General features: G+C 32.2%; 8 protein-coding genes, 2 long non-coding RNA genes and 1 pseudogene across 34 annotated transcripts in view; 4 read left to right on the forward strand and 7 right to left on the reverse strand.

The window, feature by feature from the left end:
- The window catches only part of LOC132805054 (pullulanase 1, chloroplastic-like), a 13,027-nt gene extending 5,575 nt beyond the window's left edge, over positions 1 to 7,452 (reverse strand). The window contains exons 1-10 of the mRNA XM_060819812.1: positions 7,420 to 7,452; positions 7,203 to 7,302; positions 7,031 to 7,082; positions 6,639 to 6,841; positions 6,394 to 6,524; positions 6,063 to 6,262; positions 5,752 to 5,901; positions 5,200 to 5,260; positions 1,047 to 1,132; positions 864 to 957 (exon numbers count right to left, since the gene is read on the reverse strand). Of these exons, the coding sequence (XP_060675795.1) occupies positions 864 to 957; positions 1,047 to 1,132; positions 5,200 to 5,260; positions 5,752 to 5,901; positions 6,063 to 6,262; positions 6,394 to 6,524; positions 6,639 to 6,841; positions 7,031 to 7,082; positions 7,203 to 7,302; positions 7,420 to 7,452 (1,110 nt within the window). The remainder of the gene's footprint in view (positions 1 to 863; positions 958 to 1,046; positions 1,133 to 5,199; positions 5,261 to 5,751; positions 5,902 to 6,062; positions 6,263 to 6,393; positions 6,525 to 6,638; positions 6,842 to 7,030; positions 7,083 to 7,202; positions 7,303 to 7,419) is intronic.
- A 5,120-nt stretch (positions 7,453 to 12,572) lies between these two features.
- LOC132805110 (uncharacterized) lies at positions 12,573 to 13,981 on the reverse strand. Of its 2 annotated transcripts, XR_009640437.1 has the most exons (3): positions 13,536 to 13,795; positions 13,197 to 13,387; positions 12,573 to 12,979 (listed from the first exon to the last, which is right to left on the reverse strand). It is a non-coding gene; the product is annotated as an uncharacterized LOC132805110 (long non-coding RNA). The 2 variants fall into 2 exon arrangements; XR_009640436.1 differs by lacking the exon at positions 13,197 to 13,387 and having other exon boundaries at positions 13,536 to 13,981.
- A 6,797-nt stretch (positions 13,982 to 20,778) lies between these two features.
- On the forward strand, positions 20,779 to 24,128 carry LOC125421661 (putative disease resistance protein At1g50180). Of its 2 annotated transcripts, XM_060819960.1 has the most exons (2): positions 20,779 to 22,863; positions 23,054 to 23,284. In XM_060819960.1, exons 1-2 carry the CDS (start codon positions 21,067 to 21,069, stop codon positions 23,144 to 23,146), a joined length of 1,890 nt encoding a protein of 629 aa, XP_060675943.1. In that variant the 5' UTR covers positions 20,779 to 21,066; the 3' UTR covers positions 23,147 to 23,284. The 2 variants fall into 2 exon arrangements, with proteins under 2 accessions (XP_060675943.1, XP_060675942.1); XM_060819959.1 differs by having other exon boundaries at positions 20,798 to 24,128.
- A 1,360-nt stretch (positions 24,129 to 25,488) lies between these two features.
- Positions 25,489 to 38,748, reverse strand: LOC132805145 (pullulanase 1, chloroplastic-like; annotated as a pseudogene).
- Positions 38,749 to 42,066: 3,318 nt separating this feature from the next.
- Positions 42,067 to 57,850, reverse strand: LOC107413304 (pullulanase 1, chloroplastic). Of its 10 annotated transcripts, none has more exons than XM_060819970.1 (28): positions 57,530 to 57,847; positions 57,268 to 57,412; positions 57,127 to 57,179; positions 56,852 to 56,960; positions 56,518 to 56,654; positions 56,194 to 56,393; positions 55,877 to 56,026; positions 55,311 to 55,371; positions 53,550 to 53,670; positions 51,226 to 51,316; positions 51,054 to 51,147; positions 50,178 to 50,273; positions 49,936 to 50,076; positions 49,714 to 49,764; positions 49,564 to 49,634; positions 49,356 to 49,448; positions 48,697 to 48,787; positions 48,137 to 48,205; positions 47,296 to 47,352; positions 47,132 to 47,200; positions 45,937 to 45,993; positions 45,777 to 45,851; positions 44,875 to 44,963; positions 44,601 to 44,678; positions 44,334 to 44,472; positions 43,279 to 43,388; positions 43,099 to 43,198; positions 42,067 to 42,376 (listed from the first exon to the last, which is right to left on the reverse strand). In XM_060819970.1, exons 1-28 carry the CDS (start codon positions 57,791 to 57,793, stop codon positions 42,266 to 42,268), a joined length of 2,922 nt encoding a protein of 973 aa, XP_060675953.1. In that variant the 5' UTR covers positions 57,794 to 57,847; the 3' UTR covers positions 42,067 to 42,265. The 10 variants fall into 10 exon arrangements, 8 of the variants coding, with proteins under 8 accessions (XP_060675953.1, XP_060675952.1, XP_060675958.1 ...); XM_060819969.1 differs by having other exon boundaries at positions 49,714 to 49,785; XR_009640499.1 differs by lacking the exons at positions 42,067 to 42,376; positions 43,099 to 43,198 and having other exon boundaries at positions 44,578 to 44,678; positions 45,761 to 45,816; positions 49,714 to 49,785; positions 57,530 to 57,850.
- An 11,724-nt stretch (positions 57,851 to 69,574) lies between these two features.
- Positions 69,575 to 72,303, forward strand: LOC132805116 (uncharacterized). Its single transcript, XR_009640456.1, has 3 exons — positions 69,575 to 69,796; positions 70,880 to 71,706; positions 71,826 to 72,303. It is a non-coding gene; the product is annotated as an uncharacterized LOC132805116 (long non-coding RNA).
- A 6,793-nt stretch (positions 72,304 to 79,096) lies between these two features.
- On the forward strand, positions 79,097 to 85,443 carry LOC107413293 (protein RECOGNITION OF PERONOSPORA PARASITICA 7-like). 6 transcript variants are annotated; one of them, XR_009640459.1, is made up of 5 exons: positions 79,097 to 79,497; positions 79,682 to 79,933; positions 80,030 to 83,074; positions 84,433 to 85,075; positions 85,234 to 85,443. XR_009640459.1 is itself a non-coding variant. In XM_048470947.2 (3 exons), the coding sequence occupies exon 3, from the start codon at positions 80,163 to 80,165 to the stop codon at positions 83,058 to 83,060; it is 2,898 nt and encodes a 965-aa protein (XP_048326904.2). In that variant the 5' UTR covers positions 79,097 to 79,497; positions 79,682 to 79,933; positions 80,013 to 80,162; the 3' UTR covers positions 83,061 to 83,183. The 6 variants fall into 6 exon arrangements, 4 of the variants coding, with proteins under 4 accessions (XP_048326904.2, XP_015876694.3, XP_048326907.2 ...); XR_009640460.1 differs by having other exon boundaries at positions 84,457 to 85,075; XM_048470947.2 differs by lacking the exons at positions 84,433 to 85,075; positions 85,234 to 85,443 and having other exon boundaries at positions 80,013 to 83,183.
- A 53-nt stretch (positions 85,444 to 85,496) lies between these two features.
- Positions 85,497 to 91,456, forward strand: LOC107413296 (WAT1-related protein At3g30340). 2 transcript variants are annotated; one of them, XM_060819930.1, is made up of 7 exons: positions 85,497 to 85,635; positions 85,745 to 86,122; positions 89,373 to 89,435; positions 89,569 to 89,685; positions 89,772 to 90,180; positions 90,725 to 90,876; positions 90,977 to 91,456. In XM_060819930.1, the coding sequence occupies exons 2-7, from the start codon at positions 85,746 to 85,748 to the stop codon at positions 91,143 to 91,145; spliced, it is 1,287 nt and encodes a 428-aa protein (XP_060675913.1). In that variant the 5' UTR covers positions 85,497 to 85,635; position 85,745; the 3' UTR covers positions 91,146 to 91,456. The 2 variants fall into 2 exon arrangements, with proteins under 2 accessions (XP_060675913.1, XP_015876696.2); XM_016021210.4 differs by lacking the exons at positions 85,497 to 85,635; positions 85,745 to 86,122 and adding an exon at positions 88,584 to 89,095.
- A 1,327-nt stretch (positions 91,457 to 92,783) lies between these two features.
- Positions 92,784 to 93,866, reverse strand: LOC107413294 (uncharacterized). Its single transcript, XM_016021209.4, has one exon. The coding sequence runs from the start codon at positions 93,742 to 93,744 to the stop codon at positions 93,226 to 93,228; it is 519 nt and encodes a 172-aa protein (XP_015876695.2). The 5' UTR covers positions 93,745 to 93,866; the 3' UTR covers positions 92,784 to 93,225.
- A 6,147-nt stretch (positions 93,867 to 100,013) lies between these two features.
- On the reverse strand, positions 100,014 to 101,550 carry LOC125421662 (uncharacterized). The gene is made up of 2 exons (XM_048470985.2): positions 101,077 to 101,550; positions 100,014 to 100,939 (listed from the first exon to the last, which is right to left on the reverse strand). The coding sequence occupies exons 1-2, from the start codon at positions 101,128 to 101,130 to the stop codon at positions 100,199 to 100,201; spliced, it is 795 nt and encodes a 264-aa protein (XP_048326942.1). The 5' UTR covers positions 101,131 to 101,550; the 3' UTR covers positions 100,014 to 100,198.
- Positions 101,551 to 108,475: 6,925 nt separating this feature from the next.
- Positions 108,476 to 112,227, reverse strand: LOC107413226 (shugoshin-1). 8 transcript variants are annotated; one of them, XM_048470963.2, is made up of 13 exons: positions 111,944 to 112,224; positions 111,066 to 111,241; positions 110,931 to 110,968; positions 110,678 to 110,786; positions 110,521 to 110,544; positions 110,376 to 110,444; positions 110,246 to 110,287; positions 110,055 to 110,154; positions 109,908 to 109,965; positions 109,664 to 109,798; positions 109,434 to 109,556; positions 109,226 to 109,315; positions 108,476 to 109,079 (listed from the first exon to the last, which is right to left on the reverse strand). In XM_048470963.2, exons 1-13 carry the CDS (start codon positions 111,975 to 111,977, stop codon positions 108,779 to 108,781), a joined length of 1,299 nt encoding a protein of 432 aa, XP_048326920.2. In that variant the 5' UTR covers positions 111,978 to 112,224; the 3' UTR covers positions 108,476 to 108,778. The 8 variants fall into 8 exon arrangements, with proteins under 8 accessions (XP_048326920.2, XP_048326921.2, XP_048326917.2 ...); XM_048470964.2 differs by having other exon boundaries at positions 109,226 to 109,312; positions 111,944 to 112,223; XM_048470960.2 differs by having other exon boundaries at positions 109,190 to 109,315; positions 111,944 to 112,219.
- Positions 112,228 to 116,326: the final 4,099 nt, after the last annotated feature.

A 116,326-nucleotide genomic window follows, 5' to 3' on the forward strand; every position in this document is an offset into this window, starting at 1 on the left:
ATAGCTAGACACACAAGATTAATAATATAACAGATCATAGCCTCGTCAAGAACAGAACTTTCATCAAAGGGCGCACTTCCATGCAAATGGCTGTAGACAAAATCCAATACAACACGGAGGCCAATATGATTAAGTGCCTGAACCAATACATATATTTTCTTTATATTAAATAAAACTATTAGAAGGCAACTAAGATGGGGACCAGGGGATAGACAAGGGGCCATTAAACATAAAAACAGGAAATGGGTAAATGGGTAAAAGGAAAATTAGTAAAACATTGAAAGCGAGGCTTAAAAAAATAAAAATAAAAAAATCCAAAGCACCACTCAAAGGACATACCAAAACAAATTTTTCTTTATGTTTAACAATCTAAGCTAAAAAAATAATAAGAAAGAAATGTAAGATTAAACACAAGATTTTTAGCACTGTCTTTGCAATAAAGGCTAGTTAATTGTCAATAGTTTGATTCACTTCCTAAAAGATTAAGCTTTTGTAAATAATGGTACCATAATCTTCTTGTTTGATGACCAAAGAAAAGTCTACCTGTCTAGTCTTATGATCAGTCTTCCTAACCCCATTTCTGATAATTAATTGTTCTGCACATGTAAGAGCCATTTTTTGTCTCGCTAATTGAAAGGGAATTTTAAGAGAATATAAATATACAGATGACCCACCTCCCAGCAGCTTAAAGCTTTTCGGGAAAGTGGTAATTTATAAGTAACAGCTGGGCCTCAAATTGAGCGTTAACATGTCTACTACTACTACTACTACTGTTAACTTGATATACATAATTGGGCTTCATTCCAATTAGTTTAAGCCATTTACGAAAATTGATAACCAAACAAAGACAAAATATATCAAACCTGGACCATCTTTCTACACTCGATTATACAGCAGGAACCATTTGGGTTACTTGCATAGCTTCCTTTAGGGACACCCCGGAAAACAGGATTGAACCTTCATAAGAGTGATAAAAAGATCATAAGAGACAGATTAAACTGAAATAGCAGCCAATGGCAGAAAGGTTTACTATACCCCAGTTGTACCCGTCATCATTTCGTATAGCTGTAATTAGAGCTTGTTGGGGAGAATCTGAAGGAAACTTTTTAAGTGTCTTACTATCTGCAAATTCCTACAATTTCCACATCTTACATATAAGCAATGTTGCACTTGCAGGCACTTTTGGTTTATGAACAAAAAGGTACAAGAGTTTTGAAACTGAACCTCTATTACACATAACAGCAAAATAAAGTACAGGAAAAGATAAAAGATTTTAAGATTCCCCCCCCCCCCCAAAACAGATTTTAAGATTGATATTGACTTTTTATGCCCTTATTGCTGAAACCGATAAATTTTTGTCATAATTCAGAAAAAGCGAACTTGACTTAAGTAAGACAATTTTAAAACGACAAAATGGAGAAAAACTTCTGGCTAGTGACTACAACACTGCTACCAAACACATATTACATATTTATGAAAGTTAAATTTGTAGGCATTGGACTACATTAAGAGATGAAAATACAAAGAAAAACAATAAAGATGAGCTTTACATATACCCTAGATGCTATTGACAAAAAGTGTCAATTGATCACTCTGTCAAAATGATTAATGCTTCGAGCATGAGAAGAATGCCTTGTCCACAAGATGAGTCTTGACTCTTGAGAAATGAGGCATGCACCTTGGAATACACCGAGGTTTATCCAATAAATAACTTTAGGAGAAAACCTCATTTCCATTAAGCGTGATGATCCAAAATGTCAATAAAAAGCTCAACATCTTCGGAAAAGTATCAATGAATACAAGTTAGTCCAGATAATGCACTACACACTTTTTCTTTTTCCTGTTAAAAGCACTAGTTTCAATATTTGAAAAACTTATCACCTAACCAACAAGTTAGGTAAGGTGTTAATGCAGTTCTCTTATCTTTATTTTCTACCAAGTATGTCAAATGAAGAACAACCCAATATTATAGTTATTTAATATATATTTGAACCTTGCTCATAATATTAATACTACTATGATAGTACAAATTAAATCACAGTTTTCAATAATGTATAATTTACTTTTTTCAATAAGATGAAAAACAACCAGTATTATAGTTATTTAAAATAATATTGAACACTGCTGATGATGTTGATACTACCCTGACAGAAGAACTTAAATAAAAATGTCGGCACACCATGATATACATGCTTTCATGAGAAGAGCTAACAATAATGAGAGTACCGTAGTTACTGACGAGTCGTTAAACAAAGAAATTAACATGATTTAACAAAAATTAAAGAGAAATTACAAAATTATATGATATAACTGTATATCTCTGAATTTTTGTATTTCAATTATAATTGTAGTGATTCTCATTCCACACCAAAGTAACCAAAATAATAATAATAATAATAAACTGCTTTTGGTTAGTTCCTCTTGATGCTCTGGATTATAGACGACATGAGGTACCTATCAAAAACAGAAGTAAATAGATCGTAAAAAATTTCACTTTGCATCAACATTTTTATTTTTTTGTGTGTGTGTGTGTGTGTGTGTGTGTGTGTGTGTGTGTGTGTGTCTACCTATATATATCTTATAAAATATTGTTAGCAAAATTTCCATAGTATCCTATAAATTTAATTGGAAATTTTAGGCCTTAAAGTTCTAACAAAATTTGGATTTGCAAACATAATAAATGCTAATTTTATAGGGAAATATAGACAATAACCAGAAGTACTTTCTAAGCTATATCCACAATCGAAGGACAGAGATGGATATCCAAAAACTAATTCCAAAAGATCGATTATTACAGGGATGAAGATGAATTGCACAATAAAGATCAGATTTCAGATTTTAGACATTGTTAGACGCATAAAAAAAATATGTGATATCTCTAAGTCACCATCTAACAAGCAGATAATACCAGATTTAAGATGATATTCACACAAAATATGTTTATATTTATACATTGTGAAATGTCCAATCTTTATTTAATACACTGATTCCATGAAATATACAGTGTTATAAAATACATCCATTCAGTTATTCCTCAAGAATAGCGTCAATAAGTTCCTTTCTTCTTCTTTTTTCTCCGTAAGAGCGAAATTATTTATAAGCATATGCAGTTAAAAGAGCTGCTCCTAAAATTCACGTTTTGCTTTGCAGAAGATATGACTAATGGTATATGAAATAATGCATTGTGTTCTCCATAAATCAGCTGCATGCATTTCATCACTGATTTTATGTGTTTGATAAATTAGTGTGTCCATATTAATTGTAATTAGCTTCTGATCACCTCTCAAATTTAGCTTCCAACTTAGTAATTTTTATAATTATATCAACAGGTGAAATCTCTTTTCATAGCTACAGAGCATTTTATTTTATTTTATTTTTTCTACCACTGGGGGAATCAGGAGAGAGAACTAAAAACCAAACATGAGAAACAAAATGTTCTTACCTACAAACTTCCAGTTCTTTTTCTTATCATCAACACCAGCAATTTGGAAGGTTGGCAGCAGATGGATGTGCATTATACTAGCATTTGATAATTTCTTTAGATGACATACACCAGCTGAATCCTTCAAGCAGTACATCCCTACTGTTTAGATATATATTTCCAAAAGATTTTTTTCAGCGTATCTATTCTATAACACCCCACACAACTGAATCATCAAAATGATCACAATTGAAGCCCAGTGCACTGAGTTATTATTAGTCCTTTTAATTCATGTTTCAAGAAAGTAGAATGGAAATAAATTTGCAAAATCTATGGCATTTGTGTAGGAAGTATAAAATAATTTCAAATTTTCCTGGACATGGTGAAGAGGACTTGCTAAAATTTTAACCCAATATTTGCACCAGTCCTTAGCCTCAATGTATCAAACAGTGCTAACCTTCTTATGTTGGTTTTTATAAGTTAGACTCTTGGTAGGATTAGAATTCCCTAGGTTTTGATTATGCAGGTCAAAGTACACAATACTTTATCCAACTTTGCTTTACAAGTGGTTTAAATAAATGCTTCAGCCTAAGAGTTATGCCTAGGTGTGATTAATCATGTAAGCCACTTTTAAACTTCACACATGAAAGACTATAGTCTTCTTGCATTTTCACCAATCTCGTTCAACCCAATTAAGCATTACTTGTTCAATTTTAATTATGCAATTCTACCAATCTAACTCATAGCATGTATATTATTCATTTGGAACATTAATCAAATCAAAGCATTCAAGTCAAGTACTCATGTGTTCTAGCAAATAATACTCAAAACAAACATACAAGAATTACAACCATTCAACCATGATAAAACCAAATTAGAACGGTTTGGCTCTACCAAACATACATCTACTATCTACCTTGTTGAGATGTGTCTTAACTTTTGAAGCTTGATATGAATTGTTATACTTGTTTTCTATCAGCTTGCACTTTTAGAATGATTGTTAACATGAATTCATAGTGGAGCAGGATTGTCAAAAGTTATCATGCGCTTGAATCTTAGAAATCTATTTTTCTGCTTCTGTTTAGAAGTGCACATGCAAGGCCAACATATGGGTAAATATGCAAGGGGAAGAACTCATGTTTATTAGTGCATGCGATGCCAGAGCAGGAAGTAGAAAGAGAAGAAAATGAGAATGAGAAAAGAAAAACACAGGAGAGGGAGAAATGGAAAGAAAACCAGAGGCTGAAAACCTGTTTAACGTTATATACAAATCAAGTTGTCTTCCTTGATGCAAATATTAGGATTACTTATATTGTAGTCGGCTCCAACCAATATGGAAGCTAAACCAACTAGGAGAAAAAAATTAAAAAAAAAAAAGTGCAACCTAATAAAAATCCCCAACACAATAAAACCATAATTCATAAGACAGATAATAAACTTAAGGATAAATATCAAGGAAGCTTTCCTTGATATGCATTAATTTGTTAGTGATTCATATTTATTGTCAGATCTGACAAGATACCAATCAGATAATTAAGCTTTGAGAGCATGTTATAAATTATCCAAGATGCCATGGTACAGTATACCAAGCTTTAGGAACACAGACTAATATGCAGAATAAGCTAGACCGATGAAGAGAGAAACAAAGACAAGGTATTTATAAATTTTATATTCATCTAGAACTATGCAAAGAAGACTCATAAAATAGGAAGAAGGAAATAAGTTCACATTGTAGAGCGAAAAAATCTATCAATCAGATCGAGAAAAACAAAAATTACTTGCAAAGTGAAGGTCAGATAACCACCACGAGATTTGGGCTCCACAGTGTGGTGATGGGCACTGCAGAGGCAATGTAGCATACAAGAGAAAAAAAAAAACACGTAGAACTCAAAATAATGACAGAACAAATAATCAGATCAAGAAAACCATAGTAATACTCGAAACTTGCTTTCTCTTCTCAGAATATAGACTGAAATTAATGCTAAGGCAATTTTGTATAAAGAGACATTTTGTATCTCCTTGGATACTAACAGTAATCCTTTCCATCAGAGTCTTAACGCAGCAATAGAAGAACATAAATAAAATCAGAAAGAAAATAAAGAACAGAAATAAAAATTAAACAAATTTAAATAAAATGTAATTAAGCAGGTTTGGTAGTGATTACTAAGAACATGTGTGCTGGAACTCTTTCAAGTCCAAGGCTCTAGAGCTCTTTAACAACTACATCAAAATTCCAAACAATGTTTTAACCTCAACTCTTCAATTTATCTTGATAAATTGAAGATGAGTCGTTATTAAATCTACAAGCAGAGTAAGGCCCGAGTTATTACCTGAAATCCCTTATTTGCAACTCATATATACTTATGTCCGAGAAAGAATCTAAAGCGGTTTTCTTATCCGACAATTTATACCATCCTTCAGGCTTTAAAGTATCAGAACCACGATTTACAAACAATGTCTGCTGTGCATCTGACGAGAGCCTGCTCTAACAAAGAAACAGTTTTTTAACCATGGAAAATGAAAATATGCTTGTATACAATAATGAATGCATAAATAAATGGTAGCATGCATAATTTTTTACTATAGAAACACCTTAGCTATGTTTGGATAACTGTGGGGCCACAGGATACAACCAGCATACCCTCTAGCATATGGATCATTTGCATAGCATTTTTGAATTTTCTGGGGGCTAGGATGGTAGACCGATAATTCATATACATAATAGCAGCTTTCCCAACCTTCTGGTCCTTTAGTACTCCAAGCACCATTATACTCCTCAAGCCAGATATTTTCTTGGGGATTATCTGCTGAACCATCTATATAAATGCAAGCCCATACTTCCTGTTCAATACAGAAACAAATTGACAAACAAATGCACGGGAATATCAAGGACATATAAACTGTTAACGTAAGAAAAGAAAGATCAAATTACAATATATAAATAATAAATGTTATTAGTGGATATGATATACTTGAGCACTACGCACCCAAAGGAAAAGTGAACAGCTCAAGCAAAGTGCACCGAGGGGGCCACTATACGAGAACAATTCATCCAACACACCAGGCAACTGCAGACCAGTAACTTTACAGCATTTTCCATCAGCTGTAACACAAAGAGGAAGAAATCATTGCCTGCTAAAAACAAGACACAAAATGTTCATCCAGGACATCTGGAATTCAAAATTATAAGGTTGCCATGAGAAAAGAGGAACCATACTTGTGATAAAAGAAGACCTTACATATTTCAACAGAGCGTTAACCTTATATCTTTCAATATCTTTCAAAAGAGCATTATTCAAAAATGAATAATAAAGAAACAGCTGCAAAATATGCTTAGAACAGAAAGTCGCAACTGCTAAATGGCACTTGAGCAGAGGTCTGAAGTCCAAACCAGGAGGCAATCTGAAAGCTCGGTAATCCCTAATATGAGGAAACTTTTCTATCACCTAGGAACATTAACTTTGAACCAATGAGTAAACTTAACAAAAATTTAATATAAACCCATCTATAGGCCACTCATATACAACAAAACCCAAATAAATAATAACCATAACTGACATAATTCCAATAAATTAGAAATAATCCCTACAAATAAACTATATGTGTCACCTTTGCTGGAAGCCGTAATTATCTTCTTCAAGCTTAACTTTCACATCCTGACCTGTTAGCAGTTATTCCGCATTTAATTCAATGAACTCAACCACCATGTTTAGAACAAAAACTCTCGGCAAAGTTCAAATCTTCAGTAACATCATCTAAAAATGAAAAAGCAGCTCTTTACTAGCAAGTAAATAGCAGCAATCATTTCCAACATCTACATTCCATGCAATAATGGATTCAGTGACCCAGTACGCTATTGAATACAACAAGCCGTCCTGGAACTGATACATATAAGACGCTAATCAATTACCAATACATATATCAATTAAAATACCACAAAACTCTGTAATTCAGAAGTCAATTTTGAGACAGGATATTGGAGAAGAGAATGGGAGAACCTCAGAGGTTGAAAGGGATGCCTGGGAGGACATGGAAGAGGGAGAGCAACAGGGAATGGGATGTGTTGGGAAAGAAAGAGAGTGAAGGGGTTTCACTTTGGAGATAAAACGTCGTCGTTGTGAAGAAGAAAAAGAAGAAGAAGAAAGATATGAGAGAGTGGGTCTTGGTGGAGGAGGAAAGTGACCGTTGGAGGTTGGAAGTTATAGGGAAGGAAGATTTGACATGAAATGTGAAGGAGTGCAGAGGAACCGACAAGAGACATTGGCCACCACACTGGGGTGTCTGGCAACTGAAAATCCCTCAACTCTCAATTTCTTTTCAATGGTTTAGCTAAATTAAAATAAATAAATAAATTCTTGTAATAATCAAAAATCTATTTTGCTTTCAACTTTAATGAGCCATTCTTTAAGCTGATCTTTGTAATCTTGACTCTTAAATAATAAATTTCTCTGTTTTATCAAAAAACAAAAAAAAAACAAAAAAACAAAAAAACAAAACAAAACTTTAATGAGCCATTCTTAAAAAACTAAAAAACAAAAAAACAAAAAAAAGACTTAAAAATGAGCCCTAATTTGGACTATCTAATTTTTATTTATTTTTTTTTCCAATTTGAGATTTTCAAGTTTAATTTTACTTTCGACGTTGTAGGCAATATATTAATTTCAAAAATGAAACTATAGCTCAGTTTAAATTTTATTTGATGTCGCTTAGACAAGTTTAAGAAAAATTAATTAACTTAAAAACTAAAAAATTATAAATAAAAAGGTGTGGTTTTTCTTTTATTTTGAAGATATAAAAATAATATGAAAAATAAGGTTGACTGTAATATAATATAGGCTAAAGATTTTAATCAGAATAATAAATTACTTGAAAAAAGAAAGGGAAAAAAATGCATTTCAACTATGTGGCACCCTTGAAGATCCCACTTCAAGCACGCACAAATAAGATTAATAAGATTTACCAAAATAAAAAAAATAAAAAAATAAGATTAATAAGAAAAATAAGTACAAAAAATGTTCAACAAGGGCAACAATGACCCTGATACAAACTTCCCTTTTCCTGAAACAACATTCCTCAGCCTCATTAAAACCAGGAAGAATAAAACCTCCAGCAGGGAAAACCTCCAACAAGTACTATGTGCTTCAATGAACATCCATATATTGATCATTTTTCTATTTTTTTATTTTTTTATTTTTTGTGCAACTAGATTTTTTTTTCCCTTTAAAAAAAAAAAAAAAAAACTTTCTGGTCAACAAGCAAAATCATATTGTGTTATGAAGAGAATAATCCTTTAAATAAAAATTGTAGTAAAAATTTATATAAACAGAAAAAGTCCGAAGTGTACATGTGCCAAAGAAAAAACAAAGAGGAAAAAAAAAAAAAAAAAACTAATAAAGGATTGTTCGTGTAATTTACTGGAAAAGAAGGATTATTTGGTCACAGGGCCAAGCCGAGTGTTTTTCGGTTCTTTTTTTTTTTTTTTTATTTTTAACTGTCCCTCTTTTTTCTCGCGCAAGTAATAATAATAATAATAGCTGCCTTATTTTCGTTTCTTCTTTTTCCTTTTTTACATTTTTGCCTTGACCATTTAGGATTTTGTATTCTTAGATTTAGCCCCAGTTGTAAATTATTCAGAATACATTTTCAGTTCCAAAGTTCAAATCTCTAGCTGGATGGAAATTCCCCCTTTCTCCAATTGTAATAAATATATATATAGATATATATGTTGGATTTTTTTTTTTATAATTTTTTATTTTAGGAGTAATACAAGTTTCAACTGCATATAAAACAGCTTAGTTTGATTTTAAAAATATATACAGTGGTTTATTAATATCAAAATTGAACTTGAAATAAGGAAGAACTTTCAAATTAGAATGTCTAATTCTCTGAAGCATCCCGTCGAAATTTTACATATAAAACTAAACTCTTGATTGCATAATAAAATAGACATTAAAAATGAAAAATAAAAAATAAAAAAGTCATTACTACTTGCTAAAATGTGTGCAAATGAATAATTCAAACAAATAAATACTATATATTTTAGCAACATTAAGAGTTATAAGATGTCCTATGGAAGATTCCTTCCCAGCTTGATACCTCATACTAAAAACCTTCAATCTTCAAATTAGGAAAATTTGATAGTTTGAAAAGTTTTATAGCTCTTATATGAACGATTAATAATGATCGAATTTCATAATTTTTTATTAATCCATGTTTCTATAATTTGTACGTTCCAGATTTTTTTTTTTTTTTTTCTTTTTGGTCGATGTTGTTCTACACTTTATATGATACAATATTGAACAAACAATAAACGACTTATTATGGAACATTATAAATATCTGTACCACATATAGATGAATACATGTTTATTTATGTATCTCAGGGAACGAACAGGGGTTACATGTTTTTATGAACACATTTTGAATTTGATAACTACATTTGAAAACTAAAAATATAAGTGTAGAGTAAAAATTCACACTTAGCTAATTGTAAGTCAGTCCCTGTCCAAAGCAAACTTCCAACACAAACAACTTTACTTCATCTAAAATAATATAAAAAGCTAAAAAAGTTGTTTACCTGAATGGGATGTGCTGCTGCAGAGTTCTAGCTCTTAAAGCAGGACTCCATAATGAAAACTCTAGTTTTTTTTTTTTTTTTTTTTTTTTTGGGTAATAAAATGAAGCCGCCTTTGGACATGAATTGATGATGACAACAATGTAACCATACTGCCATTTCTACTATATGAGGCACCGAACCGAAGTGTAGAATTTAGTTACTTTTACTCACGTCACACTGGATCCAGTTGGGATAACCTTATAACACCTTCATGACCGTACGTCTTCAATGCTCACTCCTATGACTCCATGGACATAAACCAGCATTGCGAAAATGTACACTTTCCTGAAAACGAAGATATATCATCTTCATGCCTTTGGATGGAAGCCTCTTAAAATAATTTTTTTTATTTTTTTTATTTTTTTTAAGCACTCCGATGTTAAATTCCAATAGAAATAAATTAGTCATTTACACCCCCCCCTCTCAAAAAAAAAGAAAAAAAGAAAAGAAACTCATTTTCAGTTATTAGGCAAAATAGTGAATTTAAATGAAAAAACGAACCAAAAAAGGTAGATTTGTCCAATGAAAGAGAGGAAAAGACCAAAGAAAAAAATAAAATGTAAGACATAAAATATGAAAAGAAAATCCAAACAAGAATGCACAAAGTAGAGGAGCAAGAATATGAGCAGTAATTTATTTGCTAATTTAACCCTTAACTTCTAATGGTATTCGTTTTTAAGTTTGTTGGTAATTAAGCGCAATTGCAAATGAACTGGCATTATTAGGGGAAAATTACAATTGTTAAAAAAATTCTAACAAATAAAAAGCTAAAAGCATTTCAATGGCATGCCAATAATTTGGCATTTCTCCCCATTTTGGCCCAAAATATAGCACCAAATTTATCATTTTCTTTTTTTTTTTGGGTGAAACCAAATTTATCATTGTCATTTTATACCAATCCCATTTATGAATGTAAAGATTTAAGAGTGAATCACATTTTATATATGATGATAGATCCCATTAGCAAAGAAAAACAACTTAATTATATAATTTAAAATTGGCATTTTTATTTTGTAGTATCTATTATTGGAGAGTCATTGTTGAAATTCAAAATTGACATTAAAATTTACTTATTGAATAATTCATGTTAATGCCATATTTTAGAAATTACAACGCAAAATTCACATTTACAATTAATAGAAGTGCTCTAAAGATATCCACTTCCTGCTTGGACTCAATTTGGTGATGTCAAATTTGTGTAAACAATGTTATTACTTCACCAAACATATGTGTATTGAAGATCCTTAAAAATATACATCGAGCTAAATCATGTTTGAGATGTTTTTTGCTGTCTTCAAGCCGAAAAGAGGTGACGAATACCTAACTGTATGTAACAAATTTGAGAATTCTCCAAATGGATCAGCCATTCCAGATTAAATTCTGACAAAAGAAGTAAACCCCAAGATAATCAACCAATCAGGATATTCTATCATACTAACGATTTCTTATAACTCCATTTATTTCATAGGGTTTAGTACAAGTTATCTTTATTGGGTTTTTCTAATGGGTATTTCTTTTTTTTGGTGATGTTCTTTTCGGTAATGAGCATTTAGTATAAGGTAATGGGTAATGTTCTCAGATTGTCGGACTCAATGTTCTAATGGGTATTCAGCATGATAATCATATACAACGCAAAAAACATAAGTAGCCAGAGGTCATAGTTCATATCAAATGAAGAAATTTTATTATTATTATTATTATTATTTAGATAACTATGAACTGAAGAAAGATGGTAGTCTAGTAAATGGGCCTAGCTAATTATTTCTGGGAAACCATCCTTTAATTATTAATAGAATAACATCACATGTGTTATCAGAGTCGTACAGTTGGTATCTAGTCTTGTTCTTTCTTTTTCCTCCACATGCATTCATCATCTGCACCCTTGACTTTCATCAACGGTTCCTTTTTGTCGCTTTTTGGTCCGCAACCCCACCTTCTGTCCATTCTGGCTCTTTTGTCCTGTTTTATTTTGTTTGTTTAATTAGATACACATCTGCACCATCTTTGTAATATTTGCGGTATAGTCCCTCTTCTTTCGTCTTATTACTTTGATCCCTCACAGCGTGGCTTTCATAGTTCGTAGTTCGTACTATGCGTAGCGTTTGCAAAGGACAGCTTGAGAGGGAGAAAGACTGTATGATCAGAAAAGGACGTGGTGGAGATGGTGCAGAAGGAGATCTCTAAATCCAGTGGATTAACGGAAGGGTAGTTTTTGCGACTAAAATAAAATTTTACGTTGTTAAAAGGGCAATGTTGTAGGAGTTCGGGTACAAAATGGGCAAGCAAACAGAGCGCATATATAAAAAGTGATAACCCAGTTGAGGATAAAGAAAGTGAAAATTTTATATCAAAGGAACAAACCTTCTCTTGCATTTTTTTTTATTAGTTTATATGAGAAAATTTTAGAAATTGATCAAAGAACGAGAAAAGGGAAGGAAGATAAATCTATAACTAAACATAGTTAGCTAATATGATAATCATATACACCGCAAAAAATAAGTAGCCAGAGGTCATTGGAGGTCATAATTCATATCAATTGAAGAAATTTTATCTTTGTTATTATTATTATGATTTAGATAACTATGAACTGAAGATGGCAAACCAAGCTTTAACTACTATTAGAATAACATCACATGTGTTATCAGAGTCGTACAGTTGGTACCCAGTCTTGTTCTTTCTTTTTCCTTCACATGCATTCATCATCTGCACCCTTGATTTTAATCTACGGTTCCTTTTTGTTGACTTTTGGTCTGCATTGTCACTTTCCGTCCATTCTGGCTCTTTTGTGCTATCTTATTTTGTCCGCTTAATTAGATCCCATCCTCACCATCTTTGCATATTTGCTGTATAGTCCCTCTTCCTTCGTCTTATTACTTTGATCCCTCACAGCGTGGCTTTCATAGTTCGTAGTTCGTACCATGCACAGCGTTTGCAAAGGACAGCCTGCGAGAGAGAGAGGGAGAGAGAGAGAGAGAGAGAGAGACTGCATGATAACCCACTTAAGGATAAAGAAAGTGAAAATTTTATAGCAAAGGAACAAACCTTCTCTTGCATTTTTTTTTTTTTATTAGTTTATATGAAAGATTTTAGAAATTGATCAAAGAACGAGATAATGAAGGAAGATAAATCCATAACTAAACATAATTAGCCAAGAGAATACCCTACGGTAAAGACATCCGGGCTCTGACTACTTTGATAAATACAAATACCCTTCAATCTTCATCCCAAAGTGTCGGCCTTGCCAACCAATCACTATATGCTTCAATGGACTTCCATATGTACATATTGATCCGTTCGTGCCACTCGAATTCTTTTTCTTTTTTTTTTCTTTTTCTTTTTTTTTTTTAATTTCTGGTCAACATTCAAAATCATATTGTGCTATGAAGGGAATAATCTTGTAAATAAAAATTGCAGGAAAAAAAAATCAAAAGTGTAAATGTACCAAAGAAAATACAAAAAAGGGAAAAGAAAACTAATAAAAGAATTATTTGCAATTTACCGGAAGGAAATCATAGGAGCTAATAGAATTCTCACCCACCTCGTCCTCCTCATAGTTTCCTGGTCACACGGCCAAGCGTTCAACTAGTTTCAGAAGCCGAGGTTCTTGCAAAACCTTTTTTTTTTTTTATTTGTGATAAAAACTGTCTTATTTTCGTTTTTTTCCTCTTTTTTTTTTTTTTTTTTCTTGGGCCCTTTTGCATTGGATATGTTGGATTTGGTAATCAGCGTAGGTTTATATTTTTTGATATGGTTCAAAACTCCTCTAAGCCAAACTGTAATAAAAATATATATAATTATTTTTTGATATAAAAATTTATATTTTTTAAATATATGATCATCCATAAAGATTATATAATTTTTAAAATAATTAAATCACCATCTTTATATATTTTTACACCTTGAAAAAGTGTGGATATATATTTATATGTATGCGGGATTTTTGTTTTCTTTTTTTCTTGATCTAGGAGTAATACAAGTTTTCAACTGTATATAAAACTGCTTAATTCCATTTGAAGAATATATTCTTTGATTTATTAATATCAAGATATATTAAACTTGCGATAAGAAAAAATTTTCACATTAGAATTTAAATTCTGAAGCATCTTGTCGAAGTTTCAAATGTAGAACTAACTATTGACTACATGATCAAGTTGACATTAAAAAAAACCCTTAGTACTTGCTAAAATGTGTGCAAATGAATAATTTAAAGCAAACAAATATATTTTAACAACTTAAGAGTTATTAAATGTCCTATGAAAGTTTCCCTTCCCGGCTTGAGAGCTCATCCCAAAAACCTCCAATTTTCGAACTAGGAAAATTTGATTGCTTAAAAAGCTTTATAACATTTATATTAATGATTTTATAATGATCTATGTTTATATATAATTTTTTATTAATCCATGTTTCTATAATTTATGTTTTAGATTTTTTTTTTTTTATCGGATGTTATACAAGATTTATATCATACAATGAAATAGAAATATATTATTTGTTATGGAACATTATAAATATCTGTAACTATATGGATGAATACATACTTATCTACGTATATATATCATAGAACACAAATACAGTTATTTGTTTAATTTGATGAACAAATTTTGACAACTGAAAGCTAAAAATTATGTAAAATAGAAATCCACACAAAATTAATTGCAAGTCACTCCATGCCCAAAGCAAACTTCCAATACAAACAATTTTACTTACATCCAAAATAACATAAAAAGCTAAGAAAGCTATTTCCCTATGGGATGTGTTGTTGCTGAAGAGTTCTAGCTAGCCCTTAATGGAGGACTTGAAACTGAAACCTCTCACTTTTTGTTGTTTTTTTGTTTTTTTTTTTTGTTTTTTTTTTTTGGGAGATAATAATGAGACTTCACTTTTTTCTTTTTTTCTTTTTTTTTCTTTTTGGGAGGTAATAAAAAGAGATCTCAGTTGGGCATGAAGTGAGGATAACAAATAATGTAATCATAAACTGCTATTTCTACCATATAGGCACCAAAAGAGAAGTGTAGAATCTAGTTACTTTTACTCACACGGGATCCAATTTGCATAACCCTGTCACATTTTCATGACCATCTTCAATGCTCATTATTATTAGTACCCCAGGTACCGATGATGAACTAGCATTGTGAAAACCTACACCTTCCTAAAAACAAAGATATCTTCGCCCAAAAATAAACAAATAAAAAATTATAAAAAAAAAAGGGGAAAGATGTATCATTTTCATGGGAAGACTTAATCTTTTCTATTGTTTTTGAAATAATTAGTCCTTTGTTTTTCTGTTATATATTGTTGCAAAGTAGGGAGGAAAAAAAAAAAAAAAAACAGAAAAGGAAGAGTTGTCCAATAAAATTAGAAATAAAATATTAAGAAATAAAATAGGAAAAGAAAATATAAACAAGAATGCACAAAGTGGAGGAGCAAGAACACGAACACTGTAACACAAGATTGTACCTGAGTTATTTAGCCCTTAGCTTCTAATAGTATAAGCTTTTATTTGGTAATTTAGCAATTGCAAAGAATTAGAGTATCTTAGTGGTATTATATTTTCTCATTGCAATACTAAAAAATAACATAATTGTGCTTTTTGTGTACTTTAATAGATATTGCATAAAATGCCAATAGCATTTTTTTTTTCCGAAATGTAATATAAAAATCCAATCGACATTTTATAATAATAGACCACGTTAGGATAAAATTTATGAGATTTACATCATTAAATAATATAATTTTTAATATTTAATTTGTTTAATTGTTAAAGTTAAATAAGTGGATCTAATCCAAACTTTTTTTAATAGATAAAATAAAAATAATATAATTAAATAAAATATATATTTAGCAATATTATTTTTTGTCATGTGTCATTGGAAAAGTAATTCTAAAATTTAATATTGATATTGTATTGATCATTGAAAAAGATATACCTATCCAAAGAGTAAAATATAATTTACTAATAAAAATGCTCTTATGATTGTTCTAAAAGAATTCTAACACACAATAAGCTAAAGATTTCATAATAAAAAAAAGGGGTTTATTTTGGCAGAGCTAAAGATCTCCATTGCCATGCCAATAATATGGCATTTCTCCCCATTTTGGCTCTCAATTGACAATGTCAAATCTGGTGCCAAATATGACACCAATTTATCACTGTCATTTTGTAGACCACGATATAATAAAATATTGGGAAAGTAAATATTTGACAATGAACCACATTTTACGGTAGTGGATCTAACTATAATTTAAAATGTGATATTGTTATTTTTTAATATTTATTATTAAAAAATTAATGCTAAATTTGACATTGGTATTTATATTTGTTATTGAAAAATTTATGGCAATTCCATATTTTAAAAATAATGCCAAAATATTTATTATTAGAATTGCTCAAAAGATATCCACTTCCTTGTTGGACACTTATTACTTCAGCAAATATATGGGTATGAAAATCTTAAAAATACATGGCTAAATCATGTTTGAGATATTTTTATTTTTATTTTTTAATTTTTTTTTGCTGTCTTCAAGCGGAAAAAAGGTGACGACTACCAAAATGTATGCAATAAATTTGAGGAATTTCCAAATGGATCAGCCAATCCAGGTTGAATTCTGAAAAAAGAAGTAAACCCCAAGATAATCAACCGGTCAGGATATTCTATCAGCCTAACGATTTCCTATAGCTCCATTAGTTTTTATTTATGTTTTCTTAAAATAAATTTTATTGGTTTTACCACAGGTCATCTTTGTTTGAGTTTTTCGAATGAGTATTTTTTATATTTTACTTTTTTGGTAATGAGTATTTAGTATAATCTAATTGGTAATGTTCTTAGATTATTATTGGACTCAATGGTAATGGTCTAAGGGCATTTAATATTATGATCTTATACAAAGCAAAAAAAAAAAAATGAGGAGCCAGAGGTCATTAGAGGTCGTAATTCTATGAACTGAAGAAAGATTTTTATTTATTTATTTTTTTGTGTGGTTATTTTCGGTGCTTTGAACTGATGAAGAAAGATGGTGGTGGCCATCCAAATTCAACACTACAGGTGGGCCTAGCTAATTATTTCTGGGAAACCATGCTTCAAAAATTATAATCACATCACATGTGTTATCTGAATTGTAGAGTTATTCTCCTTTCCTTTTCCTCCACATGTATCCATCTGCACCCTTGGGTTTTCATCTACGGCTCCTTTTTGTTGCTTTTTGGTCTGCTTTGTCACTTTCTAATTTATGTCCAATCAGAATCTTTTTTTTTTTTTATTTGTTTGGCTCCACATTATCAGCATCTTTGCATATTTGCTGTATAGTCCCTCTTCCTTAGTCTCTTATTACTTTGATCCCTCACATGATCACATCGTAGCTTCGTTAGAGAGACAGTATGATCAGAAAAGGGAGTGGTGGAATGGAGATCATGAAGGAGGGCGTCACTAAAATCCAGTGGATTTACAGAAGGGAAGTTTTTGCCACCAAAATAAAATTTGATTGATAGAAAAACTCGAAAATCAAGGATATATATGCAAACAAATTACAGTACAAAGGGACATTTGTGAGATTTAGCCACAAAAAAAGAAAAAAATGAAATTAATCGGTCAGGTAAAGATGTATTGCCAAAAAGGTTAATAGCAATCAGGTTCACCACTATTACTCACCGACAGTCTGCTAATTAATTTCACACCCACCGACTACCTGATAGTAGACACAGAAATTATTTATATACTGGTTACACAGATATATATATATATATATATATATATATATGTATACAGCAATATTACGGTGTAATATGTCCTCAGCGCGGATCCATACTAAAACCCACAAATTTTTTTTAAAAAAAAATTGATTTTATTATTATTTATATAATTTTTTTTTAAATATTAATTTTTGTGCGAATCTACGTATAAACAGATCACACTAATCACATCCAATATATATGTGTGTTACACATCGACGTAGACATAGACATAGGCACTCGTGCACAATTATGCACAAAACGAAACACTTACATACACAAAAGTAAAAAAAAAAAAAAAAAAAAAAAGAAGAATTATTAGCATACTAATAATGATATAATAGATGGAACAACCATCCATTTTAAAAGAATTGTGCAATTGATTACCAATTAATGGGATTAAAACGCAAACTCGTCTGACGTGTCTTTACACCTTCTGTAGCTATAAATCACATTTCCTTTTATATTACCATCAAAGTCAGCATCGAGCTATCAAGATTGACAAAGAATATCAGGGTGGCTCTGAATGTTTATTGTCAAAAAGCAATGGGTGCGGTAAAGATGAAATGTCACAAATGGCGATTGTCAATCAGATCCACAGTGATGTAAGACTTCCCTTTTGGTTTTGGTTATAAAACACGTGATGTACTCCCTGACAGTCCACTGCCACTGGTCCCTTATGGCAATTTTTTTGAGTCATTTTACGCCTTCAATTAACAAAAATCTTGCACCTATAATTCCTTTTGCATTTTTTATCCAAAATAATAATAATAATAATAACAAAAATAATACATGACTGTAATTTAAGGGCATGTGAGGTCATTTTACACCCATTAATTCTCACCCTTCTCTTCTCCTTAAAACCGACATTAGAGTTTTCTTTTTTTTTTTTTTTTTGAGGCTCCCTAATCTCTAACCATTATATAACTATAAACATACACAATTATTGTATATTATCATTAATAATAATTTAAAAAAAAAGGTGAAGATCTAGAGGATCAACGCCCTAAAAAATGACCGTTTGCGTTGACCAAGAGGAAAAAAAAAAAAAAAAGAAAGATGGATCGCACATGCATTTTTTAAATTGTAAAGTCCGTAGAGCCGAGAAATTAATTTATGACTGAAAGTGAATGAAAATAAAAAACATTGCATAAAATATGAACTCCGCTTGGTTGGCATTTCAGTCTATACAAATATTTTCCAAAAAATTTAGAACAAAATTTGATGAAAAGATGATAAAAAATAATGTTTTCTAAAACAACGAAAAAAATGACAAAAAATAAAAAACAGTACATTAAACAACATTATTACAAATTGGTAGCACGTGCTTGCTCGTGGGAATGCTCTGGCAAGTTCACATTACACAAATAGTTTATAATTGGCGAGTAATTAAATTATTAATTATTAATTATTATTATTTTTGGGGCAGGGTGAAAGTAAAATTTATTTCACAATTTAGACTAAACAAAGAAACATGAAAGTCCCATGCAGCTGGCAAAGCAAGGAAATGTCAAAAATGGCGTCTAGCAATCAAGTCCACAATGATGTACTCACCAACAGTACACCACCACCGGTCCCATATCCCTTTCATCTTCCTCTGAATTTTGCCTCTTGGTTATATTTATAGGTGGACCACATCTCCTACAAGTCTCACCAGGTCTCTTGTTAGCTTCTTGCAAAACAAAGTCCTCCTCCAATTGACCGCAAACAAAGATCTCCAGTGCCACGCCAATAATTTGGCATTTCTCCCCATTTTGGCTCAAAATTGAAATCTCAAATCTGGTGCCAAATATGACAACAATTAAAATGTTGTAAAAATATTGTAAAAATAAAAACTTTGACAATGAATCATTTTTTTGGGTGGTGGATCACGTTAGTAAAGAAATACAATTTAATTAATTATAACTTAAAATTGGATATTGTTATTTTTTAATGTTTACTATAAGAAAGTCAATGCTAAATTTGGGAATAGTATTTGTATTTATTGTCTAACAGTTTATATCAATTCTACATTTTAAAAAATAATACCAAAATATTTCTCATTAAAAGTGATCGAAAAATATCCACTTTCTTTTTGGACACTATTATTACTTCAGCAAATATAGGGGTATGAAAATAAATCATGTTTGAGATATTTTTTGCTGTCTTCAAGCGGAAAAGAGGTGACCATCCACCTAACCGTATGTAACAAATTTGAGGAATTTTGCAAATGGATCAGCCAATCCAGGTTGAATTCTGACAAAAGAAGTAAACCCCAAGATAATCAACCAATCAGGATATTCTATCAGACTAACGATTACCTATAACCCCACTAGTTTTTATTTGTTTATTTATTTTTTCTTAACATCAATTTGATTGGGTTTACCACAGGTCATCTTTGTTTTGAGTTTTTCGCATGGGTATTTATTTATTTTTTTTCTTTGGTAATGGGTATTTAGTATTAATCTAATTTGTAATGTTCTTAGATTATAGTTGGACTCAAATGGTGTGATCTTATACAAAGTTAGATTATAGTTGGACTCAATGGTGTGATCTTACACAAAGCAAAAAACTAAGTAGCCAGAGGTCATTAGAGGTCATAATTCCATGAACCGAAGGAAGATTTTTATTTCTTCTTATTTTTTTATTTATTATATATATATATATATATATTTTTTTTTTTCTCTCGGTAATTCTGAAATGATGAAACAAGATGGTGGGGGGCCTAGCTAAGGGAAATTTCATGTAAATTCAACACCATTGGTGCGCCCAGATAACTATTTCTGGGAAACCATGCTTCAAATATAATAATAACATCAAATGTGTTATCTGAATCGAACAGTTATTCATCTTTCTTTTCCTTATTGTTGCTTTTTGGTATGCTTTATCACTTTCTAATATATATGTCCCTTCAGAATCTTTTTTTTTTTCCTTAATTATTTGTTTAGATCTACATCGTCACCATCTTTGACAAACAATACCAATATGGTTCTATTCACCGAAAATAATAATAATAATTAAAAAAAAAAAAAAACTGTATGGTTCTGAATATTAATTTATCAAAAAGCAATGCGTCCGGTAAAGATGAAGTGTCAAAAATGGCGTCTGGCAAGCAGGTCCACGTTGATGTACTCACCGGCAGTACACTGCCACTGGTCCCATATCCCTTTCATCTTCCACTTTAATTTTGCTTCTCGGTGGACCACATCTTCTACGTGTCTCATCAGGTCTCTTTTTAGCTTCTTACAAAACAAAGTCCCCTTCCAATTTACCGCAAACACACTTCTGCTAACAATATCTTCTCTGCAAGAAGAAGAAGAAGAAGATGGCAGAATTTTTGTTATCGAAATTTGCAGAGTCCGCTGTATCCCAAACAGTCCAAAGAATCACTGACCTTCTCATCTATGAAGCCGCTTCCTTAAGCAGTGTGAGAGAGGATGTGGAGGTCTTGCAAAACGACTTGAAGTCCCTTCAGGGCCTTATAAAAGCAGCAGACTCAAAGCAAGAACATGACCAACACCTCCAAGAGTTGGTACGCCAAGTCAAAGATGTGGCTTCTGAAGCTGAGGATGTTATCGATACCTACATCCTCAAAGTTGACTCCTCTTGCATCAAAGCTTTTCATAATAAAAGAATTCCACCCCAGATCAACTCCGTCCGCGCTAGAATACAAAACATAATAAATACAAGCATGCCAATTTATGGATTCGTATCTGCTGTTGGAGAGGGGACGAGTTCCATTGTGGATCTGCAGCGGCATTTGAGAAGATCATCTCCAAATGATGATGATGGCGATAATGATGTTGTAAGCTTGAAGTGTAGCACCAGCGCCTTAACAGAAGAGTTGACTAAGGAGGAAGACCGGCTGTGCGTTGTCTCTGTAGTGGGTATGGGTGGTTTAGGTAAGACCACTCTTGCCAAGAAAGTATTTAAATGTGTTAAACAAAAGTTTGATTGCTCTGCTTGGGTTTTTATATCTCAACAATATGTGCTAAGGGATGTTTTGATTGACATCTTCCTCCAAATTGGTTCTCCAAATGAAAACATGAAATTTGAAAGAATTAATTCTGCCAGAGATATTTTAGAACAAAAGAAAAAAGAGAGGGAGTTTTTGAATGCTTTGCCAGAGCACGAGCTAATAGATTCGCTCAATGATAAGCTGAAAGAGAAGCGATTTCTTGTGGTTCTTGATGATATTTGGAAGATTGAGGCTTGGTATTTTTTAGAGCGTGCTTTTCCGAAAGGAAAGAAGGGAAGCAAAATTCTGTTTACCACACGCAATAGGGAGGTAGCCTCAGCTGCTGATCCACGGAGCTGCCAAGTTGAACCACCTTTGTTGACATTGGAAGAGAGTTGGGAGCTTCTTAAACGGAAAGCATTTCCAAGAGATATTGTGGATGCCCATGGTTGTCCACCAGAGTATGAGAACTTAGGAAAGGAGATGGCTAAAAAATGTGCAGGACTTCCTCTTGCTGTTGTTGTGCTTGGAGGCTTGTTGAGTACAAAAGCTACGTTGGAAGAATGGAAGAAGGTGATGAGAGACGTGAATTCAAACTTGAACAAAATGCAACCAAGACAACAATATGAAGGGGTGAATCAGATACTAGCCTTGAGCTACCACGATCTACCTTACTACTTGAAGCCCTGTTTTTTGTATCTGGGCAACTTTCCTGAGGATTATGAAATACACAAAAGAAAATTGATCCGATTATGGATAGGAGAAGGATTTATTCCCATGAGTACGGGATCAAGAGGAGAGATGGAACAAACATGGGAAGATGTAGCTGAAGGATACATGGAAGAGCTGATCCATAGGTGCATGGTTCAGGTGGAGAAAAGGGACCATACAGGAAGAGGTGTGAAAACATGTCGCATGCATGATCTTATGCGAGACTTGTGTATAAACAAGTCCAGAGAGGAAAGCTTTGCTCAGATTATGGAAAAGACCGATGGTTCTGCAGCTTCATTTAAGCCCTCGGGAGGTAGTCGTTCTCGAAGACTTGTCATCCATCCTGGTGTTGATCTTCAATATCGCAAAACACATTGGGCATGCAACACCTTTTTCAGAAAGCTTGTTAATCCATGTTCTTCTTCTTTGGTGGAGTCTAATTGGGTGGAACAGGTACATCCCAATCTTCGTTCTCTTTTGTGTTTGGATGGGATATTTCTTCCTTCATCAGCATTAAAATCAAGCAAGTTCAGAATGTTGAGAATGTTGGAAGTTGGTGTTAGTGTTGGATGTTGTGAATTTATAGTTCTTAGAGGAATGGGTGATTTAATTCACTTGAGATATTTATGCGTTGAGATTTCAGGGGGAGACTTCTGGCTATCATCCTCCATTGGTAATCTGCGCAATTTGCACACTCTACATATTAGGAGTGACGAGAGTGTCAGAGGATCAGTAGGCATGATATCAAAATTGATACGTTTGCGACATCTGTCGTTACCAGATGTTTTGAGCGATCAAAATGGTTTTCGGATAAATAAACTAAAAGACATTGAGACTCTAAAGAATATACCAGCTTCTGTGTTGATTAGATCATATGATGCACTACACAAGTTGACTAATCTTCGAAGCATATGGATATCCTTTGATCGTGATCATTATAATTATAATGACGATGATGTGAGAAGGGTGTTGGGGTCCCAAATCGTTCAATCAGGCCGCCTAACATCCTTGGCAATATGGATATACAACTCCGAAGCTGGATTTCCAAGTCTGGAATCACTTTCGTCATGTCATAGTCTCTCTAAATTAGTTTTGAATGGGAAGATGAAATTCCAACAACAACAAGGATTAATACATCTTCCACAAAGCCTTACCAAATTGACTCTCTTTAATTCTGAAATGAAGCAGGACCCAATGCCAGTGTTGGAGAATAAGCTACCAAATTTAAGGTTTCTTATGCTTTGTTTCAATGCATATGTTGGTTCTAAAATGGTTTGCTCTGCCCATGGATTTCCAAACTTAGACACTCTTCAACTCTGGCGGTTAGACAATTTAAGAGAGTGGATAGTAGAGAAAGGTGCGATGCCGAGTCTCAAGAAATTAACCATTGAACATATTCAGAAATTAGAGATGATTCCAAAAGGCTTGGAATTTGTGACTTCCCTCAAAGAATTGGAAATTGTAGACATGAAGAATTCCTTCTGCGAGAAGCTTCAAGTGAAAAACGGAATTGAAGGGCAGGATTACTACAAAATCCGACACATATCCTCTATTTCTATCTCTTTTCAGTAATATTCTGAATTATTAATTTCATTTCTTTTCACTGATAGTATAAACTAATTTTTATGTATCTTTTTTTCTCTTTTTTTTTTTTTTTTTTGTTGGTTTGGTTTAAACGTTCATTTGATTTTATTTTTATTTTTATTATTATTTTTTTTTATCGGTCTCGTGATGCATAAACTCATCTATGTGAATACAGCCTCTGCTGGTTTCTTTTGACTTTTGACACGGTAGCCAGTTTTCTTTGTTTTTTGTTTTTTATTTTTATTATTATTATTTTTGAAATGGTTTTTATTATTATTATTATTAGTATATAATATTGTATTGTGCATATATTAAATCAGAAGAGGAGATTTTAATCATAGACTTATCCAATTTTAGAGCTAAATTAAGCCCTCTCTTTTAGTTTAGATATTGTTGAAATGATAAAAAAAAAATAATAATAATAATAAAAAAATTATAGCTATAAAGTATAAGTCCTCAACTTTTGATATGAAAATTAAAAACTTTCCGTTCTGAAAATTAAAAAAAAAAAAAAAAATTCTTGAAATTAACCTTTTCGTTGGTTGATATTTTCAGCTTTTTATAAATATATATAAAAACACTAAGGTTATTCTCATAAAATCATTACCTGAACTTTTTTATTTTTTTTTGTTTATTAGTTCATTTGGAACTCTTCTATTCTTTTTCTTTTCTTTTCTTTTCCTTTTTTTTTTTTTGGGTCAAATTTTATCTATCATTTGCACAAACTTACTTATTCGAATTCAATCTTTGCTCATTTTCATGGACAAAAATAGCACGTTTTCTTAGTTTTTTTATTTTATTATTGTTATTTTATTATTATATTATATCGGAACTGAAATTAAAATATTATTTTTTTATCAACTTTTTTTCTTTTCTATACGGTTATCGTCTAATTTTCTTTGTTCGTTGAATTCAATTTGACATTTTCTATTGAATTGTTTTTTCTATTTTTTTACTTTAGAGAGAAAATTTAAAAAAAAAAAAGCTCAAAAAATTAAATCTGAAAAGTTGTAATATTAAATTAAAGTTCAGTATATATGTATATATATATATATATATATTTTTCTCTAGCTAGAAAGAACTTGTTATCAACTTTTGAACTGAAAATTAAAACCTCCGGCTCTGGAATTTAAAAAATTATATTGAAATTAAACATCATGTTGTTTATGGAAATCAACCAAATATTTTGGCATTCTACCCCAAAAAAAAAAAAAAAAATTTGGGCAACCTTCACAGAATATAACTGACATAAATGTTTTAAAAAAACAATTAATTTGATCATATCAAGTCAATTCCCTCAAACATCGGCAAAAATAAAATTAAAATGGTTCAAAATGCCTAGCGTCAAATTGAATCAATGTTGAAAATTCATGGAAATATCTTAAGAATTATCCTCTTTTCTTCGATTTCTTAGCTGAAAATTCATTGCTGGTTACAAAAGGAAAAACAAAAACAAACAACCAATCCAACTCTGTTAATTGGACCATAACCTGCTTCCTCTTCAATCCAATTACATCATATTTTTACTTCTTATCAGCAACGGAAAAATAATGCACATGAAAGATTCTTGTATGGGTTATAAGTAACAATTACACGTTTGTACGAACATGACAATGTTTCTGTTCCGTCAAGACAACAAATGCAACCACATTTTGGTGAAATTATTCCTCATTTGTACCAACAAAATCATTGATTTATAGCTTTACATTCATATTGAGGTGTCAACCATAGTATCTCTCGATAGGAACCTACTATGCAACAAGCGACAATGGCCTTCATTCATTAAATATCATCTTTACAGCCAACCATGGTAGGCAGCAACCCACTCAAATTTTCCGAAAAGCTCCACAAACATAGATGTTGTCCTTGCAGGTACATTGAAACATCCCATGGAAGTTTCACCTGTAGAACTCGACTACGTGATCAGTTGACATCAACTGCACCAAATCTCACATCATAAAAGCTATTGGTACTCAGCTGTGTGAAACAGAATAATTCAGGCAGACAAAAATATTTTAGCAGCGTTTAAAGATTAGATGTCTTAGGAAAGTTTTTCAAATCAGCATTTTATCTAGGAACTTTGATTGTTAGAAACTTTTATATAAGATTTATATTGATTTCACAATGACATTCATAATTTATTTTATGGTTGCATGGTGCTGTTTATTTATGTTTTAGATTTATATTATACGAAAGACTAGGAATGTAATATTTTTGGAATACTATAAAAACCTATGACTACAAGCATATATATATATATATATATGTCTCTGTTTCCAAAAACAAAATAGATAAATGTCTCTACTTGTGTGTTTATGTATATTGGATGCATAATATGTTCATAAAACAAGCCTATGTTTTGACAAGAAGAATTTAAAACCACAATTGTGCAAACTAAAAGTTCATACTACAATTGAATTCCAAGTCACACTCCACCCCAAAAGTAGACTCCCAAATACTCAAGAAACCAAAAAAGTGATTTGCCTGTATAGGATGCAGTTGGAGAGTTCTAGCCCTCAATGCAGGACTCAAAAAAGAAATCTCACTTGGACATGAATTGATGATCACAACAATGTATGAACATCTGTGACGGACAAGGTTAACAATACTACTGTTTGTACTGTATCAGCATCAAACAAAAGCGTAGAATTTAGTTTTACTCACATTGGATCCAGTTGGGATAACCCCGGCACACCATCATGGCCAACTTCAATGCTCATTGCTATGACTCCAGGGACCAACAAAGAACCAGCATTGAGAAAATGTACCCGTTTCTAACAACAAAAGATATATCGTGTCCCTGCCTTTGGAGGTAAGCCCTAATCTCTTCTATTTTTAAAATGATTTCTCAATTACCATTCTGATGTTGAATTCAACTAGGAATAAATTAGACCATATTTTAAGCATAGTAGTAAATTTAAATAAACATAAAAGGAGGAAAAAAGAGAATAAAAAACAATAATAAAATATAAAAAAAAAATGGTAGAGTTGTCCAAAAGAGTTTCTTGAAAGAGAAGAAAAAGAAAAAACGTTAAAAAACAAAACGGGAAAGAAACATAAATAAGAAAGCACAGAGTGGGAGAACCAAGGGTTTCAGCACTAACACAAGATTATTCTTGTGGTAATTTAACCTTAATTTCTACTAGTTTATGCTTTTAAGTTAGATGGTGATTTAGCAATGCCAATGAATTAGCAATCTTATGGTAAAATTACAAATGCCCACGATAATTCTAACAAACAAGCTAGGGTGATTTATAAAAATATGTAATGTAGGGCATTTCAACACCAAAACATGAAAAAGCGTTATGTTTCAGAATCTCAACATGCTTGGACACACCACTTCAGCATTTTAATGACAAGAAATTAAAGGTTTCCCCCTACTCCTTTTCTACCAGTAATCAGAACATCTAATTCTGATTTAACATGACATAATTCCTCAACCTGTATACTAGAATAGCTATTACTAGATTTGGAACGCATTCCTAACCCCTGCACTCTTATTTGCAGGAATAACAGCTAAAAACAATATATCCAAATTAACAATTTAATGACTGAAAACTAAGCTTTCCCTGTATATGGACACTTAGCATCAAGCTCTCTCCTTTGGGTAGTCCAAAATATTATTGACCATGAGTATACCACGTTCAGAATAAATATAAACAAGCTTGTCAACTGTAACAATGAAGTTTTTCCTTATCACTTATGATGATACCCCTTTCCTTGTTGAACTCAATTTGAAAATGGTAAAATAATTATGTAAACACTGTTATCACTTCGAGAAACATTGGTATTGAAGATCTTGAAAATTAAATTATGTTCCTCACCTGGATGGCATTCTCCGTCTTCAAGAGGAAAAGAGGTGAAGAGTACCTAATAGGCAACAAATTTGAGAAATTTTCCACAGAGGCAAGGATGTGACTTTTCTGAGGTTTGAATGATGGATCAGCAAATGTAGGTTGAATTCTTACGAAGTAAAGCACAAGATAATCAATCAACATGATATACATTAGACTAGCAATTTCCTATAAGAGAAAAATCAAAACAAAGATTCCAACGAGCTTCAAATAATGACTATGAAAATAAAGGAGAGCAGTTACAGCGGCCAGTTCTTCTCATTCCACTCTTCTGGAGGAAGTCCAAATCCCCAATTGTTGGAATGGTAAGTAAGATCAAGCCTTGTAAATTCAGACATAGCATTAAATTCTCGGTAGATGGATTATGTACAGGTTGTCGTAATTCCTCAGTTAGAAAACAAAAAAGAAATAGATAAAATAGGATTGAAATACCCATCTTAGTCAAGTGAACACCGATAAGCCTATAGCCAACTTAAACATTTAAGGCCGTACAACGAAAGTAAAAATATTAGTCTACCTGTTGAACCAATCACCAGAGTTATACAAATCACAATCAAGTGATTTTGAGCATAGCATCTCATCACCGGAATAGAAAAACAGTATTCCCTGGAGAGAGAAATTGTTTAGATACTGGTTAACTCTGTGTCAGCCTATATACATACGCATAGACACAAGCACTTATGCACAGTTACACACAAACCCAACCACGCATGCACACATATCAAAAAATGAATTATTTCCATACTAATTTAAGATAATTATAAATAACGCTAACAAATTGATTGTTACTGGACTCAGAAAATTATGTTATCCGGACAGAGGTAAGCGAATAATTTTGAATACATATTACTAATTTATACTACATGGAATAAGAGTTTGACATTATGCAGTCCCAAAGAATGCATATTGAAGTAACCTGAGGTCTCGAACCACATTTGTATGGAGTTGGATGAAACAAAATATTCTACAGTGTCCATTCAATAATTTAAGTCTAGTTAGTTGTATTACCTTTTCTTATGGTCTTATATTAACTAAGATAATTGAACTGCCGAGTTTAAAGGGTGAACTTGTAATGCCAGGTAATTTTCCTACTCCGATGCTGCAAAATACTTCACTATGTGCATAGTTGCTTAAGGTTTCTTCTGTTTTATCAGAAGCATTTTTATCAAAGTTTGCCCAATCATGCACTTGAGATAAGGATTCTCTTCTTACTAATCAATGAGATTAAAAGACATTCATCTGCTATGTAATGACACTCACTATACTATAGCTCCGAATTACATTTACTTTAAATGCTAATGGAAAAGAATATAAGACATGAAGAGAAAGCAAAAAGGAAAAGAAAATGCACATAGAAAGCAAAATTTTATGCTAATGATGCTCAATTCTAGTAACGAACCTCATTACAACTTCAATTTTAATTTATGGATGCATTATTCATTAGCCCATAATGGTGTTGGCAATCAGCTAACATTAAGTTTGGTCAAAGATATAGTAAAAAAGGAAAAGAAAATATTTCCCTCAAAAGCACCATAGTAATAAGCTTCATTACAGCTTCATCATAAAAAAATATAATATGTTTACATATTAATTGTTAAGAGAAAAAAGATCTTGGCAGTTAGCTACATATTAACAGATTTAATCATAGGAAAATAACATTTAAGCGTAGGAAAATAACATTTAACAGATTCTGCAAGAACATTTAACAGAAGCATATTTAACTTAAAAGATAAGATGATTTTATTTAAAGATAACCACGACGTGATTGTGGGCACTGATGATACATTTATAACAAGATGCAGACAATTTTGGGATCGTCTCTGGTCCTTTACATCTTACAGGCTTCAACTTCAAAAGAGTTTAGGGACTTACATTTAATTTCAATTGGTCAACATAGGAAAATGTTTTCTAAATTTATACTTGCTCTTTCATCCTTTTTTTTTTTTTTTTTCCTCCCCCTAGATAGAGGATTAAACATTCCATTCGAAGAGCTGTATTTACTTGATTTTATCCTGATTTTATTTTAAAAACTGAACTTTCTTATAAAAGAAAATTATTAAACAACAAACGAAGTTAACAGGCTCTGAAAAGAAAGCTATACAATTAAAAGAATCAAATTACAAGGTACATCATTATTTCTATCTATTTTATAGGGTAAAGATAGCCTAACATTTCCATTACAAACTCCAAACAGATATTAATAATGTTCTTTCAACTAACACCTTGAATGTGATAAAATATATGCATTTTATATTTCATTGGCATAGACTTGCTTTCTAACATGGTCATGGAAATAATGAAGTACCTCCCAATTCCAGTCCCAGGAAGACTGAACTGTGATGCATTCACCCCGCGTCCATTCTTTGCAACTTCACCAAAATCCCATCCTTCACCATATCTTCCAAAAATTATATGTAGAGAAAGAAAACTAAAGACCCAAACTGTTACTGGATAAAAATGAAAATCGCATAATTCATCAACTTAAATGTAGACATTTGAACCATCAACTCCATCCCACTCTGTTGTTAGGCTACCGAGCACATCTTTTGCTCTCATCTATAGACATATTATTATCAGCTGCTTAGCTGTTTTGTATTAATGATCACACCATGCTAACTTGGTCAGAGTTTCTTACCATTGCTCTTTTCATTATGTGACCCATAAGATCAAAACGGAACCCATCAACCTGACAAAAAAGTCATAAAACTGATTGAAAATGGTTTCTGGAAACACTACCTTGAGTAGAGGAAGAGGGGGGGGGGGAAGGAAGCAGAGAGAAGCTTTTGCTAAAGTATGCCGTAGCTGTTTTCACCATCTTACAGTCTAAACAATTACCTTATAGTCTACCTTATAGTCAACTGTCCAGCACAAAAGATCATCAATAATTAAATGCTCGACCATAAAATGCTCAGTGGCAGTGTTATTCACACATCTGCCATTCTCAATAAAACCATCAGTGTTTGTTCTCAAGTAGTAGCCTGGAACAATCTGCCAAGGACAAGAGAAGAGTGGGCAAACTTTTCAGGAATAACAAATTATGAGTTAACAATAGGTAGACCCACAAAATTAATAATATAACAGATCATAACCTTGTTGAGAACAGAATTTTCATCAAAGGGCGCACTTCCATGCAAATGGCTATAGACAAAATCCAATACAATACGGAGGCCAATATGATAAAGTGCCTGAACCAATACATATATCTTTATATTAAATAAAGCTATAAGCAGGCAACTAAGATGGGGGACCAGGGGATAGACAAGGGGCCCTTAAACATGAAAACAGGAAATGGGTAAATGGGTAAATGGAAAATTATCTCTTAAAGGGCAGTAAAACATTGAAAGCAACGCTTTAGAAGAAAAAAATCTGAAGCACCACTCAAAAGACATACCAAAACTAATTTTTCTTTATGTTTAACATTCTAAGCTAAACAAATAATAAGAAAGAAACGTAAGATTAGACACAAGTTCTTTAGCACTGTCTTTGCAATAAAGGCTATCAAATTGTCAACAGTTTGATTCACTTACTAAAAGATTAAGCTTTTGTAAATAATGGTACCATAATCTTCTTGTCTGATGACCAAAGAAAAGTCTACCTGTCTAGTCTTTTGATCAGTCCTCCTAACCCCATTTCTAATAATTAATTGTTCTGCACATGTAAGAGCCATTTTTCGTCTCGCTCATTGAAGGGGAGTTTTAAGAGAATATAAATATATAAATGACCCACCTCCCAGCAGCTTAAAGCTTTTGGGAAAAGTTGTAATTTAAAAGTACCTGCTGGGACTCAAATCGAGTGTTAACATGTTTACTGCTACTATTACTACTATTGTTAACTTCATATGCATAATTGGGCTTCATTCCAATTAGTTTAAGCCTTTTAGGAAAATTGATAACTAAATAAAGACAAAATATCAAACCTGGACCATCTTTCTAATTATACAGCAGGAACCATTTGGGATACCGCCATAGCATCCTTTAGGGACACCCAGGAGAACAGGATTGAACCTTCATAAGAGTGATAAAAAGATCATAAGAGACAGATTAAACTGAAATAGCTACCAATGGCAGAAAGGTTTAGCATACCCCAGCTGTCCGCGTCATCATTTTGGATAGCTGTAATTAGAGCTTATTGTTGAGCTGAATCTGGAGGAAACTGTTTAAGCATCTTGCTATCTGCAAATTCCTACAATTTCCACATCTTACATATGAGCAATGTAGGCACTTTTGGTTTTTCAATAAAAAGGTACTAGAGTATTGAAATTGAACCTCTGCTACAAATAACAGCGAAACAAAGTTCAGGAAAAGATTTTCAGATTTTCAGATTTATTTATTTTTTATTTTATTTATTTATTTATTTTGGTCAACAGAGTTTAAGATTGATATTGAATTTTTATGCTCTTATTGATGAAACAAATTAATTTTTTTCATTAATTCAGAAAAAGCAAACTTGACTTAGGTAAGACAATTTTAAAACGACAAAATGGAGAAAAACTTCTAGGCTAGTGACTACTACCAAACACATATTACTCGTTTATGAAAGTTAAATTTGTAGGCATTGGAATACATTAAGAGATGAAAATACAAAGAAGAAAAACAATATAGATGAGCTTTACATATACTCTAGATGCTATTGACAAAAAGTGACAATTGACCACCTCTGTCAAAATGATTTATGCTTAGAGCATGAGAAGAATGCCCTGTGCACAAGATGAGTCTTGACTCTTGAGACATGAGACATGCACCTTGGAATACACCAAGGTTTATCCCATAAATATCTTTAGGAGAAAACCTCATTTCCATTAAGCATGATGATCCAAAATGCCAATAAAAAGCTCAACATCTTTGGAAAAGTACCAATGAATACAAGTTAGTCCAGATGATGCACCGCACTTTTTTTTCTTTTTCCTGGTAAAAGTACTAATTTCAATATTTGAAAAACTTATCACCTAACCAACAAGTTAGGTGAGATGTTAATGTAGTTCTCTTATCTTCATTTTCTACCAAGTATGTAAAATGAAGAACAACCCAATATTATAGTTATTTAATATACTATTTGAACCTTGCTCATAATATCAATACTACCACGATAGTACAAATTAAACCACAGTTTTCAATCATGTATAATTTATTTTTTTGACAAGATGAAAAACAACCAGTATTATAGTTATTTAACATAACATTGAACACTGCTGATGATGTTGATACTACCCTGACAGGAGAACTTAAATAAAAATGTTGGCACAACATGATATACATGCTTTCATGAGAAGAGCTAGCAATAATGAGTACCATAGTTACTGGTCATCAAAGAAATTAAAATGATTGAACAAAAATTAAAGAGAAATTACAAAATTATATTATACAACTGTGTATCCCCGAATTTTTGTATTTCAACTAATAATTGTAGTGGTTTCATTTCACACCCAAGTAACCAAAATAATAATAATAATAATAAACTTCTTTTGGTTAGTTCCTCTTGATGCTCTGGTTTATAGACAACATGAGGTACCTATCAAAAACAGAAGTAAATAGATTGAAAAAAATTTCACTTTGCATCAACATATTTGTGTGGGTGTGTGTGTGTGTCTACCTATATATATCTTATAAAATATTGTTAGCAAAAATTCCATAGTATCCTCTAAATTTAATTTGAAATTTTAGGCCCAAGTTCTAACAAAATTTAGATTTGCAAACATAATAAATGCTAATTTTATAGGGAAATATAGAATATAGCTAGAAATACTTTTTAAGCTATATCCACAATCCAAGGACAGAGATGGATATTCAAAACCTAATTCCGAAATATCAATTATGACAGGGATGAAGATGAATTGCACAATAAAGATCGGATTTCTGATTTTAGACTTTGTTAGTCACATAAAAGAATATGTGATATCTCTTCTTTACTTTTAAGTCACCATCTAACAAGCTGATTCTATGGCATGTAATACCAGATTTAAGATGATTATACACAAAAAATTTATATATTGTGAAATGTCCAGTTTTATTTAATACACTGATTCCATGACATTTACAGTGTTATAAAATACATCCATTTAGTTATTCCTCAAGAATAGCTTCAATAAGTTCCTTTCTTCTTCTTTTTTCTCCTTAAGAGCGAAATTATTTATAAGCATATGCAGTTAAAAGAGCAGCTCTTAAAATTCGCATTTTTCTTTGAAGAAGATATGACTAATGGTATATGAAATAATGCATAGTGTTCTCCATAAACCAGCTGCATGCATTTCATCCTGATTTTATGTATATGATAAATTAGTGTGTCCATATTAATCGTAATTAGCTTCTGATCATCCCTCAAATTTAGCTTCCAACTTAATAATTTTTGTAATTATATCAATAGGTGAAATCTCTTTTCAAAGCTACAGAGCATTTTATTTTATTTTCTTTTTTCTGCCACTGGGGGAATCAGGAGAGAGAACTAAAAACCAAACATGAGAAACAAAATGTTCTAACCTACACACTTCCAGTTCTTTTTCTTATCATCTACACCACCAATTTGGAAGATTGGCAGCAGATGGATGTGCGTTATACTAGCATTTGCTAATTTCTCTGGATGGCATACACCAGCTGAATCCTTCAAGCAGTGCATGCTTACTGTTTAGATATATAGTTCCAAAGGATTTTTTCAGCATATTTATTCTATAACACCCCATGCAACTGAATCATGAAAATGATCACAAATGAAGCCCAGTGCACTAAGTTATTATTAGTCCTTTAATTCATGTTTCAAGTAAGTAGAATGGAAATAAATTTGCAAAATCTATGGCATTTGTGTATGAAGTATAAAATAATTTCAAAATTTCCTGCACATGGTGAAGAGGACCTGCTAAAATTTTAACCCAATATTTGCACCAGTCCTTAGCCTCAATATATCTAACGGTGCTAACCTTCTTATGTTGGTTTTTATAAGTTAGGCTCTTGGTAGGATTAGAATTCCCTAGGTTTTGATTATACAGGTCTAAGTACACAATACTTTATCCAACTTTGCTTTGCAAGTGGTTTAAATAAATGCTTCGGCCTAAGAGTTATGCCTGCGCGTGATTAATCATGTAAGCCACTTTTAAACCTCACACATGAAAGGTTACAGGCTTCTTGCACTTTTACCAATCTCGTTCAACACAATTAAGCATTACTTGTTCAATTTTAATTATGCAATTCTATCAATCTAACTCCTAGCATGTATATTATTCATTTGGGACATTAATCAAATCAAAGCATTCAAGTCAAGAACTCATGTGTTCTTGCAAATAATACTCAAAACAAACATGCATGAATTACAACCATTCAACCATGAAGAACCAAATTAGAATGGTTTGGCTCTACCAAACATGCATCCACTATATCTACCTTGTTGAGATGTGTCTTAACTTCCAAAGCTTGATATGCATTGTTACCCTTGTTTTCTATCAGCTTACACCTTTAGAATGATTGTTAGCATGAATTCATATTGGAGCAGGATTGTCAAAAGTTATCATGTGCTTGAATCTTAGAAATCTATTTTTCTGGTTCTGTTTCAAAGTGCACATGCAAGGCCAACATCTGAGCCAATACGCAAGGGGAAGAACTCATGTTTATTAGTGCATGCGATGCCGGAGCAGGAAATAGAAAGAGAAGAAAATGAGAATGAGAAAAGAAAGACACAAGAGAGGGAGAAATGGAAAGAAAACTAGAGGCAGAAAACCTGTTTAATGTCATAAACCAATCAAGTTGTCTTCCTTGATGCAATTATTAGGATCACTTATATTATTGTCAGTTCCAAACCAATATGGAAGCTAAACCAACTAGAATAATAAATAAATAAATAAATACGTGCAACCTAATAAAAATCCCCAAGATAATAAAATCATAATTCATAAGATGGATAATAAACTTAAGCATAAACATCAAAGAAGCTTTTCTTGATTATGCATTAATTTGTTCGTGATTCATATTTATTTTCCGATCTGACAAGATACCAATCAGATAATTAAGCTTTGATACCATGTTACAAATTATCCCAGATGCTAAGTTAGGAAATTGACGTGGTACTGTATACCAAGATTTAGAACACAGACTTAAATGCAGAATAAGCTAACCAATGAAGAAAAAAACAAAGACAAGGTATTTATCAATACCATATTCATCTAGAATTATGCAAAGAAGACTCATAAGATAGGAAGAAGGAAATAAGTTCATATTCTATAGCAAGCAAATTTATCACTCAGATCAAGAAGAACAAGAATTACCTGCAAAGTGAAGGCCAGATAACCACCACGAGATTTGGGCTCCACAGTGTGGCGACCGGCACTGCAGAGGCAATGTAGCATACAAGAGAAAACAAAAACACATAGAACTCAACATATGGCCAAAACAAATAATCAAATCAAGAAAATCATAGTAATACTCGAAACTTCCTTTCCCTTCTCAGAATATAGGCTGAAATTAATTTTAAGACAATTTTGTATAAAAGAGACATTTTGTATCTCCTTGGATACTAACATCAATCCTTTCCATCAGAGTCTTAACGCAGCAGTATGACATAAATAAAATCAGAAAGAAAAGAAAGAACAGAAATAAAAATAAAACAAATTTAAATAAAATGTAATTAAGCTGGTTTGGTAGTGATAACTAAGAACATGTGTGCTGGAACTCTTTCTAGTCCAAGGCTCTAGAGCTCTTTAACAACTACGTCAAATTCCCTACGATGTTTTAACCTCAACTCTTCAATTTATTTTGATAAATTAAGATAAGTCATTATTAAATCTAAAAGCAGAGTAAGGCCTGAGATATTACCTGAAATCCATTATTTGCTACTCATATATACTTATGTCCGAGAAAGAAAGTAAAGCAGGTTTCTTATCTGCCAATTTATCCCAGCCTTCAGGCTTTAGAGTATCAGAAGCATAAATAATTGTTGACGATAGAAACACCTTAGCTATGTTTGGATAACTGTGGGGCCACTAGCATATGGATCATTTGCATAGCATTTTTCAATTTTCTGGGTGCTAAGATGGTAGACAGAAACTTCATACACATAATAGCAGCTTTCCCAACCTATTGGTCCTTTAGTACTCCAAACACCATTATACTCAAGCCAGACATTTTCTGGGGGATTATCTGCCGACCCATCTTTATAAACGCAAGCCCATACTTTCTGTTCAAAGCAGAAATTAGTTGACAACCAAATGCACAGGAATATCAAGGATATATAAACTGTTAAAGTAAGAAAAGAAAGATCAAGTTACAATATATAAATAATAAATGTTATTAGTGGATATGATATACTTGAGCAGTAGGCGCCCAAAGGAAAAGTGAGCAGCTTTGTTTGAGTAAAGTGCACCAAGGGGGCCACTATACGAGAACAATTCATCCAACATACCAAGCAACTGCAGACCAGTAACTTTACAGCATTTTCCATCAGCTGTAACACAAAGGGGAATAAATCATTGCCTGCTAAAGACAAGACACAAAAAGTTCATCCAGGACATCTGGAATTCAAAATTATAAGGTTGTCATGAGAAAAAAGGAACCATACTTGTGATAAAAGACGACCTTATATATTTCAACAGAGCATTAACCGTATATCTTCCAAAAGAGCATTATTCGAAAATCAATAATATAGAAACAGCTGCAAAATATGCTTACGACAGAAAATTGCAACTGCTAATTGGCACTTGAGTAGAGGTTTGCAATCCAAACCAGGAGGCAATCTGAAAGCTCGGTAATCCCTAATATGAGGAAACTTTTCTATCACCTAGGAACATTAACTTTGAACCAATGAGTAAACTTGACAAAAATTTAATTTAAACCCATCAATAGGTCAATCGTGTACAACAGAACCCAAAGTAAATAATAACCATAACTGACATAACTCCAATAAATTAAAAATTATCCCTACAAATAAACCATAGGTGTCACTTTTGCTGGAAGCCCGTAATTATCTTCTTCAAGCTTAACTTTCACATCCTGACCTGTTAGCAGTTATTCCACATTTAATTAAATGAACTTAACCACCATGTTTAGAACAAAAACTCTCGGCAAAGTTCAAACCTTCAATACCATAATCTAAAAATGACAAAGCAGCGCCTTTACTAGCAAATAAATAGCAGCAATCATTTCCAACATCCACATTCCATGAAATAACGGATTCAATGACCCAGTATTATCTTGAATACAACAAGCCGTCCCGGAACCGATACATATAAGACGCTAATCAATTACCAATATATATATCAATTAAAATACCACAAAACTCTGTAATTCAGAAATTAATTTTGAGACAGGATATTGGAGAAGAGAATGGGGGAACCTGAGAGATTGAAAGGGATGCCCGGGGGGACATGGAGAAGGGAGAGCAACAGCGAATGGGATGTGTTGGGAAAGCAAGAGAGTGAAGGCGTTTCACTTTGGAGATAAAACGACGTCGTTGTGAAGGAGGAGGAGGAGGAGAAGAAGAAGAAGAGGAAGAAGGATATAAGAGAGTGGGTCGTGGTGGAGGACCAAAGTGACCGTTGGAGGTTGGAGGTTGTAGAAGGATTTGACGATGAAATGTGGAGTGCAGAGGAACCGACAAGAGACATTGCGCACCACATTGGGGTGTTTGGCAACTGAGAATCCCTCAACTCTCGCACTCTCTCTACACTTTTTCCTTGCTAGTTTCTTTTCAATGGTTTAGCTAAATTAAAATAAATAAATAAATTCTTGTAATAATGAAAAATCTGTTTTGCTTTCAATTTTAATGAGCAAAAAGAATTATTATCAAAAGTAGTTTTGCTATTTACACAATTAGAATTATCTTTCCCACTGTAATTTTTTCAAAATTACAAATAAGTCCTTTCGGTTTGATTTTTTAAGATTTTATACAGGCTTCTTCTTCATCGCATCGCTGTTCGCTGACAAATTCCTGCCCAATCTGGGCATGATCGAACACCTTCAAAAACTTGACCTATTTCCTTTAATGGTCTCTCGCATAATAGTTCTTCAACGCTTCCCGGCTTTATTTTCTTGATTTGTCGAACAATTTTAATGAGCCATTCTTCAAAAAAATAAATAAATAAATAAATGAGCCCTAATTTGGACTATCTAATTTTTATTATTACTTTTTTTCCAATTTGAGATTTTCAATTTTAATTTTACTCTCAATGTTATTGGCAATATTTTAATTCCAAAATTGAAATTATAGCTCAGTTCAAATTTTTAAATTTTATTTAATCTCGCCGACAAGTTTAAGAAAAATAAATTAATTTAAAAATTTTAAAAATTATAGATAAAAAGATATGGTTTTTGTTTTATTTTGAAGATATAAAAATAATAAAAAAGATGAGGTTGACTGTTATATAACATAGGGTAAAGACTTTAATCAGAATAAATTACTTTGAAAAAGATCCAACTTTGTTGGCACATACTTGAAGATCCCACCTCAAGCACGCACGCACAAATAAGGTTAATAAGAAAAATAAATAGAAAAAATGTTCAACAGGGGCAACAAAGACCCTGATACAAACTTCCCTTGTCCTGAAACAACATTCCTCGGCCTCATTAAAACCAGAAAGAATAGAAACTCCAGCAGGGAAAACTTCCAACAACTACTACGAGATTAAAAAACCACAAAAAAGGAAACATAAAAAATAATCCACATACAAAAGACAATAAGAAACCCCATAAACTATTTATTACAAAAACGGAATGAAGGATCCCCCAATAAATTATCCCAAATGCGATGCATCACAAAAATCAGGTAAATAGCATTCCCTTCTCTGAAAATGTGAGTAACTTTACAGATGTAAAGATTTTGATAAAAATAATAATAATAATTATACAGGTTAAAAATTACATGTATTCACATTAAAACAATAAAATCTCAATTAAAAAAAAATTAAAATATTAAAATACACGGTGTGTGTATGTGTGTGTGTGTGTGTATCATTTTTTTTACTTTTCTTTGTGTGGAACAAAGCATATAAAATAAATTTCACTTGTATGGAAGACAAGATGCGGAAGCGGAATAGACATCCTAATTAGAAGATATCGAAATTAACTCAGAAACAGTCTACAACGTGCTCTCAATGTATTTGTATTTCATACCATTTTTTTTTTTTTTTTCCTGAAACGTTATATTTCATTATTAAACGTGCCATGCATGCATAATTTCAAATTTCCCATTAATCATTTCTCTGCCAGCAAAAGAACCAACATTTTTTCTTTTTTTCTTTTTTTGGGGTATTCAAAGGAACCAACTTAATGGGCATTTATTCCACTAAGAATGTCCGAAACTGCTGCCAGGCCTTTCTTGATAATTTCTCGCACGTTGCAATGTCTGGTTGACTTATACTAATCCTAGTACATAGTAGTGGGATGGAGGATTTTTTATTTTCTTGGATGATGTGGGATATGAATTTCTAAAGGTTTGGTGAATGGTGATTCTAAATACATGTGTATTTATATGTACAATGTGGTGTTCAGTATTGTCTTCCACAGGCACAGCTAACTAATCTCCAAGTTAATTAGTACTTTTCACAACAATGGCAGAATTTGTGTTATCCAAATTGGCACGTCCATTGTATACCTAGCAATCCAAAGACTCTCCTACATTCTCATCCATGAAGCAGCTCCATTCAAAAATGTGAAGGAGGATGTGGTTCTGTTGCAAGATGAACTGCAGCGCATTTCCGGCTTCTTGAAAGATGCAGAGAGCAAGCAAGAACAGGATGCATCGTCTCCGAGACTTGGGAAGACAAGTCAGAGATGTAGCTTAATTATGATGTGGAGGATGTTATCGACACCTTCATTGTCAAAGTTACTTCCTCTCCATGCTAGCTGCATCAAATTTCTTATTATCTCAATGGAATCCAAGACCAAATCATGTCTATTCGGGCAAGGCTTGTTGAAGCTAGGGAGAAGATGACAGCTCAGCTCAACTAAAGAGCTTGCCAGCACAGCTCAACAACATGCTGTTTATACATTACATACACGTGTGGAAGCTATGGAGAAGATGACAGCTCAGCTTAACTGAAGAAGTTGCCAGCTCAGCTCAACAGCTTCTGTGTTGAGACTCTAAAGACGATACCAGCTTCTGTGTTGATTAGATCATATGATGCACTACACAAATTGACTAATCTTCGAAACATATCGATAGTCTTTTATTGTAAGGATAGTCATGTTGAAGATGATGTGAGAAGAGTGTTGGGATCCCAAATCGTTCAATCAGGCCGCCTAACATCCTTGCGAATATGGATAGAGAGCACCGAAGCTGGATTTTCAAGCCTGGAATCACTTTCCTCTTGTCATAGTCTCTCTAAATTGCATTTGTGGGGGAAGATGAAATTACAACAACAGCAAGGATTAATACATCTTCCACAAAGCCTTACCAAATTGAATCTCGGGTGGTCTGCAATGGAGCAGGACCCAATGCCAGTGTTGGAGAATAAGCTACCAAATTTGAGGTTTCTCTGTCTTCGTTGGAATGCATATGTTGGTTCTCAAATGGTTTGCTCTGCCCATGGATTTCCAAACTTAGATACTATTCAACTCTCTTGGTTAGACAATTTAAGAGAGTGGATAGTAGAGAAAGATGCGAAGCCGAGTCTCAAGAAATTAAGCATTGAACGTCTTTGGAGCTTAGAGATAATTCCAGAAGGCTTGGAATTTGTGACTTCTCTCAAAGAATTGGAAATTATTTGGATGAATAATTCCTTCTGCGAGAAGCTTCAAGTGAAAAACGGAATTGAAGGGCAAAATTACTACAAAGTCCGACACATACCCTCTGTCTCTTTTTACGGAGGTTACTAATTTTTTTTTTTATTTTTTTTTTTGTCGTTTGGTTAAAACATTCATTTGAATTTTATTTTATTTTTTAGGTCTCTTTTGACAGGGGTTACTAATTTTATGGGATTAATTTATGTATTGAAGGGAAAGATCACTACAAAATTAAACACATACCCCTCTCATCCTTTTTTTTTTTTTCTTTTTCTTTTTTATTAGATAGCACGTTTTATATTCTTTTTGTTTTTTGTTTTTTATTCTTAGTATATTATGCTGTCCATATATGATATCATTAAACCATTATGGATCTGGAGTTAAAATACTATTTTTAGACTTTTTTATTTTTGGGTCTATACGGTTATCAGTCTAATTTTCTTTGTTCCTTGAAATATACATATATATATATATATATATTACACGTTCGTAGTAAGTTAACAATGTTTTTTTGTTCCATCAGGTAAACAAATGCACTCGCATTTTCGTGAAATTATATCTCATTCGTACTAACAAATTAAATCATTGATTTATAGCTTTACAATTTACATTAAGATGTCAACCATAAAATCTCTTGCTAGGAACTTACTACGCAACAAGCGACAATGGCATTCATTCATAAAATATCATATTTACAGCCAACCATGGTAGGCAGCAACCTGCTCAAATTTTCCGAAGTTCGACAAACACAGATGTTGTCCTTGCAGGTACATTGAAACACCCCGTGGAAGTTTCATATGTAGAATCCTTGACTGCGTAATCAGTTGACGTCAGCTGCACCAATTTTCACATAAGAAAAAAACCATTAGTACTCACCTGTGTGCAAAAGAATGATTCATGCAAACAAAATATTTTTGCGGCATTCAAAAGATTACATGTCTTAGGAAAGTTTTTCTAACCGGCATGTTATCTAGGAACTTTTGATTCTTAGGAAGTTTTATATGATTTATATGGATTTCATAATGACATTCATAATTTATTTTATGGTTGCATGGTGCTTTTTATTTATCTTTTAGATTTATGTGATACAAAAGACTAGGAATATAATATTTTTGGAACACTATAAAAACCTATGACTACATATGGTATATACATATATATATGCATATTATGTCTGTGCGCGTCTGTCTCTATTACCCAAAAAAAAAATATAGATATAAACAGCCCATTTCCAACACGGTCATCAATAATAAAACTTTAAAGAAGATTTCTCCGAAAACTGGCATCTAAAATGACATCCAGATTTTATTAAATTGTGGATGTCTGCACTGGTAAATTCTTGTAGATATATAGGTCTCTATTTTGTGTGTTTATCTATCTCAGGATGCATAATATATTTTTAAAAAACACGGTCTACGTTTTGACAATAAGATTTGAAAACCACAATTGTGTAAACTAAGAGTTCATACTACAATTGAACTCCATGTCACACTCCATCCCAAAAGCAGACTCCCAACACAGCCAATTTTACTTAAAAGACCAAAAAAGCGATTTACCTGTATAGGATGCAGTTGGAGAGTTCTAGCCCTCAATCCAGGACTCAAAAAAGAAATCTCACTTGGACATGAATTGATGATAACAACAACGTACGAGTATCTGTGACGAATAAGGTTAACAATACTACTTTTTGTACCATATCTACATCAAACAAAAGTGTAAAATTTGGTTTTACTCACATTGGATCCAGTTGGGATAACCCCGGCAAACCATCATGACCGTCTTCAATGCTCATTACGATGACTCCAGGGACAGATGAAGAACCAGTATTGTGAAAACGTACCCGTTCCTAACAAGAAAATATATATCATGTCAACTAGCAATAAATTAGATCATATTTTAAGCACGGTAGTAAATTTAAATGAACATCAAAGGAGGAAAAAAGGGAATAAAAAACAATAATAAAATATTAAAAAAAAAAAAAAAAAAAAACAAACAAAACAAAGCAAAAATTGTAGAGTTGTCCAAAAAAAGTTTCTTGGAAGAGAGGAAAAAGCAAAAACGTTAAAAAATAAAAAAATAAAAAAACAAAAAAAGGAAAGAAACATAAATAAGAATGCACAGTGGGAGAACCAAGGGTTTCAGCACTAACACAAGATTATTCTTGTGGTAATTTAACCCTTAATTTCTAACAGTTTATGCTTTTAAGTTAGATGGCAATTTAGCATTGCCAATAAATTAGCAACCTTATGGTATAATTACAATTGCTCACGATAATTCTAACAAACAAGCTAGGGGTGGTTTACAAAAAAATGTAACGTAGGGCATTTCAGCTCCAAAGCAGCACAGACGTTATGTTTCAGAATCTTGACATGTTTGGACACACCACTTCAGCATTCTAATGACAAGGAATTAAAGATTTCCCCCTACTCCTTTTCTACCAGCAAACAGAACATCTAATTCTGACCTAGCATGACATATTTCCTCAAACTGGATAGTAAAATAGTTATTACTAGATTTGGAAGGCATTCCTAACTCGTGCACTCTTATTGGCAGGAATAACATCTAAAAACAATATTCCAGCCAAATTAACAATTTGATGACTGAAAACTAAGCTTTTCCTGTATATGAATTCACTTGGCATCAACCTCTCTTCTTTGAGTAGTCCAATTTGAAGATAACCCATTTCCTAATTGGACTCAATTTGAAGATGGTAAAATAATTATGTAAACACTGTTATCACTACAAGAAACATGGGTATTGAAAATCTTGAAAATTAAATTATGTTCCTCACCTGGATGGCATTTGCTGTCTTCAGGCGGAAAAGAGGTGAAGAATACCTAATAAGCAACAAATTTGAGAAATTTTCCACAGCAGCAAGGATGTGACTTTTCTGAGGCTTGAATGACGGGTCAGCCAATCTAGGTTGAATTCTAACAAAGCCCAAGATAATCAATCAACATGATATGCCATCAGACTAGCAATCTCCTATAAGAGAAAAATTAAAACAAATATTCCAAAGAGCTTCAAATCATAACTATGAAAATACAGGAGTAGTTACAGTGGCCAGTTTTTCCCATTCTTCTCTTCTGGGGGAAGTCCAACTCCCCAATTGTTGGAACTGAAAGTAAGATCAAGCCTGGAAATTCAGACATAGCATTAGATTCAAGGTAGAAGTACTATGAGCAGGTTGTCTTAATTCCTCAATTAGAAAAGAAAAAAGAAAATAGATAAAAAAGGATTGAAATACCCACTTGAAGTCAAGTGAATACTGCTAAGCCTACAGCCTACTTAAACGTTTAGGGCCATACAACAAAAGTAAAATATTAGTCTACCTGTTGAACCAATCACCAGAGTTATATGAATCACGATCAAGTGATTTTGAGCGCAGCATCTCATCACCGGAATGGAAAAACGGTATTCCCTGGAGCCAGAAATTATTTAAATACTGGTCAACACTGTGTCAGCATAGATACATACCCATAGATACAAACACTCATGCACAGTTACAAGCCCAAACATTTTTGCACACAGATCAAAAAATGAATTATTCCATACTAATTTATGATAATTATAAATAATGCTAACGAGTTGATTGTCACTGGACTCAGAAAAGTACGTTATTCAGACAGAGGTAAGCGAATAATAGAGAATACATAATTACTAATTTATACTGCATGGAATAAGAGTTTGACATTCTCCAGGCACAAAGAATGTATCTTAAAGTAACCTGAGGTCCTGAACCATACTCCATCCAATAATTTAAGCGTAGTCATTACCTCTTTTATGGCCTTATATTAACTAAGATAATTGAGCTGGCTAGTTGGTTAAAGGATGAACTTGTAATGCTAGGTACTTCTCCTACTCCAATGCTGCAAAATGCTTCACTAAATGTGCAATTGCTTAAAGGCTTCTTCTTTTTGACATGTACAGTGTAGTATCAAAGCACCACTAAAAACACAGAAGTCCACATTGTCTATCAAAAGGATATTTTATCAAAGATTGCCCAATCATGCATTTGAGATAAGAATTCTCTTCTTACAAATCAATGAGATTAAAAAATTTCATCTGCTATGTAATTACACTCACTATAATGAATTACACTTACTTTAAATGCTAATGGAACAGCAATTGCTTTAATCGAACACCAAAACAATATAAAACATAAAGAAAGAGAAAGCGAAAAAGAAAAAGAAAAGTGTGATTCCATCATATACTGACATAGAAGTAGTTAAACCTGTGACAACGCTATTATACTCGTAGCCAAATGATTTATCCTGCATCTTTCATCCACAGAAATTCCAATTGGAGTCTACAGGTAATGGAGTAAGTAACACAAGAAGTTTGAAATAATATGAAACAATGTTAAACTTGCATATACTATGTATTGATCTTACCTTCAGGCTCACAATGTCAAACAGGGTTTCATTGTCATGGGCAGAAACATAATTAACCTGAAAAGTTTTTACTTTTATCAATCCCATGGGTTTGCAATGTCATATCATCATTAGAGTAGGTTTAAAATGTCAAGGCTGACAACAATATTAATAGTAGTGATAATTTATTTAGAGGAATTACAAAAATTAGCATAAAAAATAGAAACTTTTGAGGAAATTAGGAGTATATACAGTAGTACTAATGTTCGATATAGAATTTAAATATTTAATTGACAAGTATCCAGACAAGCAGGGTGCCTTTGCTTTTTCAGGAATGTAGTAGGGTACAAAAAGTGAGAGCAAACACGAACATATAAAGCATAAATCAAATAGTACGATTGTTCATTTAAATCTAACATAAAAATGAAGAAACATATATATATTATTTGAACAAAGTTGTTGACTACTAGCTATTTTTGGTGGTTTAAAGTGATTACTCAAGTGAGGACAAAGAAAGTGAATATTTTATACAAAAGCAATTTTTTGATGAAACAAATACACATAGCTTATTTTGCATTTTTTATTAATATGAAAGGAAGTTTAACAACAAAAGGAAGGAAGTCATATCTATAACAAAAATCACAAACAAGCATGAATGCATGATATCCAAAATAATATCCTAGATTGAAAAGCATAATTAGCCTTCTTAAGTTGCTTAAGTGAATTATAGTGTTGTTCTCTTAAAACAGAAAGATCCACTTTCTCTCTATGAGGATGCCTTCGGTAAGAACTCCATCTGTTTTGAAAAAATACCAATACCCTTCATCCCAAAGCCATTAAAATCTTATCTTTTTTCAAGTTTGTTTGTATTCAATAAAAAAAGAAGACTGTTGGCATTTTGTAAATGAGTGTGTCCTCTGATTAGCAATCAAAGATTTTGCATTCCAATCTATTAGAAAAAAGGGGACCCACAAAGCACAATGCAAGACGAACCCCTGATTTTTCCAAAGAACCAGGATGAAAGATTCACTTGAGCTCAGAAAATTTTATGGGCTTGCACTAAAGATATCCAGAGATTTACCAAAGAACATAAAAGATGATGCTGCATAAGCAAGTTCCTTATGCATCATGCTCATTTACGAAGTTAGATTTCAGCATACATATGAAGTGAACATATTGGCACGAAAGTCAAAGCAATTGTAGATTCAATCCTCACAGTTTCTGTAGGGCACGAAGCATATGCAACTGGTACTCCATCATGAGTTAATACTTCTGATCCTTTAACCTGAGTAAATCAAAATGCTAAGGAAGGTCAAGGCAATCTATTTTCAGTTTTAATATCAACTGCATCAGACTTTATTCTCAGCGATCATTGTGTACCTCTTTCCCTTCACAATCCGTTAGCACAAAGTCCCTCAAATTTGCAGCCATCCCTACCTGAATAAAGAGAAATTACCTTGATAAATAGCAAATAATAATAATATATAACAACAGAAGACATCATAAAGGATACAGAATCCTGGCTCTTACATAAATCAAAGAATAGTTAGATTAGGAGACAGACAAATATAGCTCCATATAAAAGAGGATGAACATGACATTGTTCATTGTTTTGTTTATGCTGATACGAAACATTTTTGGAAATTGTCAATAGTACAAGCATGCACAAATATTTAACAAAGAAAAAAAAAAAATGCTAGCATGCACCAATATGGAATAAAAACATACCTAAATCCATACACAATATATATATATATATAATCTTGGATAAGAAATTAACTTAAGAATAGATGTATGCCTATTGGAAGAAATGTACCAAGAACGCAAGCAAAAGACTTAATAACTTAAATTTTAGTTACTGGAAACTTCTACTTATTCTGGACAAATTAATAGAACAGGAATGATTAAGTCGATCTGCATGATTCTTCTTCATATCAGTTCTCTGACTTGTGAACTCATCACTCACAAGTAACACTAAAGTCGGCTTCTACTGACTTAGTGGAGAGTAAAAACTTGCTTCTGGAACCAAGATCTCAGTTTCCCTAAATTAAATCATGCAACCAGATGATCAAAGACATAAAGTTCTAAGCACCAAAAGATGCTCATTGGTTCAGTCTGTTGTGCAACTCTATGCCATGAATATTAAGCGATCTTCTAATTTGCGCATCGGTATTTTTGTACATATAAAGCATAAGTACACTAATTCAACAAGACAATTAACCTGGATGTGATCCTTTGACACAGCAAGCATAAGTCTTTCAGTAGCCGTGTCCTGGTTGTGACCATTAGGCTGCAGAAAAATAATAACATGCTAAGTAGAAGAAAAATAACTATATATCGAAGAAAATGTGCATAAGAAGGCAAAATTTTCTTCTAATCATGCTTAATTCTAATAAAGAACCTCATTGCAACTTGAATTCTAATTTATGGATGCATTATTCATTAGCCCATAATTGTGATGGCAATTAACTAACATCAAATTTGAGTAAGAAGAAAAAGAAAATATTTCCCTCAATAGCACCATAGTAATAAGCTTCACTCCAGCTTCATCAATAAAAATAAATAAAAATTAAAAAAACAACAATAATTTGTGCATATACATTATTCATTAGAGAATAAAGATGTTGGCAGCTGGCTAGGATAAAATTGGAAGTCTTGTTTTACTAACAGATTTAAACCTACGAAAATAACATTTAACAGATCATATGACAAAATTTCTATGCAGAGGCTGAATCAACCAAAATCTAAAGCAAACCGCAAAAATTTTAAATTAGTGTGTACCTGCAAAAATAGACCATTCACAAATCCTTGCTGAAGAGGATGGCCAAATGGAGATCCACCAAGTATTGCATCTCGGATTCGATCATTGAAACTGAATTAAATTTCCAAATTATTTATGAAATAAATGTTTCATGCAGATAGAGAAACAACTACAACCGAAGAGACAAGATAATTTTATTTAAAGATAACCATGACGTGATTGCAGGCACTGATGATACATTTATAACAAGACACAGAAAATTTTGGGATCATCTCCAGTCCTTCGCATCTCATGGGCTTCAACTTCAAAATAGTTTAGGGATTTACTTTTAATTTCAATGTTTTCTAAACTTATACTTGCCCTTTGATTTTTTATTTTTTATTTTATTAGAGGACAAAACATTCCGTTCGAAGAGCTGTATTTACCAGATTTTATTTTAAAAACTGAATTTTCTTATTAAAGAAAATTATAAAACAACAAAATAAGTTAAGAAGCTCCAAAAAGAAAGCCATACAAGTATCAAATTACAAGGTAAAAATTTCTGTCAATTTATAGGATGAGATAGCCTAACCTTTGCTTTACAGACTCCGAACAGATATTAATAATGTTCGTACAACGAACATCTTGAATGTGATCAAATATATGCATTTTATACTTCATTGGCATAAATTTGCTTTACCTCCCAATTCCAGTCCCAGGAAGATTGAACTGTGATGCATTCACCCCACGTCCATTCTTGGCAACTTCACCAAAATCCCATCCTTCACCATATCTTTAGAAAATAATATGTATTTAATAATTATTAACATATGATATGTAGAGAAAGAAAAAGGAAAACCCAAACTGTTACTGGATAAAAATGAAAATCACATGATGCATCAACTTACAAGTAGACACTTGAACCATCAACTCCATCCTGCTCCGTTGTTAGGCTGCTGAGCACATCTTTGGTTCTCATCTATAGACATATTACTATTAGTCGCTTAGATGTTTTGTGCTTATGATCACACCATGCTAAATTGGTCAGAGTTGCTTACCATTGTTCTTTTCATCAAGTGACCCATAAGGTCAAAACGGAACCCATCAACCTGAACAAAAAAGTCATATGACTGATTGAAAATGGGTTTGAGAAACCCTGTTAAAATAAAAATTATAGCTGTACTGATGCATCAAAATCATAAACCCTAACTTGAGTCGAGGAGAAGCTTCTGCTAAAGTTGCAAAGCTGTTTTTCACCATCTTACAGTCTAAACAATTACCTTATAGTCAACTGTCCAGTGCAAAAGATCATCAATAATTAAACGCTCAACCATAAAATGCTCACTGGCAGTGTTATTCACACATGTGCTATTCTCAATAAAACCATCAGTGTTTCTTCTCAAATAGTAGCCTGGAACAATCTGCCAAGGACAAAAGAAGAGTGGGCAAACTTTTCAGGAATAACAAATTATGAGTCAACCCTAGGTAGACCCACAAAATTAATAATATAACAGCTCATAACCTTGTCGAGAACAGAATTTTCATCAAAGGGCCCACTTCCATGCAAATGGTTGTAGACAACATCCAGTACAACGCGGAGGCCAATATGATTAAGTGCCTGAACCAAATACATATATTTTCTTAAATATTAAATAAAAACTATGAGGAGGCAACTAAGATGGAGATCAGCAGATAGACAAGGGGCCATTAAACATAAAAACAGGAAATGGTAAATGAGTAAATGGAAAATTAGCTCTAAAAGACAGTAAAACAATGAAAGCAACACTTAATTTGACTACCAACGCCTAAAAAAAAAAAAAAAAGGAAAACAAATCTGAAGCAACCCTCAAAAGACATACCAAAACTAATTTTTCTTTATATTTAACATTCTAAACTATACAAGTAATATGAAGAAAAACGTAAGATTAAACACAAGACCTTTAGCACTGTCTTTGCAATAAAGGCTATTAAATTGTCAATTGTTTGATTCACTTCTTGATAGATTAAGCTTTTGTAAATAACGGTAACTTAAAATGGTACTGTAATCTTCTTGTTTGATGACCAAAGAAAAGTATACTTGTCTAGTCTTATGATTAGTCCTACTAACCCCATTTCTATTATTTAATTGTTCTGCACATGTAAGAGCCATTTTTGTCTTGCTAATTGAAGGAGAGGTTTAAGAGAATGTAAACATATAGATGATCCACCTCACAAAAGCTTAAAGCTTTTGGGAAAAGTGATAATTTAAAAGTAACAGCTGAGCCTCAAATCGAGCGTTAACATGTCTACAACAACTACTGCTACTGCTGTTGTTAACTTGATATGCATAATGTGCTTCATTCCAATCAGTTTAAGCTTTTAGGAAAATTGATAACTTAACAAAGATAAAATATCAAACCTGGACCATCTTTCTAAACTCAATTATACGGCAGGAACCATTTGGATTACTTGCATAGCTTCCTTTGGGGACACCCCAAAGAACAGGATTGTACCTTCATAAGAGTGATAAAAAGATCATAAGAGACCGATTAAACTGAAATATCAACCAATGGCAGAATGGTTTCGCATACCCCCAGTTGTACCCATCATCATTTTGGACAGCTGTAATTAGAGCTTGTTGTTGAGCTGAATCTGGAGGAAATTTTTTAAGTGTCTCACCATCTGTAGTTCCAGCAATTTTTACATATTACATATGAGCAATGCTGCACTTGCAGGGACTTTTGGTTTACGAATAAAAAGGTACTAGAATTGTGAAATTTAACCTCTACCACACATAACAGCAACATAAAGTTCTGGAAAAGATACAAGATTTTAAGATTTTTTTTTTTTTTTTTTTTTTCCTTTACAGATTCTAAGACTGATGTTGGCTTTTTATGCTCATTGATGAAACAGATAAACTGTTATTAATTCAGAAAAACCAAACTTGACTTAATTAAGACAATTTAAAGCAACAAAATGAAGAAAAACTTCTAGGCTAGTGACTACAACACTGCCACCAAACATATATTACATATTTATGAAAGTTAAATTTGTAAGCATTGGAATAAATTAAGAGATGAAAACACAAAGAAGAAAAACAATAAAGATGAGCTTTACATACACTGTAGATGGTATTGACAAAAAGTGACACTTGATCACCTCTGTCAAAATGATTTATGCTTAAAGCACGAGAAGAATGCCTTGCGCACAAGATGAAGCTTGACTCTTGGGACATGAGGCATGCACCTTGAAATACATGCTTTTTTCTTTTTCCTAGTAGAAGTACTAATTTCAATATTCAATAAACTTATCACCAAACCAACAAGTTAGGTGAGGTTTTAATGTAGTTCTCTTATCTTCATTTTCTACTATGTATGTCAAATGAAGAACAACCCAATATTAAAGTAATTTAATATAGTATTGTACCTTGCTCTTAATATTAATATTACTATGATAATACAAATTCAACCACAGTTTTTGATCGCGTATAATTTATTTTTTTGATAAGATTAACAACAACAGGTATTATAGTTATTTAAGGTAATAATGAACACTGCTCATAATGTTGATACTACCATGATAGGCGAACTTCAATAAAAACATCGACACAACATGCTATACATGCTTTCATGAGAAGAGCTAGGGCAACCTTGAGCAAGTACCATGTTGCACTTAATAGTGAGAGTACCATGGTTACTGGTCAGAGTAATTAAACAAAGAAATTAACATGATTTAACAAAAGTTAAAGAGAAATTACAAAACTATGTTATACAACTGCATATCTCCAAAACTTTGCATTTCAATTGTAATTGTAGTTATTCTCATTTCACAACAAAGAAACAAAAATAATAATAATAATAAAGTTCTTTTTGTTAGCAATAATTACAGAGTTTCTCTAGATACTCTTGACTATGGACAACATGAGGAACCTATCAAAAGAAGTACATAAATTGAAAAAATTTCACTTTGCATCAACATATTTTTGTGTTTGTGTGTCTATCCATATATATCTTATCATATCAAAAATTATACTAAATTAACAGAAGTTTTATAAGAAATAAAAGAAGGATAAATATTCTTAGAACTTTTGGCCTAAAGTTTCAAATTAAATTTAGAGGATATTATGGAAATTTTCCAACTTAGATCTGCAAACATAATAAATGCTAATTTTATAGGGAAATGTAGACAATAACTAGAAAAACTTTTTATGTTATATCCACAATCCAAGGACAGAAATGGATATTCAAAACCTAATTCCTAAAGATCAATTATTATAAGAATGAAGATGAATTGCACAATAAAGATCAGATTTCAGATTTTAGATGTTGTTAGATATATATAGAAATATGTGATATCTCTTCTTTACTTTTAAGTCACCATCTAACAAGCTGAATCTATGGCATGTAATACCAGATTTAAGATGATATTCACACAAAATATGATTTATGTTTATATATTGTGAAATGTCCAGTCTTTATTTAATATGCTGATTCCATGACATATACAGCGTTATAAAATACATCTACTTAGTTATTCCTCAAGAATAGCTGCAGTAAGTTCCCTTTTTCTTCTTAAGAGTAAAGTTATTTAAAAGCACATGCAGTTAAAAGAGTTGCTAATGGTATATGAAATAATGTACAGTGTTCTCCATAAATCAGCTCATTCAGCTGCATGCATTTGATTCCGGATTTTATGTGTTTGATAAATCAGTATGCCCATCTTAATTGTAATTAACTTCTAATACCCCTCAAATTTAGCTTTTGACTTAGTAACTTTTGTAATTATATCAAAAGGTGAAATCTATTTCAAAGCTACAGTGCAATTTATTTCTTTTTCTTCTTTTTTTTTTCCCCTGCCAGTGGGCGAATCAGGAGAGAGAACTAAAAACCAAATGTCAGAAACAAAATGTTCTTACCTACACAATTCCAGTTCTCCTTCTTATCATCAACACCCGCAAATTGGAAGGTTGGCAGAAGATGGATGTGCGATATACCAGCGTTTGATAATTTCTTAAGATGGTGTACACCAGCTGAATCCTTCAAGCAGTGCATGCTTACAGTTTAGATATACAGTTCCGAATCATTTTTTCATCATATTTACTCTATAACACCACACGTAACTGAATAATGAAAATGATCACAAATGAAGCCCTGTTCTCTAAGTTACTATTAGTACTTTAATTCATGTTTCACAAAAGTAGAATGAAAATAAATTTGCGAAACCCATGGCATTTGTGTAGGAAGTATAAAATAATTTCAAATTTTCCTGGATGGGGTGAGACTTACTAAAATTTTAACCCAATATTTGCACCAGTCCATAGCTTCGATATATCTAATGGTGCTAACCTTATTATGTTGGTTTTTATCAGTTAGGCTCTTCATAGGATTAGAATTCCCTAGGTTTTGATTATGCAGGTCTGAACACAGAATACTTGATCCAACGTTGCTTTACAAGTGGCTTACATAAATTTTTCAGCCTAAATGTCATGCCTAGGTGTGATTAATCATGTAAGCCACTTTTAAACTTCATAATTGAAAGATTATAAGCTTCTTGCATTTTTACCAATATCGTTCAACCCAATAAAGCATTATTTGTTCAATTTTAATCATGCAATTCTATCAAACTAACTCATAGCATGTAAATTATTCATTTGAAATATTAATCAAATCAAAGCATTTAAGCCAAGAATTCATGTGTTCTTAAAATTAATATTCCAAACAAGCATACAAGAATTGCAACCATTTGACCATGAAGACCCAAATTAGGATGGTTTGGCTCTACAGAACATACATCCACTATCTACCTTGTTGAGATGTGTTTTAACTTTTAAAGCTTGATATATGCATTGTTACATTTGTTTTCTATCAGCTTACGCTTTTAGAATGATTGTTAAAATTAATTCATATTGGAGCAGAATTGTCAAAGTTATCATGTGCTTTAATCTTAGAAATCTATTTTTCTGGTTCTGTATAAAAGTGCACATGCAAGACCAACATCTGAGTCACTACATAAGGGGACTCATGTCTATTAGTGCATGTGATGCCGGAGCAGGAAATAGAAAGAGAAGAGAATGAGAAAAGAAAGAAACAATAGAGGGAGAAATGGAAAAAAACCAGATGCAGAAAACCTGTTTAATGTCACATACGATCAAGTTTTCTTCCTTGATGCAATTATTAGAATTGCTTATATTATAATCAGTTCCAAACCCATATAGAAGCTAAACCAACTAGAAAACCCTAAAAAAAGAAGTACAACCTAGTAAAAATCCCCAAGGTAATAAAACTATAATTCATAAAATAGATAAACTCAGAATTAACATAAAATACTAAAGCATAGTTATCAAAGAAGCTTTTCTTGATCTGCATTAATTTGTTAGTGATTCATATTTATTGCAGGTCTAACAAGACACCAATCAGATAATTAAGCTTTGATACAATGTTACACATTATCCCAGATGCTAATTTAGTAACATGCCATGGTACCGTATACCAAGCTTTAGGAGACAGACTAATCTGCAGAATAAGCAAACCAATGTAGAGAGAAACAAAGACAAGGTACTTATAAATTCTATATCCATCTAGAACTATGCAAAGAAAACACATAAAATAGGAAGAAGGAAATAAGTTCATACTCTACAGCGAACAAATTTATCACTCACAAGAAGAACAAAAATTACCTGCAAAGTGAAGGCTAGATAACCACCACGAGATTTGGGCTCCACAGTGTGGTCACTGGCACTGCAGACACAATGTAGCATATATTAGAAAACAAACACACAAAGAACTCAACATGTCACTGAAACAAATAATCAGATCAAGATAACCACAGTAATACTTGAAACTTGCTTTCACTTGTCAGAATATAGGCCAAAATTAATTCTAAGACAATTTTGTATAAAAGAGACATTTTATATCTCCTGGGATACTGACATCAATCCTTTCCAACAGAGTCTTATTTGCAGCAGTAGGAGAACATAAATAAAATCAGAAAGAAAAGAAAGAATGGACATTAAAATAAAATATTTTTTTTAAGTAAAACAAAATAAAATGAAATTAAGCAAGTTTGGTAGTGATGAGGTAAGAAAATGTGTGCTGGCCTCTTTCCGGTCCAAGGGCTCTAGAAATCTCTAACAACCACATCAAATTGCCTACAATGTTTTAACCTCAATGCTTAAATTTATTTTGATGAACTGAAAATGAGTCATCATTAAATCTACAAGCAAAATAGGGCCAGAGTTATTACCTGAAATCTCTTATATGCAACTCATATATACTTATGTCCGAGAAAGAAAGTACATCAGGTTTCTGATGAGCCAATTTATCCCACCCTTCAGGCTTCAAAGTATCAGAACCAAGATTTACGAACAGTGTCCGCTGCGCATCTGACGAGAGCCTGCTCTAACAAAGAAACAACTATTTGAGCAGTGAAAATGAAATATGCATGTATGCAATACATGAATGCATAAATGACTGGTAGCTTAGCACTATATAATTTTTTAATATAGAAACACCTTAGCTATGTTTGGATAACTGTGGAGCTATGGGATACACCCAGCATACCCTCTAGCATATGGATCGTTCGCATAGCATTTTTCAATTTTCTGGGTGCTAGGATGGTAGACAGATACTTCATACACGTAATAGCAGCCCTCCCAACCTTTTGGTCCTTTAGTACTCCAAACACCATTATACTCCTCAAGCCGGATAATTTCTTGGGGATTATCTGCTGACCCATCTCTGTAAATGCAAACCTGTACTTCCTGTTCAGTGCAGAAATAAGTTGACAAATAAATTCATATCAAGGACACATAGACTGTTAACGTAAGAAAATAACGATCAAGTTATAATAGATAATTAATAAATGTTATTAAATATATAACATACTTGAGCAGTAGGCGCCCAAAGGAAAAGTGACACAGCTTCATTTGAATAAAGTGCACCAAGGGGGCCACTATACGAGAACAATTCATCCAATACACCAGGTAACTGCAGACCAGTAGCATCACTGCAATTTCCATCAGCTGTAACATAAAGAGGAGTAAATAGTTGCCTGCTAAAAACAAGACACAAAAAGTTCATCTAGACACCTGGAATTCAAAATTTTAAGATTGTTATGAGAAAAGAGGAGCCATACTTATGAGAATAGATGACCTTATATATGTGAACAGAGCATTATTCAAAAATGACTAAAAAAGAAACAACTGCAAAATATGCTCACAATTGAAAGTAGCAACTGCTAATTGGCACTTGAGGAGAGGTTTGACATCCAAACTAGGTCGCAATCTGAAAGCTCGATAATCCCTAATATGCGGAAACTTTTCTATCACCTAGGAACATTAATTTTGAACTAATAAGTAAACATGACAAAAATTTAATGTAAACCCATCAATAAGAGATCAATCATTTACAAGAAAACCCAAATAAGCAGTAAATATAACAGACATAACTCAAATAAATTAGAAATAATCCCTACAAATAAACCGAATATGTTACTTTTGCAGGAAGCCCGTAGTTATCTTCTTCAAGCTTAATTTTTACATCCTGACCTGTTAGGAGAAAACCCATTTATTCCACATTTAATTCAATGAACTCAACCACCATGTTTAAAACAAAAACTCTCGGCAAAGTCCAAACCTTGAATACCATCATCTGAAAATGACAAAGCAGCACCTTTACTAGCAAATAAGTAGCAGGAACCATTCCCAAGAACATCCACATTCCATGCAATAACGGATTCAGTGACCCAGTACGCTCTTGAATATAACAAGCAGTCCTGGACCTGATACGTATAAGACGCCAACCAATTACCAATACATATATCAATTAAAAGACCACAAAACTCTGTAATTCAGAAATTACTTCAGGGAACAGATATTGGAGAAGAGAATGGGAGAACCTGAGAGGTTGAAGGGGATGCCTGGGAGGACATGGATGAGGTAGAGCAACAGCGTATGGGATGTGTAGGGAAAGTAAGGGAATGAAGGGGTTTCACTTTGGAGATGAAACGTCGCCGTTCTGGAGAAGAAGAAGAAGAAGGAGGAGGATATGATATGGTGGGTCGTGGTGGAGGAGGGAAGGAACCTCTGGAGGTTGGGGGAGGAGTGGATGATGGAATGTGAAGGAGTGGAGAGGAACTGAGAAGAGACATTGCCCACCACATTGGGGTTTTTGGTAACAGAGAATCTCTCAATTCTCACTCTCCCTATACTCTTTTTCTTTTTTACTTTCATTTTGATGGTTTGGCTAAAAAATAAAAATAAAAATAAAAACTCTTGTAATAATGAAAAACCTATTTTGCTTTCAACTTTCAAAATGAGTTCTAATTTGAAGTTTATAATTTATTTTCTTTTTTCTATTTGACGTTTCAATTTTAATTTTGCTCTCATTGTTGTAGGCGATGGTTTTTAATTTCATAATTTAAACTCTAACTCAGTTTAAATTTTATTTAATCTAAAAAAATTTAACAATAAATAATTAAAGTACTAATTAAAAGATTAATAGATAAAAAATGAGGCTTTTCTTTTATTTTGAAAATATAGAAATAATTAAAAAATGGGGTTGACTGTAATATAATATAGGGGTAAAGACTTTAATAAAATAAAAAAGATAAAAGTTAACAATACATGTACTCACGTTAAAATCATAAAATCTCACCTAAAAGGAAAAATTAAAATTCAATGTGTGTGTGTATATATATATATATATATATATATATAATTTTATTTTTTTTTTAATGGAACAAGATATATAAATTAAATCTCACATGTACGGAAGACAAGATGAAGATGAAGATGTGGGAAAGATATACTAATTAAAAGATATATAAATTAGCTCAAAAATAGTCCACAAAACGTGCAATATAGATTCAGAGCCCAAAAAAAAGTGCAATATACATACATAGATATTTCATACCTTTTGTTTTTTTTAATAAATTACCTAAATTATAAACTATCTAAATTCGTTGCCTTCTATATATATATATATATATATATATATATAATTTTATTTTTTTTTAATGGAACAAGATATATAAATTAAATCTCACATGTACGGAAGACAAGATGAAGATGTGGGAAAGATATGCTAATTAAAAGATATATAAATTAGCTCAAAAATAGTCCACCAAACGTGCAATATAGATTCAGAGCCCAAAAAAAAGTGCAATATACATATATACATATTTCATACCTTTTGTTTTTTTTAATAAATTATCTAAATTATAAACTATCTAAATCCGTTGCCTTCTATATATATATATATATAATTTTATTTTTTTTTAATGGAACAAGATATATAAATTAAATCTCACATGTACGGAAGACAAGATGAAGATGTGGGAAAGATATGCTAATTAAAAGATATATAAATTAGCTCAAAAATAGTCCACCAAACGTGCAATATAGATTCACAGCCCAAAAAAAAGTGCAATATACATATATACATATTTCATACCTTTTTTTTTTTTGAATAAATTATCTAAATTATAAACTATCTAAATCCGTTGCCTCCCGTATGCATGAATTCTCATATGATTCGAACTCGTATTTTCATAAACATAAATAAAAATGTTTAACCATTGGAATTAACCTGCTTTGCCATATCTTTTTTTTTTTTTTTGACACTTCATTTTTTCCTAATTAAACGTGCCATGCACACATAATTTCCAATTTCCAATTAATAGTGCACAAAAAAATAAAATAAAAATTATAATTACATATTTTTCTGCCAGCAATGGAGCCAGCTTATACTTATATATGTATATATCTATCTATATAAAGTAGCAAAACGCATTTATTCAAATCTGTTTGGCACAGTTAAAAATTAAAAAAATTGTGGATTGGAATCATTGAAATAAGGAAAATTTGTTGTAATTGATAAAAATAAAAAATAAAAAACCAACATTAATTGGCATTTAGTATATTAAGAATTAAGAATGAAAATGCTGCATGGCGTTCTTGCTATAATTTCTCAAACTTCAACGTCGGGTTGACTTATTCTAATAATCCTAGTATCATGAAGTGGTGGGATGGAGGATATTTTGTTTTCTAGGACGAATTGGGATGTGAATTTCTTAAGTTTTGGTGACTTTATATGTATTTACGTGGTCTTCAAGCAACTGCTATATTGTCTTCCACACCAAACTAATCTCCAAGATAATTAGTACTTTTCACAACAATTGGCAGAATTTGTGCTATCCTAATTGGCAGAGTCTAGTGTATCCTTGACAATCCAAAGACTCTCCAACCTTCTCATCCATGAAGCAACTTCATTGAAAAATGTGAAGGACGATGTGATTCTATTGCAAGATGAACTACAGCGCATTTCCTGCTTCTTGCAAGATGCAAACAGCAAGCAAGAACAGGATCATCATCTCCAAGACTTGGTAAGACAAGTCACATATAGCTTATGATGTGGAGATGTCATCAACACCTTGATTGTCAGAGTTACTTCCTTTCCATACATAAAATTTCTCCATCTCAATGGAATTCATGTCCAAATCAGGTCTATTCGGGCTAGACTTGAAGGCACCTATACAAGCATGCAAATTTATGGAATCAAATTTGTTAACGGATTAATGGCTCCATTGCAGACCTGCTGCTGTGGATTTTTGAGAATATAATATCTTAATGATGAGGAAGATGATGTGATAAGCTTGGAGCAAGCACAATGGAGGAGGAAGATTGACTCGGCATCGTGTCCATAGTTGGTATGGGCAGTTTATGTAAGGCCACTCTTGCCAAGAAAGTATATAATTAATTAATGCTGTGAAACAAGATTTTGATTCTAGTGCTTAGGTTTTTATAACTCAAAACTTTGTCCTAAATGGTGTTCTGATTGGTATATTGACCCAAGTTGGTGTTCATCCATGTGAGAAAACGAGGTTAGGAAGAAATAAATATGGAAAAGAGATCTTAGAGCAAACGAGAAATGAAAAAGAGTGCTTTGAAAGAGCTTAAGCTAATTTATATGCTTAAAAGATCAATTGAAAAAGAAGATCTTTTTTGTTCTTGATGATATTTGGAGGATCAAAGCTTGGGATTGTTTAAAGCGTGCATTTCCAAAAGGAAAGAAGGGAAGCAAGCTTATGTTCACCACACTCAAGTAGCAAGTTATGCTAATCCCTTAGCTTCCCTAGTTGAACCCCCATTGTTGACATTGCAAGAAAGTTGGGAGCTCCTATGCCTGAAAACATTCCCAAAAAATATTCTCACTAAGAATCGTTATCTACCAGAATTCAAGAGTTCGAGGAAGGAAATGGTTAAAGAATGTGGTGGACTACCTCTTACTTTTGTTGTACTTGGAGGCTTATTGAAAACCAAGAATTCATTGGATGACTGAAATAAAGTGGAGAGTAATATGATTTCACATTTGAACAAACACCAAACAAAGCAACAATATGGAGTGCATGATGTTAGAATTTACGGATCTAAATATACATAATAAATTTCATTAATCATAACATAATAACCTCCAAATGCAGCCATTGATAAATTAAATTTTTTACTCTGCAAATAGAAAAACTACGTAAAGTAGTACCTATGGACACACTACTCTCAAACCACTCTCAACTGATCTCTGAAAACCCTAATCATAAAATACTGCATGCATCTGTTTGCTTGCCCTAGACCTTTTATAGTCTCTGCAAGTTAGACTTACCCATGAATTTTAACACACACCAAAATAATAATAATAGAAATATGGGTAAATCAATGGACTTATAAAGAGAGTTGGTCATCCAGTCCAATGGGTCAACTGAAGTCGTATAGAGAGTGTGTAGCTAAGGATCCTACTACAAAATAATAAAATAAATCAGTCTCATTAATGGCATAAATAAATCCTGTAAGTGAGTAATTGATTATACTAAGTCCACAAATTATTTAACTATTTAACATTCTCCCACTTGGAGTACATAATCATCATCATATATAATCCAAACTCACTTACAACAAAATCTATCGAACCATAATACCATTTCAACAAAGTATATAGCATACCGACAGGGCACAACAATATACTAGACTATGTAGTAGAGATTCTCTCAGTAAATCTTCTAAAACATGATACCATTTCAACTGAACACTTTTCATGCCGTAAACTTAGTCTAGGTAGTAGAGATTTATCTAACCATGTGCAATCCCCCCAACACACACAATATCATTTCATCCGAGCACATTGTGTATCGATAGGATACAACAATATATCCAAACTAGGTAGTAGGGACTCACCATGGCACCTGTAAATCAACATACACATATATATATATAGACTAAAAATCTCAACAGGCCTGTAAATATAAGGAGCAATAATATGTGTAATAAATTATCTCATAAATAAATAATGATCCACATATATCAATGTATTAAAATATTCAAAGAAATAAATAATACTTAACATGGATATTACTGTAGAATACATAATAAACTCCCACTAACTTACAGCAAAAGTTATATCAGGCTGTGTACAAACCTGAGCATACATTAAACTACCCACTGTTGAAGAATAGCTGACATTTCTCATCGCCATCCTCTCTCTATCATTCTTAGGACACTGATCATTAGAAAATCTTTCACCTTTAGTGACCGGTACACTTCCAGGAAGACAATTGTACATATCAAATCTCTTAAGAATTCTATCAATATAGGCTCTTTGAGATAATTACAACACATAATTAGTCATATTTCGAATAATCTTGATTCCCAAAACAAAAGAAGCTTCATCAAGATCTTTCATATCAAAATGGTTGCACAACATCTGCTTTGTCTTAGCCAATAGGTTAGTGTCGTTGGTAGCCAAGAGTATGTCATCAACATATAACACCAGAAATATAACACTGCTCCCACTGACCTTCATATATATGCACCTATCAACAACATTTTCCTTAAAGCCATTTTTGGTGACAACGTCATCAAACTTGAGATACCATTGCCTCGAAGCCTGCTTAAGACCATAAATTCACTTCTTAAGCTTACAAACCAAATTACCATCCCCTATTTGCTGGAAGCCAACTGGTTGAACCATATATACATCCTCAAATAAATCACTATTCAGAAAAATAGCTCTAACATCCATCTGATACAACTCTAGGTCATAATGAGCCATAATCGCCATAATGATTATAAAAGAATCCTTTGTAGATACAAGAGAGAATGTCTCTGTATAATCAATTCATTCCTTCTAGCTAAACCCTTCGGCTACAAGTCTAGCCTTATACCTCTCCACTTAAGCATTGGAGTCCTTTTTAGTCTTAAAGACCCATTTGCACCCTATAGCTTGCTACCAACTGATAACTACACCAAATCCCAAATATCATTTGATGCCATGGATTTCATTTGATCTTCCATTGCATCCAACAAAAAATTTGAGTGCGAACTGCTTATGGCCTCCTTATAAGTGACTGGATCTAAACCATCACTTATGTCAAACTCATGCTCCTGCAAGTAAACCTTATAGTCATCAGGAATAGCTGACCTTCTAGTCCTTTGTGACCTTCTCAAAGACATATCAGCATCTACAATAGCTGGAATATCCTGCCCTTCAATAATGGGATCATCCTGATCAACTACTGGATTAATATCATTTCTATCACGAGCAATAACACTGGAAATGTATACATTTTCTTCTCTAAATTGAGGCTCCCTTGGACCATTACTATCATCAAATCCAAAATCATCTTCAAAATAAACAGCCTTGTTTGATTCTACAATTTTGGTGGTGTGAGATGGGCAAAAGAATCTTGAACCCCTAGATCCTATACAATAGCCAACAAAATATCCACTGATAGTTTTAGGATCCAACTTCTTAATTTGAGGATTATAAATCCTAGCTTTGCAACCCTATACTTGAAAATGGTGCAAATTAGGCTTTCTTCCTGACCACAACTCAAAAAGAGTCTTAGGAATAGATTTACTTGGAACTTGATTCAAAATATAAGCCGCCGTCCTTAAAGCCTCTCCCCACAAGTAATCTGGCAAACTAGAATTTGCCAACATAGATCGCACCATATCCAACAAAGTGCGATTTCTTCTCTTAGCTATGCCATTCTGCTGAGGTGTACCAGGCATTGTATATTGCGCATCAATGCCACACTCATGTAAATAAATTGCAAATGGCCTACGGTTCCATCCAATCTTATCATAACTACCATAAAACTCACCACCTCTGTCAGACCTCACAGCTTTTATCTTCTTATTCTTTTAAAGCTCCATCTTTACCTTAAACTCCTTAAAAGCAACTAAAGAATCTAACTTCTCACGGATAAGCTCAACATGTCCATAACGAGAAAAATCATCAACGAAGGTAATAAAATACCTATAACCATCCAAAGCAATTGGTGTGAAAGGTCCACATATATCAGTATAGATTAATTTCAAAAGATCTCCACACCTTGCTATCTTATCCTTTCTAACCTTAGAAGTTAATTTTCCTTTCACACATTCAACACAAGTCAACAGGTCAGAGAAATCAATATTAGGAAGTATTCCATGCTTCACTAACATTTCCATTCTGTGTCTAGAAATATGTCCCAAATATTTATGCAATAAAATTGGATGTTTAGAAGCAGCAATAGGGGTAACAACAGAATTAATAGAACAATTAAGACCATTATTAAATAAATTAAGTCTATTAAATTGCTACATAAAGTTCCAAAATCAACAACTTTATCATCTTTATACATCTCAACTTTGTTATTATCAAACAAAAAACTAAACCCTTGACTATCCAAAAGTGAAATAGATAATAAGTTCCTCCTAAATGAGGGTACATAGGAAACTTCTTGTAATTCTAAAACATATCCAGTGATAAACTTCAACTTAATTGTTCCCATGATATCCACCTTCACTCTTGAGCTATCTCCCATATAAACATGCTGCTCATGATTGGTTGACTCCCTTTGCCCTATAATCCCCTGCAATGAATTAGTAACATAAATTGTTATTCCAGTATCAAACCACCAAGTATTCATAGGCACATTAGTAATATTGGTCTCATTCATTAAGATATTATCTTTCTTCTCTTGTTTTCCCTTTAAATTCCAATAGTCTATCTTTTTGTATCCAACTTTATTGCAATAGTCACACCTTCTATTGAAGTACTCTTTCCTTTCTCCTATCTGATAAGCGCCATCATACTTAGTATTATTCAAAAGGTCCAAATAATAACGGTTCTCATTCATATTAAACTTGATAAATTTCTTTCCTATCTCCTCAAGAAGTTACTTTGCTGTATCAACCTTAGGAATACTAGTATATATAGCTTTATCCATATAATTTTCCATCATCATCATGCAGCATTTATTAGAATGCTTCCAATCCTCATAAAGTTTCTTAACTGCTACACTACTATCATCAGTTGGTATCTCGGGTGGATCTATCTTCAAAACCAAATTCAATTTCATAAATGTCAAATTCATAACTAAAGTCTTATTCCATTTCTGATAATTTATCTCATCCAATTTTATTATAGCAGTTATAGGCAGAATACTCGGGGTACTACTAACTGTGAAAATAGTAAACATAACAAAGTATTTAATATATAAGTACAAAACAATAATTGTTTCCAGCCCCTCAACACAAAAAATAAAATATCAATATTGCTAGGGTCTGTGTAGCACTAAAGATATCATTTCGTGGGCCAAGGACAGTCAACCAAATAATCACAATCAAATGCATTGAGCTAAATCACTGATAGGGTATCTCAGAACCTGTAATTCATAGCATTTAATCAATTTTCACTATCATTCTAGGTATCATACAAAACAACTAAAATCACCGACAGGGTAGCCTAGTTACCCATATTGACCTTGATTAATAAGTGGGAGAAAAATAACATTTGACAATTTCATGAAATAGGCAAATATGAAATATCTCATCCGCTATGCCAACATACATTACATTGGTACACATAATGTAGACAAAATAAGTCTCATGACATATGAGTACCTAAAATTTCACACTATTATACCAACTAGGCACAAAGCCTCTTTAGGGAAAACTAACACAATCTAATTCTCTAAACATAGATATTTAAATTTAATTCAAGAAATTTGGAATGAAATAAATAACAATTTTTTTTTTAATAATATTGAACAATAGATAAATAAATAAACAAACAAACAAATAAATAATCAATAAATAAACAAACCAAATTTTTTTTTTTTGAATTTCGGCTGCTGACGTCAGCAAGAGATGCTGATGTCAACTTTCTCCCTCCTCATTCGAGTCGCAGGTCAACCTGATTTTCTGGTTAACGGGTTGCCCGACCCGTTTAACAAACCTGCTTATAAAACACAATTCCGACCATTGTTTTTTGTAAAACCGATGCCAATCTACTCCTTTTGGTGTGGGAAACAATATTAAGGGATCAATTTGGCGAAAAAGAAGCTTAAAATAAACACCCAAATCCAGAGTTATATTCAGCCAAAAACTCAAATAAACCCCCATGGAATCACAAGAAATTCCAGAAAATTTTGGGCAAAATTGGTGATGTTTGATTCCTCTCTTCTTAGGAACCTTTTTCCCCATATCTATTTGGTCCAAAAACTAAAAAAAAAAATAAAATAAAATAAACACCTAAGCAAGATTCATATTCAATCAGGAGTACTCAAATTTTTATTTATTTATTCATTTTTTACTGATTACATGCCCCCAGGCACCCCTTGCCCCCCGGTAGACTCGAACCCAGCATAGGTGGGGTTGCTCGTACCAACTGAGCTACCACACTCGTCTCAAATTTTTATTTATTTATTTAATTATTTTAAAGGTTTTCAGATCCAATTAGAGATGTTAAACAATACAAAACATAACGAAAGACAATTTTCCACCATGCCCAGGTCTTAATTCAAATTAAAACAAAAATTTACATATTTTTCACAAATTCAACATTAACAGGATAACCAATGTCGTGGAAGAAAAATTTCAGAGATTTTTTTTTTAATATATTCGAAATAGCAATTTGACATGTATATATATATATTCACAGAATATGTAATTTTGAATCCCACAAATTCATGCACGAAAGAAAACAAAATAAAGAACATATATTTGAATCGCACAAATCAATCAATGGCCACATACAGTTCAATCCCATCATCATGAATATAATAAAAACTAATCACAAAGGAATTTATTATGTATATTAACCCTGCTTTGATACCAATTGTTAGAATTTACAGAGCTAAATATACATAATAAATTCCATTAATCATAACATATTAACCTCCAAATGCAGCCATTGATAAATTAAATTTTTTACTCTGCAAAATAGAAAAACAATGTAAAGTAGTACCTATGGATACACTACTCTCAAACCACTCTCAATTGATCTTTGAAAACCCTAATCACAAAATACTGTATGTATCTGTTTACTTGTCCTAAACTTTTTATAATCTCTGCAAGTCAGACTTACCCATTAATTTTAACACACACTAAAATAATAATAATTTAATAATATAATAATAATAGAAATATGGGTAAGTCAATGGATTTATAAAGAGAGTTGGTCATCCAGTTCAATAGGCCAACTGGAATCTTATAGAGAGTGTGTGACCAAGGATTCTACTATAAAATAATAAAATAAATCAGTCCCATTAATGGCATAAATAGGCCCTGTAAGTGAGTAATTGATTATGCTAAGTACATAAATTATTTAATTATTTAACACATGAGGTATTAGCAACGAGTAGTGACGATCTTCCTTACACATTGAAGCCATGTTTTCTCTATTTGGGTAACTTCCTAAAGGATTGGAAGATATCCAAAAGAAAATTAACCCGGTTATGGATCGTAGATGGTTTTATACCAGTACCTACAAGAGGAGAGGAAGAAAAGACATTTGAAGACATAGCATAGCAATATTCAATCGAGAGAGTTGATCCATACAGGCATGGTTCAGGCAAGCAAAATGTACCATACCAGTGTAGAAGTCAAAACATGTCATATGCATGATCTAAGGCAGGACTTCGGTATGTAAAAATCAAGAGAAGAAAAATTTTTAAGAGATTTTTGAACAACATGAGAGCTTTATAGGTTGTTCTTTAGCTCAGCAGTTGGCCACAACTCATTCACGCAGAATCGTCGTTCACCCTGGTAGTGAGCTTGAATGGAATGCAAATTGTGTATGCACCTTGCTTCATAAGAATGTTGCATATGCACCTTGATTCATAAGAATGTTGCATATGCACCTTGGATGGATCAAATCATCCCCATTTACTTTTTCTTTTATGCTTTGATACCATTTCTGTTTTAGCTTTAACTTCAATTGATTTTAGAGTGTTATGAGTTATGGAACTTGAGTATGTTGACTCTAGGAAAACCCCAAGAGAAATTGGTAATCTATTTCACCTGAGATATCTCTGTCTCAGAAGGCTTTTTGAATCCATATTGCCAAACTTCATTGAGAATCTAAGGAATTTGCATACTCCCTTGATTTTTGGAAATAGTTGGAGAATCAATCTACCTAGTAAAATATTGAAGCTGGTATGTTCATTTTTTACTACCCTCATATATTGGCATAGTAAGACATTTTTATCAGAGTTATTTTGCAGTGCATGAGTTAACAGACATTGAGACAGTTAAATATACACCACCACCTAAGTCTTTGATAAGGCATAATGCATTGCACAAACTGACTAACATTAGAAACCTTGGAATCGAATCCGAAAGTGTTGAAGAAGTTAGAGAAGCCCTTCACTCCCGCATTTTTCAATCAAGACTCCATTCCTTGGAGATGCATCTATGGAAGAACAATGCATTTCGAAGTTTACAACCACTTTCTTGCTGCTAATTTCTCTCCTGTTTAAGTCTAATGGGGAAGATACCAAAAGAAAGCTATTCCAGTAACCATCATGTTTTGCAATTTCTGTCATCAAACCTTAACAAATTGGTTTTGGAGTTTTCTGATACTGAGCAAGACCCGATGACAATCTTGGAGAAACTGTCAAATTTAAGGTTGCTCTACTTAGGTAAATTAAATACTCTTTATAAGGGAGATGAATTGGTTTGCTCTGCTCATGGATGTCCAAAGCTAGAGACTTTACAATTTACTAGATTGTTGAAAGAGTGGCATGTGGCGAAAGGTGCACTGCCAAGTCTAAAGAGATTAAATATTGAAGATATCTTTTGCATGAAAAATGATTTCCGATGGGTTGAGATTTGTCACTGCTCTTAGGGAATTGGATTATAAGGAAATGAAAAAATCATTTCGTGCCAGGCTTCATGAAGTGAAAGATGGAATTGAAGGGAAAGATTTTTATAAAGTGGCACATATACCATCCATTTCAATTTCAAATATTGTAAACTAAATGTGGTAAGACAGATTTCTTGTTAATTCACTTTCACTGTCTCTAATTCTTCTAATTTTGGACTGATGTGCTTTGTTTATTCATTTTTGTTTCAAAGTCCTTTTTGGCGTTATGGTTGACATTGAAAAATGAAACAGAGATTAACTTAATGGAAAATAAACCATGGTCAAGGATATTTAAGCCTTAATTTTTGGCTTTTCGTTAAGAAAGTATCGAGAATATGATGCACATTGTAAACATCTCTCTTATAGCATTTAGTCATCTAAATTTATATTTTCTAGAAATGAAAGATAATCATAACTGTAATACTTAAGAATTAATTTTAAAAAAAAATAAGAATTAAACTTCAGCTAAATTTCATTAACACATGAAATATAAAATTTTAAATAAATAAAAAAGACATTTTATTTTATTTAGCTGTTCAAGGAAATATAAGAGGAAATTACAAAAATAATTATCTTTGTTCGGTTAGCTCCTATAAATATGGATGCCCATATTTTCAGCTTAATTTTGTATTTAAAATTATCAACTCGAAAAAAAAAAAAAGCATTTATTTTTCCGAGGGTGTGGAGAAGATTTAGGGTGGATGGGGTCTTTCCCAAAAAAAAAAAAATAATAAAAAAATAAAAAAAATAATAAAATAAAAAAGAAGAAGAAGAAGAAGAAAAGTTGTTCGGGTCGGCCCGGTGAAAACTCCGTTTCATGAAAAACAAACGCACGCACACACACGCGCACACACACGAGTAAAACCCCCAAGCAATCGCTTTCCTTTACTACTACGTTTCTTTAACGCTCTTCAGCAGTCGAAGTCTCTCTCGCTCTGCTCGGCGTTAGTCCTGTTCTTCGTTGTCGTCGTCATTTTAGGTAAGCTTTTCCTAAGCTTAGTGATGGGGTCTGTTCATACGGCTTTATTTTCATTCAAGAAAAACTTTCTTAGCCACCAAACTGTATGTACGTGCAGCTTTCTTTTTGTTTTTTTTTTTTTTTTTTTTTTATGTTTTTGGTTTCTTGATGAATTGGGTTGGTGTTTATTTATTTCATTGATTGTTGAGTAATGCAAACTTATGCAAAAATCTTGCTTCGTGTTTGCACGTGCTGCCGTCATCGTTGGTGTAAATGTTTGTGTGGAGTGAAAATGAGAAAGCAAATTTAGGAAATGCAGTTTCACAATTTATTTTGAAAACTGGTGATATTTGAGGTCTATTTTTTGCAGAATTAGAAAAGAGGTTGTGATTTCAGTAAATCAGGTTTAGTCATTAAAATCAGGTTTAGTCATTTAAATTTTAATGCAATTTCCAAATTCACGTTTTGATGAATTGGGTTGGTGTTTATTTACTTGAGTGATTATTGAGTAACGCAAACTTAGGCAAAATCTTATTTGATATATGTGGGCGTCGCTGTAATGGTTTTCTCGGAAATCTGTTGCTTGAGTAATTGTTTGTGTGGAGTAATAATGAGAATGCAAATTTAGGAAATGCGATTACGAAATTTATGTTTTGAATTTTATATAATAAATCTGTTTGTGTGTATTTAGCGGGTAGAAAATTCGTGATATGGTGATATTGAGGTGTATCTTTTGCAGAACTATAAAAGAATGCTTGAAAGGTTGTGATTTCAGTAAATCAGGTTTATTCATTTAAAATTTTGTTCCCATAAATTTTTTTCTTTGTGTGTGTGTGTGTGTGTATGTGTTTGGTGGTGTTCTTCAATAGTTGGAATACTTCTGCTCTCTAAGGTGCTTTATGATAAAAATTGAATCAGGTGCTTACATCTTTTTTGTGTTTTAATGCTGTTTATGGTTAATTATTAGAAATATTCTAATGGTTTAATACTGTTTATGTTTCAGACTATAGCCTAGAATAGAGTTTTTGGGTGACGTGAAATAAAAACCCAAATCTTTATTTCTCATCCCACTTGCAACTAATGTTCAGAAACTTCGTTATGCAGAATAGATGAAAATTATTCCTTCTAACAGAAGTTAAGCACTGTCTGAGGACCGCAACTGATCACACCATTAATGGACTTTTGGGTCATACAATCAGGAATTATTTAGGGTTTAGTATTGTACTGGGGACATAAAATCGACAGGCAACAAAAGTTCATTTATTGCTGCTCACTTGTTTTAAAGCTCATGATTTCTTATGGGCTCTGCAACCATATAGATGATATTCATGTACAAAATATGCATTTGGAGACGTCACTTGTCTGTACAAATGGTTGTCTTTACTGCAGAAATCTATTTAGCATTGCATGAATGGTTGTATTGAATATAGAATTATTATGTTTAGATTTCCATGCCTGGTATGACGGGCATGATCCTGAACCATTGGCTTCATTGATGAAGTGGTTACTAATTTGGATGGAAAGAGTGGAGACAGTGATTTGATTAGTGCTTGGTGTAGTTAATTTTTATTTTGTGTTGTAGTTACAGGATTTAACCAAAGTTTAAAGAGAATTCTAGCATTTCATTTGGAAATATAATCTATTAAATCAGTATGTTTATGGAGTTTTATTTAAGTAGATGCATGTTTCTTATTTCTATTATTGAACCTTTTCCTACTTAAAACCCTTGCATGCTCATCATCTGTCTTCAAATTTTTTGATATTATTTTTTTTTTAGAATGTCTAATCTTCCCTATACGGTCAACCAACAAAATGGGAAAAGGACAAAATTTCTTCAGAAAATATGGTCAGGAGGTGTATTAGATGGTTACAGCAAGGAGGATGAAAAAGCCGAAACTCTGATCCAACAACTCCCCGCTCTTAGAGATAGGGTAAGACATTTCAGGAAAAAAAACTATGGAAATCTTCATGATTTATCTGATATGCAAAGAATTCTCTTTGATTGCGTTTCTTTTGAACTCTGCGATACCATGTTTCCCTGTATTGGTAGATTTGCCTTTTGTTGCGTTTTTAATACCCATGTTTGCGGACTTCTGCTTCTACCGAAATCATGAACTATTCAGCCAATACCTCTATTGGAAATCCCTCACCATCCCCATCAAAGACAGCAAAGAAGAGAGACAGAAGGTGTTTGAGAAAAAGAAGGTGGTCAATTTTTTAACCAATGGGGTGGCCTATCTTATGCTGGATCACCAACTTTTCGCCATCAACTTGCATTATCTCATGCTTGTACTATTTGGGGTTTTCTTATTGCTTTTTGTCATGATGATAAACACTCTCGTTATTGTAAACAAATTGAGAAAAACTTCATCATCGTTGTAACCTTTTGTTTCTGTTTTTTTTTTTTTTTTTTTTTTTTCCTTCTTAGAAAAATGTTGCTTTTTATGACCATTTCTTTTTAGATTTTCTTCTGCTGGATTGTTGGAACTTTCTTCGTTCATGAATAAAATATTGTAAAAAAGATTAATATCGTCCCGTATGCATGCTTTTCAATTTGTACTAGTTCAACTTCTAATTCTTTCTTATGAAGCTCTTCATCAATTCTATTTTACATGTGTCTACTAATAATAATGATAATAACAACAAAAATAATAATAATAACAACAACAGCAACAACAGTAAGGCAAAATACAAGAGTTTACGTTCGTCAACAATTTTTCTTTTTAGATATATTGCATAATTCTTAATGACCAAGATAATTCAATAGAACATTTTAGGTATTATTGAACAATCGCATTCTTTAAGAAGGGGAAAAGATTTTAAGAAATAAATTAAGATTGAAGGTAGAAAAAGACAAATACCATACAGAAACAAGCATTTTCTTTAAAAATAAATAAACAAATAAATAGACGTCATCAAAACTAACTGGTGCCAATGACTAAATTGTAATTCTTCCTTTCAATGTTGCAATTACAAAATTGTAATTATTCCTACAGTTTTAAGGGCCAGTACTTAACCTTTACTTTCTTTTAGTCTTCCACTTAATTATTTATTTGTATTAGCATATTGAAGAAATTATTTCATCTATCAACTTAGTCAATTGCTAATTGTAAACACTGATTACCAAAATTATATATACATATATAAACTGAAAGTGGTGGCAGGGGAGCCAAGTGACTGATATTGACGTACTTGAGGCTATGAGGATGATACTGCATTTTTTTTATCCTTATGATTTTGAATGGCAATATTATCTACAATATATATATATATATATGTCAAAGATGAACTTGTGATTTATACTGGATTGGTTTTAACTTCTGAATACGAGAAGTTCATCCACTACTCTAAATTAAAAGCTGGTAAATACATTGCTGTTGATATTTAAAATAAACATGGTACAGGAGGGTAAATCAGCGCAGTGCTTGGTCACCATCGAATGTGAGAGGCATTTTATATATAATTAATTGTCCAAGTAAGACAGTAAAGAATTCCAACAAGTTCATTGTAGGCTGTTCAACCAGTGTTCTAGTGTTGCTGGACTAATACTTGCCGGTTCTTTTGACTTTTAATGCCTTTTAGAAAGGTTACTAAACGTGGGGGACAAATTGGTTTCAAATTTTCAATCCTGGCCATGGATTAACTATTTTTCGAAGATCCTGTCCAATATAAAGTTTGGAGGTGTGTTTGCTAGGGGAGTTCATCGATATAGAATACGCAGGAAGTTTATAAAGACGTTTGGATATATATGGTGTGCATGTTAGAATGAGGATTCTTGAAACTGGTCCAATTGATAAAACTCATTGTGTGAAAATTAGCATCCCAGAAAGAAATCAGAAATTGTTGTGGAGAAATTTAACCCCAAACCAAGAGGCTGACCTGAGGGATTTCTAGGATTCAACCGCTTTGTTTCAATTAGAGATTCTTGGGAGCAGATCATCTCTTCTGGGTTGGTTAGATGATGAACACATGTGGTATGGTAGCTTAAGTGAGTGTATCACCAAGAAATAACAACAAGATTCAAAATTCAGCCAGAAGGGTTTTGGTGCCATGATCTGGGGAAATCTCTTCGACCAACTTGATATAAGATTCCTTGAAGAGCCTCATATCGATTGGGTTATATATGAGATTTTTTTGAATACTCAAGGTTTTGCTAATTTTCTCCCTTTCTAAAAGTGGTTTGTCATTGTCTTTCATTATTTTGCTTCATTTGCTTAGTTTCCATTTTTATCCGCTGTGAACTAACTAAATGCTCTTAAAAGCTTGAATTTCTTAGTGTTATATCAAAACATAACTTGATAAGAAATTACAAGCTGAAGGATTCATACTTGTCGGATCTCTTCTCTTATGCTTTGTGGTGTGCTGCTTTTTTTAGGTTTTTTTATTTTTTTTAATTTTTTTAATTTTTGTTAGTATGTTTAACTCTACTTTTGAGAATTAAAATTGGGCCAAAATGGTGACTCTGTGGCCAGAATGTTCAATGCAATGCCGATTGAGGGCTAGAAAGAGCCCAAGAAATTGGAGTTGATCTCTTAGTAGTGTGTAAATTCTTCAAGATACTTGTTTTTTTTAATATATATCTATTAGGGTCAATGCCATTGTTAATCTTGAATTATGCTTACATTTGTATTTTGGTCCTTAAACCTCTATTTGACATTCTAGTTCTTTTTTTTTTTTTAATCATTAAAATAAATTTTCTCTCACTCCAGTATCTCAAACATATGATCTTCTAATCGTAAATATGAGTGATTTATTAACTGAGTTAAACTTATTTCACAACATTCTAATTTTTGAATTTCAATTTTTTTTTTTATGATTTTAAAAACTAGTTTTAATATAATTTTTAATAGTTTTAAAATATACAGTGCACTCACCATAAGCCTGAAAACAATAAATTATAAAAATAGACAACACCATAAAACCATTATAAATTGCATCAAGTGTATCGCACACATCAATTTGGTCAAAATCAAACTAAAAATAATTTAAATACCAAGATTATTTAAGAAAAAATTGGGTCAAAAAACCCAAAAATAATTTTCTAAGTAAAAAAGTGCAGATATAAATATATATATATATATATTGATTAAACATAGTTCAACAACAAATTTGGCCAATAACCATTCGTATTAACATTATATCTTTTTTCTTTTTTGGGGGGGTTAACATTATAAATTATTTTATTATTATTATTATTATTATTATTTTTTGGAAATTTAATAGCAATTTTACCCAGTATTGCTTGGACAAACCATAGGAAGCGACCGTGGCAACCCTACCACCACATTTCACCGTCATCGTTCAGACCCATTGCAACCTTGTGTTATTAGTCCTTCAGTGACATTGTTCAAAATCCCAGATCGAGTATATCCTCCTTTCCACAAAAAAAGAAAAAAAGGGAAAAAAAAAAAAGTATTACGAAACAATATCATTTATATTTATATCTAATTAATTACAAGGTTGAAGACGAAAACTTTATTGCGTTTCTTGTTTGTTTACATCATATTGTTAACTCAAAAAATCATTTTCTTTGTTTTTGCTTCTATTTCCAAATCTTTCAATGGATAATCCAATAATGGTTATTCTCTGCAAATATTTCCTGCCCCACAAAACCAAAATGAAAACCATGTTGTTCATTGATTTCTTACACACCCCAGTTCATTGATTTCTCAGTTTATTATGTCTTATGGTACAAGACCAACTTCTCTTTTCCCCTATAAATTGTTGAAATATTTTTCATTTTATTTATATTTTTCTTTAACATTCCTTTCAAATGTAGTTCTATTTCTTTTGAGTTTCTTTTTAAATCCTTACATTTGTTTTAATACCATATTAAAATACCATTGATTCCAAAAATTTTAAACTCATAAAAAATGAGTTTTCATTTTATTTATATTTTTCTCTTACATAAAACATAATGCACACAGTTTCATTGGAACATGAATTCAAGTGAGCTTACTCATTAATCCTTATCCTGAAATCTTTCTTGTGAGTTTACTCATTAATCCTTATCCTGAAATCTTTCTTCGAAAATTATGGTAATTCTCTATTGGTTTATACTTAATATATTCTATTTTTCCCTAATCTATCGTTTAATACGTGAAATTATATATTCATCCCATTGTATTTGAAATATTTAGTTAAATAAAGCCACTGTTGAAACTCATATCATGGGTTCCTCAAAATTGGAAAACCATGGGTTTAGGGCTTATCAATTGCTTATTTCTGTAGTGTATCTCCGTTGTGCTTTTATTTTCAGGAAACATCGTTCGTGGTAGTTTAGGGATTTCCAAATACATCAGAGACTATCAAAAAGCAGTGAACTAGATTGATCTGGATTTGTAATTAAACTAGTGGTGAGTCTCACTAAATTACATTTAGTTGGAAATACTGCTGAAGGAATTCATTGCCATTATTTTCTGCAACAGTTTCCGGCAAGCCTTACTAAATTGGTTTTGTCAAATTCAGATATGAAGCAGAATCCAATGGTACTGCTGGAGAAGCTACCAAATCTACGGTTTCTAAGCTTGATGCAATCAAGTTGGGTCTAAAACTGTTTGCTCTGCCCATGCCTTTTCCAGTTCTGGAGCTCAAAGGGTTAGATGGAGTAGAAGAGTGGAGAGTGGAAGAAGATGCATTGTCCCATCTCAGTGAATTACATATTCAATATATGCTTAAATTAAAGATGCTTCCAGAAGGGCTGAAATTTGTGACTACCCTCAAGAAACTTTTGACTCGTTCTTTGATATTGTCCTTCCTTGACAGGCTTCAAATCAAAGATGGAATAGAAGTGGAAGATTACTGTAAAGTGAGCCACGTACCCTGTGTCATAATTGGATATGGCTGGTCCTCAGCAGGAGCATTAACCTGTTGTTTGCATCATGTGTCCTTGATGAAATTCAGGAAGTGAGGTTGTTTGCTTAAGTGATATTCTTCTTCTGTTTGTATATGTACACTACGTTTGAATTGAATATGAAGTCATGATTTGTATATATCAAAGCTTTGCTTGTAAAGTTTTTTTATATCCCACTATTAATAAATCATCTGTTTTCCCAGGTTTATATATTTGTATATATATAGCTCTATTAATTCAAGCATTCAGTTCTCTTACTCTGACTTGTTGGCTATATCTAGAGTTCAGAATATATCCCTTACAAAGGAAATGATTCGGGATGGTTTGAGATTTGTCACTACTCTTAGGTAGTTGATTATTAATGAAACGAGAAAATCGTTCCGTGAGAAGCTTCAAGAAGTGAAAAATGGAATTGAAGGGAAAGGTTTTTACGAAGTGGCGCATAATTCCTCCATCTCATTCTCTAAGCTTGTAAACTGAGAGTGGTAGGACAGATTTTTGTCATTTCACTTCTACAGTCTTTTATCCATTCGAAGACAGCCTAATAGCAAAGTTTAGCATTTTGTCACGAATTTGAATCTCTCCATTAAAACATAATCATAATAATAATAATAATAATAAAAGATTTTGCTTGTCTCTTTGTTATAAATATATTCATTTTTTTCCTGTCTCCATTTACCTTTGCTTATCCTCTGTATATTATGTTATTTGAAACCATGTATGTTTTGGAATGACTTTGTCGTACTCATATTTTTATTAGGAATAATTATAAAATTTACTTTCTATTATGTATCATATTTCAATTATTTTTCTTTTTCTTTTTCCTTGATTAATTCCATTGAGAAGCTTAATTTAACATATATTCTTCACACATATAAATTCTTTTTTATTTCAAAATATATATATATATATATATATATATATATATATATATATAAATTCTTTTTTCTATTTTTTTTTTAATATACAGAAGGAGTACTCTATAAATATGTCAGTTTATCTATGGTGTGGACGGTCCTCATACGAACCATAGTATTGGTGACGATTTTTCATAGTATTAGTAACGATTTTCTAAAAAATCATCGTTAATATTTAAAAAACCATCACTAATAATACGATCTGCATGCGTACCGTCCTCACCATAAAATTTTTGATAAATATGTATATATTTGTTTAGAGGCTAGATTGGTACACAACCCAGAATATACGGATAGAGTTAATAGTGAATTGACCACCACACCACAACCCATTCATATTCTGTGGCGGGTAGGAGATGGAGCTACTATAAATCCTGGGATTAACCGGAAGGATTTTAAGGTTGCGGTTGTGCAAAAGAGTATCAGATTTAATTAATGGTTCCTCAGTCACTAGAATATTTATTTGGAATGTGAATAAAGTGGCATCAATTTTCCCAACAAATAGATATCTATATGGGGCCATCTGCTTGTCAGTGTGGCGTCTTATAGGATGGCCCACTGAAGATTTTCTACTAGTTTCCTAGGTGCCAAGTGCTTTGATTTGGTCCCACGCAAAATCTCGTTCTTTTTACTGTTAAATTATGCTGTCAAAATAATCATGACAACCATCAAAAGTGGTAATTTAACGAAACGAACCTGCTTAATTATTCTCAATTGCGGATTTAAAAGTCAAGATTCAAATTTTAACAAATCTAATTATTATCTCAAAAACGCATTTGGTCTGATGCATGTGATCTTATTGGAAGATAATTTTTTTTTTCTTCTTATTACTAAAAAACTACAGTAAGGAAAAAACAAAATTGAGGAAGAGTTTTCGGGTCATTTATAACCTGTGAACCCTGTTAAAGCCCATCTAACCCACTTATAAGGGTATTTTTTATCATTCAATAATTTCTTTTCATATATATATATATATATATTTGTATATATAAATATATGTATGTATAATAAATTGGAGAAAAAGATTTTATCATTGACCTTAAACTTAACTAGGCTATTATTAATGGTCAATATCAATTAAACTTAACTAGGTTATTATTGGTGCTGAATATCAATTAAACTGCCTTTTAGATTATTATTCGACTACATACTAAAAAAGTCATTATTTCATAATTTAAGATTATCACTAATTAAATTGTTTTTTTAAAGACAACCTTTTAACTATATATTAAAAAATTAATTATATATTTTATTACGAATCTACGAGACTTTGGAAAGTTTTTGGAGTAAAAAACTATTATCTGCTTTATATTTTTCAACTTTTGTTATATGATTTCCTACAATTACTACATAGTATATTTATATTAATATTTACTTTTCGGCAAACAATATATATATATATATAACTATATAATAATTATTTAATTTACTACCAAGTTCAGACGACGATGGCCAGCCACGGCAGAGGTGGGTCACGTGTATGACTAACAAAGTTTCTAACTTTATTCACCGAAAAAACAAAATAAAATAAAATAAGAAAACAAAAGTTTCTAACTTTATTGCGTTTCTTGTTTGCTTAGAGCATCTTCTTCAACCCAAAATCATTTCCTTGTTTCCAATTTTTCAATGGATGACCAAATAATGGTTGTGCTGTGCAATATCTCCTACCCCACAAAGCCAAAACCGCCTTATTCATTCATTGATTTCTCAGCCACATTGTTGATTGATTTCTCAGTTTACTATGTCCTTTTGTTTGTTGATTGATTTCTCATTTTACTATGTCCTTTTGTCCCAGACCAATTTCCCATTTCCCATTTCCCCTATATAACAGAATGCTCTCAGCTTCTCTGGGACTGAAAACAAGACCTACCCACTTCCCTACTTCCCTAGTCTTTCAAGAGAAAGTTGTCCATGGCAGCTTGAACGGTCTGGATTGCCTAATTGTACTTCAGGTGAGTTTACTCTTTGCACTTCATTCTGATTTCTTTATAAGAAAACTACAATAATTCTCTCCCAGTCAATGGGTCTACACTTGCCTTTCTTATTTTTATTTTTTTAATTTTTAGGCTATCATTTAATTTGTGGATATTATATATTTATCCTAATATTATTTGAAATATTATGATTATACTACAGGTCATAATTTTACAGTCCAAATGGTATGATACTCTGCATTCAGGGCTGAAAAGCCATTGTTGTGACTGAATTTTGGTTGATGGTAACCATGAGTTTTGGGCCTATCAATTCCTTGTTTCTGTAGAGTCTCTATATCATGATTTTATTCAAGGAAATATCATCATACATGGTAGTTTCAGGGATTTCCAACTATAAGAGAGACTACCGAAGAGCAGTAAAGTAGATTGATCAGGATTTATAATTAAGCTAGTGGTTAGTCTCTACTCTTTCTTTTAGTCTATATTCCTTTGTAGTTTCTTGACTTGCTTGAAGAAATCATGACCCTTCAAAGAATTATGTTAATAACAGGGTGACCAGCTAACGAAAGAAGTAAAAATTTAAAGACCATCCACGTTCAATGCCGGTTATATATTTCAGACGGTTGCTGGAAATTGCAGTCTAGTAGCCTCCTTGTTACTCCGAGCTTAATCTACCAACAATAATGGCAGAGTTTGTTTTGTCACGGTTGACAGAGTCTGTTGTATCTCTAGCAGTTCGAAGGCTTTCTGAACTACTCATTCACGAAGCACCTTCTTTGACAAGTGTGGAGGGGGATGTTGCAAGGTTGAATGATGAATTGAGGTGGATTATTGGTTTCTTGAAAGATGTGGATCGAAAGCAGGAACGAAACGAGTGCTTTCGAGAGTTGGTCATACAAGTCAGAGATGTAGCTTATGATATTAAGGATGTGATCGACATCTTCATCATCAAAATTTCCTCCTGCTACTTCAAAACCTTTCAACTCCATCGAATTCATTCCCAGATCAACTCCATCCAAACCAGGCTTGATGGCATCTTTAGAAGCATGCAAATTTTTGGGCTTAAATTTGTTGGAGAGGAGAGTGTTTCAATGGCTGAATTGCGGCAGAATTTCAGAAGATCATATCCAGACGAGGATGATGATGTAATAAACTTAGAGGTTGGCATGATGGATTTGAAGGCTCAGTTGATGAAGCAGGAAGATAGGCTCTGCATAGTTTCTATAGCAGGAATGGGCGGATTAGGTAAGACCACTCTTGCCAAGAAAGTATACAATCTTGTTGATGTGAAGCGTCACTTTGACTCTTGTGCCTGGGTTTTTATATCTCAAACGTTTGTTCCTAGAGATGTTTTAATAGAAATTCTGATGCAGGTTGATTCCCAATATTGCAGAAAAATAGATTTAAACAGAAATAAATATGTAAGAGAGATTTCAAAAAAAAGAAAAGATGCGATAGAGAATTTAAGAACTTTGAATGTGCATGATTTAATTTGTTTGCTTAAAGATGAGTTAAAAGAGAAGAGGTATCTTGTGGTTCTTGATGACATATGGAGGATTAAGGCTTGGGATTACATAAAACATGCTTTTCCAAAGGGAAAGAAGGGAAGCAAAGTTCTCTTTACCACACGCAACAAGGAAGTAGCACTGCTTGCTGATCCTTCAAGCACACCAATTGAACCTCCGTTTTTGACACATGAAGAGAGTTGGGAGCTGCTGCAGCGTAAAGCATTTGTCCGTGATGGTTGTCCCCCAGAATTTGAGCAGCTGGGAAGGGAGATGGTTAAAAAATGTGGAGGACTACCTCTGGGAATTGTGTTACTTGGAGGCTTCCTAAGAACGAAAGCATCGTTGGGTGAATGGAAGGCTGTGCAAAGTCACATGAATTCGTACTTGAACAAACTCCATACACAGCAACAATATGAAGGAGTGAATGAAATATTGGCCTTAAGCTACTATGATCTGCCTTATGAATTGAAACCATGCTTTCTCTATTTGGGAAATTTCCCAGAGGACTGGGAGATACCCAAAAAAAAATTGATTCGAAAGTGGATTGCAGAGGGTTTTGTTCAAACACCAACAAATGGAGAAGCTGCAGAGACAGTGGAAGATGTGGCTGAGCTATACTTGAGAGAGCTCATTGATAGGTGCATGGTTCAAGTTTGCCAAAGGGATCACACAGGAATAGGTGTTAAAACATGCCGTTTGCATGACCTTATGCGAGACTTTTGCATGTTGAAGGCCAGAGAAGACAATTTCTCCGAGATTATTCAGAATCATGAGAGCAGAACTGCTTCTGCTTCATTTCAGAACTTGGCAAGTTATTCACGTAGATTATCTATCCACCATCCCAATGCTACTGATTGGGTAAAACTTGTACATCCCCATCTTCGTTCTCTTTTACTCTTCGAAACTATTTACAAGTTACCTTTGAGGAATAAGAGTTTCATATTGCTAAGAGTCTTGGAACTTGAATTTCCAAGACTGAGTATTAGCAATCATTATGGATCTGAAAGCTCAAGAAAAGTTAAAGTGCCAAGAGAGATTGGTAATTTAATTCATTTGAGATATTTGGGTCTCAAAAATGCTGATGTTTACAAATTGCCAAATTCTATAGGCAACCTACGAAATTTGCTCACTTTTGATCTTCGACAAACTTGGGTTGGGAACCTACCTCGGTCAATATCAAGGTTGGTACGCTTGAGACATTTGCTATTACCTCGACTGTGGATGCTCAATAGAGTTATTATTCCATATCGGACTGGAGATTTTCATTTTGATAAGTTTTCAAACATCGAGACTCTAAAGAACATTCCATCTGGTACTTTGATCAGGTATGGTGCACTGCACAAACTGACTAATCTTCGAAATTTGGTGATATTACTTGAAAGTGACATACACCTTGTAGTGGTCCTCAAGTCACCCATTTTTGCATCTGGCCAACTTCGATCCTTAAATATGTTAACCCCACATCGATTTCTGAGTTGGGAACCAATTTCTAGCTGCAATGTTCTCTCTAAATTACATTTAGATGGGAACATTGCTGAAGGAATTCATTCCAATTGCCACCATTTTCTGCAACATTTTCCAGCAAGCCTTACCAAATTGCTTTTGTCAAATTCTAATATGAAGCAGGATCCAATGGTAGTGCTGGAGAAGCTACCAAGTCTCAGGTTTCTCAGCTTGAGCTACTTTTCGTATAGTGGGTCTAGAATGGTTTGCTCTGCCCATGGCTTTCCAATGCTGGAGACTCTTAAACTCAAAGGGTTAGATGAATTAGAAGAGTGGAGAGTGGAGGAAGGTGCACTTGCCAACCTCAGGGAATTAGATATTCGACTTGTACATAAATTAAAGATGCTTCCAGAAGGGCTGAAATTTTTGCCTAAACTCCAGAAACTTTCTACTCATTTTATGATGTTGTCCTTCCTTGACAGACTTGAAATCAAAGATGGAATAGAAGGGGAAGATTACTATAAAGTGAGCCATGTACCGTCTGTCTTTATTGGACATGGTTGGTCCTCAGCAGAAAAGGCAAGTGAGCATTTGCATGCGGAAGCGGTCTTAAGGAATTTCATGAATTGAGGTTTATTAAAAAAGTAATATTTTTCTTTCCGATTGTGTATGTATCTATTTTTGAACTGATGGTGAATTCATGCTTTTATATATCAAGCTTGCTTGCAATTTTTTCTTTTCTCTCCTCTTTTAGTGAATCATCTATCGCCCAGGTTTATATGCGTGTGTGTGTGTGTACAACTGATTTGGTTCAAGCATTGAGTTATCGCATTTTGACATTTACTACAGTTCAGAATTTCCTTAAAGACATAATAATAATAATAATAATAATAATAAACAATTAAAATTGGAAAAAAAAAAATCACTAATGTATGTATAGTTAACAAAATAAAAGAAAGAAAGAAAAGCAAATTTTAATTAGACTTCATATATTTCTTTTCTTCTTCTTCTTCATTTATTTTCTTAGGGGTTTTTTGCACCATTGCTCCTGAACTGTGCCTAATTTTGCTTTATATGCCATAATTTATATATGTTGTCAATTAGCACGATAGTGCTGTACAGAACAGATTGCAACTATTTATATCAGTGTTAAAGTTAACCTTCTTAAATAGTTTAGGACAATAGTTTATCTATTTAATAAGTTTAGAGAACTATTATGCTGGTCCAATATATGAGGGCTGGGATGCTTTTTGGAGATTTAACTATGTTGTGGAGATCCCTGTTATCTGTTGATAAGCTGCTGTGATTAGTTCAAGATGTTATGAAATTATGCTACATGTAAAATCTGGAAAGTTCAGTGTAATGTATACAAAAGGATTTCTCTGTAGATATCAATTACATGCCCAGTTTATCATCTTTGTTGATGAATTGCTTTCTAGAATGTTGTTTAAATTGATGATGGATTACCATCTAAAAAACTAAAGAGATACTCCAGAAGCAAAGAAGGAAGCAAAATTCTTTTTGGTCAAACAAGAAAATGAAATAATGATGACCAACCACTTGTAATACAGAATAGATTAAAATCTTTTAGACAAGCTTGGAATCTAAACAAAAGAATATCGAAGAACATGTCAGTTATCACTGATTATGTATATACCTCATGTGGTATGAAAATACAAAGTCTAATTGTAATCAAGACAAAAATAAAATAGTCTAAACAAAATTTTCTTTTATGCAACAATTATTAAATAATATGTTTATATTGATATTTAATTTATTTTCAAGTTTGGATGACAATGGCCAGCCATGGCAGAGGTGGGTCATGAGTACAACTAACAAAGTTTCAAACTTTGTTGTGTTTCTTGTTTGTCTACATCATCTTCAACTTAAAATCATTTGTTTGTTTCCAATATTTCAATGGATGACTGAATAATGGCTATTCTATGCAATATTTCCTTCCCCACAAAACCTAAACCACTTTATTCATTCATTGATTTCTCAGCCACCTTGTTAGTTGATTTCTCAGTTTGCTGTGTCCTATGGTCCAAGACCCATTTCCCATTTCCCCTATATAACAGAATGCGCTCGGCTTCTCTGCGACATGAAAACTGGACCTTTCCACTTCCCTACTTCCCTAGTCTTTCAGGAGAAAGTCTTCCATGGCAGCTTGAATGGTCTGGATAGCCAATTGTACTTCAGGTGAGTTTACTTCTTGCATGTCATTATTTCTTTACAAGAAAACTACAGTACTTCTCCCCCAGTCAATGGGTCTATACTTGCTTCTTCTTTCTTTTTTTTTTTTTTTTTACCCACTGGTCTATCATTTAATTTGTGGAAATTATATATAAAATATATATCCATCCTAATATTATCTGAAGTATTATGTTTTATATTGCAAGTTATAATCTTACTGTCCAAATGGCATAGCACTCTGCATTCAGGGCTGAAAAGCCATTGTTGTGATTGAATTTTTGTTGCTGGTGACCATGAGTTTTGGGCCTATCAATTTCTTATTTCTGTAGAGTTTCTATATCATGATTTTATTGAAGGAAACATCGTACATGGTAGTTTCTGGATTTCAACTACAAAAGAGACTATCAAAGAGCAGTCGAGTAGATTGATCAGGATTTATAAGTAAACCAAGAGTGAGTATCTACTCTTAGTCTATATTCCTTTAGTTTCTTAACTTGCTTGAAGAAATCATGACCCTTTAAAGAATTTTGTTAATAAGAGGGAGACCAGATAACTAAAGAAGTAAAAAATTTAAAGACCATCCTCGTTTGCTGCTGGTTCTTTATTTCAGACGGTTGTGGGAATTGCAGTCTAGCCTCCTTGTTACTCCCAGCTTAATCTACCAACAAGAATGGCAGAATTTTGCATTGTCAAAGTTGACAGAGTCTGCTGTTTCTCTAGCAGTTCAAAGACTCTCTGAACTACACATTCACGAAGCAGCTTCTTTGACGAGTGTGGAGGGGGATGTTGCAAAGTTGAAAGATGAAATGAGGTGGATAATTGGTTTCTTGAAAGATGTGGATCGAAAGCAAGAACGAAACTAGTGCTTTTGAGAGTTGGTCATACAAGTCAAGAGACGTAGGGTATGATATTGAGGATGTGATCGACATCTTTTCTTCAAAATTTCCTCCTCCTACTTCAAAACCTTTCAACTCCATCGAATTCATTGCCAAATCAACTCCATCCAAACCAGGTTTGATGACATCTTTAGCAGCATGCAAATTTTCGGGCTTAAATTTGTTGGTGGGGATGCCATTTGGACAGTTGTCTCACTTGAGCTACTTTTTGTATCGTGGTTCTAGAATGGTTTGCTCTGCCCATGGCTTTCCAATGCGGGAGACTCGTAAACTCAAAGGCTTAGATGGATTAGAAGAGTGGAGAGTGGAGGAAGGTGCACTTGCCTATCTGAAGGAGTTACATATTCAACATGTGCATGAACTAAATATGCTTCCAGAAGGGCTGAAATTTGTGACTACCCTCCAGAAACTTTTTACTTCGTCCACGATGTTGTCCTTCCTTGACAGACTTGAAATCAAAGATGGAATAGAAGGGGAAGATTACTATAAAGTGATCCATGTACCTTCTTTCATGATTGGAATATGGTTGGTCCACTGCAGAAGAATCAAGTTATCGTTTTCATCTCGAGGCAGCCATAATGAAATTCCTCACCGAATGAAAAAGTAATATTCTTCTTCCTGATTGTTGATGTAACTATTATGTAACTATTTTCGAATTGGCTGTGAATTCATGATTTTGTTTTATCAAGCTCGCTTGCAAGTGTTTTTCTTTTTCTTTTTTTTTTTTATCTCTCCACTTTTAATAAGGCATCTGGCCCAGGTTTATATATGTGTATATACCTCTATTATGTCAAACATTCAGTTGTCTCACTTTGACATTCAGAGTTCAGAATTTCATTAGAGACAAATAAATAAAAATTGATATTAAAATTAAAATGTAAAATAATAATAATAATAATAATTAATGTATGGATAACAAAATGAAGGAAACAAAGAAAAGCGAAAATTATAATAACACTTTATATTTTTTTTTCTTCACCATGTTCTCATTTATTTTTCACACCATTGCTCCTGAGCTTTGCCCAGTATGGCAGTTTATATATATATATATATATATATATATAATTAGCATCCTAGTGCTCTAAGGACAAATTATGACCATTTATATTGGTGTTAAAGTTGACCTTTTAAAATAGTTTAGGACAGAGTTCAGCTATTTAAGTAGCTTAGAGAACTATTATGGTAATGCAATATATGAGGGGCTGGGATTGGATACTTAACTGAGTTGTGGACACCCTTATTATTTTTGGCCATTCTAGCCCTTTAAAAGCTGCTGTAAATAGTTTAAGATGTTATGCAATTATGCTACATGTAGAGTCTAGAAAGTTCAGTGTAATGTATAGGAAAGGATTTCTCTGTAGATTATCAATTACAGATCCAGTTTAATCATCTTTATTGATGAATTGCTCTCTAGAATGTTGTTTAAATTGATGATGGAGTACCATCTAAAAAACTAAAGAGATAATCCAGAAGCAAAGTAGGGAAGCAAAATTCTATTTGGTCAAAAAAGAAAATGAAATAATGATAACCAAACACTTGTGATACGTAATTGATTAAAATATTTTAGACAAGCTAGGAAGCTAACCGAGAATATGGAAGAACATTTCAGTTATCTGGAAGTTAATTTAGAACCCACTGATTATATATACCTCACGTGGTAGGAAAACCCAGTGGGACCCCTATATGTTGCTATTGAAGGAAAGGTGTCAATGACCAAAATATAAAAAGTACCATATTGAGTGGTCATAGTCATCCCAACAAAAGTCATTGTTTTGCATACAGATTCCTGATTTGGTACCCAATGCCTACACAAACTGACGAGGAAAAAAAAAAGCAAGAGAACCTTAACCCAAAAGCTAATGGACAATGACACAGATGATGCTTAACCTTTTTTTTGGGGTAAGTGATGATATTTAGCTTTTGTTTGCCTTGCTAAGAGGCTAAGATATATCTATTATCCATGCCTAGTGCTGAGGAAAAAAATAAAATATAATAATAATAATACCCACTAGACATGAAATTCTTTTCCTAATCCTAGTAAACTCAAGCATTCTCTACGGTACTGTATAGTGTATTCCTCAATTATCTGCAAAATTTGGCAGCTTTAATTAGCTGCTATAACACTTGGAATAAATATATATATATATACACACATACGCACGTATAGACATGTATATGGTACTTCTCCAATAAGAGATCATGGGGGATTCTAGTAGATGTTAAAATCTTCTAAGTGACAACCCATAACATTTGTCAGTGTTATATCGACCTCACTTAATTTTAAAGATCATATCAACCCTTAAAATATTCACATGGATATGCACCTGTGTCTCTGTGCGTGTGTTGTGCACTTACGTGTATATGCTTCCTGATGGGTTAATGCACCTAAAGAGACATCAGACTGCTAGAAATTTTATTATACTAATTGACTAATAACTATTGGAGATGGATTACATGCTAAACTTAGCAGGAGGTATATTTCAAGCTTGAACTACAAATCTAATTGAAAGAGACCAATTATTTAAAAAATGGAATAAATTACCCAAGATTTATTCAAGCTGTTAAAATGGTACAAGTTGTTATGAATTGGAGACTCCATTAACATATTTCCTGTCAAGTTGTCCATGGAAGTTCCAGGGTGCTTTCTTTCCTCTATCTCTGTAAGTCTTTGTCAATTGCTTTTTGTAGTAAGATTTGACATATTGTTCTAGCTTCTCAAGTTATCTATTATTTTGTGAGGATGCTGCTGATTTGGTTTTGAAAGATGAAGTATTAGATTCGCTGTGCAGAAGAAATAGAGAATCCATTTTCCTGCATCACCACTAAAAAATATGCCTAAGATTTAATACCAATTATAGTAGGTTATGTTTAAAAATGGTAACCCAGAAAAAAGTTTCATTTATTTAAACAAAATATCAATGGAAAATAAAGGAGGAAAATACAAATGAAAAACTCATGGTCTATAAACTCTGGCCTATAGAGGAGGTTGAGATTATGCATTTATGCTTTAAAACGCTGTATTTGAGCCTGAGAAAGTGATTCCCAAATAATCTCCATCTACTGGAAAAGGGTCAGTCAAAAGAAAGGCAAAAGAAAAAGAGAATAATTAATAAATAAATGTCAAAGTTGGTTGCTTAAAGCATTGATGTGATTTGAGGAATTTAATCTTGCTTTGTGCCCACTTATTCCGGAGTCTTTCTATTTAGACCCAGATGTCTCTGTGTAAGCAGCTCTGTTAAGCATAAGGAAAAATTTTCATACAAAAGAGAAAATGGAGAATTTTTACTCGGTCTCTTAAGAGTAGTGTTCTGTTATTTTCTGTGTGAGAGAGAGACATAGGAGAGCCACGGCTAACTCTATATTGTAAGTTTTAATTAGATAAAAAATGGCTTGCATGAAGAATTGTGATGAATGGAAGCCTTTTATCATAATGATAGCTATCGATTTTGCCTTCGCCATTGTGAATATTCTTCTCAAGAAAGTTCTTGATGAGGGAATGGACCATTTGGTTCTTGTTACATTTCGTTTGTCAATTGCTACCATTTTCTTAGCCCCGATCGCTTACTTTTGGGAAAGGTACCAATTGCATCAGTTTGTTTTTCCATTCTTACCCATAGAAACATGCAAACCTTAACTCATTTTCTTGCGTGCTTATGTTAACATATCCAACATATTGAGCTTCATTTTTTAAAAACTTCATGTTCAAGTTATTGATCAACTCCAGCCTAGCTGGGTCAAAAAGAGCTCAATTTCTGACTTGGATGTCAATTGAGTAAAGTTTATCTATCCCCCACTCTTCCCTTTTCTTTTCCCTTTGTGGAAACAATATATGATATGGAAAGCTTGCTTGCAGGAAAAACAGACCAAAGCTCACATTTCGCATCTTATGTTATCTCTTCCTCAGTGCCATTCTCGGGTTAGTCACATTGATACACTTGCCCTGGAATTACCATCTAGTCAAGTTTCCTTTTTTTTTTTTTTTTTTTTTTTGAGACATTACTTTTTACACTTACAAAAGTGAAAAATAATTTTGTGCTTCTTTATTGCAGAGCATCTTTGACACAATACTTCTTCCTTCTTGGAATTCAAAACACCTCTGCTACTTTCGCTTGTGCCTTTGTCAACATGGTGCCTATGCTCACATTCTTAATGGCATTACCTTTCGGGTACGTATCGAAGATCAGTACCTCTCTGTCTCTCTTTTTTTTTTTTTTTTTTTTTTTCCTAAGTTAATTCTTTGTTTATGCTACAGAATGGAGACAGTGAACTTAAAATGTAATAGTGGAAAAGCCAAAGTGATCGGTACACTAGTATGCATCGCTGGAGCAGCTGTATTGACCCTTTATAAAGGAATGCCTCTATTTCATTCTTCACCAGCTATGGCTCATGCCATTGATCATGCTATAAAGTTAAGTTCAAGAAAAAAGGCACAAAGATGGACAATTGGTTCAGTAGCTTTGGTGATAGGAACACTTTTATGGTCTTCCTGGTTCCTTGTACAATCAAATATAGGGAAGAGATTCCCATGCCAGTATTCTAGCACCGCCATTATGTCCTTCTTCGGTGCCATTCAGTCGGCCATCTTAAGTTTGTGTACTGTCAGGAACCTTTCTGTGTGGGTTCTGAAGGGAAAGATACAAATCGCGACTGTCCTGTTTGCTGTAAGTATATATGTTATGATGCTTCTTATACGAAACCAACAAATTTAACTGTAAAGTGCAAATTATTCAAGCTAGGTTGCATTCAGACCAGATGGAAAATAATTCTGTTAGTAGATTCTCGAAAAACGCAATATAAGAGTATGCTGAGGGAAGTATCCAAATTGATAAAAAAGAGTTGCAAGTAATGATAAAAGATTTTATGTGAACTTTACTGTTTAATACGTTATGGATTTTCCTTTACCTGTTAATAAAGATTAACTACTTGACGTTTTGAGGTCAATAATTTCATTAATAGCCATATTGTCTGGATAGTCAAATCCCTTTACCATCTGCAATAATTGTGATTATGGATCGAAGAAGATCTAGCGAAATATGCTAAATCAATATACTGATACAGAATGCATGAGTTCACTGATATCTCTCTAAAAAAGGCATTCACATAGAGCTTAGCTCTATTGAATTAAAGTCAATGAATTAGTTGCTGTTCTATGCCTGCTTATCTACCTTCTTAACATGTATATATATCGGTATTTGGGTTTTTCAGGGGATAATAGGATCAGGGTTTTGCTATGTGGGAATGTCATGGTGTGTTAAGAAAAGAGGTCCAGTCTTTACAGCAGCATTTAGTCCCCTTGTTCAGATAATGGCAGCCATGATAGACGTCCCCATTTTGCATGAACAGCTCCACCTGGGAAGGTAATTTCTTAATAATCATTTCACTATTAGTGTTAATACATAATGATTATCAGTAACTCAACTACTAATTAACCTCCTCATTCACTGATATATTGATCAGCTTGCTTGGTTCTATCCTTGTGATCATGGGGCTGTACATTCTTCTTTGGGGTAAAAAAAAGGAAATGCAGAATCGCATAACAAAATTGGCTCAAGAAGTGGAAGAGATCAAGGAGCAGGAACCACAATTACCAGTCATTACAGTCTCTTGTGATTCACGGTGTTCTTGAAGTCAAGTTGCACGACAACTTACCACTTCATGAGAAGTAATCACTTTTTAATTTCCCCAAATTGGGAGTTAAAGAAAGTTACCCGACCTCTAATACCTCAAAAAATAAAGGAAAATATGTCTCCTCTGCTATTACTCAATTGACTGGGGCCATGTTTCTCCAAGGTCCTTTGTCAGAGTCATGGTAAATAAACTTTGCAGAAAGTAAATCTCTCTCTCTCTATATATATATATATATATCTATACTCTGAAAAGTAATGTCAAATATTTATATAAGAAGGTATATATCACAAGTTACACATCTTAGACCTCTCTCTCTCCTCTTTTTTTTTTTTTTTTTTTTTTTGGTGGGTTATAAACAAAACAGGTACCACCACATCGAAGTAATGATAAATATATATATATATATATATATATATAGCTACACGACCAGTTCTAGTGCTTATTTCCCCACCCCACACCCACCGCCCCCCCCTCTTTATTTTTTGCAATAAGTATGAGTTAATTGTTATATAGAGAATCCACACTCTTAAATCAACGAATGACTAACAAAGGAATTGATTTGATGAAACAAATCAGAATATTCAAGGCTGCGTACTGTTGCCATAGTAAAAAGACCATATTGCTTGCACAGACTAAAGAAGGCACAGTCACAGTAAAAGGACCATATTGCTTGCAGACTAAAGAAGGCACAGTCATAGTAAAAAGACCATACTGCGTGCAGACTAAAGAAGGCACTTTGCTGTCTAAGACTGATTTAAGTGTACCCAAAGAAGCTATAACCAAGGCAGGATTTTTTCAAGGGACAAGAAAATTACACATTACTACCCATTACCCAAAAATTATCATCATAACCTGTATCTCTACTTGCTCATCTCTCCCGGAAACTCTATAAGCTCGATAAGAGGCCGCAGGATCGAAAGCTTGACTGTGCATCGTGCTATTTGTGGTACGAACAGGGGTCTCAACGAATCTTCACTCTTTTCAGATGCCTTTACTGACAACCCGAAGTTCTTCTCTTTTAAGCTGGTGTGGAATATAGCATGGTGTTGATCACATATAAGTTGTTAAATTAGACCTACGCGTATAAATTACACTTCAAATGGTTCAATTTATTGCTTTATTTATAACTAAATGAAACATCAGTAACCCTTCTCATCCACATATTATTGGGTTTGGGTTACTTTTTTTTTTTTTTTTGGTACGCTACAGATTGGATTATGCATAATTAACATTTGATCATGCGTCTCCTTATTTGTTTCTTTATTTGTCTCATTATTCTTTTTATTATGAGATCATATAAACATCTTTACACTTGCAAACAAAAGAGTAATGAAACAGACAGATCTGTCTAAACGGTCTAAATTCGCAAAATATTAATTAGTCACTGTCACGCTAGACAATTTCAATTGGTGCACGTCACAGGGCATTGGATTTCTTCTTAATATTTGAGCTTTTCAAGTTCTTCTAGTTATCATTTTGAATGGTAATATTTATCCTGCTAAACAAACAACTATAATTCACAAGATCACAATTTCATATTATATAAGACAAATCAAAGGCAACAGGATCAAGTAGCAATTTTAGTACAAACTCTTTTTTTTTTTTTTTCTTAATTAATAACTCTCACTTACAAAAATAAAAACAAGAACAACAAATATTATTGCACTGCTTAAACTCAATACAGTACCAACCACATATAACCATATTATAAATTTTACATTAGGGAAATTTATTATTATAGCCGATCACTCATATATATATATATATATATATAGTACCGTTTAATAAAACTTTCCAACTCAATCTTGAAAACCGTATCTATATGGCCACGATTAAGAAGGCTTATTAATACGTTTATGTATAATATTATAGATTTGTAACCTATCTCTCATCAGTATATTTTGACGGAATTTGGTACGAGCTCCAACATCATGCCAAGCAACTTGATACGTGATATTGGAGTCTAAACTCTGTATCAAAGAAAGACAGACTATATATATAATTAACACATAATATATAAAATATTGTAGTTTCATGAACCTCCATTTATGGCCCTCGTTATATCCTCCAAAAGTATATTAGTCAGAATGCTCAGATCGGTCACCTTTGTGTCCTTCCTTGCGATCACCTTTGTGTCCTTCCTTCTTGTCTTTCTTCTTTCCCTTCTTTCCTTTTTTCTCCGGCTTATGGCCTTGGTGTTCAGCGAAATCAGAGATATCGACATGAACACCGGGATCATTGGTTGAGTAACTCCCACCCATCAAGATGGAGTTATTCACGGCCTGAAAGTTGCTATTCACGAACGTACTCAATGCATCAGATTCGGCCAGCGGATCAGCCTCACTGATATGAATGCCAGTTTTCTCGTCCAGCTCGGTACGCAGACTGGCGCCGGAGTTTGTTCCGGCGAGGGTGATGAGTCTGACGCCGTGTTCGTCTTCAATCTCCTGGTGGGTCGATCCTGATTTTTGGAGATCGGTGAGCCGGTGAGTGATGGCCGACACCATTTCTCTGACTTCTCGGTCGAAGTGTTTGTGTTGTTGTTTTTCTCCTTCGAAGGAAGAGTGGCTTGGCTTCACTGACTCTGCGATCACCATTGTTTGGTTTGTTTTTTTTTTTTTTTTAAAAAAAATAAAAATAAAAAAGGGAGGAAGCCGAGAAGATGTATGTGTGTATATGGGGACTATGGAAGAGAGAGATGAAGTTGAGCTCTTAAGGAATGAAATGGAAATGAGATTAGATATATATAAGAGGAGCTTGGAAGGGTGCTATAATAGTTACGGATGGAATAAGGTTTGCCTTGTTTTGCAATTTAGGGATAAAAGCTATTCCATCTCATAAAAAGAAAAAGAGGAAGGGATTGCTTGAGAATGGGTTATAAGGGGTCCACTTCTTTTGCTCTAACTTTGGGATATTGAATTTGAAGTTTTGGGAGAGAAAAGAATCACATTGCTATTATTATTATCATTGGTAGTAGTAGTAGCGGTACATTATAATTATATCTTAGAAGTGACATTGTGTTAACGAAACATATATAATATATACCATAAGAATATTATATTCAAAGGGGGGAAAAAAAATAAATAAAAACTATATAGTAGTATGTAATATCATAAGTACTATAATCTTAACTTCGGCTTTTGATAATTTTTTTTTTTTTAAATGATATTTGATAGATTTGCTTTAAGAAGCTGGTCCATGCATTGATTATATGGATAAAAAAAGCAATGTGGACCGAGAAAGGTCTAGTCCCGTAGACAATGAGCTATAGCACGGATAGATCCTAATTCGTAATTTTTGTCTCACCTCATGTGAGCTTGATTATAATCAAGGAGAATTAATAAAAACATGAATATTGTCAAAGTGTACAAAGTTTTTTTATTAGCTTAATTTGGCATCCTAAAAGGTATTTGTCCAATAGGTTAATTAACCTCAAACTTTTAGGATTAAACTTCAAATTTTAATACAAGTTAATAAGTACTTCAAAAGTTGACAAATACGTAAACCACACAACATAACTCCATTTCTTTTATAGCGGTAAAACTTGTTCTATATATGTAACATTGAGCCCTAAAATTCCCTAATATTGAAAAAAAAATAACAAATAAATTTGTTACACCCTAGCTAGGAGAGAGACCTAACTTTTTGCACAAACAAGTCACACAAAAAAAAGCAAACTAGCCTTAGATCTTGTTTTATATTTGGTTTAAGATGTTCCAGAGAGAGAAATGAAGGGAGACTGATAATTATTTGTCAGTAGATTAGGGGAATTTGGGATACTTCAACCTTCAGATGCTAAATTGGATAGAAAAGTAATTTTCTTTCCAAGTTGGAAAATTTGCTATTAGGAGTCCAAAATACATAAGACTTTGGACAAATTTTTCTCATGTTAAACATGGGTGTTATGGACTTTCCTATGTATAGGAAAAATTTGATTGGCCCATTCATCCATGTTGCAACAGTTGTATTCGACTCAACCTCATACTTGTGAACTTTCAATGTTGAGTTTTTTTTTTTTTTTTCTTTTTTTTAATTGAAAATTTTCATAGTTGAGACGGCTCCAAATCATGTGTGCATTTGCACTGTTACATAACTTGAAACATCATGAGGAATGAGTAACAAGCTTTTTGTTTGTCAGGATCCATAAAAGATGATGCAACGGCCCAATTATTAGGCTGCGGTGATCAGTCAGCTTGTTATACCTTTATATTACAACAATAAACTAGTCCAAAACAGCCCATATATATATATATATATATGGCATGGTTATTCTTATACAAATTAAGTCAATTATCACAATAATCTAGGAATGGTAATTTGAGTTGTTTTTGTATCAGATGATTAAGGTTGAACTCATATTATATCAACATGATGATGCATTTGATAATGCTGGGTTTTCAGTCACATGATTACTCTACATATCAAACGAAGTAGTAGGAAATATAAAGGTAGATGGAGATAAAAATATCATATTATTGGTCTCTTACTACAAGCATAATCCCCATTCGAGACAAGGAGTTTGATCGAAGATTGAGGAGCTTGATGGAGGCATGGCGGAGAAAAAGGGGAAAAACAGGAAAACAAGAAATTTCAAAAAAAATATATATATATATATATATATATATATACACACACACATAAATAAAGATAAAATTCACCTTATTTTTATTAAACCAAAGTTCATACTGGTAAAATATAATATACACAGGTGTCAGATTATATAAGATTTAAGTTGTCTTGTTAATTGATATGTCAAAAATTGTATACATAACTATATTTAATTAGTCATGTCTACATCATTATTATCCATGTCAGGGAACATTTTATGCATTGATAACGTTCTCCACCCAAAAAATCCATTTTCTATTGGCCCAATGCAAAGATTAATGATATGTTTATCTTTCAGCTTGCTTTTATTGATGAACGTTTTATTTTCTTGGATCATTATAATATTATATTTTTAATTTGTTTTTAATTATAATTCGGTTTCAATATTTAAGCTACTGATCTTTAATTAATTATCAATTAAAAAAAAAAAAAAACCAGCGTATGTTATAAAAGTTCAAATCTCTTCATTAAAAACGATAATACCACATCGACCAAAAATCCAATAAGTTTTATTAAACTTGTTTCAGCTAACGCCAATAGTGGCGCCGCGTAACGAAGGCTCCTAACCAAGTGGGACATCAAATTCGTTGGTTGTGTTGGTGATTGGACCATTTTGTTGCGGTGGCCCTTATATGGTTAATGGGCCTCCCTGTCCACCATCGATGGAACAAAACGCCTAAACAAATTGATCTTCTTGGGGCCCATTGGTCCGACTGTGATTGACAGGGTGTGGCTTCATCGCTGCACATACAACCATTTTTAAATAGCCAAAATTTATTATTATTATTATTTTTTTTTTTTAAGAAAGATTTTATATAAGACTTTTACTTTTGAACTTTACATGGCATGATTGTTATGCCATGGATTTAATGTGGCAATTCGTTCAATCTTATATGTTATTTAGCTTAGTATAAGAACCAGTTCCAATATTTTGTCCAAAAGTTTTTCTTCTAGTTACATAATTAAAATTTCTTTATTGTTTTTATGGGCATGTATTTGATCATTATTTTGATTGAGTAATAGAACTCATCTTTCTTGAAGATACAACCTTTTAGATAGCCAAATTTTGAACTTTTTTTTTTCTGATTATAATAATACTGGTTAGTACTTTGTCTAATTACTTCTATGGGGGAAAAAAAAAAACTATGTCTGTGACATGGGCTATTTAATAGTCACTTTTCCATGCATATTCTTTAAAGTTAAATTTTAATTTATTTACCGATAAATGCACTTAAAAACCCTGAATAATCATAAATATTTGAATTGAAATCTATAAAATCAATTTGTAACATACTGATACTCTTATGTTTTCAAAATCATTTTAAATTGGTCCAATTAAAGTTAAGTTTAATAGATTCCGTCAATTTGGAACCACATGCACCTTTAATGACCTCAAAAATATTTTTTTAAAATTTTTAAAAGAAAAAATAAATGTAATTTAGTACCTTAAAGTCACTAACTTTCATTTTGAGACCTTTAAAATCAATTTTTTTACATTGATAAAAAAATATATGTATTAGATGTTTAACAAATCTAAGAGTTACAAAAAATTAGATGATAAAAAAATTTTAAGTACACGATAAAAATACTAAATAGTAAAAAAATTTTAACAGCCTCAAAAAAATATAGATGCTTAAAATAAATCTGAGAGCCAAAAAAAATACTAGATGGTGAAAAAAAAAATTGAAAACATTATAAAAAATATCAAATATCCAATAAAAATTCTGCGAACCTGATGAAAGTATCATATATTCAAATATCTAATATTTTTTTTATAATTTGATTTCTTCTAGACTCTTAACCCCTGTTTGGCTTTATTTTCTATTTTCAATTTTTAAAATATTATTTTAAAAATAAAAAAGAGAAAATTGTTTTTATTTGTTTTATGAAAACAAGAATTGTTTGGTCAATAATTTTTTTAAATAATTTTCAAAACTAAAAAATAGAAAACATGTTTGACTAAATAGTTTTCAAAATTTTTTTGAACAATTTTTATTTATTTGTTTTTATACATACACGGTTTCCTTTTTTTTTTCCATATAAAAAACCTTATATATAATATATACATCTCTAAAATATATAAATATATATAGTATTAATTCATTCACATATTAATAAATTATATATACAATATATAAAATATATATTAAAATATAATATGATATTTTTTTTCCGTTCATCTTTTCTTTAATTATTAAAAAACGTTGACTTTTACTATGTCTGTGTAACAGCAAAGCGGATTTGTTTTTTAAAAAGTGTCTATTTTGGTGAAAGTTTGCATGTAGATGGACTTCACCGTAGCATATATGTATTTAAGAAGGCTGCATATATGTATTTAAGAAGCCTTCTATGGATAATTGCAACTGAGCGCTGAGAGTCGTCCACACTCTTTCTAGAGCAAAGAATGTCGTCCCACCGACTTGGTATTTTTTGAATATATGATTTTTATTTTTTAGGCTGTCAAAATTTTTTTTTACTCTCCAGTATTTCTATCATGTTTTCAAAATTTTTTTAGCATCTAATTTTTCTTTCAAACTTTTGTATTTTATTAAATATCTTTTTTTTTGTTATTATTTTACTTATACAAAATAAACAAATGAAATTTTGAAAAAAATAAAAAATATTTTTGATGGCCACATGAGCTGATCTCAAATTGATAGAATATGTTAAAATTAACTTTAATTGGATCAATTTAAAATAATTTTAAAAACATAAAATATGGATATATTACAATTAATTTTAAAGATTCCAATTCAAACTAATTGAGACATTTGCAATTATACATTATATCAAAGTGCATTTGTTCCATTTATTTATCTTAGATCAACACCTTTTATAGACACACCTTTAATGGAACTTAACCAATCAATCAACCATTATTGCAAAAATAAATAAATAAAAATAAAATCAATCAGACATCGTAGGATTCTTATATTAAAGCTGACATATATATATATATATATATAATTTGACATCATTATTCAATGCCGCGTCCATATACAGTTAATAAAGCAGTAAAGCAGCATCGTTGTAGGATAGGAAGACAATAGACAGGAAAAAAGGCAGCCCGTCAAAACATGTCGTTTTGAGGGGGAAAAATAAATAAATAGAATACCTAGTTTTGCAAAAATGAAATAAAACAAAACAAAATAGATGACAAACCGAAATTCACCATCAACACTCAAAAAGTACCAACTCTATAACGTTTTTTTTTTTTTTTTTTTTTTTTTTTAAATTTTCTTATATATAATATATATATATATATATACATTCATGATCAAATTATAATTTTAGTATCATTATTAATATCATAATCTTTTTTTTTTAAATTGCATCAAAAATTGAAATATAAAATTTATATTTATTGTAAATCAAACTTCAATGAAGTTCATCTTCTAAATTTTATTATTTAATGTTAATTATTAATGTAATTCAAAAATTAATTAAAAAAATTTAATATTAAAAATATTAAATTCTCGACTCAGTCCCATGTGAAGGTGCTCTGTGTGTGTGTATATTTACGTTATATGGTGTTCCAAATTTGAACCCCTATCCATCTGTCTTTGAAGGGACAGGTGTTTAATCTCAAAATCATAGATTCTACTAAATCTAGTATTAAAAGTAAAATAAATCATATCCCAATATAATATATGTTTAAATTTATTTTTTCAAAAAAAAAAAGTATATATATATATATATATATATCAGCCATATACAGAGAGCGGGCCCAATAAATGACTGTCCTGCTCAATGGCATGTGCTGGCATGATTAAGACTTGATGGTGTTTGAAAAGTTAAACCACGTAACATCCATAAATTCTTCTTCGTTAATTATTTTTGATTTCGTTTGGCTATACGGTTGCAGATCAGTCATGTGGAGCGAACTCTATTGGTGCATAATTCGAACTCAGTCTTCACAAAGCTTTATGATCACCAACTTGAACACCCCTTTGATGGTTTTCAAGATTTGATTAAAAGGAAAATCTCTGGAATGATTTAAAATAAAATAATAAAATATAGGCAAAAAGGTTCAAGGAAATAGCATGATCAGCACAACTATATCTTTATTTATTACTCTGAAATTTATCCCCACATAATATAAACCAACTGTAAATTTAAGATATAGTCTCTCATATTATATTCCAAAATAATCAGTAGAATTTGGCCGAATCATTTTCGCATCATTATATTCACAATTAGAGCACCTACATATGCTTGAAACATAGGAAATTTTAGTTCATCTCCACCAGACACATGCTACACGAAAGTTTAGATTTTCATTTCCAATTGGAGAATATAGTACTCTCTCTGCTAGCTAAACTGATACGTAGAATTAAAACCATCAATATTTCATGCTGATGGTTTTCAATGTTTTAACACTATGAAAAGGACTAATGGCAATGCTACAAAATTATGCAGAAGTACTACCTTTGTAGCCTTTGGTCAATCCAGAACAACTTTTTGGTACTTAGTAGTATTGGAGCAAAAATCAGGGCCATCACAAAGTGATAGACTCCTCTTCTTACCGAAACAATCATTGACAGAAATGCAAGATTCTTGGTGCTGTAAAAGGCGTGATGGTGGAGGAGAAATGGCAACTGGTGGGATATCGATGGTGTCAAGACGAGGAGGAGGGTGCTGCCATTGAGGCAGAGGTCCAGCCAGAAGGAGAGTTTGAAGGAGTGGTCCAGCTTCTCTCACTGCTTGAAGAAGCTTCCCTTTCTCTGGCAATGGCTTTCCCTCAACCAACTTCATGACAGCCGGTGGCAATGGCGATGACAACAATGGTGGCTGCAGAACTGCTGATTCTATATCTGGAGATGCAATTAGGATGTTTTCATCAGTAGTATCAGAAGTGCCATAATGCTGATTAGATTTACTGCCTTTTGGATCTTCCTCATTGAGTGAAGCAAATACTACTTCTTCTTGTGGCTGTTTTAGATGCTGAGCATGATCATGATGGCTCTGCCTTTTCTGTAGTTGTTGGTTGAGTATGAGATTGTCAAACATCAGCTTCTGGCATTCTGATTGAGCTTCATTTCTCTCCCTTATAGCTTTACACAGAAGATCTTTGAGATGAAGGAGCTCTTCTTCTCTCTTTGTGATCTCCTCCTTTGCTGATAAAATTGTTGTCTCTAGCTCCAAAGTGGTATGCAAAAGACCATACCTCAACTCCTCCATTCCCTGCAGATGTACAGAGAAAATCAAACAAAACCCATTAGGAAATTTTAAAACCCCAGAACAAAAATTGCTTAAAACACACAATTGAACAGAGAGAGAAGCAAATCTAACGTCCTTGATTAACAATGTCGATTGGGTACCTCTTCTTCATAGCAGAAACCCCAATTGAAAGGACTGCATTGATCCAGCTCCATCACTACTTTGAAGTGGCCTAATATCACAAAGAGAATGAATGGTTTAGTAAGGTATATCTATTTTAAAGTGATCTTCTTTTGGTTTTTGTTTACATTCGTGGGACACAAAGTTGGACAAAAACGAAAAAGGCCAAAAGCATTATAGAAAAGGTAGCGCCCAATATGTATTGCTTTGCTCTTAGAGGCTTTTATACAAACAGGTTCTATGTACACATGGACTGGATTAGTGGACTCTACTTTGCATGCAGAAGATGGTGAAATGTGAAATGTGAGGTGAAAGTGAGAGCGCGTGTGAGATCTACTTGTCTTCATCAACTCTCTTAACTTTTTCTTTCTATTCGACCAAACTACGAGCGGTGCACGTGCACACTTGAGCTTTGTGTTGTGAATGTGATCAGTTTTTGAGGAGCTTTTATGATCATTTTGATTTAACATTTACGGACTTCGTGTTTACTCCTATAACATCATATTCATTGGTCTAGGGATATCACACTGGCAAAGTTATCTCCCATTTTTATTTTTTAAAAAAATGGAAATTAAAAATTTAATATTTCTATAGATTTATCATTTTGAAACATTTTTATTAAAAAAAAAATTTTAAAAATTAATATTTCAATTGATTTATTATTTTGAAACAGTCTAGTTGGCAACGATTAGTGATGATTATTTTTAAATCTTCGATTTAAAATTTAAATTTTTTTTTTTCCGAATTTAGATAAATTTAGAAATGCCTTAAATTAAACTTTAGGAGACACTTAGTAATATTAAGTACCATATTATTATACTGCATCAAATTAATTAAAGAGGATAAATACATGCATGCATGGAGCTGTTTTCACAAAATGTACTCGAGACTTATTGTAATTATGATAACCAGGGAAAAAGACTTTCATCTATTGTTTTCATTCTGTTTTCTTAAAAATATACTCAAGACTTATTGTAATTATGATAACCAGGGAAAAAGACTTTCATCAATTGTTTTCATTATGTTTCCATTTTTCATAAATTGAAGTAGAAAGCAAATCTTAAAATTAAATATATCAAATTTTTTAAGCTCGTGGCAATTGTCCCTGTCACTACTAGCTAGGATCTTTATAAATTAATAACATTCTAAAGCCTAAAACGTGCAAAAAGTACCAACCAAGAGAGTATTCTTTAATAATAACATTCCCATATAATTAATTGAAAGCTGAAAGTAATTCTAAAACTTAATTGAAAGACCAAGCAGCAGGGGAAGAATTATATACTTTATTTCTGCTACGAAATCAATTCTAATATATATATACATAGAAGATAATTTTATAATACGGTCCGATCCATATATAGCTTCATTCCATATATAATTTAGAAAATAATTTTTTATTGTAACAAAAGAAAAGGCATATGTATGAAAAAAAAAAAAAAAAGGGGACCAAATTATGATAAGCTCCACTATAACCGCTCTGCTTTAATTAACGGGAAAAGAGATGTTTGGTCAGACTACAATTGCGAAAAGTCTAACTTATGAATGATGAAAGCCATAAGATATCTATACCACTTTTTTCTTTTAGACTGATAGTATGCTTAGGTTTTGTTTTTTGACTCTTTAAAAAGAATAGAAGGATAATATAGGTATGATTCATGTTCAACTATATATTCTAACACTAGCTGTACTGTTAACTATCTATTTTGTCCTTCTTAAATATGCCTATATCTTATAGCATAAAGTTAGTATTGGATAAATCTTTATAATCTAACATTTACCTAATTAAAGGGAGTTGCGGCTTCTTTTTAGAACCACGCGTACGTGCATAGTACACATGAAGCAAATGGTTCTAGAGAGAAAGGAGAGAGAGAACCAAAACAAAAACAAAAACAAAACAAAGCACTTAGGATAAATTAAGATAACTTAAAATAAATTAAAAAATATGGAAACTCGTATTTTAGTATTTTTTAGTTTTGGGGCTATTGCCTTAATTGGACTTTGTTCTTAAAACATTGAAATTTAGGCTCTTGGTCGTTTTGGCTATCCCTTTGTTGTATGAATTTTTAGCCAGCTTTTGCTATATATAATTGAAGTCCAAGCATCAATATGCTTTGAAAATTTACAATTTGTGAGTCTTATAAGTCTGAGCTGCAAGTCACATAAGACGAAGCCTTAACCGTGATTAATCATAATATCAAATTGAACAAAATTACAATAATATATAAATCAACTGCTTAAATGGCAATGTCTTAAAAACGATGGCAGAAAATACATTCACCCCATACTAAAGCATACTAAAATGCAATTATTTCAAAGTAATACTAATGTTAATTAGTTTTTTTTTTCTTTTTTTCTTTTTTGAAAGAAGTGTTAATTGGTTTTGTTAATTAACCTCTTCAACTATGTGCCATTTTGCACTCGTCTTGAAACTAGAAATTGTGATATTTAAATCTGAAGTCTTTGAAGGAAATACAAATCTCTCATGCAATTAATACATTAATGAACCGAATGGAAATTGTCAAGTAGAATTTATTCCATTTTTTCTTTTTCTTTTTTTTTTTAATCATTTTGACACTATCTTAAATAAATATTACACTTAAAAGGATATATCACTTCCAAATTCCAAATTGCTAAGTTGTAATAGGGGACTTCATGTTACTTATACAAGTCGGGCTTTGCAATATCAAAATTCAGATTTATTTCTCTATTTCCACCGAAATACGCTCTTTGGTTGGTCTCTTATTTATATATATATATATATATATATATATACACATAGATATATATATATAGGAGGCTATGGTGCGGACCACATCAAAGTTGATTTTTTTAAAAAAAAAAAACATCGGTTTTGCTGTTACGTACACAGAGCAAAGCTGACTTTTTTTTTTTTTTTTTTGTTTTAAACATCGACTTTGGTGTAGATCCGTATACGGATGGACCACACCATAAAACTACCCTATATATATATTGAATTGAGTATCACATGGATCATTCATATTGTCCCTTTACTAACTGTTTCGTAAATTCAAGGATTTTTACTAACAAATGATTTTATTTTAATATATATGTCATTTGTTAGAGAAAAATATAAATAAAATAAAAATCTACCTCCCATCAGCTTAAGTTTTTGGGATCAGTAGTATTTCAACTTGATATCAGAGCTAGAGATTTAAGAGTTTTTGGGTTCAAAACTTAACGACTCCATCCAAAATAAAAAAACAAATGTAAGGACCAGAAAAGTCTAAAAGAGATGGGCCTATATTTGTAAGGATCCAGAGAAGTCCAAAAGAGATGGATCTATATTTAAGGGGGAATGTTAAAAAAAAAATATAAATAAAATGAAAATTCAACTTTTGGAATCAGTCTATTTCAACACATCAAGCATACTCAAATTGATATTATTATTATTTTTTTTTCTGGTTTGGGTCAGGAGTTTTAATTTCCAGTTGGGCAATGGACAAACCATTATTTAATCATGACTTCATATTCTAAAATAAAAAGAAAGAAAAGAAAGGAAAAGTAATTATAGAACTTAATTGACCGGTAGTAACATTATTACTATATTGAGCCAAAAAAAAAAAAAATTATTACCATAACAAAACTACCCCTTCAAAAATGATTAACATATGATCATTTCTAATTAAGGGCATACATTAATTTTGAAAAGTCCAAAGCAAGCAAAGACTTTTTTTTTTTTTATCATCGTCAACAATCAACAAAAAAGAGGAAAGAAATTACAAAACAAAAAGGGCTGGCCAGAATTTGATCATTCAATTCTTTTTGTCCAGATTTTTCTATTCAATCATTATGAAGGCCATGCGTTCAATATCATTCAAACTGTTTATATGTTTCAAATATATATATATATATATATGTAAATGAGCATATATAAGTGGCTGTTTGTGAATAATTTTGAAAGTGTTAAAATCACTTTTAAAATTATAAAAACATTTCATATAATATTTGATAATAAAAAATAAAATAAAATTATTAGAAAGTGATTTTGTTTTTAAAGAATTACATATTTTGTGATTCTAGAAAAGTATCAATTAAGTGATTTTTGAAAAATCATTCCAAATGATTTCTAAAATCTTTTAAAATGATTCTTAAAAATTACTCTCAAACGGATTCTATATTTTATAATTTAAATAAATATTGATTAAAAAAATTGTTTTTTTAATGCCAATTGATACATGAAACTTGAGACCATATGCACCTTTGCTTCCATTTTCTGTTCTCCTCTTTCACATAAAAACATAAAGTTGTAGAAACCAAAATTTTCTACGAAAAGACAATTGGGCAAAAGAAGATAATGGTAGGGTCGTCAAGGACCCTCTTTTTGGTAGCATATTTTATCCTTATACAGAGGCCTAGGCTAAAGCGGTTTCCAATTTTGACCCGTTCACATCAGCTAAATCCCATGCCATGGCATTACGTGTGGGTCCTCCTACATCTTCATTCCATGATGATGCATTTTTTCATGCACATTGTGCTCAATTTCTCCATTCAACAAAATTCAGTTATTCACGCATTGCGTCAAAAAAAAAAAAAAAAAAAACAAAAAAAAAATTATTCACAAATCCACACATATGCGCACACAATATATATTATATACCATTTACTAAAAACATATATTAGGTTAATTACTTATTAGTATTTTAAAGTTTCATAATTATATAAATTAAAACTTAAAATTGTTCAAATTGAATTATAAAGTTGCAAATTTGATATGAATCAGTCCAATTAATGATGGTAATATTACCTTTAGATGATGTCAGCATGTTGACATCATATTATTTAATAATATCTTTTTTCATTTTATATTTATAATTTTTTTATTTAAAAAATTCTATCCATTCTTATTTCATTTAAATTAAAATTTCAAAGAGAGTAAATGTTTTTCGATCTAAAATTGAACCATAAAAATAAAAATAAAAATAAAATTGGAATTTTTGGTTTAATAAGAAAAATTTTATTAGATCAAAAATTAATAATATCTTTTTATGTCTAAACTGAAAAAAAAAAGACCGAAATTGCAAAAATAAAAATTAAACTTAAAATTAGACAACTTAAATAGAATTTTTGCTCTGGTAAAAATATTTTTATTAGACCAAAAATTAAATTAAATAATTTTAGACCAAAAATTTGTAATAATTTTTTATGCCCAAATCATAAAAAAATAAAAATTAGACAAAAATAAATAAATTTTAATTTCTATGCTTTTTTTTTATTTTGGTATTATATAAAAAATAAAAATCAATTTATTATTACTAATTTTTTTATTTAATCTAATAATTTATTTTTATTATTTTTAGATTGTTATTTTTTTTTTAAGCAAAAGTGATTCATTCTATTTTCAATTTTTCTATGGTTGTTCATTTCTTATAAAATCTAATGATTCACAAATGAGTATAAGTAAATTTACTGTCATTTTCTTATTTGACCAAAATAAAATAAAAACCACAAAAAATAAAATTTATTTTTATTTATCTAATTTTTGGTCTAATTTTTATTTTTTCTATTCTAGACTTTTTTTTTTTATGGTTTGGGCATAAAAAATTATTATTAATTTTCTATTAAAATTGTTTTATTTAAGTTTTGGTCTAATAAATATATTTTTATTAGATCAAAATTCCAATTTTATTTTAAAGTATTATTTTTGGACTAATTTAAGTTCAAAACTACTTAATTTCTTTGGTGTTTTAGTTTAAATAAAATATGACCAAATATAATTTTCAAAAAAAAAACCATAAATATAAAATAGGAAAATAAAAAAATTATTTTTAAAAATTTTTTTACTTGAAACAAATTATGATGTCAGCGTGATATTAGTATGCTAATGTTATCAAACAGCAAAATTAATACCATTGATCAATTAGACTAATTTATAATAATTTAAAATTATAAAATTCAATTTAAGTAATTTCAAATTTTAAAATTTAATTTGCTAAAATTTTAGGGCATCAATCAGCAATTAAACCTATATATTATATACCACATCAAAAATATATTGTATACCTTGCATCTTATTATGTAAATATAAATATAGGCTACGATTTTCCTTTTATTGAGGCTTGAAAATAATATTTTCTTTTGGTTTGAAAGATGATAGATTTCTTCTCCAAGAGTTAATTTTTGAATTTTACTATTAATTGTCAATGTTCCATCACATGATTTTGTTATTATGTAAATATAAATATAGGTTACGATTTTCCTTTAATTGAGGCTTGAAAATAATATTTTCTTTTGGTTTGAAAGATGATAGATTTCTTCTCCAAGAGTTAATTGTTGAATTTTGCTATTAATTGTCAATCTTCCATCACATGATTTTGTTATTATGTAAATATAAATATAGGTTACGATTTTCCTTTAATTGAGGCCTGAAAATAATATTTTCTTTTGGTTTGAAAGATGATAGATTTCTTCTCCAAGAGTTAATTGTTGAATTTTACTATTACTTGTCAATCTTCCATCACATGATTTTGTTATTATGTAAATATAAATATAGGTTACGATTTTCCTTTAATTGAGGCTTGAAAATAATATTTTCTTTTGGTTTGAAAGATGATAGATTTCTTCAAGTTATTTGTTGAATTTTACTATTAATTGTCTATCTTCCATCACATGATTTTGTAACTAAAACGTCAAAATTATCAATCTTAAATGTGTTTATTTTTTTTGGTTTTAAAAAATCCTAAAATCAAAAATAGGTTAATACCCTCCTATTTAGCCATCTAGCTAACATTTTTAGACTAATATATATATATTTTTTTTTCCAACTTTTATGGATCACTATGTAAAGAATAAGGTTACATGCACCAACTTTATTTACAAATTGACGTGGTAAGTTGGTAAACAGATTACTCCAGCTGCTGATGCAATTTAATCTCGTAAGAAAATGCAAAAGCGAATAAAAAAGTTAATAATAAACTCACTATCAACACCGATTAATCATCTTTTTAGTTTTTCCAAGACGTTGTCATTATTTTATTAAGTGTCATTGTCCTTGTCCAATTCGTGCGCTAACGCGGTTTGGATCCGAAGAGTAGTGATGACCAAGAACCATAGAGACTAGCGAACAACCTTTTTTTGGATTTTGGTCACTTTTTCCTTATCTTTTGCTTGACTTTAACTTCTGCTGCATTCTGTAGTCGCACATTCTTACAAACATACAAGTGAATTAAAATGTGTAATAAATTTTTTTTAAAAAAATGTGAATTAAAATATAAAACACAAGAAGAATGATTAAGCTTATGTTCCATATCAATCTACTAATCTACTTTATATGCCCATCTCTTTGCTTCAACTTGGGTTAGTAACCAGACAGCAATATGTTTCTCTCTCTTTCTCTAAGCTCTCATGTGAATCCATTCTCAGTTTTCCTAATACCATGTTTAATTTCAAACTCTAAATTGAAAGTGTGAAAGTCAAGGACCTAGTTAGTAATTGGGAGCAAAATAAACAACACAAAAATATAACCACCCTAAATGACACTCTAATCTTTACAGTGACTCACAACCTTATATCCAAGAAAGAAATATACTTAACTTGTATTACAGAAAATATATTTTACACAAGGCAAAAGACTACAGCAGGATACAGATAAAAAAAAAAAAAAGAAAAAAAAAATGCTTCATCACTTTCTGTGCTACTAACATAAGCAAGCCTAGTTTTAGTTACTCACTCCATTCTACGCATCTTCACATTGATTGGAATTTCCTTGTAGGACGTAACCTTCTCAGCTGCTCGACGTGATGGCCTTCCAACAGATGATCTTCGAAATTCTTGAGTAACGGGTATAGGTGCAGTTTCTCCACCATCTTCCTTTATGACCGCTGATCCCAGCAACGATGGACCAACACCATGCAGTGAATCATCATACCTAGGAGAGACGGCAAACTTAGGATCATCCATATGAAATGAATCTTCATTAGCTTCTGTTTCTTCAGATTTAAACCCAGCACATTGCCTTCTTGAACAACTGTTAGGAAACCATAAAATAATATCTAAGTTTCTTTGGTCCTGAATATTTGCCTAAAATAAATTGAAATGACATAAATACATAAAGCAATTTAATATGCAAAAACAGACTTTTTGTTGTCGACACCATGCACTGAATCATCGCACCTAGGAGAGTTGGCAAAATTAGCATCATCCATTTTAAACGAGTCTTCATTAACTCCTGGTTCTTCAGGTTTAAACCTAGCAGATTGCCTTCTTGAACAATGCCCGTAAGGAAACCATAAAATAGCATGTAAGTTTCCTTGGTTCTGAATATTCCACGAAATAAATCGAAATGATGTAAATGCATAAAGCAATAACATGCAAAACATACTTTTTGTTGTCAACTGTTTCTTTAGGGGAGACCGCTAATTTAGCATTATCCATTTTAAATGAGTCTTCATTAGCTTCTAGTTCTTCATATTTAAACCTAGCAGATTGCCTTCTTAAACAACGCCTGTTTTGAAACCATATAGCAGCATGTAAGTTTCCTCGGTTCTGAATATTTAACAAAATAAATCAAAACGATGCAAGTGCATAAAGCAGTAGCATGCAAAAACGTACTTTTTGTTTTCAACCGTTTGTTTAGCGTTCACTATAGAAGAGACAGCCAATTTAGCATCATCCATTTTAAATGAGTCTTCATTAGCTTCTTGCTCTTCAGATTTAAACCTAGCAGATTGCCTTCTTGAACAATGCCTGTTAGGAAACCATAAAATAACATGTAAGTTTCCTTGGTTCTGAATATTTCCCTAAATATATTGAAATGATGTAAATGCATAGAGCAATTAAACATGCAGAAACATACCTTTTGTTGCCAACCATCTCTTCAACATGGATTGCTTTAATAGTGAGAGGATCTAAAGCTGCATGCAAATCAGAAGTTAAAATGGTCGGAAACTTGGTACATCTAAGAGAATGTAAGAATAAACAAATTGCATAGAATGCTGATTACATTGGGCTTTTGATTGTTGTCTACGGTTTGCAATACCAGGTTTATTCACCTTAGCTGCTTGCGTGGATTCACCCGCCTCACCATACTTGTTTGCAACTTCCTTAAAATAGTAAAAACCAAAAAAGTTAAAGTACAGAATGCAAAAGAATAATTGTCAAACTTAATATAAACCATTTGGGCATTCTGCATACCTCATTTGCAGCATTTTGACATGTTACTCTTTTCACCTTCTCCTAGAAAGCAAGGTTTATAATGTCAAAAAGATAATGCAATCAGATATGATAAATTTCATTGATTGAATTTAATACTGATTAAACTGACCTCTGCTTCCAATTTCATTGCTTTTAGAAACCCACTTTTGCATGCAAGCTCATGCTGGATTACCAAAAGCTGACAAGGACAGAAAAAATTCATTACACAGAATATGAGATGTATCAATATAACCTGAATTAAGTCATAAACTTACCCTATCTTTACCTGAATTAACTTCCTGCAAAAATATAGCATTTTAATTAGCAGTAGAAAAATGTTGGTGGTACATCAACATAACTAAACCAAGGCTTCCATAAAATATAAGAATTTTTGAAATTTTTAAAAAATTACCAATGAAAGGTTGTGCTTACCCTCAGCATATGGCTGTTTGCCTGGGCTAGTTGCAAATTCTGTTGCTGTACCTTTTCCAGATTGGTTCTCAGTTTTAATATCTCTACCCGGCTCAATTCAAGAAGTTTACTGGCAACCAATATTAAGAAAATACAGAAAGAAAATGTAGGCCCGACAAAATTTGAACCAAAATAAAAAATAAAAATCAATAAACAACAACGAATGAGAGCAACAGTAAATAAGCAAAACAAATTGAAAAAGAAAAAAGGATACTTCCTGTCAGCAAGAAGCTGCATCAGAATTGTATTTTCCTGAAAGCACGTTCAAAAGAGTAACCTTATAAAGTTAAACTAGCAACGTAGATAACCATAAATACAATGCATGATAGAGAGTTGTAAGAAGATAAACCTTGTGGAGCTTGTCAACGTACTCCTCAGTTGCAACTTTAGCAGATTGCTGCTTTGCATCTTGGTTTGCTGGGTTAGATTGCTGATTCTGCAAATTGCTTATATCCATAAGCCTTTTTCTTGTGGGACCTCCTCCAGTTGAAGGTTTCTTTAAGATCTCCTCTCCTTTATTGATGTCTGCTACAACACCAATGATCTCAATTATTTAAGAAATCCTATCCAAACCCTATAAATTAATCCAAGCCCCTAAATTGCCTCCCAGATAACTAAAGAAGATGAGAAAATTGAAAAATATAAAATGTTAAGATTTAAGCAATCGAAATTCCACGGACTATAGGCACAGTTCAAAAGAGCCTGATTTTAAATTCTGTTCTTTCTACATTCATAGGCAGCCAAATCCCATATTGGTTTCCATCTGAAAGTTCATTCCCTTCTTTAGCATTTCCCCATCCTATTAATCCTAATGAAAGGGGCAGAGAACAGGTCAAAAGCATTCCCAAATTGGAACCTCATGCCCATTCCAAATTTCTATATAAATTCCACAAAACCTTACATCTGAAACCTCTAGGGGACCAAAACAAATTTCTCAGAACTTAAAACCCTAAAAAAACCCACTGGCACTAAGTTTTAAATTAGCAATTCGACAAAATTCTTAACCTCCTTAACAACGCTAATCCCCAGTCTGCAAATGATGTTTCATCATAAAAATAAAATAAAAATAAAACTCAACGAATTATACGTACAAAGAAAACTTTAGAAGTTCAAGCAGCACAGAAAAAATCACAATTAAAAAAATTTTAATTAAAAAAAAAAAAAAAACCCAATATGCTTGTATTCGGTTCGAGAAAAACGGAGAGATAGACAGCAAGAACAGCTTACCTCCAAGACCGAAATTATCCGAAGCGTTGTCCATGGCGGATTGCCAAGCTCAAACCTTTATCTCTCTCTCTCTACCTGCTTCTTCTCTCTCCAAGTTCGCGTCGCCTGCGAAGTGTTCGACTCATTTTCTGAGCGAGGGAAGATGGGAAATTGGGAATTGAATGAGGGAAATAGAAGAGAATATACATCGGAGGGTAAAATCGTAAAATGGAATAGAGGGAGCTTTGAAAGCCAACGGATCTCCGAAGTGAATCCGAGCCTATTTTGAATCTTAAAATAATACACCGAACCTAATAGCTAAACAACGACGAGGTGGGCGGTTTTTGAAGTCCTAATTTCTACTTATTGTTTATTACCAATACATTATTCATGTTTTTAAATTGTTGATTTTCTTGTAGTTTATAACCTTAATAAGAAATTTGGATAACAACATAATGCAATGTGGCAATAAATTTGTATCATATATTTATATACTTCATAGAGATTTTTTTTTTCTTTATGGATTTATAATTTCGAATTTAATTTAAAGTATTGATCGTTAAATCTTAAATTTAAATAAACATTGAAGCAGCTAAAAAACAATTATAAATAGACATTAAAAATCTAGAGTGAAAAATATTAGATAAGCATTTATAATCTTCAACCTTTAGGTTCAAATCCCCATATTTTAATATCATATAACAAAATAAAAAATGATAGACTTATTTTATTTTATTTTATTTTTTTTCAAAGAAAAAGAGTAAGGACATTTTTATGGAATTAGAAAAGTTTGAAAAAGTATTTTACGATGATCCATGTGACTACTGAAAGAATAGTGGAGGGTACAATAGAGAATTAGAAAACTAACCAAACAATAGGTCCTTTAATGGCGAATCGCACAGAAATGCCCAAAACCAACCCGTATGCCCAAATACACCCTCTCACAGCTCTCATTCAATGTTTTCACAAACAAAACACTAATACACTCATAGAACACTTCAAATAATTGGTAAAACAATGAAAGACTCAAACTTTCTCTCTCAGACCCTGAAAACCAGCTCAATCTCTACGTTCTGTAGCTGACCCTGCAAGAAGAAGATGAAGATCGTTATATAGGTTGTTGCTGGAGCTGACGTGGAGAAGACTGCTGATGTGGGCCAATAGATTTAAACCTTTTTCTAACAACCGCGCTAACAATTCACACACCTTGCACGTGATTTAGTTAACCTCTTAAATCATTTAAGCATGTCAAAACGTCGTCGTCCCTCATAAATCATTTAAGCTGTGTTAGCAGCCTATTGGCTCATACCAAAACCAGAAAAAAACCCTCCCTCTTCTTCCTCGACTTTGAGCTGCTGTTCAAGCAGCTAAAAGCTCAACAAAGACTTCATCACATTTCACTGATCTTGAGGATTAAATCTTCACAGAACCCTTTTATTTGCATCTCCTTCCTACATCTTATCTTTTGAAATTAAAATCACATTTTCACACACACACACACACACACACACACACACACAAAAAAAAAAAAAAAGGAAGAATATGTTGGAAAGGGAAGCATTATACAGAAAATGGGAGAGAAAAGAACAAATAAATAAAAATAAAATAAAAGGGAGAGCTGGTTATAAATAGCATATCTCTTTTATAGACTTTACTCTGTAAAATAACGACAAAAGCATAAATTAGTTCCTTTCTACAAACCAAATAAAGCTAGCTCAGGCCAAGAACAATCTAAATGCCATCTGCATTTCTTTGTATTTTTTTTTTTTCTTATATAAATATTGTGGCATCTGCATTTCTTTGTATATTCATATAAACAAAGCCAGCTTTCTACTGAATTCCATAGGGAGGGCAGGGGCACTTGCCACCATAAATTTACCAGCGATATTAGGGTTTTAATCTTTGCTAGCATCAAGTAAGATAAGACTGACTCAAAATTGAAGAGATAGAAGAGGACAAGATAAGAATAACCATAGAGTAAGTCTATAATGGAGCATGGAAGCTACCAAAGTCATCGCAGGCAAAGTGTTGGTAGTATTTCAAGTTCATTCTTCATGTTCGGATCTACTCCAAAGATGTGACTCTTTAATGGACAGCCTCATGCTTAATGAATACATTGTGCGTCACGTCTTTTCTGATATGTTTAGTTCAGAATCTTTCATGAATTGTGTGTCATGTCTTTATGAATGTGTCCAAGTAGAGTGAAATTATTTCCCTCCAACCAGAAATCATTTAGATACCCGTCCACTCTGTGTCTACATATGTATACATACCCATAAACACAAGCACTTACTCATGCAGAGTCACAACAGAACCCAAACATAAATAAAACGATCAACAAATGAATTACATATTATCATGTACTAATTTAAAATAATTATAAATAATGCTAGCCAGTTTATTGGTGCTGGACCCAGAAAGTTATTTTACTCAAACAGAACTAAGCAGCTAATTTTGAATACGCAGTTACTAATTTATACTGCATGCATGGAATCGGAATTGGATTTTCTTCAATGTCCACCAAATGATGCAAGTTTCTATTTCCTTCTTCTTCTTCCTTCTTCTTTTTTTTTTTTTTTTTTGTGATAACTTTTTTGTTTTTTGTTCTTTATTTTTTTCGGGTGTCTTCTACAAGCTGAGATAATTGAACTGGCTAGTTGGCGCTTAATGATAAACCTGTTATGCCATGCACTAGTAATTATTCCATTCCAACTCTACAAATAAAATACTCCACTATGTGCAGTAGTATGCACAAGGTTTCTTATTTTTTACATGTACGAGCTACTATCAAAGCACTGTTCAAATACAAAGATCTAATGGATAAACAATAGTTCATCAGAAGCATATTTCTTCATAGAGCCCAATCATGCACTTTAACTTTAAGAATTTTTCTATTACTAATCCATCGTACACTCCTTGTAGCTATGAATTACATTTACTTTAAATGCTAACAGAACAGAACTTGCTTTAATCAAACACCAAAAGAAAAAGTAGAAAACATAAAGAAAGAGAAAGAGAAAAAAGTAAAAGGATAAAGAAATGCTTGATTTCATCATTTATATACCGACAAAGAAGTTGTTAAACCTGTGAAAATGCTTGTCGACAATCAAATGATTTGTACCCTGCATCTTTCATCCAGAGAAATTTCAAATGGATTCTACAAGTCAAGTTTTTATTATAAGATGAAACATTCTTAAATGTCTTACATATATTGAGGTTACCTTCAGGCTCGCAATGTCAAACAGGGTTTCGTTTGTCATGGGCAGAAACGTAATTAACCTGGAAAAGTTTCTAATTTATAATCATATGATTTTGCAATGTTATTTCATCACTACAATATCAGTGATTTTGATAATCTACTTAGAGAGTGATAAGTATTAAAACATAGAAATTTCGACAAATTACGAGTATATTAATGATGTACAGTATTAGTAACATTTTATGTAGAAACATTCAGCGAGATGCAGGGTGCCTCTGCTTTTTCAGGGATATAGTAAGGTACAAAAAGTTGAAGCAAATGAAGCATAAAAAGAGTATTAATTAAATAGTACGATTGTACATTTAAATCTGACATAAAAATATCATATATCAATTTATAAAAAAAAAAAAAAAAAAAACATATATATAATTCGAACTGTGTTGTTGGTACTAGATATTTTTGGTTGTTTAAAGTGATTTACCAATTAAGATAAAGAAAGTAAAATTTCCATATGAAAGGAATTTTTTTGGTGAACGGAATACAAACCTTGGAAATTTTGCAATTTTTATTAGTTAATAAGTTAATATGAAAGGAATTTTAACCACAATAGGAAAGAAGGTACACCTCTCACAAAAATCACAAGCATGAAGTCATAATAGCCAATATAGTATCCTAGATTGAAAAGCTTCTGAACTTACTTAAAGGCATTATTATACTATAGTGCTCTTACCCACTATTTCTTTTACGAATATAAAGTACTTTCTCTTATGGTTTAATTAATAGTTCATTGGTTCTTATTTGTGATAATTATAAATAATGCGATAGCAAGTTTATCCTATACTGGCACATCAGTAGTTAAACCTGTGAAAACGCTATTATATGCTTGTTTCCAAATATTAATGATTTATGCTTTACTTTCTTCCAAAGATATTCCAATTGCAGCTTACAAGTAAAGGATTGAATTACAGAAGAACTTTGTAATAAGATGAAATATTCGTTAATATATAATATGATTCTTACCTTGATTGTCAAGAATGTAAAGCAATTTTACCCGGTATTGATACTGCTACAGTCATTAATATCAGGAGGTTAACTTTGGAATCTGATAATTGATGAAATTTGGTGGAAGACACTGCAAAAAGGAGTATTGTCTAAGATCCCATGGGAAATCTTCTGTTATCGTTTTTCTCTTACTAACTACGAGA

This window comes from Ziziphus jujuba, chromosome 8, assembly GCF_031755915.1.
Source record: "Ziziphus jujuba cultivar Dongzao chromosome 8, ASM3175591v1".
Classification (NCBI taxonomy): Eukaryota; Viridiplantae; Streptophyta; class Magnoliopsida; order Rosales; family Rhamnaceae; genus Ziziphus; species Ziziphus jujuba.

What these genes read in the sequence shown, in the direction of transcription:
- LOC107413293 (XM_048470947.2), top strand. Translation starts at nt 80,163, where the DNA reads ATGGCAGAGTTTGTTTTGTCACGGTTGACAGAGTCTGTTGTATCTCTA.
- LOC107413294 (XM_016021209.4), bottom strand. Translation starts at nt 93,744, where the DNA reads ATGGTGATCGCAGAGTCAGTGAAGCCAAGCCACTCTTCCTTCGAAGGA.
- LOC125421661 (XM_060819959.1), top strand. Translation starts at nt 21,067, where the DNA reads ATGGCAGAATTTTTGTTATCGAAATTTGCAGAGTCCGCTGTATCCCAA.
- LOC107413226 (XM_048470960.2), bottom strand. Translation starts at nt 111,977, where the DNA reads ATGGACAACGCTTCGGATAATTTCGGTCTTGGAG. An exon ending in GGATAATTTCGGTCTTGGAG is followed by an intron (nt 111,242 to 111,943) that starts GTAAGCTGTTCT and finishes GTGTTGTAGCAG; the next exon opens with ACATCAATAAAGGAGAGGAG. An exon ending in GAGATGGTTGGCAACAAAAG is followed by an intron (nt 109,799 to 109,907) that starts GTATGTTTCTGC and finishes GTTTCCTAACAG; the next exon opens with GCATTGTTCAAGAAGGCAAT.
- LOC107413304 (XM_060819969.1), bottom strand. Translation starts at nt 57,793, where the DNA reads ATGTGGTGGGCAATGTCTCTTCTCAGTTCCTCTCCACTCCTTCACATT. An exon ending in ATCTAGCCTTCACTTTGCAG is followed by an intron (nt 53,671 to 55,310) that starts GTAATTTTTGTT and finishes CACTGCTTGAAG; the next exon opens with GATTCAGCTGGTGTACACCA. An exon ending in AATGGGAAAAACTGGCCACT is followed by an intron (nt 44,473 to 44,600) that starts GTAACTACTCCT and finishes GGGCTTTGTTAG; the next exon opens with AATTCAACCTAGATTGGCTG.
- LOC107413296 (XM_060819930.1), top strand. Translation starts at nt 85,746, where the DNA reads ATGGTTTGCTCTGCCCATGGCTTTCCAATGCGGGAGACTCGTAAACTC. An exon ending in TTCCTCAGTGCCATTCTCGG is followed by an intron (nt 89,436 to 89,568) that starts GTTAGTCACATT and finishes TCTTTATTGCAG; the next exon opens with AGCATCTTTGACACAATACT. An exon ending in TTAATGGCATTACCTTTCGG is followed by an intron (nt 89,686 to 89,771) that starts GTACGTATCGAA and finishes TTTATGCTACAG; the next exon opens with AATGGAGACAGTGAACTTAA.
- LOC125421662 (XM_048470985.2), bottom strand. Translation starts at nt 101,130, where the DNA reads ATGGAGCTGGATCAATGCAGTCCTTTCAATTGGGGTTTCTGCTATGAA. An exon ending in GTTTCTGCTATGAAGAAGAG is followed by an intron (nt 100,940 to 101,076) that starts GTACCCAATCGA and finishes GTACATCTGCAG; the next exon opens with GGAATGGAGGAGTTGAGGTA.